Consider the following 136,102-nt stretch of genomic DNA (forward strand, 5'->3'; position numbering starts at 1 on the left):
AGCTGAATAAACTGAACCAAACTGAAACAAAACCAAAAAAACTCAAACTAAAACGAACCCAAAAAAACGAAAACAAACCGAAACCAAAAGCTGAATAAACTGAACCAAACTGAAACGAAACCAAAAAAAACTCAAACTGAAACGAAACCCAAAAAACGAAAACAAACCGAAACCAAAAGCTAAATAAACTGAACCAAACTGAAACGAAACCAAAAAAACGAAAACAAACCGAAACCAAAAGCTGAATGAACTGAACCAGAAATGAAACTAAAAACTACTCAAACTGAAACAAAACCAAAAACAAACCGAATGAACCCGAAATGAAACTAAACTGAATAATTTGACATTAAACGAAATCCCCGAGACTCGAATACTGCTGATTGTTCGGTCACCAAAAGCTGAATAAACTGAAAACGAAGCTGAATAAACTGAAACTGAAACCAAAGAATGAATAAACTGAACTCAAACTGCAACGAAACCAAAAAACCAAAACTGAACCGAAACCAAAATCTGAATAAAATGAACCAGAAATGAAACTAAAAACTAAAAAACCAAAAACGAACCGAAACCAAAGGCTGAATAAACTGAAACTGAAATTGAAACCAAAGACCGAATAAACTGAACTCAAACTTAAACAAAACAAACAAACTGAAACAAAATGCTGAATAAACTGAATCACAAATGAAATTAAAAACTGAATAATTTGACACTAAGCTGAAACGAAACTTAGAATCTTAATAAACCGAAATTGAAATAAAAAAGCGAACCGGAACTTACAATTCGAATCCAAAACACGAAAAACGGAAACTGAACAAAACCAACAGTCAACTAAATTGCACTGAAACGAAACCAAACACTATAACAGCCGACATAATAAACTGAGCAAACTGAAACGAAACGACATATCAGATCATTTTCTGCCACAACAAGGTTTTACAAACCCAAAAAATAAACTTTTAAAACCAAATGAAAATTCTGAAAAAAATATGAAGCTGCAACGAAGCAAAAAACCAAAATAGTAGAAACCCGAACCAAAATAATACCGAAACTGAAACCAAAGACCGAATAAACTAAACTCAAACGAAACCAGAAAACCGAAAACGAACCGAAACCAAAAGGATTTATAAACTGAAACCGAAAGTGAAACCAAAGAATGAATACACTGAACTCAAACTGAAACGAAACCAAAAAACCAAAACTGAAACGAAACCAAAAAACCAAAACTGAACCGAAACCAAAAGCTGAATAAATTGAACCAGAAATGAAACTAAAAACTACAAAACCGAAACGAACCGAAACCAAAAGCTGAATAAACTGAAACCTAAGACCGAATAAACTGAACTAAACGAAACCAAAAACCGAAAACAAAAGCTGAATAAACTAAACCAGAAATGAAACCAGAAGCAATGTAATTTTATTGGTGTTTTAGATGTTCAAATAATAGACTATGGTTTCATGATTCACTTCAACTATGGTGTCCACTTTCAACAGATTTCAAAGAAAGTGAATTTACAATACAGCCCTCGCTTGCATATTGCTGCTGTTGCAGGCCCAAGTACAGTTGCAATAACCCAGGTTACTCACAAATCACACTCATATCAGTTCATATTACAGTATACATTAACATGACGATTAAATTTGATGTGTTTTTTCAGCCGTTGCCTAGCATGATATCTCAAATATGGATTGTGGGCAATTGGCAAAAACTCAATGCGCGGAAAGTCAAATCTTAGACGACTCAGGTATGTTTAATATGATTAGGCTGCCAATATTTTGTTAAAAGTTTCATCTTATCTGTTTAATTGCGTTAGATTAACAACCAGGAACGGTCCTTGGTGGTTTTTGCATCAGGATTTTAATAAAGCTACGGGATTGCTGGTTAGATGATCTGACATAACACACTGCTGATACACATGCTGACTATGAGTTCTTTATTTGGATGTGTTTCTTCAACTCTAAGTTAATATGCTCGTTTGTGTTGGGTCTACATTGAAATGCCCACCTGTGTATATGCATAATAAAGTTTCAATGTCAATATGAGGGGATTTGGGTTAGGTGAAGTTACGTTGAAGAAAACGTGTGTGTTCCTAACTTTATAGGTTTTTTCTGGTTGCATCTTACTTGGGCAGGCACATGTTTCTGCTCGCGTATGAACCGACAAATTTCAGACATTTAACATCGTATTACAATGATCATATGTATGTTTACTTTTTTTATTTTTGTTTTTTTTAACTAAATTTTAACTTCACCTCGTTTTGAGGCTCAAACCCGGCTTGGGGATACACTTAGGTCACGAATAGAGTTGATCAACGAAACCGGTTCGTGGAACCGAACCGGTTCCTACCCGTTTTTTGTAGGAACCGGACCCTATCTGATTCAACCCGATGATCCGTGACCGGTTCTTGCATTTCTGAGTGGGCGCAGGTAGGAACCGGAACCGAACCATCCGGAACCGGTTAGGAACCGGTTCTAGCCGTTGGATCGATTATAGCCGTTGGAAATCGTTTTTTTGGCCGTTTTTTTGACCGTTGGGGTCAAAAATAGCCGTTTTTTTGGCTCCCCCAAGCACCCCACTACTAGTATAAATAGGTATTTGGTGTCATGGGTTCATCACAACACTCAAAACGCAAACCCGAACGCAAAAAAATACAAAAAAAACGCTATTACAACGTTTTGAGTTCTCTAATATCTTGTTTTCTCTTCTTCTATATTCATATTTGTTGTTATGGCTGCCTCACAATCATCGGTTGGTCAAGGTTCCAACGCCGAATTAAGTTTCGTTCGTATTGTACCTCATAATCGTAATCAAGAGATTTGGTGCAATTGGGATTTGGTTGAATTGAGTGACCATTCATTGAAGGCTCGGTGCAAGTTTTGTGGGGTTTATTTAAACCCACTTTCGAATTCAAATTTGAAGAAGCACATAGAAAAACCGTATTGCAAGGCGTTGAAAAAGAACGTCGATTCGCAACAAACGCAAATGGATAGTGAAGGCGGAATATTTACATACCAAATTGATCGAGTTCAAGATCGTATGGCGAAGTTTGTGATTCAAGAAGCTTTGCCGTTTAGCCACTTTGACAACCCTCGCTTAACCGCCATGATTCGAGATACGCTTCAACCACAATACACTCACGTAAGTCGTCATACTCTTAAACGTTTGTTTAAAATTGTGGAAGAAGGCCAAAGAGGTACTAATTGCATATTTTGAAAATATAAATACGGGAATAAACTTAACTAGTGATGTTTGGTCGGCTCCACATGGTCTACCCGAATCTTATCTTTGTGTCACCGCTCATTGGGTAGACCCGTCATCGTGGGAAATGATGAAACACACCATTGCTTTCGAACTCTTTGAGTATCCACATACGGGAGATAATTTGTTTGAAATTTTAGATTATGTTATAAAAACTTATAAACTAGAAAATAAAATATTTTCAATGGCATTTGATAACGCGACGAATAATACATCGGCGGTTGATAAATTAAAATTAAAATATACGTCGATTTGCAATGGTGTATTTTTTCACTCAAGGTGTGTTGCACATATCATTAATTTAATCGTGCAAGACGGACTTGCTTCGGATGATGTTACATCGGTTATAAACGATTTTAGACTAATGATACATGAAGTTTTTAAGAAAAGTAAAAAAAGACAAATGGAATATAGAAAATTTTGTAAAGATACGGGAAGAAAAGCTTTGGGAGCTAATTGGGATGTACCTCATCGATGGAATTCCACTTGCATAATGTTTCAAAGTGCTTTGGAACAAAGAGAAACTTTACAAATGTTTCATTCTAGTCTTGCCGAGAATGATTTGGCAATCCCCTTTTCAAATGAGAAATGGGAAATTATCAATGACTTATCGACTTTTCTTGAAGTTTTTAAAACATCAACTACGAAACTATCGGGAACGTATTATCCGACAAGTCCCTTGGTTCTTTCGGAGTTATTTTTAATGATTAACAATCTTAAAGAATTTGAAAATAAAAATCCAATGTTTTCAAACATCATATTACCAATGAAGTTTAAATTAAAAAAATACTTTCTTGAATTGCCACCGGTTTTTACTTGCGCCGCCGCTTTAAACCCAATGTTAAATGTTACGGGGGTTGAATGTGTGATAGACGAAATTTTTTCAGCCTTAGATATGCATGAAGTTGACCCAAACTTTTCAACAGAGGCAAAAAATTATTTTAACTTGAATTTTAAATTTATGTATGACTTTTATTTAAATAAATATGGGTCAAACATACACATGCCTATGCCGGGGGGGTCTTCATCAAGTTCAAGTGCTACTAGAGTACGAGATCCCATGATTAGCCTTATGAACACCGTTCGCAAAGTAACGGCTAAAAAACAAAGGGGTAACACCCCTTCAAGCGAACTAGGAAGGTATAATGCAAATGATTACTCTACCGGTTTATCCGAAGAGGAATATGGCACTTTTGATGTTTTGGCTTGGTGGAAGGTAAAGGAAACCGAGTTTCCGATTCTTGCCACCATGGCCCGTGATTTACTAACCGTCCAAGCTTCTACGGTAGCTTCGGAATCCGCTTTTTCTCTTAGTGGCAGGGTAATATCGGTTAGAAGAACAAGACTAAATTCGGAGTCGGTGGAGATGTGCATTTGCTTAAAGGATCACTTGGACTCAATCGATCGTATTCAACACGTAACCACTCTCGAAGATGAAACACCACTTGATGTTCAAGTGCACGACGAAAAAGAAGGCATTTCTACAAGTAATTCCGAGAAAGAAGTCGTCGCTCAATAATTACGACGAACAAGAAGGCTTTTCTAGAAATAATATGTCACAACTTTATATTTATAAGTTTAATGTTTTGTTAGTTTGTTTTTGAAGATTTTAAAACATGTAACCTTTTTTTTTGAACTTCTTAAAGTAAATAAAATGAATTTTATGTTAATTGTTTTTTTTATTTTTCATGTTATACAAATACGAATCGTAGTTTAGAATCCAAATCGCAAACGAAAAACGAAAAAAAAAATTTTTTTTTACACTGTAACCGGTTGGAACCGGTTACAGTACAGGAACCGGGTTAGGAACCGGTAAGAACCGGTTAGATAGGTTAGGGGTCCGAGGGTGGGAGAACCGGTTCGGTTCCCTAACCGGTTCGAGCCTGGAACCGGTTTAAAATGGGGTTTTGAATATAGGAACCGGTTCCGGTTCCTAGTCCCAAACCGTTTTGAACATCTCTAGTCACGAATACCATTAGGGCATTGCTCTTTTGGTAGATACATTTACTACCCATTTTTGATGCTATAAGGTTGTATATGAGCCTACTTTCGATGTTTCTTATGTTTTAATAAGCATCATATATATTAAAAAACAACTTAGTAAACTAATATAATGATTGATTGATTTATTTGTATTTTTCATCTGTTGATAAGCTTTTAATTTTAAATTAAATTAGCATTTTTGAATTGATATTAATATACACGCAGTTATAAAATATTAAGAAAGTATTTAAGTTATGAAATGTAGTAATTTTTATTTAAAACCAGCAAACACCTTGTGCATTCTTGAGCATTTGAGTGATCTTTATTATATTTTCAGTAATAATGTTCAATATTACATATTTTTTCCTTACGAGCAGATGGTTGATACGGCAGACATCTTGGTACCTAAAGATGGTGGAATGGATCCAACCAACTTAGAAGGGGGCGCACCATAATGGATTTTAGCTAGAAAAAACATTGTGGAAGCTGGAATTGCAGTTATGGGACATGTATGGTGAACCTGTTCTTGGTGAGTTTAGACCTTAAGGAAACCAGACTTTGAGGTGAAAGTAATGGTTTCTTTGGTTTAAAAATTGATATGCGTTGTCGACTTTTGTCATAAATATTAGTAAAAGCTTTTTGCATTTATAGCAAATGTTCTATAGATTAGTGTGTACTGTATAGTGTACTTGCCATTTCTTTTTGTGAAATTTCTAAGGTGATAAGGTGAGAGCCACAATTTAACTAAAAAGTCTAAATACACCATCTTCATAGAGGGTTTTTTTTTCTTTTTTTTTGCCATTTTGAGTTTAATTTACTGTCTGTAAATACAATTCTTATACGTTCATAACAAAACCATCATCGTGATAGTACTTATATCATACAACATTGGCCATTGATGGCTGGTAGGGACTAAAATTCGGGTGCAATATGGGCTAAGATTTGACTTTTCGCGCATGAGTTTTTGTAGATATTTTGATGTCTTTTCATATATACAAATAATGTCTTATTAAATTTACATCTTTCGTTATTTGTAGATATTTTGATGTCTTTTCATATATACAAATCGTGTACATATATAATGAGCTTATATTACACAACCAAAATGAATCTAACATGGTTGTGACGCTCGATCCAACTCACCCATTTTAAAACATTATAGAGTTATGTCTTATTCAAAGTTAAATCATCAGATCAAACTCTAATCAAAATACTTTCATTTATTATTCAGATATATTAATCATTTTTCATTTACACGGCCCATGTGTCCAATCAAGCCCCATCAAATGTCCATCGTATCCCCGCCGCAACGCGCAAGCACTTCTACTAGTTAAGAACACATGCATCAAAATAATTTAATTCATTTAACTCAAACAAAATGCGTATAATAGATTGTATGGAAACAATAAAATCTCTCAACACATCTCAAGATTGTATGAATTACAATATGGGTTATTTTGAGATATTGTATGCATACTCACCAAATGATAATGTGGTTTAAACTTCCAAGAGTCGTGCTGCTAACGTGTTATAATATGACTAGAGCCTATTAGCAATATAGAGAGAATGGGAAGAATAATTTTCATTCATCTTTCAATATGGAGTACAAAACCTCTATAAATAGGCTCATTACATTAATTATCAAGAGAAGTTAAGTACATGAAAAGTCCTAATATTATGGCATACGTGTATGTAGATGGTCACTATTGATGATAATTTATAGCATTAAAGACTTAATCGGTTAAAAATAATTGATACAAAAATGTTATACAGTTTTGATTAACCGAATTTAATTAAAGGTTCGATTACCGTTTCTAAATGAAATAATGTATACGTGTTAATCAATAAAACATGACAGGAGTTTAATTAAGGGTTGGTCGAGTTGAACTCAATGTAAGATGACTACCAGAGGGTCTGAATTATAAAGCATGTTGGTTTGTAATACCTTAATCCGAAATAGGTTGATATCACTTACATAGAATTCTAACTTAAATTTTATTAATGCTTAAGATGTTTCACAACATCCATCATCATTTCATATGGACCATGAATAGAAGCAGTGTCGTCAATCACCTACTTGAAGACTTGAAAGTTGAACTAGGATACTAGTATGTACAATCTTTTCTTCTCAATTATATTGCTCAATACAATCACATGTAATATAGCTACTTCCAGCGACTTGAATGGTTATCATGAGTATTTATTAATTCATTTTTGAAAAAATTCAAACATAAGTTACCACGAGATATATATATATATATATATATATATATATATATAGTTAGTTTCATTTGAGAACTCAAAAAAAGTTAAGAACTTTTAGGAACTCTTAAAAATCAAATATTTTTTTAACTTTTTTTATATATTAACATTATTTGATACTTGTTTTATCATATTTATAAAAAAAAATTTTGATTACATATATAAATCACAAGTTATACATGTGTAAAATTTATGTGATAAAAATTTACATATGTGTAAAAAAACATAGATATGCGTTAAAAAACTAATTTTCATAATTGTAATCGTAAATATAGATGTCAAAACTGATAAAACTACACTTAAATAACATTAACATACAAAATTTTTTATAAAAAACGTTAGTTATTAAGAGTTCCTTCAAGTTCTTAAATAATTTAAGAGTTCTCAAATAATATTAATCCTATATATATATATAGGAGAAGTATAGTTTGAAAACCCTATTGAGTTGAGAAAACCCGTGAAAATCCTATATAACATCGTTTTTTTTTTGTTAATGTAATATATGTTGTTACATTTAATACAAAACATCGAAAATATAAAAAAAAATGTTTTGCTATTTTTTTTACATTTTTTAGTAATTTTTATATATGTTTTCAGGAGATAGAAAATGTAAATAAACTTTTACATTTTTTATTAACTTTAATTGTGAAAACCAAGATTTATATATATATATATATATAGGGTAAGGATCCTAAGAGAACCATTTTGAACCACTAAAAAATATTTAAAAAATTATAAAAAAGTAAACGAAAATTTTAAAAAAAGTAAAAAAAAACCAAAATTCTTATATTTCATTCCGGTTTCCTAAAAATAATTCAAAAAAAAATAATTCGTATTATACCTATACACATGCGTATAATTTCATTTAATCTCCAGTTACGTAATGTACACATATGTATATTATCATTTACCTTAAATTACACATATATGTATAAAAAAACATATGTTTACATATATGTACATATTATACATATAAGTACAATTTAGCTAAACCAAGAATTTTTTTTTTTCGTTTTTTAATAAACCGGGATGATAAATAAGAATTTTGCTTTTTTTTTGTTTTATGATTTTTTTTTTATTTTTGGGTTTTTTATGGTCCAAAATGGTTCTCATAGTTCTCAATTCTCAAAAAGTTCTCACATGATCCTGAAGTTCAGGAGAGAAATGAAATTACTGTGAGAAATGAATATGGACCACTAGTTTTATTTTATGTTTTAAATGTTTAAAAATAAATGAAAAAAATGTAAATGCAACAATAAATGTATTCTCTCTCTTCAATTAATACAACTAATATAATCATAATAAATCTCTCTCTTTTTAATTAATACAACTAATATAACCAAAATAAATCCTCTCTAATTAATAAATGTCAAAACATAATATTCTTTTTTTTCAATTGATATAGTTAGAAAAATTATTGTTATAAATAATAATAAAAAAAATATCCTACAAATGTGTTTATTAAATATAAACAATAAATATACAACATACACAAAATTATATAACCTACACTTGTTTGGAGCAATAAAAACGTACAACATACAAAAAGTATACAACTTACATATGTAATTCGACATCAACAATTATATAAATTAGAAAAAGATACACACATCCTATACGTATGTAGGTTATATGTTTTTCGTGTGTAGATAATATGTTTTCTTATTCTTAGAACAAGTGTATGTTACATGTTTTTTTATAGGTTGTATATTTTTTATTGAAATTTAATGCTAACATATGTAAGATAGTTTTTGTATTATTCATCACAATGTACCTATGTGTTGATGGATATTGATATATTGAGTTGGAAGAAATTGGTTTTGGATAGAAAAAATATTTAATGTATGAATAAATTGTATTTAAATGTGTGCGATAAAATTTTTGAGTGTAGGTTATATGTTTTTCGTGGTAGGTTATACGTTTTCGTGTGCGTGTGTAGTTTATTAATGCTGAATTTTGTGTGTTGGCTATATGTTTTTCGTGTGTAGGTTATATGTTTTCTTATTCTTAGAACAAGTGTAAGTTATATGTTTTTGTGTAGGTTGTGTACTTTTTTGTTGATATTTAATTTAAACAAGTGTAAGATAGTTTTTTGTACTATTAATCACAATGTAAATAAGTGTTGATGGATATTAATATATTGAGTTGGAAAAAATTGGTTTTGGATAAAAAGAAATTTTAATGTTTGAATAAATTGTACTTGTGTAGGATAAAAATTCAAGAGAGAAAAAAATAAGTTAAAAAAATAAATGAATTTTTAATATTTGTTCAATTATAATAATTTGATTAGTTATATTAATTAAATAGATAACTATTATATTTATTAGTTATATTAATTGAAGAGAGAACATGCATTAATACTTTCCTCATTTATCTTTAAGCATTTAAAACCTAAATTAAAATTAGTGGCCTATATTCATTTCTCACAGTAATTTCATTTCTCTCCTGAACCATCCCCTATATATATATATATATATATATATGGTAAGGTTATTTTGAAAACCCTATCTAGTCATGAAAACCTTGGAAACTCATTGTTGACCCTTGATTGTTTCGTTCAGTGGCCAAGATTAAAGCTGGTCAAAAGGTAATTTAAATATTGGTTAGAAGTGGTATTATAGTGGGTAAAGGTACAATTAGGAGCAAAGTGGGATTTACCATATTTTGTTTGTATCTCCACAAGTACATGCAAACCTCCTTGGAGAAAGTGACCATCTAATTAAATCATAAAAGTGATTCTCTCTTAATATATATCTTAATATAATTTCTTTAATTAAATAAGGGCTTTTTAATAATTTAATATATAATACCAAAAAATCAAGACTATGCAAATATCTGATAATCACCATCGACAAAATGCATAGAATATTAAACATCGATTTTATAGCTATAATACATAAATAATATAAGTTATAATTTATGAATAAAAAGGTCTAAATAAAAATAGTAAATAAAAATTATAAATATGTAACAAATTTACAAGTTCACATATTTTAAGTAACATAATTTTTAAGTGTGTAACGTATTTTAAAAAAAATGTGTAAATATTTTTAAACAAGTTTACATTTTATAAAAATGTGTAAGGTATTTTTAAGTATGCAACAAATTTTTAAACAAGTTTACGTATTTTTAAAACATATTTACATATTTTTAGTTAAGTTTGCATATTCTTAAATATGTAACAAAATATATTAAATAACATGTTTTGTAAATATGTAACAAATTTACATATTTTAGGTAACATAATTTTTTAAGTGCGTAATGTATTATAAAAAGATGTGTAAATATTTTTAAACACGTTTAAATATTCTTAAATAAGTTAAATTCTATAAAAGTATGTAATGTATCGCGGCCTCAGCCTACAACAATATCATCCACCAATTCTTCTCTCTAGATGGGTAGTCCACAGGTTGTTTTCTCTATTTGATTGCCGGAAACTGAGATCGAGAAAGAGGGGCAGCGGTCTGAGGATCAAATTGCAGATAAAAACCCATGACTGGAAATCAAACAGAGACGGAGAGGATTGGTGTTTGCGGTGGTCGGTTTTACACCTGACCGGAAAATCAAACAGAGAATAAGGGGATAGAGAACAATGGTGGCGGCGACAGTCGAACCCAAATCATCTTTGGTGATTTTAGATCTGTAAATTTGAACCGGTGGTCAAGCTTCAGATTTGAAGTGAAAATGGATGCAAGTGTGGCACTGGTTCACATCTTGAAGGTGTTGGGCTTTGTTTCATATCTTGAAGAAAGATAGATGCAAGGTGATTTTAGATCTTGAAACTTATGCAAGTTTATTTAAAATAAAGGAGAAAGATAAAGAAAGAAATAATGTGTCAGTACTTCACAAACAAAGAGAGAGAGACAGATAAATTATCTAACTAAATTGCCCTTTAATTGTTGGAATAGAATTGATGATGTGGTGCAATTAGAATCACAAAATGAGTTTATAAAGGTTTTCTTAACTCATATGAGTTTTTAATTTATACATTGTCTATATATATATGGGGAGGGATCTTTTGAGAACCATGTTGAGTTAAGAACTTAAAAACTTCATTCTTGGCCACATATTTAATTAATTGGAATATGTGGTTGAGATTAAATCTGGTAAAATAGTCAAAATAGGAAAGATAATAAAGATGTAAGTAGTCACACTAACTTTTACGTTCGTTACACATGTGTAAAAAGTCGACTCGGTGCGTAAAAAATTCTGTAATTTTTTTTACGTGCATGTAACCTAAATATATTACACATGTGTAAAAAAATTTGAAAAAAAGAATCGTTACACTGAGTTCTTTCGAGTTCTTAAAACTTATAAGGATTCTCATTTGAAATCTCCCATATATACATACATATATATATATGTGTGAGCGTATCCAGGTTGACATGCTATATCATGGCTTTCTAACTTAATTTTGGAAAAGTATTCAAAGCTAAGTGGATGACAACGTGGTATAACTTACTAGGAAATTCAAACCATATACTAAATCAAGAGTTATTCTTCTTATAATTTGTTTAAAAGTACACTTGAGCTAGAAGGCAAAGTTCATTTCTCTTGTGCATGGTTATGCCAGGCATAACGTCCAAGTCTACATCCTCCTTCCTCATGCGATCCGGGAAATCCCAATCAAACAAGTAAAGTAGATTAGCAAGTAAAAGTTCCACCATAGCAATCCCCATCGGCATCCCTGGACAGATTCTTCGACCAGCCCCGAAAGGAATCAATCCGAGATCATTACCCTTAAAGTCAATGTCGCTAACTAAAAAGCGCTCTGGGAAGAAGTCCTCTGGGTTCTCCCAAAACTCAGGATCTCTTCCAACAGCAAATGCATTCACATACACTATGGTTTTCTGCTTGATTTTGTAGCCATGCAAAATAGCATCTTTCATCGTTTCTCGAGGAACTAGAAGAGGAGACGGTGGGTATAGCCTCATGGTCTCTTTCATCACTGCCTTCAAATAAGTAAGCTTGGGAAGATCATCTTCATCTATTTTACCCTTCTTTCCAATCACATTTCTCACTTCTTCTTGTGCTTTCTTCATTACATTAGGGTTCTTCATTAACAATGTCATCGACCAAACCACAGATGCTGCACTAGTATCTGTCCCGGCTACGAATACATTCTAAATATAAAGCATGCAATTAATACAACAAGGAAGCTATGAAAAAACTAAATAAGAATATGTTCAGATTCTATGATGTAGGCCACATGTTATATGTTCGTAAAATAGAAGGTGTTTGTTGTAGCTTTATTAGTGTCATAATTTGATTAGATGACGGCATGTTTAATGGTCTAACACCCCTAGCCACATCATCTCAACACCCCAACAATCTGTGAACTTGGGCGTTGCCCCCTTAGGCGTGATTGCCTCAACATTGGAGTGGGGTGTTGCCTATTAAAAGTAAGTTGATGGTCGGGTATTATGTTTATGTATTAGTGTGTTAATTGTGTAGTTTTATTGAGTTTATTATTAGACCTTAGGTACTTCATGCGTGCTTTTGTATTTCAGATCATTGATCGTTAAATATGCTAAATTGGAAACTTGTACGAGCATGGAATGATATCCCGGGAAGACTGGAGCTTGATTTGAAGTCTTGGGAAGTGTTAGAAGGATTCGGGGAGAGTTGGATGAGAAAACATAAGTCGATGCTAAAAAGAAACAAGATGGGTAGACAACAAAGCGTCAAGAAGTAAAACGAGCATATCATGGACTAAAATATGAGTTATGGGACCCATAATATATGAATTTTGGGTTTCTCGACTAGAGGAATTTAAAAATGGTGTTATCTTTTGTGGCGTATCGCGACCATATGGGCGTATTTTCGTCGCAAAACGCGATGGACATAAAAAATGTGAAAAAACGGGTTTTTGACCTATATCTTCTATTTTACGAACCCTAAGACTTCCAACCTCTGTTTGGCGATTATGGGTGAGCTCTAGGGCTATCAATCATCTCTTGATCAATCCTAATGTCTTTCCTCATCATAAATGAAGATCTAATGAAGAATATGAGCGGCTAATCTTCTCGAATCATACCTGGAATGTAGAGTATTGTATATTTGACAGTTTTTCTCTTGTGTTTATGAACAACTAATTGTAATAGTCTGTTATTGATCTATTAGCATTGATGTTTGGTATTATTGTGCATTCAGTCGGTTTAGGTTTATTTTGATCAAAATAATTAGTTTGCCAATTGATGTGATACTTGTTCATATGGTTGTTTTTATTAGTTTAAATATGATGAAGCATGCAATTGCCCATAGTTAAGTCACACCGGCAGGGACTATTTGATAACCAGTGTTGTGTGATAGCAATTGTTGATACCTAAGGTTTAACTAGTTAACCAACCTGATTTGGTTATTGACAATTAATCTGTTAAATGACATGAGATTACTGTTTGTTGCATGCTTGAACCCCGGGTGTGATTTGCTTGTATGAACTGTTTGAACTTTGATTAATTTGCTTGTTTGATTTTTTAAAACCAATTCTTGCTAGTGCGATCAACACTCATAACTGCATACTTCATAATGTTAGGAATTAGTTACACTTTACACTGACCACATACTTCTCGTGATTCGACACCTTGCTTGCCCTTACTACTTTAAGGTGATTAGGATACCTGATTATTATTGTTTTTACTAAATAACGCGCGACAACCTAGATCATAAGCCTCATTTAATTATTTCATCCCATGCGGGTTACCCATATCACTTTTTTTTTCTAATTAGTTATTTATTTAATTTATAAAAAAATAATTAAAATAAGAGAGTGAAACCATTATAGAACACAGTGGAAAAAACACCTTTGCGTACATGGCAGAGCTTTTTCATGCAATCATGGATCCATTACTATGTGCCATTGGTTGGTTTCGTTATGGGCATATTGAATCAGTTACAGGGGTTTACTTGGGAAAACTGGCATTTCCAAACGAACTTTCAATTTCTTGGATGCTTTCGTTATCGAGATCTCGAATCTGGTTCTTCGATTTCTTCAAACTCCAACTGTCTTGACCGTCGGCCACCACCACCAACCGTAGTTGTCTTCACTTCAACACATATCCGTTGTCACTAAGCTTAAGCTTAAGCTTATTATTATTTTTATGTTTAGTTGGGAGTATTGTAAGTTGATCATCTTGTGTATATTAAAGAATTATCGGCTTATATATATATATATATATATATATATATATATATATATATATATATATATACACACACATAGTCGATGTGCGGTATAAGAATTCATTGCTCCAACATAACCAGCACCAAATCGAGATATTAGTTTAATGAGTTTGAATCTCTTCGATCCGCGATATCTGCTAACGGTAGCGATAACGGAGTCCGTAATTTGAACAGTGAAATGGAAATTCGGTCATTGCTCCAACATAACGAGCACCAAATTGAGATATTAGTTTAGACTTACCTGAACCGGTTGACACGTTTGCTAACGCGGATTTAGGTTCGGTGTTGACGCTGATATTAACACGTTTGCTTACAGCTTTCATTATCATCGCATAATACACAATGAAAGCACAAACTCAAACAACAATCCATACAATAGCAATTATCTTCATTCTTTTTCTCTTCCTCACTCTGTGGATTTAGGTTCGGTGTTGACGCTGATATTAACACGTTTGCTTACAGCTTTCATTATCACCGGCATAATACACAATGAAAGCACAAACTCAAACAACAATCCATACAATAGCAATTCTCTTCATTCTTTTTCTCTTCCTCACTCTAGAGTGAGGAAGAGAAAAAGAATGAAGAGAATTGCTATTGTATGGATTGTTGTTTGAGTTTGTGCTTTCATTGTGTATTATGCGATGATAATGAAAGCTGTAAGCAAACGTGTTAATATCAGCGTCAACACCGAACCTAAATCCGCGTCAGCAAACGTGTCAACTGGTTCAAGTAAGTCCGAACTAAATATCTCAATCTGGTGCTCGTTATGTTGGAGCAATGACCAAATTTTCATTTCTCTGTTCAAATTATGGACTCCCGTTATCGCTGCCATTAGCGGATACCGCGGATCCGAGAGATTCAAACTCATTAAACTAATATCTCGATCTGGTGCTAGTTATGTTGGAGCAATGAATTCTTATACTGCACATCTACTATGTATGTATGTATGTATGTATATACATATAAGCCGATAATTCTTTAATATACACAAGATGATCAACTTACAATACCCCCATCTAAACATAAAAATAATAATAAGCTTAAGCTTAAGCTTAGTGACGACGGATATGTGTTGAAGTAAAGACAACTACGGTTGGTGGTGGTGGCCGACGGTCAGGACAGTTGGAGTTTGAAGAAATCGAAGAGCCAGACTTGATATGCCGATACCGAAAGCATCAAAGAAAGGGTTCGTTTGGCACTGTCAGTTTTTCCCAAGGTAATCACTGTAACTGATTCAAGTTGTGCATAACGACAACAGCCAATAAATTGAAAGGTCGTTTCGCAATGTCAATTTTCTCATATAAACCCTGCTACTGAATGCCCTTTGCCGAATTCCGAATAATAATATATTATTCATAAATAAAATCATATTAGTAATATTATTATAAATAACAATAAATAACAAAAACAAAGAAAAGAAAAAAAACAAAAAACATAATAAGACAAACTGGTGGGTTTTTCTAAAAAAAACCCACTAATACGTCGCGTATAGCTCTATATGCGGCGTATTAGTCGGTTTTTTAGCAATTTAAAGGGTGGCTGTCGAAAATCCGTTAATAAATAGTGCTACCTTTTTAGACCCTTTCATGTTAGGCATTCGTAGTGTAGCCAAGTGGTTTAAAAATCAAAATGATCAAATGTTTAGTCATATCAATATGGCCACTTGGGTTCTAGCCAAGTGGTAAGAGCAATTCTTTGATGGAGACCCGGGCTTAAATTTTTGGCTGGAAAGATGATAATAAAAGTGGGTGTGTTTAGATGTTAAAAAAATATAATTTCTAGGATGATATTTTGATCATTTTAACATGATGTTAGAATACACATACTGTATATCCAGCCAATAGAGAGGAGATATTACCATTAGCATGGCTTTTATGTGCTTGTGAGTGAGGTTGAAGAGTTTGTCTTTTGTAAGTCGTAGCAGAATGTCGATAACATCCTCCTCTTCCTCATGCAGCTTCAGGTTTTGACGGTTGATATGTTCATCAATGAGTTGTTGGTAAAGAAAATCAAAACCTTGGAAACACTTCTCTAGCCGATCCATCTTGCCCGTGAACCTATCAACCAAACTTACAAAAGGCAGGCCAGGCCAAATATCCGAGGCATAGTCATCCGCTATAGTTTCCTGAAGTTCACTAAGTAGCTCAAGAACCTTTTTTCTTTCATGTTCATCTTGCCACCTCTTGCCAAAAGAGACTCTCATCATGATAGTACTTGTAACACTCTTGGCGATTTCACTCAAATTTATATTCTTAGACGAAAGAGCTAGTCCGTGTATCTTTTTCATGGCATGTGAGACTTCGTCTTCACGAATATACCTAGCAGATTGTATCCTTTTTGGGCTTAATAGATGAGTTGTAAAAATCTTTCGCATCTCTCTCCACTTCTCATCATAGGGTGAAAAGGCTACATCTATCCCATCGTAAGAAAACTTTTGGGCACCGAACAATCTTGGCCTACTACAAAAGTGAATATCTTGGGTTTTCATGACTTCCTTCGCTACACTTGCTGACGAAACAACGATAGTTGGGACGAAACCAAAGCGAAGAGATATGATTGGGCCATAGGATTTTGAGAGCTCCCATAGAGAAGTATGGATGCTTGATGGATTGATGTGGTGCAAGTTTCCAATGAAGGGTAGTCCGGGAGGACCTGGTGGGTTGATCAATATTGATTTGTTTTTGATGACTTTGGAAAGATTAAGGTAGAGGAGAGATAGGAGGGGGAGAGACAAAAGAAGAAATAGAAAAGCTAGTTCCATAGTTGAGATTGTGAACTTGCACTGGTAGTTGTTACTATCATGAATAAATAAGCCTAGATAAGATCATAGGAATGTGTTAGATAAATGTTGGCCATACAATTACATTGAAGCCGTATGGTTTTTTGATTCCTATTGCTCGATTGATCATCTATCTAGAGTGAGAATGATGCTTCGATGCTGCTAATATTATATTTTTAAAAGTTTTGAAATATTAGATTATTAATATATTATGGCAACAAATAGGAAAAATTCCTAAAATAACCCTATTTTGGAAAGAGATTCCAATTTTGTCTCCTAAACTTAATAATTCCAAAAATTTCTTCTTCCAACTCATCTTTGATTATGCATTAGGAAATCTAACACGTCAATTTTGTCTCCTAAACTTAATAATTCCAAAAATTTCTTCTTCTAACTTATCTTCGATCATGCATTATGAAATCTAACACGTCGTGTCGTTGACGTGTTAGATTTCCTAGTGCATGGTCAAAGATGAGTTAGGCCTCCAAACACATGTTTAACGGCATATTATCATCAAGCATATAGTCAAAAACATGTTAGCCTTTTGTTTGTTTATTTTTTTAATATTATATTATTATAACTAATTTTACTTATATTTGGTTTTTCTTTTATAGTTTCTAATATAAAAATTTTTATATTATTTCAAATATACCGACGAGACATGCTTATTTTTATCTATGTACCGACATAACTTACCCCAACTCGAGCCGTGTCAAATCAATATCGAAATGTTCAATAAATTTTTTGTCAACATATAGTTAAAATACGCATGTCTCTCAGTATTTTGAAATAATATAAAAGTTTTTATATTAGAAGTTATAAAAGAAAAATCAAATATAAATAAAATTAGTTATAATTATGTAATATTAAAAAAAAACAAACAAACAAAAGGATAGCATGTCTTTGACTATATATTTAATTTTAGCACGCCGTTGACCATGTGTTTAGAGGCCTAATTCATCTTTGACCATACGTAGGAAATCTAACACGTCTTTGACGACATGTTATATTAACATGTCGTTAAAGACGTGTTAGATTTCCTAATGCATAGTCAAAGATGAGTTAAAAGATGACATTTTTAGAATTATCAAGTTTGGGAAAAAAAACTGGAATTTCTTTTCAAAATAGGGTCATTTTAAGAATTCCGCCAAACAAATATCATGCATGATGTTAATCAATAAAGCAAGAGAGCGACATGCAATACCTATTCTTCTTGAATTGTAACACCAATAAAGTCTTGTGTTTGTTAGTGTCCGTCAATTGGTTCTTTGTAAAGCAAATAAGATCTTTGATAGCTCAATCCTGTAGCCTTTTCATTTAAAATCTTGGCACATATATCTAGGTTTACCCTCTCATAAAGATCTAGAGCAGCGAAAAAGAAAAAAGAAAAATGTGAACTTTTAAAAACAATCAACACAATAAACAATAAAACAAACGCCAACCGCACCTAACGCTACCTTCATAACCCAGAGAGCAACGCAACAAATAAAAACAAAAGCAACAAAAAGATTTTGATTTTCTTTTTATATTTTTTTATTTTGATACTACAAAATTCATCCTTTCAGAACTAGAACTCTGGCCACCTCAAGAGGGACTCGAACCCCTCTTCATTACTCTCCGTAAATTAAAAATCTTAAGAAAATCAAATATTCTCTCACTTATCTACATATTGTTTCTGATTTTTATTTACATTCTTCTCTTGAATCAATTCTTTATTTATTTACTATGATGATTAGTGTTATTATTATTTTAGATCTTCCATGTTTATGTTTTTTATTAATCTGTATATCCCTTTTGAAATTTTATTTTTCCAGCGGAAGCTTTGATAATATGCAACATTTTATAAAACCACCACTTGAATCCAGTTGCAAAAATACTTAAAACAAAAAATAGCCGTATGATGTTAAAATAGCTACAATATTTGAAGGGAAATGATGGTAGATGGAAAAAGCATATCTAGCGCTACACTACTAGAAAGCGGGGTATACACGAAGATGCTTATATGAAAATCCCTTAAGGTCTTGAAAAAGGAAAAGAACATAAAGTTTGCAAACTCATAAAATCTCCCTATGGCTAAACAGGCCTCTAGAAAATGTTATCAAAAGTTTACTTCGACACTTCTTGAAGTTGATTTTACCCAATCAAAGGGAAATCATTCCTTTTTCTTCTTTCGTATTAAAGGTATATGTTGACAATGTAATCATCATGGGAAATAGTGCCACCAAGATCGATCAGACAAACGATTTTCTCAATACCAAATTTGGCATAAAGATCTTGGCATTCTTAAATATTTTTTGAACATTAACGTGGGCTCGAATTCAAGACGGATTAATTCTCAGCCATAGGAAGTACGTTCTTGACATCTTGGAAGACTGTGGGATGCTGGGTTGTCGGCCTAGTCCATTTGGAATAAAATTTAAAGGTCGACGGGTTTGATGAAGAAGAACATGTTGATTCTGGCCAATCCTATCATCTTGTCGGATGAATTCTTTATCTACAAGCAACCATACCAGATTTTGGCAACTCGGTAAATTTTTTGCATTAGTTTGTCACTGGTCCTCGACAATCTCATATGGATGAAAATCACAATAGTTGTTCGTTACTTGAAAGCAACTCCAAGGCAAGGTATCCTCCTTCCCAGATCTGGGGAACTGATCTTGTTGCATACTCTGACTCCGACTGGCTCGGGTTTCATGAGACCAGAAGATCCCGACTTCATGGAAATCCAAAAGGCAATCTGTCAAGTCACGATCTTCCATTGGAGCGGAATATGGAGCTATGGATATGGTGAGTGAAATCCTATGGATGCTTTGGCTCTTAATAGACCAGGGTTTACTCAAGACGGTACAACTACTCTATTTTGTGACACTCTTGCTGTCAATCACATCACTAATAACCCATTTTTCCACCAACGTACTAAACACGTAGAAACAAGTTGTTGCTTTGTTCGCAAACGGGTTGAATCTTCTAAATCAAGCCAACACCAACATGCAAATAGCCAAGTTGTTTACTAAAGCTTTGGGCTCCAAACCAAAGCAGCTTCTACTTGACAAGTTGGACATCCGCGACCTATATGCTTCAACTTGAATGGGAATAAGAAGATATCGAAGATCCTATTTGTTTTACATTTTTACAATTCCTTTTTATATTGGGATTGTATATTTTCTAAGTTTATCTTTTTCAAACATTATTTTTACTTGTAATCCCCTTTGGTTAATCATTCAGAAAATAAGAAATGAAACCAATATCAATTTCTTCACATAGCGCCATCTACATCATGATCGAATGTGAGCAATGTGTATTTTATTACCTACTTGAAGTACGATACCAGTATTAATAATCTTTACTTCTACATTATATTCCAAAGAAGTTCAAACCATGTACTAGATCAAGAGTTATTGTTTATTAGGAAATATCATAAATCCAAATAAGAATCTTTCAAAAGTAAACATTAGCTAGAAGGTAGAGTTCATTTCTCTTGTGCATGGTTACGCCAGGCACAACATCCAAGTCTATATCTTCTTTTCTCATGTCATTCGGCAACCCCCAATCAAACAAGTAAAGAAGATTAGCAAGTAAAAGCTTCACCATGGCAACCCCCATCGACAATGCTGGACAGATTCTACGACCAGCCCCGAAAGGAATCAACTCGAGATCATTACCCTTGAAGTCGATGTCACTACCTAAGAAGCGCTCTGGGAAGAAGTCCTCTGGATTCTCCCAAAATTCGGGATCTCTTCCTATAGCAAATGCATTCACGTAAACTATGGTTTTCTGCTTGATTTTGTAGCCATGTAAAATAGCATCTTTAATCGTTTCTCGAGGGACTAGAAGAGGAGCCGGAGGGTATAACCTCATGATCTCTTTACCACTGCCTTCAAATAAACAAGTTTGGAAAGATCCTCTTCATCTATTTTACCCTTCTTTCCGATCACATTTCTCACTTCTTCTTGTGCTTTCCTCATTACATTAGGGTTCTTCATTAACAATGTCATCGACCAAACCACAGATGCTGCGCTAGTATCTGTTCCGGCTACGAATACATCCTAAAGATAAAGCATGCAACAAAAACAGCTCATGGAAATTATGAAAAAATAAATAAAATAAGAATACTTTCAAATTTTATGAAGTAGTATAAATGTTATATGTTTCTAATGCAAAAGGTGTGTTTGTTGGGGCTTTATTAGTGTAATAGTTTAATTAGACAAGGACTACTGGTCTAACAATAAGGACAAGTAGTCACGTCGTCTTCAAAAACGCCCCAACAATGATAATAAATACCATGGTGAACTTGGGTGCTTCCCACTTAGGCCTGCCTCAACGTTGATTGCCTCAAAGTTGGAGTTGGGCGTGGCCCATTAAAAGAAACCCTCATTTAGTTATTTCAGCCAACTAAAGTTATCCATCTCTTCCTTTTTTAATTATTTAATTTAAAAAAATATTTTAATTAAAATGAGTGAGTAAAGCCCTTACAAACATAGTGGAAAAAACCCTTTACCTGCATGGAAGTGTGGCGGTGTGGCCTTTTCATGGTATTATGGATCCATAACAGATGCCTTACTGGTAAAACTTGCTTAATGATTTCGCACGATAGAGATTTAAACTGATTTTCTTACACATGGGTGATAAATCGTGCAACCTCTTTGGGCATGTTCATGTTAGGCATCTATACTAGAGCCACAACAAAGTGCATTAACGCTTATCACGTTGTTGTATGTAGGTAAAAATCTCGCACAAAAAGATTCATAATGATTTCATCATCCAATAAAGTTAAAATAATATTTAAATTACATAAATAAATTATGTAATTAAAAAAACCGGGTGATGTGTTGGTTTATTATTGTTTCATGCAATTAATACAAATAAGAGAAATGAGAGCAGCGCCTCAATATCTCGTGATTATGGCTATGGGAGATTAGATATTCGAATACGACTCTAAAAACTTAAAATTTGATTGAATGGAATTCAAATTTTGAAGTTTGAATCCGTTCGGTTCAACTTGATGAAGTAATCATATTTCGAATCGAATACGAATTTCTAATTTTAGATTCGATTAAATTTGAATTCAAATTCAAATAATACATTTAATTTTTTATGTAGATACACATATTTATAGAAACACTTACATAAGCTTTTTAAGTTATAAACACTAAAAATTAAGTTATCACTTTATTATATTTTGAATTTTACCACTTTAAATATTTAGAATTTTTTGGATGTAGCAATTTTTAAATGATCTATTTGTTTTAAAAACTTGTATATTTTGTTGTTAAAAAAAATTCAAGTTTGTAATGGTTTTGAAATTAGATTTCAAACAAATTACCTTTGCTCAATTCGAATTCGGATTTGTCAAACCTATTTGATTTCGAATTTAAATTCATATTCAAAATTTCAAAACTCAAATAATTTGAGGTTTTCTTGAATAATTATAATAGTTCATATTCAATTCGTTAAAACACCCCTGGCTGTGGCGATCTTTCCATGAGCAGTGCCAACCCTCACAAGACTTTTGTAACTTTGTTGAGGGCTTTTTGGAAGACGTGACATCAGGGTATAATACTAGTGAATAGCATTAACATGAAATTCAAAATGTACTCAAATCCAATAAAAGAAAATGAACAAATTGTCAAAACCTACCTTTTCTATACGTAGGAGGAACTTATAAATCATAAACTCAAGATAAAATTACAACTATTAATGCACACTTATATAGGAGGAGGTTCAGTGGGCCGGAACCATGAAATTTTATATGTAAAAAAACTTGTAATTAAAAAGCTCATTTTTGCATATTTTTTTCAAATATTATATTTGAATATAAACACATGTAGAAAATTTTTTAATAAAAAAATGCTTTTTTGAAAAATATCATATATATATATATATATATATATATATATATAGTATCATTTCAGAACTCTGAAAAAGTAAAGAACTTCTGGAAACTCATAACGACTAAACATGTTTTTTAATTTTCATATATTAACATTGTTTTAGACTAATTTTATCATATTGTATATAAAAAAATTCTATTACATATATTAATCACAAGTTTACATATGTGTAAAATTTATGTAATAACAAATTTACATATATGTAAATAAAATTTAGACATGTGTAAAAAGTAATTTTTATAATTGTAATTGTAGATGCAGAAGTAAAAAGTGATAAAACTACTCTCAAATAACATTAACATACAAAAATTTTTATAAAAAACGTTAGTTATTTAGAGTTTCTTCAAGTTCTTAAATAATTTAAGAGTTCTCTAATGATACTCATTCTATATATATATATGGTAAGGATCCTAAGAGAACCATTGACAAATTGAGACCTTTGAGAACCATTTTGGACCACAAAAAAAACCTTTAAAAAAATATTTAAAAAAAATATAAAACAAAAAAAAAACGAAAATTTTAAAAATGTAAAAAAAACCAAAATTCTTATATTTCATTGCGGTTTCATTAAAAAAAACCGAATTTTTTTTTTCTTTTTAATTCGTGTTATACCTATACACATATGTATACTTTCATTTAATCTCTAGTTACGTAACGTAAACATATGTACATTATCATTTACCTTAAATTATACATATGTGTATAAGAAAAAACATGTGTGTACATATTATACATATATGTATAATAAAAAAAACTGATTTTTTTTCTTTTTAATTCGTATTATACCTATACATATATGTATACTTTCATTTAATCTCTAGTTACGTAATGTACACATATGTACATTATCATTTACATTAAATTATACATATGTGTGTAGGAAAAAAACATGTGTGTACATATATGTACATATTATACATATATGTATAATTTAGCTAAACCGAGAATTTTTTTTTACGTTTATTTTTTTAGAAACCGGGATGATAAATAAGAACTTTGGTTTTTTTACTTTTTTTATTTTTGTGTTTTTTTTTGTTTTATGATTTTTTTATTTTTGGGTTTTTTTGTGATCCAAAATGGTTCTCAAAGTTCTCAATTCCCAAAAACTTCTCACATGATTCTGATCCTATATATATATATATAGGATCAGGATCATGTGAGAACTTTTTGAGAATTGAGAATTATGAGAACTATTTTGGACCACAAAAAACCCAATAATAAAAAAAAAATCATAAAATAAAAAAAACACAAAAATAAAGAAACTAAAAAAAATCAAAGTTCTTATTTATCTCCCAGTTTCTAAAAAAAAATCTTGCTTTAGCTAAATTATACATATATATATAATATGTACATATATGTACCAACATGTTTTTTTTCCTATACACATATGTATAATTTAAGGTAAATGATAATATACATATGTGTACATTACGTAACTAGAGATTAAATAAAAGTATACATGTGTGTATAGGTATAATACGAATTAAAAAAAAAATAAAATCGTTTTTTTTTATTATACATATATGTATAATATGTACACACATATTTTTTCCTATACACATATGTATAACTTAAGGTAAATGATAATGTACATATGTGTACATTACGTAACTAGAGATTAAATGAAAGTATACATATGTGTATAAGTATAATACGAATTAAAAAGAAAAAAAAAGATTTTGGTTTATTTAATGAAATCAGAATGAAATATAAGAATTTTGGTTTTTTTACTTTTTTAAAATTTTCGTTTTTTTTTTTTGTAATTTTTTAAATATTTTTTTAGAGGTTTTTTTTAATGGTCCAAAATGGTTCTCAAAGTTTTTAAGCCAATGGTTCTCTTAGGATCTTTACCCTATATATATATATATATATATATATATATATATATATATATATATATATATATATATATATATATATATATATTGCTTTTCTTAAACTATTTTTTATTTTTTATTATCAAAAATTTGTTTTTATATGCAAAAACTTCAAAAAAAAGATTATGTAAAAATGAGTTTTTCTCATGTAAAATACATGATTTCCGGGTCACTACTTTTTTATGGTTTCTAAATGAATTGAATCTTATATGTGTGTGTATAATCTTTTAATATTTACTTTTAATGTTTTATATGTTATTTAATATTTAACAAAAAGAAATTAAAAAAATATGCGGATCGTAGAAGTGTATATGTAGCTCGTAATCTACTTGTATTTTTTTTAAAGTTTAGTTTTTAAAAAATACTAGACATAAATGAAGTATTTTTTTTTTTAACTTTTAGTTTTATACATCATTATATTAAAAAGGTGTTTTTTCACTTTAGTATAAATGGTTTGGTTTAAGGCTGGGTCTCATATATAGTGGCTTCCCTTATGAGGGTGAAATGAAATGATCGGATAGGTCTGTGGTCCGTCAGTAGTCTAAATGGCCCTTAAAAGAAATTTTAAAAAGAAAGAAAGAAGGAATACAATTGGTCGGGTCCAAAATGACATTTTTAATTATTCTGATATGTTGATGTCATAATACACATATTCATATATATAATCAGCCAATAGAGAGGAGATATGGATTACCATTAGCAAGGCTTTTATGTGCTTGTGAGTAAGGTCGAAGAGTTTGTCTTGCATAAGTCGTAGCAAAATGTCAATAACATCCTCTTCTTCCTCATGTGACTTAAGGTTTCGACCGTTAAGGTGCTCATCAATGAGTTGTTGGTAAAACAAATCAAAACCTTGGAAGCATTTCTCTAGCCGATCCATCTTGCCCGTAAACCTATCAACCAAGCTTATAAAAGGCAGGCCAGCCCAAATATCCGAAGCATAGTTATCTGCTATAATCTGTTGAATTTCACCAACTAGCCAAAGAATCTTCTTTCTTTCATGTTCATCTTGGTACCTCTTGCCAAAACCGACTCTCATCATGATAGTACTTGTCACAGTCTTAGCGAATTCACTCAAGTTTATTATGTTGTTAGAGGAACGTGCTAGCCCATGTATCGTACTCATGGCACGTGAGACTTCATCTTCACGAATATACCTAGAAGATTGAACCCTTTTTGGGCTTAGCAGATGATTTGTAAAAATCCTTCTCATCTCTTTCCACGTCTCATCGTACGGGGAAAAGATTACATCTATCCCCCGTACGAAAACTTTTGGTCGCCGAGCAATCTTGGCCTACTACAAAAGATAATATCTTGGGTTTTCAAGACTTCTTTTGCTACACATGCTGATGAAACAGTGATAGTTGGGACGAAACCTAAGCGAAGAGATATGATTGGGCCGTAGGTTTTTGATAGCTGCCATAGGGAAGTATGGATGCTTGATGGATTGATTTGGTGCAAGTTTCCAATGAAGGGTAATCCAGGAGGACCTGGTGGATTGAATCTTGATTTGTTTCTAATGACTTTGGGGAGTAGGTAGAGAAGAGACAGGAGAGGGAGAGACAAAAGAAGAAGCATAAAAGGTAGTTCCATAGTTGAGATATTATGAATTTGAAGTCCAAGTTTTGTTATATGGAAGAAACAAACTAGCTAATTAAGATAAGAATGTGTTGGATGCAATGCTAGCCATACAGTTAAATAGAAGCAGTACTTTTTTTTCTGTTGTTCTTAATATCATGTGTTCCAGGAACATTTAGTCCAACGTGTATATAACACAAACCATGAAAAAAGATATTTCGTATTGCATGCATTATTGAACCATGCCAACGTTGTAAAACCACTCGATCATCTTGCTTCATATGTACGTATCGTTCTTGTATTCGTCGTTGAACCCTCTTTTAGGAATCAGCACATTTTGTTTCCTGGGTTTGCCACTAATTACTATTGAAGATTAAGCTGATATAATATTATGTTAATATAATTATTATAACTTAGTTATTGTTGCATAACCATCCCTTGCAACAGTTCATGCTTAGACTATATATGTCAACAGATATGTAAACATTCAATACTTGTGTTTTATGCGATGCAGATTGGCGTTTGCTATATCTTTGCTTTCTAACTTAATTAACGACAAGTATTCAAAGCTGAGCGAAGATTGGAGAACACAACAGAAAGATAACAACATGAATCGCGTGCAGTAAGTAAAACTGGCAATTGTTATTGTTGGCCAGGAGATCCAAAGGACACATAATTTCACCTGCTTCGTGATTTCATATTCAAATGATAGAAGAATAACACACTACACAATAAACAGATGTGGAACGTAAAAAAACAGACGCCTTTAATTCCAAATTACCATGTACTAATCAATCAATAGTTATTCCTATAAATTCATAATTTATTTAAAATTAGTGCACATGAGCTAGAAGGCAAAGTTCATTTCTCTTATGCATGGTTATGCCAGGCATAACGTCCAAGTCTACATCCTCCTTCCTCATGCGATCCGGGAAATCCCAATCAAACAAGTAAAGTAGATTAGCAAGTAAAAGTTCCACCATAGCAATCCCCATCGGCATCCCTGGACAGATTCTTCGACCAGCCCCGAAAGGAATCAATCCGAGATCATTACCCTTAAAGTCAACGTCGCTAACTAAAAAGCGCTCTGGGAAGAAGTCCTCTGGGTTCTCCCAAAACTCAGGATCTCTTCCAATAGCAAATGCATTCACATAAACTATGGTTTCCTGCTTGATTTTGCAGGCATGCAAAATAGCATCTTTCTTCGTTTCTCAAAGGAACTAGAAGAGGAGACGGAGGATATAGCCTCATAGTCTCTTTAATCACTGCCTTCAGATAAGTAAGCTTGGGAAAATCATCTTCATCTATTTTAGCCTTCTTTCCAATCACATTTCTCACTTCTTCTTGTGCTTTCTTCATTACATTAGGATTCTTCATTAACAATGTCATCGACCAAACCACTGATGCTGCACTAGTATCTGTCCCGGCTGTGAATACATTCTAAACATGAAGCATATTGCAATTAATACAATAATACCACAAGGAAGTTATGAAATAACTGAATTAACAATATGTTCGATTCTATGAATTAAGTAGGCTACAGTTAATGCAAAAGGTATTTATTGTAGGCTATAAGGTCATGTGTGACGGCCTTAGCCACATCATCTCCTAAACCGCCCCAACAACATTACACAACTTTATGAACTTGGGTGTCAGGGCCATCTTTAGAGGGAGTAAATAAAACTAGCGGTTTAGACCTGCACTAGGATAAGGCCTTCGGTTTGAACCAAAGTTAGACCAAAAAACATATTTAATAATGAAAATGTGATTTAAGTTATTTGAAAAGACAAACGTATTTGTGGTTACTTATTTTGCTTTATAATAACAAAAATTTTAGAAAGTCCTTGAATTCTCATTTCGTTTTAAACCTCCGAAAAAGGTTGAGCCGGCTCTATTAGGTGCTGCCCACTAAGGCGTGATTGCGTCAGTGGAGTGGGGCGCTGCCAATGAGGGCCACGTATAAGGCTATAACATTTTATTTTTTTAATGAGTTATTTATCCAATAAAAAATTATTCTCATTTAAAATGGGTAGGTGAAACCATTACACACCAAAGGTGGGAAACAGGCTCTCTACATTTGGAGAGTTCTGTAGCTTAAATACAAGAAATACATCGTTTTAAAAAAAATACACACTATAGTGGAAAAAAAAATTATCCTAGATCTATTAAAGATGCCCTATTTGTACGTGAAATTAACTTGCTTAATGATGCCGCACAACGAAGATGTAAAATGCTTTTATTCATAAGGGTGATAGATAGTGCCACCTTTATTGACCCTTTCATGTTAGGCATCTGTAATGGAGTCACGACAAAGTGAAAAAACGTTGTCACAATACTGTTATGTAGGTGAAAACACCTCAAAAAAAAAGACGTATAATGGGTTCACACATCCATTATATTCAAATAGTGTTTCTTCTTATAAAAAAAAATAAAAAAAAAATTAAATAAATAAACTAATTAATTAAAAACTGGGTGATGTGTTGGCTTATTATTAGTACACACAATTAACACGAAGAAGAGAAAAAGAAAACACCACTTCACCATCTCATGGCTATGGCCATGCGGTGCCCACGCCCACGCCTCCAATGGGCAATGCCCAACCTCACAAGACACCCGTAATGGTGTTGAGGGCGAAGATGTGACATGAGAAAAGTATTAAAAAAATGAAAAGGAACTACCTATCAAAATTTATCATTGAGAGAACTTTTGTTTTGGTTATAGTGGTTTGCTAATTTTAACCATTTTAATTCAATCAACAAATCTTTGATAGTTTAAGTCACTAAAATTTTATATTTTAACAATTTCAGTCAAATTAATTAACGAAGTTAAAGTTCTCCGTTAAAGTTCTCCCCTTCTTTGAAGAAATTATGATTGGACGAAAATACCCCCTCACATGGGGGTTTTAATGGAGGACTTTAATTTCGTTAATCAACTGGACTAAAATTCTTACAAGATGAAGTTTAATGACTTAAATTGTTAAAGGTTTGTTGATTGGACCAAAATGGTTAAAATCAACAAACCACGGAGACCAAAATAGGAGTTCCTCTTTACGTAGTTGGAATTTATAAGTCACAAAATCAAGATAAAATTACAAGTTTACAACTATTAATGCATAAGTTACAAAACAGTTATAAATTGAGATTCACGTATTTTAATAAAATAGTTAAATACTTTATTTTATATATAAATTTTTTATGATAAAAATATATATAGAAAGAGATTCAAATAAAACCACTAAAATACTTTGAAAAACTCATGAAAATCACTTTTAAACACTAATTTTTTTTCATTCTTTTTATATTTTTTAATCTTTAACAAAGAAAATACTTATTGAGATCGCAAAAGTACATATATGTTGTACTTTTGCGTTCTATCTATTTTGTTTTGGTTTTTATAAAGATTAATAACATATGAAAAAAATGAAAAAATCTAAATTATAAAAAAAAAATTGTTTAAAAGTGAATAGGTGATTTTCACAAGTTTTGCACGTTAAAAGTGATTCTCATTGAAACCTAGGGCTGTCAATTTATGACACTGACATTTTAACACGACATGGGTTTTAACAGGTTTGGGTGGGTTTGAGTTTAACATGTTTCGTGTCTTAAACAGGTCGACCTGCTTAAGACATGTTTAAATTTGTGTCATAACAGGTTAAAGACCTATTAACCTATTAGTAACCTGTGTATATTTTTATTTTCAAAAATAAATATATATACACTCATAAAGTCTTAAACCTAAATGTCATACTTACAAACAACATTTCATTAATACCCGTCAAAATCTAATATTATGTTTTTTACGGATGTTATGCTTTGTGTGACATTTGTCAAATTTGAGTTTCGATTTATATTTCGTTTGTAAACTTTCATATTGTAAAAACCGACACAACACCCTTTGTTCTTTATTTATTTATTAAATAATATTATAATATACCTCGACCGTAAATAAACCAATGTTTGTCGTAATGTAGTGTCGTTAAGAAAAACTTATGATGGTCCAAACTTATTTTCGTAAAGTGTTATAAGCATTAGAAGCCTTCAAACTCGTTTCAAACAACCATTAGAACTTGAGGGGCCTGTTGTGTAAATACGTATTATATAAACCTAACTAAAAACAAACCATAACATTAACTTAAACATTCCCAGCCATCTTCTTCTTCTAGCCGCTTTCCGGCCGCCGCCTTCCGGCGAGCCCAACCCCGGCCACCACCATCTTGCACCACCATCACCACTAAACCACCACCATCGCAGCCCACACCACCACTTCCATCACCTCCACCTCCTTCTCTATAAAACGCAGCCGCCGCCGCCACAGCCGACGCCACCCCTGCAGGCCAACACCACCAACGAACACCTTCACCCAGCCGCCACCCTACCCCCTGCCGTTTTTCGGCGAACCTCCATTTCCGGCGAGTCCCGTAACTCCGACGCACGCCCAGCCACCACTTTCCACCTCCCTTTGGTCCATAACTCCGCCAACACCCTCTCCTTCCCTCCTTCACGTTTCCGGCAGCCCTTTACCCCTTTCTCCTCGGTTTTCATTTTTCTGGCGACCGGAATTCCGGCCGCTGTGGCTGCTGTCACTCCCTCTCTATCTCTCACTCAGTCTCTCTCTAGCTCTCTTCTCTCCCTCTGTTTGGTTTCCATCTTCGGCAGTTTTTCGGCTCGGGAATATGTGATAGGTAAATAAATTTCGGTTTTGGTATTATTAGTTTCATATATTGATTTCCGGGTTTAAGTAGTTAATAATTGGTTTTTGTATCGGTTAAAGTTTTGAAGCGAGATTGATGGGTATGGAGTTGGTTTGTTTTGGGTAAAAGATAAACGAGCGGGAAATGAATACATTATGTTCTTATGGGTTTAATTATTTTGGTTCGGTTGGTTTGTACATAAGTTGTTGAACGAGAGGTCTCGGGTTCGTGTCTCAACCTAGACCGGTTTCGATATAATATTTTTAGACTTAACAAATTGTTACCATTAGTATTAATATAAATATATAAAATTTATTATTAGTATTATTACGTATAACTTACTAATATATTTATTTATCATTATTATTATCATTATTATTATCAAATAGATAATTATTAGTATTATCATTATTATTATTAACAAGATTATTAATATTTTTTTATTACTATTATCTTTAACAAAATGATTATTATTATCACTATTATTATAAATATTAAAGTTGTTATTAATATTATTAAAGATCATATTATTATCTATTAAAATCATATTTTTATCATTTATTTATTAACAATAATATTATTATATTTATTTTGTGAACTCGTTTAGAAATCGAACCGACATCGAGTATAGTATCATTATTTACTATCAATATCATTACTTATTATTATTACTATGTTTATCAACAACACCTTAAAATTAATACCAAGATTTTATTCTTTAACTATCATTATTAGTATTATTATAAACTTTATTATCAATTCCTTCTTTTTATAAAAAGCGAACCATTGATTTAAAACCCGTCTTGTTTATATTTAATATTGGTTTGGTTGTTTAAAAGCCCAAATAAAATAATATCATTTTCATATTAATTATCATTTAAGTATGAGTCCCTAATTATTAATAAATTAACCGACAATCCGATTTACTATCGAACCGTCCTATTTATATATTTTACTTTACGGTGTCAAGTTCGTTAATATATATTACATTATTTATTCTAGCTAAGGTGTTTATCATTCAAGTTGGATCTTTCGTTTACGTTCAGCTTCATTTACTTGTCTATTTAATTCTCGGTTCATCAGTCGAGGTGAGTACTTTCATACCCCTTTTTCCATCTTTCGTTTTGGGGTGACATTTCATACTTATCAAACTAAATGCTTTAATTACTTGCATCTTAAACCCACAAACGTGATTGTATACCTTATTTGAATAATTGCTCGATTTGGTGTTCTATGCTTATTTGACTATGTGTTTACAGCTTTTGGATAGTGAAACTATAAATCCTATACCATTTGGCAATGGCAAGGTGTCGTTAACGTATGCTATTAACGATAACTATAAATCCTAGACTACTCGGCATCCCCTTGTAGTTAGGTGGTGCTAATGTAAGCTTATTAGCAACTGTCATAAAATCCTAGACTAATTGCCAATAGCTAGGTGTCGCTAACTTGTTAGCGATAACTATTTATTCCAGTTTATAGCTCTTATTTATTGTTTTGTATACAAGTTTTGTGGATTTTCATACTATACACTTATATGTTCAAACTTATGAATTGCTCACCAACCTTTGTGTTGACAAACTTTATTTTATGAAATGTTACAGGTTTGACTTTTGTTGACTCGAGTGCTTGACGGAAAACGTTACCAAGACCTTTAGGATATTAGCAAAACGAACAATATAATTATTACTTGTATTCAGTTTGTTTGTGTAGACGAGAAGTGTTGTTTATCGATTTGTTGAGATAAAATGAGTTAAATGAATATTGTCACTTCAAATAGTGTCTTGTGTATTTGTCCAATCACGTTGCACCCCGGCATGTTCCGCCTTTGGTCGGGGTGTGACAGACTGGTATCAAAGCCACAAGACTATAAGATAGGTGGTAGACGTAACGACCTAGAATAGTCTTTTACTTTAGGGTCCCTATACGTGTTTACCCTGCTTGATTGTTCAAATGCACTTGTTATTTATATACTTATTCATTTTATCAATCATAAACATACACATACACACCATTTCATATTTCTCCAAGGTATCCTTACCTTAAAACGCAAAAAACATTAGATTTTTATTGTGTTTTATGGATCACGAGCTTAACTTGGATCCCGTTGTTTCAAATCTCCTTAAAGATCGTCTCATTTGAGAGGACCACTTTAAGTAGTCGAATGCGAGCGTTCCGTTCGCCATCCTAATATTTGGTGTTAAAACAATAGAACTGCGGTGATTTCGTATTCTAGTGTTTTTAGCATGACGTTGTATCTTGATTTATTGTGTTATCATTGTTATTTGGGTCGAAAACATGCGAAAGTCACGGTGATCCGGACATATGTTTAGACTCCAACATAGTAGTTTTGTAAAAAGATTTTCAGTGTCGAAATATCAAGTCACGGTGGTACGTACGCGATTTTTCCCACCTTTAAATCTTAAAACATTATTATTATGTTTCAACATTTTAAACCATTTTCTCCTTTATTTTATTATAAATCTTTATCACAAGTCTTCATTTATAAAGGTAATTTTTTTTATTTGTTAATAATTATTTTACATCTCGATTTTATATGGTAAAATTTTACACCAATTTTCTCATTTTGATTTCACAAGGATCTTTATTGCAATTTCGTTCATAAATAAAAATCTCTTTGTTATAAAAAGGAAAATAAATAAATAAATATATGTATATATAGAGTTTGACCTATTCATAATAAATTTTTAATATGCCATTGATTTTTATTTAAAACGATTTACAAGCAAAAATCTTATTATATAAATTTCATCATATTAAGAAGGTTTTACAATAAATTTCACCATAACTTTTAAAGTAAATTTTCCTATGGTATAAACTTCAACTTTTCTTTAAAGTCCTCGTACAAAAAGTTTTGTATTCATTTTCATTTTTATAACTATTACGTTTATCTTGGATAACCACTTCAAAATTTTATTTATTTAAACATCGCATGACATTTTTTTTATTATACTACATTATATAATACACGTGGTAAAAAAAAATTTCGCTACCCGAATTTATTTTCATAACAACTTTTATTATGCATTTTTGGTTCATTATAAATTTTTGCCAATAAAACTTGCATCTTATGATACAACTCGTTTTTAAATCTCGCGAAACCTTCATCGAAATTTTACTTTAAAGACTAAAAAAAAAACGTTTACTTGTGATTTCTCGATTTACAATTCCGGTCATTTTAACTTACCATGATATTCTTCATTACACATTATTAAGTAACGAACCTAGTAAAAGATTTTCATTTCGCAACTTTATATTTCCAAGATGACATTCATCATTTAATATTGAAACCTCATAATAAATTTTAACATTCAATTTAGGTATTTTAAATTTCCTCATAAGCAATAAATAAATAAATTTATTTTAACCTTTATGAGAATTTGAGTGATTCACACGCTCGGATCTCGGAAATTTTATGATATAATGTATATATTCATATATATTAACTTGCAATTTCAATTATCAAAATTTTAATGGACATTTCAAACATTATTTATAAATTATGATATTTTCAATTTAATAACTACTATTAGTCAAAATCCCCCTAAACGCAACCACAAATTCCCAAACACCCGTATCACATCTCAAATTACCACCTTAAATCAAACCACCCTTACACTTCAAAAGTTTTCCCGCGCACTCAAATCTTTCCTCGAAATGAACGAAACCTAACACGTCAACGTTATATCCTCACCAACTCAAACCCCATACAAAATCCAAGATGTACAACGTTACCCAACAAAAAGCCTTAAATACCAACACCTTTACGCCATGAATACCTATCAAACTCACTATTCAAATACTTTAAATACACTGGCAAACACTCCTTACAAAATACATGAATAACCAAATCTCAAACCCAAGCTAGCCAAGATCAAATTATCCAACCCATCAACTTAACCCGAGTTCAAATAAGCCAAACCTCACCTATTAGCCCAACCACTACTCACACAAGCATCCAAGCCTAAACCACTCAAACGACCTAAACTCAATAAACCTCATAGAACCAACTCAAGAAAACCCAACTACGCAAGCCAACCAAAACATACTCACCATTCACCAAATTTCCAAACCATTCACCATCTGAAGCCTAAAACTTCACCATACACACGCAAGCTTCGCTTTACCCTTAAAAAAAATTTATTACATATGTATACGTACATACAACTAGTGTATTTATAACAACCTCACGTGTTCAAAAAAAATCGCTTTTAAATTATAAACTTTTACAAAAAAAAAGAGATGATTACGTATTATTATACTCACATTTCATAAAAATCACCGTTGTAAAACGTAAGACGGAAATGACAAAAAAAATATTGATTAGGAGGATTGGTTTCAAAGAGATTTATTAAACGATTATATGTATAATTTCAAGGCTTAAAATATTGTCACCTACGGTGAGAAATCTTTTAATAACTTTATAAATACGAGGTTTATTTTGAATGGTTGAATGCGGAAATTTATTTAGTAATAAATCACAACTTTTCTCATATTGCATAAACTCAATGACCATGGCTTTGCAAATCTTGGGACGCATTTATAAATAATTTATATTGTTACACAAATTTTTGCTCAATAACGATTTACGCAAACTATTACTTCTTATTATCGCAAGCATCATCACTTTATATAATTTATTTTCATCACAAAAACGCTATGTATACAAACACTCTTAACAAATTGGACTTACAAGATTTACATTTGATAATGATCAAAACGTTTTCTCTAGCTACGCGATACCGCGATATATTGATATCATCATATTCATTCTCTTGGAAACAATAAAACGACTTTACTTGAGATTTTATTTGGATGTTATTCTTATATTTCCAATGAACATATAAAACGCGATTTACCTATTTAGACATTAATTCGAGTCTCACGATTATTGCGATTTTCCTTTCATTTAACTAGATGTTTCGATGACAATACTATGCACATGAGATTTTCATTTTGTGTCTTGTTTTTTTATGATCAAATACAAACTATTCAATAACAAATTCGTTTATCATTTAAACGATATTTGCATAACTATGTTATTTATATTGAGCATTTATGTAAACACGATTCTATATATTATTCTATATCATTTCATCTAATCTATTAACGGCCTATGTGTGGCTGTCTTCAAGTTTTGGCGCTATTAGAAACCGTTATTATAATAACGATTATATAAATGGTTTCACAATAGTGGCCGTATTCACGTTTTATTACATTTAATCGATGGTTTTGGTTGTTAACTAGATGCTATTTTATTTATATTGATGCACGTATGCGTCACCCCAAAGAAAACTCACCTCATTCTCGTGTCATTCTTTTCATGTAATCATATCCTCAACTACTTGTAATCTCAAGTTGATTCGCGTGTAAAACTCATTGTACGACATAATTGTTAATTGTAACGTTGTTTACCTCGACCTCATACTCACTTATCGACTTCTCATTTACATCTAACTGATTTTTCATTTATGCTTATCGGATTTTATACTAGTCTAATGACCCAACTTTAAACCATGGATTCTAACGATTTACTTATTCCATCACGCTGCAGACATTTGACTTCAATCTTTGTCTCGAAATTGTCTACCCTGGATTTTATTTATTCGATCGTCTTTTTTTTTACTTAAACCAAAATAGATATTTTCACCTTGGATATACTTTAAGACTTTAAATTGTTTCATTTATGTATTCCCATTTTCCTACTTATTAAAAAGTCAATCCCGAAATTTGCAACCGCTAATACTGTTTTATCAATATTGGTAAAATTCAACAAAATTTATTTACACATTAAATAGTTAAAGATTTTAAAATAAATATGTCTCTTAAACCACATAATGGAACGAACCATGTGGACCATACGACGATCTAAATAATTATGGGTGTGACATCTGCCCAAATCCGACCCGACCCAGGTACCCGTTTTCGAATCCGATTCTTTTTATGATTTAAAATTTGATTATTAATCTTTGTAAATTTAACATTAAATAAATTATATATATATATATATTACTTACTAATAATAATAATAATAATAATAGTATTAATTTCTTGTCGCCGTCCCGCCTCTTTCTCTTTCTTGTCGCCGTCCCGCCTCTTTCTCTTTCTTGTCGCCGTCCCGCCTCTTTCTCTCTCTTGTTGCCGTCCCGCCCCTTTGCTTAACCCTTGAGCCTTGAACCCCTTTTTCTCTTAACTCTTTGCTTGTCCTTTGGTTCTTCCCGCCTAAGGATGTCTGCGCAGCTCCACGCGCCAGACTCCTTACAAGGAAGCCTGCGCGAAGACCAGCTGTACGCGAGGCGAACTGTTCCCGCAGCGCGCTAAGAATGGTAGTTCTTCCCGCGGCGGCTAAGAATTATAGTTCTTACCGTGGCGCGCTAAGAATTTTAGTTCTTCCCGCGACGCGCTAAGGATTGTAGTTCTTCCCGCGACGCGCTAAGGATTTGTAGTTCTTCCCGCGACGCGCTAAGGATTGTTCTGTCTGCCTTCGCCCTCGCGCGCGCTCGAGTCTTCTCGCGCTAGACCTTAAGTCTTTTCTTCAGTTTAAGTCAGCCTGTATTCTTTTGAAATATCTTATCTTTTGTTTGAGCACTGTTGTCACACCCGGCCCTGAGCGGCGGAAACAGCCGGGCGTGCACGAGTGGGGATTGATAATTAAGCACGGGCCATTGCAAAACATTCAAAGATTTTCATTGCGCATGAAATGTTTAATACAAATACATTACATTGTTTAAAGATTACATAAAAACATCCAAGTATAAAAACTGTTGAAGATTTCCACGCCATATCCCCTTTGCGCGGCGGGTACAACCACGCGCATCGAAGGGATAGAACTAAAATCTTCCAAAAAGCTAGTTTTAGATGTTCAGCGTGAGGTGCTCTAAGTGTGACTCCATGCGCTACCTAGTTATCTCCTGAAAGACACGTAAAAATATTTGAATCAGTATAAACTGAGTGAGTTCACAAGTTTTAGTAACTTGATAAATCGTATTGCATCATAATCTTGATACAAATCATTCTGAAACATAATTCTGATAGCATTATTAAACACATGCTTGGTAAAACATAGATCTATCAACATATTCTGATAAAATCGTTGCGCGGGTTACGCGCGAACATTTCTGGGAACTGTGCTCGTCTGTGTAAGTGGCGCTGCCACTACGAGCTAAAATAATGTAATACCGTCCCGCGGGTTACGCGCGGACACTTCTGGAAAACTGTGCTCGTCTGGGTAAGTGGCGCTGCCACTACGAGCGAATAATACTGTAATACCGTCCCGCGGGTTACGCGCGGACGTTGTGCCGGAAAACAAGGCGCTCGTCTGCGTAAGAGGAGCGACCTCTACGAGCGGGCTCAAACCCATAGTACTGCCCCATGACCATACTAGGCACTCGTCTGTGTAAGAGGTGCGACCCCTACGAGTGGGCGGATCAAACCAGCAGTCCCTACCCTTAGAGTTCCAATGGTAAAGTGATCACTTACTCGAATCTGGTGCACTAACATCGAAATACCATAGATAACTGTTCGCATTGCTCATCATGAAACATAACTTAAACACGTAATCGTTTGCATAGCTTGTAAGTATACCATGATAAAACATTGTTTAAGTACGTGTCCCTCGCCCCGAAAGTAGTTTAAAAACAGTGAAAACAGTGAAAATAGGGGCTGTGAGACTCACCTGTGGTTCTTGTTAAGGGATTAATCGAGATTCGGGTTTTCTTGGTGTTGGCCTCGGAATCGAAGGTCTAGAATACGATTAAATAACAAGAAGTATATATATTAAGATCAAGAAATGGGAGAACATAAGGGTTGGAAAGTAGATCTCAAGGTTATATTCTCGGCTTACCTAGTAACAGGATCGGAAATGAAAACAACGGATGCTTGGGAGAGGATTAGTGCAAGTTTGTAGTTCTTTGAAGTGTGTTTTGGGTGATAATTTAGGTTACAAATTTATAGGCAAACTCAAGGGAATACAATCCCTTGCTTTAGGGGATTGAAATCTTTTCATATCTAAATGTAATGATGATAAAGTATGGAAGTTATTATTATTTACTTAAGAGTGGAGTGGTGGATAAAAGATTTTGATTTGATTTGGACAGAACATGCAGGTCTGGGGTTGGTGAGAATAGGGTGGCTGACAGTTGACTTTTCATGCTACAGTGTGCTTTTTCAGGTACTTTTGTCAGTGTACAGTAAAAAGTGGAAAATCTCTGAAACACGCTACTGTTTCCTTTCGGGCGGGAGTAATCTCCTTATAACTGGAGAATAGACTAAGTGTTCTGCGCGTATAACTTTGTGCGCATAGCTTTCTGCGTGAAGGACATTTCTTTGCTGCGGGTAGATACGTAACCTTCTCGCAGTTAGGGACATTTGAGTTTCATTTGTAGATTCTCCAGGTGGTCTTGGTATTTCAACATAGTGATCAGTCATGTTGAAGTCAATTCCATCTTGGAGCTTCAGACAAACTAGCTCTCAACGTTCCCGCCATGCGGGTAGGTTAGTTCCCCTCCCGCACGCGCATAATTGGTTTTGGGATGCACCCGCCTTAGCTTCATGCGTGACGGTCAACCCATTTAGACAACATAAAGTTTCATGAAAACATAAGGCCAAAACGTTCACGCATGGCGCATATAACATATGCTCACGCTGGTTCTTAACATGGTGCGCTCGCGCAGGGCGCACATAACAAATGCACGCGCTTAATATTTACAATCACCTAATTATTAGGTTGATTACTTGGCTTATGGGTTTGGGAATTTACCGGTTGTCACATTCTCCCCTCGTTAAACGAATTTCGTCCCGAAATTTAGGAGACGTTGCTGTCAGAAGCTATGCTCTGAAAGAGGTGTGGGTATTTCTTGCGCATTTGGTCTTCTCTTTCCCAAGTGAACTCAGGCCCACGCCTCGAGTTCCATTGAACCTTTACTAACTTGATTTTGCTCCTGCGTAACTTTTGTTCTTTCCAATCGGTTACTGCTATAGGTTCTTCTATGAAGTGCAGCTGTTTGTCGATGTGAATCTCTTCCATCGGCAAAATCAACGTTTCGTCAGATAAGCACTTTTTGAGGTTGGACACATGAAACGTATTATGAACTCCACTGAGTTCGGCGGGTAAACGGAGCTTATAAGCAACCGGACCGATCCTTTCCAGGATCTCAAATGGTCCAATGTAGCGCGGATTCAACTTTCCTCGCTTGCCGAAACGGGGGACTCCTTTCCATGGAGAGACTTTCAAAAGTACTTTATCCCCTACTTGAAACTCCAATGGTTTCCTTCGCACATCTGCGTAGCTCTTCTGTCTGTCGCGCGCTGTCTTAAGGCGATCCCTTATCTGAAAAATCTTGTCTGTTGTTTCCTGGATCAATTCTGGACCAGTCATTTGCTTGTCACCTACTTCAGCCCAGCACAGTGGGGATCTACACTTGCGCCCATACAAAGCTTCGAACGGCGCAGCCTTAATGCTTGTGTGATAGCTATTGTTGTAAGAAAATTCAACCAATGGAAGATGAGTATCCCAGCTACCTTCGAAATCGATTGCGCACGCGCGTAGCATATCTTCCAATGTCTGGATTGTTCGCTCGCTTTGCCCATCCGTTTGAGGATGATATGCCGTACTCATGTCAAGACGAGTACCTAAAGCTCCTTGTAACGATCTCCAAAACCTTGAGGTGAACCGACTATCTCTATCAGAAATGATGGACACTGGGACTCCATGTTTTGAAACTACTTCTCGAATATACAATCGGGCTAACTTTTCCATCTTATCGGTTTCCTTGATCGGCAGGAAGTGCGCTGTCTTAGTTAGCCGATCCACAATAACCCATATTGTGTCATAACCCCCAGGTGTCCTTGGCAGTTTGGTGATGAAGTCCATAGAGATTTGTTCCCACTTCCACATGGGAATTTCTGGCTGTTGAAGCAACCCTGATGGTTTCTGGTATTCAGCCTTTACCTTTGAACACGTCAGGCACTTACTGACATACGTCGCGATGGCGCCTTTAAGATTGGGCCACCAATACAGCGTTTTAACATCTTGGTACATCTTGTCTGCGCCAGGATGTACGGAATACCGCGTCTTGTGAGCTTCGTTCAATACCTGCTCGCGCAATCCTCCCTTGAGAGGGACCCATATGCGGTTAGCGAAATATAGATTGCCGTTCTCCTTCAGTTCCAAACTTTTAACCACACCCCCAAGGCATTCGTTTTTAACAAACTCTGGTTTCAAGGCTTCTTGCTGAGCGTCTCGGATGCGGGTAGAGAGATCTGCGTGAATGGTCAACCTTAGAGCCTTGACTCGTAGCGTTTTTATTCGCTCCTTCCTACTTAGCGCGTCTGCTACCACATTCGCCTTTCCAGGGTGGTACTTAATTTCACAATCATAATCATTCAACAACTCCACCCATCTTCGTTGCCTCATGTTTAAATCCTTTTGATCAAATATATGTTGAAGGCTCTTGTGATCCGTAAAGATTATACACTTTGTACCATAGAGGTAATGGCGCCAAATCTTTAGCGCGAAGACAACCGCTCCAAGTTCAAAATCATGCGTTGTGTAGTTCTTCTCATTGGTCTTGAGTTGGCGTGAGGCATACGCTATGACTTTGTCTCGCTGCATAAGGACACATCCGAGTCCCTGATGTGAAGCGTCGCAGTAAACGACGATGTCATCCGTCCCCTCGGGTAAAGACAAAATTGGCGCACTACATAATTTCTGTTTCAACAATTGAAATGCTGTTTCCTGACTTTCGCCCCAAACAAACTTCTTGTCTTTCTGAGTTAGCGCGGTCAGAGGTAGAGCTATTTTGGAGAAGTTCTCAATGAAGCGTCGATAGTAGCCAGCTAGTCCTAGGAATTGCCTCACCTCAGTTGGGGTTTTTGGCGCTTCCCAGTTTTCGATGGCCTTGACTTTGTAAGGATCAACGTGTATTCCTTTCTCGTTTACAACGTGACCGAGAAAGTTAACTTCTCTAAGCCAAAACTCGCACTTGGAAAACTTCGCATACAACTTTTCTTTCCTCAACAATTCCAAAATCGATCTCAGGTGTTGCTCATGCTCGGCCTTGGTCCGAGAGTAAATCAGAATATCATCTATAAACACAATCACAAACTTGTCCAAATATGGTTTGCACACGCGGTTCATCAGATCCATGAACACAGCCGGCGCATTAGTTAGCCCGAAAGGCATCACTAAGAACTCATAATGGCCATATCTAGTTCGGAAGGCTGTTTTCGGCACATCTTCCTCATGGACCCTAAGTTGGTGGTATCCTGACCGTAGATCTATCTTTGAATAATAACTGGATCCCTGCAACTGGTCAAATAAGTCGTCAATCCTCGGTAAAGGGTACCGATTCTTGACTGTCAGCTTGTTCAGCTCCCTGTAGTCAATACACATTCTGAACGAACCATCCTTCTTCTTAACAAACAGTACTGGAGCTCCCCAGGGTGAAAAGCTTGGGCGTATGAAACCCTTATCCAATAGTTCCTGTAACTGATTGGATAGCTCTTGCATCTCAGATGGAGCTAGTCGATAAGGCGCTCGAGCTACTGGCGCAGCTCCTGGGACCAAATCAATACGAAACTCGACTTGTCGCGGCGGCGGCAATCCGGGCAAATCTTCAGGAAAAACTTCTGGAAATTCGCGCACTACCGGTAAGTCTTCAATTCTTCGCTCATCTCCTTTCTTCTCTACTACATGCGCCAGGAAGGCGTAGCACCCTTTCCTTAGGCACTTACGCGCCTTTAGGCACGAAATCAGTTTCGTCGCAACTCCCCTACTTTCCCCTTGAATCACCAAGGTTTCTCCGTTCAACAGTGGGATCCGAACCTGCTTCTCATGGCAAATAACTTCCGCGTGGTTCTCGACTAACCAATCCATACCTACCACAATGTCAAAACTTCCCAAGTCTATTGGCAACAAGTTAATATTGAACCCGTGACCTCCCATGACTATTACACATTGTTCAGTTCTTTCGTTTGCGCATAACTGCCTACCATTGGCTAGTTCTATAGTATAAGGCGTGTCTAGTCTACTGGTTGCTAGGCCTAGGGAGTCTTTAAACTCAGCGGATATAAAACTCAGGTCAGCGCCAGTATCAAATAAGACAGATGTAAAATGGCCGTTAAGCAAAAACGTACCGGTTACCACATTTGGCTCTTCTTTAGCTTCACCCGCGCTGATCACAAAAGCTCTCCCGCGAGCTTGGTTTCCCCTTTGCGGGCAATCCCGACTGAAATGCCCTGGCTTTCCGCATGCGTAGCAGTTGTCATTGGCTCCAGCTTCTTTAGCACGGCAATTCACCGTCTTGTGTCCAGGCCTGTTACATTTGGCGCACGTGACGCTCGCGCATTCACCCTCGTGGTGAAACTTGCATTTGTTGCACCATGGGTAAGGGCCACTGTATCCTTTTCGTGGTGGCTCCGCGGCCTGAATCGCGTAAATCCTTGCGCTTTCCTGCTTCTTGAACGGTGGCTGCTTGGAGTCGGACCCTCGGTGGTGAGAGTTCCATTTCCTCTTGGGATCAGAGGTTCGCTGCTCGATTCCGCGCGTAGTTAACATACCCGCACGGACCGTATCCCTTGTAAGGGTGATGGCCCGCGCTACCGCCTCATCAAAGGTTGGAGGCGCTGCGGCGTTGAGCGGAACCCTAACAACAGGAGGTAACCCAAAAATATACCTCTCGGTCTTCTTTTCCTCCGTGTTTGCCATATCTGGCACCAACTGGCAAAGTTCGTTGAACCGGTTGTTGTAGGCGTCGATATCCGTTCCTACCATGGCGTGGTTCCAGAATTCCTGTTGTAGACTCTGGATTTCTGCGCGAGAGCAGAACTTTCTCATCATTATTTCCTTCAGTTCCTCCCAGGTCTTGTGGAGAGCAACTTCTCGCCCCAAAGTTTTCGTTTGAAGCTTCCACCAAGACGAAGCTGCCTCTTGGAACATGCAGGTCGCGTAAAGGACCTTCTGGTTCTCACTACATCCGCTAATGGAGAGGACTGTCTCCATCTTGTCAATCCAGTTGTAGAGCCCAATGGCCCCTTCGGTTCCCTTGAATGGCCAAGGCTTACAGGCCATGAATGTCTTATAGGAGCATCCTTTGTCCAAGGCTCCTGATTCGGGCTCTGGGGTCTCGTTCTGACGACCCTGACTTGATTCGGCCTTGCTGGCCTCATGTGTTGCGATCGCTTGCGCGATTATTTCCGCGAGTTCCTCGGGCGTCATGGTAATTCCCTTGGCTCTGGTTGGAGGCATTCTTGCTTAAACAGGGTGAAAATATATTAGACTTAGCGCATGTACTCTGAGCACATAATGTTATCGTTATTTACTAGACAGTGTGACCCGTGTTCCTAAGTGTGTGTATAGTTTCTTTTGAAAATATTTTCTTTGAAAAATATTTCATGCGATTCCCCAACGGTTATAGTCTAGGTTAAAACTTCTTTTCCTAGTTCGCTATAACCAGTGCTCTGATACCAATCTGTCACACCCGGCCCTGAGCGGCGGAAACAGCCGGGCGTGCACGAGTGGGGATTGATAATTAAGCACGGGCCATTGCAAAACATTCAAAGATTTTCATTGCGCATGAAATGTTTAATACAAATACATTACATTGTTTAAAGATTACTTAAAAACATCCAAGTATAAAAACTGTTGAAGATTTCCACGCCATATCCCCTTTGCGCGGCGGGTACAACCACGCGCATCGAAGGGATAGAACTAAAATCTTCCAAAAAGCTAGTTTTAGATGTTCAGCGTGAGGTGCTCTAAGTGTGACTCCATGCGCTACCTAGTTATCTCCTGAAAGACGCGTAAAAATATTTGAATCAGTATAAACTGAGTGAGTTCACAAGTTTTAGTAACTTGATAAATCGTATTGCATCATAATCTTGATACAAATCATTCTGAAACATAATTCTGATAGCATTATTAAACACATGCTTGGTAAAACATAGATCTATCAACATATTCTGATAAAATCGTTGCGCGGGTTACGCGCGAACATTTCTGGGAACTGTGCTCGTCTGTGTAAGTGGCGCTGCCACTACGAGCTAAAATAATGTAATACCGTCCCGCGGGTTACGCGCGGACACTTCTGGAAAACTGTGCTCGTCTGGGTAAGTGGCGCTGCCACTACGAGCGAATAATACTGTAATACCGTCCCGCGGGTTACGCGCGGACGTTGTGCCGGAAAACAAGGCGCTCGTCTGCGTAAGAGGAGCGACCTCTACGAGCGGGCTCAAACCCATAGTACTGCCCCATGACCATACTAGGCACTCGTCTGTGTAAGAGGTGCGACCCCTACGAGTGGGCGGATCAAACCAGCAGTCCCTACCCTTAGAGTTCCAATGGTAAAGTGATCACTTACTCGAATCTGGTGCACTAACATCGAAATACCATAGATAACTGTTCGCATTGCTCATCATGAAACATAACTTAAACACGTAATCGTTTGCATAGCTTGTAAGTATACCATGATAAAACATTGTTTAAGTACGTGTCCCTCGCCCCGAAAGTAGTTTAAAAACAGTGAAAACAGTGAAAATAGGGGCTGTGAGACTCACCTGTGGTTCTTGTTAAGGGATTAATCGAGATTCGGGTTTTCTTGGTGTTGGCCTCGGAATCGAAGGTCTAGAATACGATTAAATAACAAGAAGTATATATATTAAGATCAAGAAATGGGAGAACATAAGGGTTGGAAAGTAGATCTCAAGGTTATATTCTCGGCTTACCTAGTAACAGGATCGGAAATGAAAACAACGGATGCTTGGGAGAGGATTAGTGCAAGTTTGTAGTTCTTTGAAGTGTGTTTTGGGTGATAATTTAGGTTACAAATTTATAGGCAAACTCAAGGGAATACAATCCCTTGCTTTAGGGGATTGAAATCTTTTCATATCTAAATGTAATGATGATAAAGTATGGAAGTTATTATTATTTACTTAAGAGTGGAGTGGTGGATAAAAGATTTTGATTTGATTTGGACAGAACATGCAGGTCTGGGGTTGGTGAGAATAGGGTGGCTGACAGTTGACTTTTCATGCTACAGTGTGCTTTTTCAGGTACTTTTGTCAGTGTACAGTAAAAAGTGGAAAATCTCTGAAACACGCTACTGTTTCCTTTCGGGCGGGAGTAATCTCCTTATAACTGGAGAATAGACTAAGTGTTCTGCGCGTATAACTTTGTGCGCATAGCTTTCTGCGTGAAGGACATTTCTTTGCTGCGGGTAGATACGTAACCTTCTCGCAGTTAGGGACATTTGAGTTTCATTTGTAGATTCTCCAGGTGGTCTTGGTATTTCAACATAGTGATCAGTCATGTTGAAGTCAATTCCATCTTGGAGCTTCAGACAAACTAGCTCTCAACGTTCCCGCCATGCGGGTAGGTTAGTTCCCCTCCCGCACGCGCATAATTGGTTTTGGGATGCACCCGCCTTAGCTTCATGCGTGACGGTCAACCCATTTAGACAACATAAAGTTTCATGAAAACATAAGGCCAAAACGTTCACGCATGGCGCATATAACATATGCTCACGCTGGTTCTTAACATGGTGCGCTCGCGCAGGGCGCACATAACAAATGCACGCGCTTAATATTTACAATCACCTAATTATTAGGTTGATTACTTGGCTTATGGGTTTGGGAATTTACCGGTTGTCACAACTGTAGGTCAGTTCCGACATCTGTCCGAAAAGCCACTTTCGGCGCAGCATGCGCACCAATCCTATTGGTTGACGGAAAAAGTGACTGACATAATCTTTTGAAATCTTCTTTTGCATGTCTTGAACAGTGTTATCTGACATCTCCCATGCTTTGACCTGTAACCTGTCAGCTTTTCCCCATCCCCTGCAGCTGCCGGCATATCTTTTGATATCTTTTGCTTTTGGATTCTTGTGTCTTTTTAATATCTTTTGCTTGATTTGATAAGATCTTTTCCCCCTTTCAAGGGATTGTGTTCCCTTGGGTTTTCCTATAAATTAAACTAATTTCTTGTTTATTAACACTACACACACTACACTTAAACACTCCCCAACCTCTCTCCCTTTGCTCTCTGCCCTAGTTTCTCTGCAGCGCCTCCACTCTCTTGCCTCCGTCTTCTCTTCTGTTCTGCCCAGATCTCGGTAATTATAAATATATATTTAGTTTTAATTTGTTTAACTAACAAAAATCGATACTTACTACATATATTCAAGTCATAAAAACCAATCGTTAAACCAATAACCTCTTATTTATAGGTTAACTTGTGCTTGTTTAAAAGTTGGTTCTTGCATTATCTTTCAACGCACCTTTTTCAGGTGAGTAATCTCGTACTTAATCCCCTTTTATTTTTAACGTTTTGGGATGTTCATGTGTTTTTACAACTTGAGTCTTAAACTGTTTATGAAATTTATGTGCGCAAAACCCCCATGTGTTATGGACGTTTACTTGGCTGTTTATTTGTATGTGTGAATCATTAACCGCTTTGTTCGGCCTATTCCGAAGTTTTCATGGATCCATTAGATGAACACGGGAGACCTATCGTTTACGGTTTTCTTGTTTTATTTACACATGCACGTATGATTATTCGTTTTTGTGCTCGATTGGGAGCACGGATTGAACTATGAGCTATGAACTATTTAGGCTTGATCACAATCTGATTACACCCTATGTTAAACCCCAGTTAAGCACATGTTGCGCGCAGTGTTTGTTATTATCTATTTATATCTATTAAACTTGATTTCTCACCGACACGCAAGTGTTGACGTTTTATTTTAACACATGTTCAGGTTTGCTGTAGCTGCTTTTGGGAATCTCAAGGACACGTAGGATGTTTTCTTTTTCTTTGGACCTAGATTAAAATGTAACAAGACGAATGATGTTATTTGAATATTTTGAGTTATGATATGATTTATGTTACTTTACGATTTGTGTTCTGCGCGTGCGCAATGAAAATGTATTTATTAAATATTGACACCCAAATAGTGTCACGAGTAATGAAACAATACGTGGCGCCCCGATGTATAGTCCGCCATCGGTCGGGGTGTTACAGATTGGTATCAGAGCTCCGTGACTTTAGGATAGGTGGTTAGACGTAACAACCTAGAATACCTAAGAGTCCCTTTTCGCGCATGAGAAATATCTCATGTTTGCGCGCTAATTGTTATTTACTCGATATTTATAAAATATGTTGGCGCATACGCAGCACATGATTTCGTGTTTTATCCGCGGTCTTTCGATTTTTATTGTTAAATTTCAATTTATTTCTTTACTTACATATTCGTTTGTTGTCGGGATTTAGCATTGAAAATCCGAAAAGTCATGGTGATACATGAATAGTTGATTTTCAATCCCCATTAACTTTATGTTTTAAATTGAAGATTTGAAAAGTCATGGTGATACATGAATTGTCAATCTCCAATATTCGTTTACTCGATATTTTAATTGAGAATTCGGAAAGTCATGGTGATGCATGAATAGTCGATTTTCAATTCGAATTCATTACCTGTATTAAGTTTGCATTTAAATTCCTACTTTACTTCAAAATTTGATAGCATTTAACTCCGCGAAACAAGCTTTGCGACGATATACTTTGCGCTAAAACGATATTAACAAAAACTAAAACTTTTATAGAATGCCTCCGCTATCAGCTCGCCGTCATCAGAGAAGAGAAGCCGCGCGCAGACGTATGCAGTGTCGTTCCCAGGAAATGGCCGCCGCAATAGCCCAAGCCTTAAACCAAAACAATACCAACCCCTCCGGATACAATATTAAATCCTTTAATGCGGGTAACCCTCCGAAATTCACAGGGCTCGAAGGAGCCACCGTAATGCTCCAATGGCTCGAGAAAATTGAGAACACCTTCCTCTATACCCAATGCCCTCCAGACCGACGAACCTTATACGCCTCAAGTGTCCTAGAATCAAGGGCGCTTACTTGGTGGAACGGAGTAGCTCACGCGCGTGGCGCAGAGGCTGCTTCTAGCATGCTCTGGGAGGAATTCAAGGAACTTTTAACTAGAGAATTCTGCCCTCCCAACGAAATAAAGCGCCTTGAGGAGGAATTTTGGAACTTGAAACAGTACAGTGGCGAAGCGCGCGAGTACGCTACGCGCTTCCACGAACTAAGTTTGCTTGTCCCGCACCTAGTTACCCCTTCCCGCCGAGCCATCGAGAAGTTTCTTGGGGGTCTCCCCATGGAAATTCAAGATTCTGTATGGGCCAGGAACCCAGCAACCCTCTCTGACGCCATCGAGTTGGCCGCTGTGCTCAGCGACAACCATGTCAGGGCAGGAACCCTGTTCCTGCGGGGAGCCGAAAAGACCAAACTCACCAAGACTGTCCCAGAACCAACAGAAACCAAGCCAGAACCCTCAAACCGTAACAACCTCAAGCGTAGGCGCAGACCCAATCATCAAACCTACGCGCTTACCAACCCGCTCGTTGTCCAGCAACCCGCCTACCAACCTCCAGTATACGCTCCTAACCTAATGTCAACCTACCCAACACCCCCTGTAGTCCATAACTATGCCTTAACCAATCCCGCACTCCCTGCCCTGTCAACTAAGAAACCTTACACAGGAAACCAACCCTTTTGCCCAACCTGTAGACTTCACCATCCAACTCAAGTCCCGTGTCGACAATGTAACCAATGTGGCCGTACTGGTCACACTGCTGAGAACTGTAGAGTCCTTCCCGCCAACCCAATCGCGCAAACACCACCAACTTACCCGCTAAACCCACAACCAACATACCCTAATCCACGACCCAGGTCGTGCTATAACTGCGGTGACCCCAGTCATTTCCGGAACGCGTGCCCGAGACTGCAAGTACAAATTACGCAAGCTAACCCGGTTAACCAAATTTCAAACCAAGTGACGCGCGAACGAGCTTTTAATATAACCGCGCACCAAGCGCAAGCGAATAATGACGTGGTTAATGGTACATTTTTACTTAACAGACAATATGCATCTATACTTTTTGATTCTGGCGCCGATAGAAGTTTTATTTCTCGCGCATTTGAACAAAAACTTGCGCGACCGCGAGTAAACTTAAACGAAAACTTTACAGTTGAAATGGCTAACGGTGAAACAATTATAATAAACTCCGTGATCAAAGATTGCACGCTTAACCTTAATGAACACGATTTTCTAATCGACCTCATTCCCATGCCTCTTGGAAGTTTTGATGTTATTATTGGTATGGACTGGCTCTCGCAAAATCGCGCCGAAGTAATCTGCGCCAAGAAGTTGATTCGCATTCCTCGGGAAAATGGTCAAGATCTTCATATCTACGGCGAGAAACCATCTAACGGTCTTAAACTTATGTCATGCTCTGAAGCCCGAAGACTTTTGCGAAAGAATTGTGTCGCGTTCTTAGCTCATGTGGTCAAACCCGATGAAGGAAAGAAGAAACTTTCTGAAATTCCCATCGTGCGTGACTTTCCTGAAGTCTTTCCCGAAGATCTTTCTTGTTTACCTCCCGCTCGGGAAGTCGAGTTTCGTGTTGATCTTGTCCCTGGTGCATCCCCCGTGGCCAAATCTCCTTATCGACTTGCACCCGCTGAAATGCAAGAATTAGCAAGTCAACTTCAAGAGTTGACCGATAAAGGATTCATTCGCCCTAGCTCTTCGCCGTGGGGCGCTCCGGTGTTGTTCGTTAAAAAGAAAGGCGGTTCGTTTCGCATGTGTATCGATTACCGCGAGCTGAACAAGCTCACCATTAAGAACCGGTATCCCTTACCACGTATTGACGACCTCTTTGACCAACTCCAAGGTGCCTCTTGTTTCTCCAAAATCGATCTCCGTTCTGGCTATCACCAGTTGCGTATCCGCGAAGAGGATATTCCCAAAACTGCCTTTCGAACCCGCTACGGTCATTTTGAATTCTTGGTCATGCCCTTCGGTTTAACCAACGCACCCGCTGTCTTCATGGATCTAATGAACCGGGTGTGTAGGCCTTTCTTGGACCAATTCGTGATCGTGTTTATCGATGACGTTCTGGTATATTCCAAAACCAAGGCCGAGCATGAACAACATCTTCTGTTGGTGTTGCAAAAGCTTCGAACCGAGCAACTTTATGCCAAACTCTCCAAGTGTGAATTTTGGTCTGATGAAGTACAGTTTCTTGGTCATGTTGTAAACAAGATGGGTATTCATGTCGACCCATCCAAAATTGAAGCAATCAAGAACTGGATTCCACCGACCACTCCTACCGAAATCCGTTCCTTTTTGGGCTTAGCTGGTTACTACCGGCGATTCATTTCGAACTTCTCAAAAATCGCCTTGCCTTTAACAGCATTAACGCACAAAGGCAAACCGTATAATTGGGGCTCGAAGCAAGAAGAAGCCTTTCAAACGCTCAAGCGAAAGTTGTGCGAAGCTCCTGTTCTAGCGTTACCTGAGGGTACTGACGACTTGGTCGTTTATTGTGATGCCTCCAACCAAGGTCTCGGTTGTGTACTTATGCAACGAGGCAAGGTTATCGCTTACGCGTCAAGGCAACTCAAAATTCATGAAAAGAATTATACGACTCACGACCTCGAACTTGGTGCAGTTGTATTTGCCTTAAAAATCTGGAGACACTACCTCTATGGGACTAAGTGTATCATTTACACAGACCATAAAAGCCTTCAGCACATTTTTGATCAAAAGGAACTTAACATGAGACAACGCCGATGGAACGAACTCATCAGCGATTACGATTGTGAGATCCGATATCACCCTGGAAAGGCTAATGTGGTAGCTGATGCGCTCAGCCGCAAACCCAGCCAACTCAACTGTATCTTGTCGTGCACGCAGCTTCATTTCGCGCCGATCCAAAGCGATCTTGAATCGCGCATTCGCGACGCGCAGCGCGCATCGATCAGCAAAGGCAACCTACGCGCCGAGTTAGCGTGTGGTGCAGAAGCGCATCTAGTCCCTAACCTGAATGGAATTCTCTGTTATGTCAATCGCATCTGGATCCCCAATGATGAGAATCTTCGCTCTGTCATACTGAGTGAAGCACACAAAACTAGGTATTCCGTTCATCCTGGTGCTGACAAAATGTACAAAGATTTGCGCCTTTCTTATTGGTGGCCTGGTATGAAAAAGGATATTGCTGTGTTCGTAGCTAAATGCCTAACTTGTTCTAAGGTAAAAGCTGAACATCAACGCCCATCTGGTTTGCTCGAACAACCTGAAATTCCTACGTGGAAATGGGATAGTATAGCAATGGACTTTATCACCAAGTTACCCTTGACCGCAAGCAAACATGATAGCATTTGGGTAATAGTGGATCGATTGACCAAGTCTGCCCACTTTCTGCCCATTCGTGAAACCTATCGTGTTGAACAACTTGCGCATCTTTATGTCAAAGAAATTGTCTGCCGTCATGGTACTCCCTTGAGCATCATATCCGATCGCGATGGCCGTTTTATATCTCGCTTTTGGAAATCCCTCCAATCTGCGTTAGGAACTCGTTTGGACATAAGTACTGCATATCATCCTCAGACTGACGGACAGTCTGAGCGAACCATCCAAACCCTTGAGGATATGCTTCGATCTTGTGTTCTTGATTTTGGAGGTAATTGGGATTCACACCTACCTCTGATCGAGTTCTCTTATAATAACAGCTATAATTCCAGCATCGGTATGGCCCCATTTGAAGCACTTTACGGTCGAAAGTGCCGCTCGCCGATTTGTTGGAACGAAGTGGGTGAAGTTCAAATCACAGGACCCGAACTAGTTCAAGAGACAACCGATAAAATCGCCAAGATCCGTGATCATCTGCTGACTGCCTGAAGCAGACAGAAGAGTTACACAGATCGCAGGCGGAAGCCTCTCGAATTTCTAGTTGGTGATCTTGTTCTCCTCAAAGTGTCGCCCTGGAAGGGTGTTGTCCGCTTTGGGAAGAAAGGTAAGCTTGCACCTCGTTATGTTGGTCCGTTCAAGATTCTTGCGAGGGTGGGAAAAGTTGCCTACAAACTGGACCTGCCGCCCGCGCTCAGCAATGTGCATCCAACTTTCCATGTATCCAATCTCAAGAAATGTTTAGCTGACGAGAACCTCCACATACCACTTGATGAAGTTCAAGTTGATGAGTCTATGCATTTCGTTGAGAAGCCTGTTGAGATTATGGATCGCGAGGTAAAGCAAACCAAGCGCAGTCGCATCCCTATTGTCAAAGTTCGTTGGCAGTCCAAGCGCGGAGCCGAGTTCACTTGGGAAAGGGAAGATCAAATGAAGATCATGTACCCGCACATTTTCTCTGCGCAACCTACTTCGAGATAAATTTCGGGACGAAATTTCTTAAAGTAGTGGAGACTGTGACATCTGCCCAAATCCGACCCGACCCAGGTACCCGTTTTCGAATCCGATTCTTTTTATGATTTAAAATTTGATTATTAATCTTTGTAAATTTAACATTAAATAAATTATATATATATATATATTACTTACTAATAATAATAATAATAATAGTATTAATTTCTTGTCGCCGTCCCGCCTCTTTCTCTTTCTTGTCGCCGTCCCGCCTCTTTCTCTTTCTTGTCGCCGTCCCGCCTCTTTCTCTCTCTTGTTGCCGTCCCGCCCCTTTGCTTAACCCTTGAGCCTTGAACCCCTTTTTCTCTTAACTCTTTGCTTGTCCTTTGGTTCTTCCCGCCTAAGGATGTCTGCGCAGCTCCACGCGCCAGACTCCTTACAAGGAAGCCTGCGCGAAGACCAGCTGTACGCGAGGCGAACTGTTCCCGCAGCGCGCTAAGAATGGTAGTTCTTCCCGCGGCGGCTAAGAATTATAGTTCTTCCCGTGGCGCGCTAAGAATTTTAGTTCTTCCCGCGACGCGCTAAGGATTGTAGTTCTTCCCGCGACGCGCTAAGGATTTGTAGTTCTTCCCGCGACGCGCTAAGGATTGTTCTGTCTGCCTTCGCCCTCGCGCGCGCTCGAGTCTTCTCGCGCTAGACCTTAAGTCTTTTCTTCAGTTTAAGTCAGCCTGTATTCTTTTGAAATATCTTATCTTTTGTTTGAGCACTGTAGGTCAGTTCCGACATCTGTCCGAAAAGCCACTTTCGGCGCAGCATGCGCACCAATCCTATTGGTTGACGGAAAAAGTGACTGACATAATCTTTTGAAATCTTCTTTTGCATGTCTTGAACAGTGTTATCTGACATCTCCCATGCTTTGACCTGTAACCTGTCAGCTTTTCCCCATCCCCTGCAGCTGCCGGCATATCTTTTGATATCTTTTGCTTTTGGATTCTTGTGCCTGTTTAATATCTTTTGCTTGATTTGATAAGATCTTTTCCCCCTTTCAAGGGATTGTGTTCCCTTGGGTTTTCCTATAAATTAAACTAATTTCTTGTTTATTAACACTACACACACTACACTTAAACACTCCCCAACCTCTCTCCCTTTGCTCTCTGCCCTAGTTTCTCTGCAGCGCCTCCACTCTCTTGCCTCCGTCTTCTCTTCTGTTCTGCCCAGATCTCGGTAATTATAAATATATATTTAGTTTTAATTTGTTTAACTAACAAAAATCGATACTTACTACATATATTCAAGTCATAAAAACCAATCGTTAAACCAATAACCTCTTATTTATAGGTTAACTTGTGCTTGTTTAAAAGTTGGTTCTTGCATTATCTTTCAACGCACCTTTTTCAGGTGAGTAATCTCGTACTTAATCCCCTTTTATTTTTAACGTTTTGGGATGTTCATGTGTTTTTACAACTTGAGTCTTAAACTGTTTATGAAATTTATGTGCGCAAAACCCCCATGTGTTATGGACGTTTACTTGGCTGTTTATTTGTATGTGTGAATCATTAACCGCTTTGTTCGGCCTATTCCGAAGTTTTCATGGATCCATTAGATGAACACGGGAGACCTATCGTTTACGGTTTTCTTGTTTTATTTACACATGCACGTATGATTATTCGTTTTTGTGCTCGATTGGGAGCACGGATTGAACTATGAGCTATGAACTATTTAGGCTTGATCACAATCTGATTACACCCTATGTTAAACCCCAGTTAAGCACATGTTGCGCGCAGTGTTTGTTATTATCTATTTATATCTATTAAACTTGATTTCTCACCGACACGCAAGTGTTGACGTTTTATTTTAACACATGTTCAGGTTTGCTGTAGCTGCTTTTGGGAATCTCAAGGACACGTAGGATGTTTTCTTTTTCTTTGGACCTAGATTAAAATGTAACAAGACGAATGATGTTATTTGAATATTTCGAGTTATGATATGATTTATGTTACTTTACGATTTGTGTTCTACGCGTGCGCAATGAAAATGTATTTATTAAATATTGACACCCAAATAGTGTCACGAGTAATGAAACAATACGTGGCGCCCCGATGTATAATCCGCCATTGGTCGGGGTGTTACAATGGGTGCACACTTAATTATCAAAATCTCCATATGGAAGCCATGGTAAGTACGCTTGTGTGCGATAACTCAGACCCGAGGATGATGGCAGAAAAACGATAGAAATGAGAAATGAGATAAGGGCATGGTGGATACGCCGCTGGTACTTCCTATATATAAGTGCCTTTATCATGTTCCTCATTTGTAGCGTTTTTCGAGTCATATAAGGATTTAACGTTGTTCTTTTGCATAAAATTTGTTAATGCAAGTATCGTATTAAAGACAATATTCGTTAGTAATTACTTTCTTTAAGTTATTTTAATTTCGGGACGAAATTTTTAAAAAGTTGTGGATACTGTGACATTCGTCAAATTTGAGTTTCGATTTATATTTCGTTTGTAAACTTTCATATTGTAAAAACCGACACAACACCCTTTGTTCTTTATTTATTTATTATATAATATTATAATATACCTCGACCGTAAATAAACCAATGTTTGTCGTAATGTAGTGTCGTTAAGAAAAACTTATGATGGTCCAAACTTATTTTCGTAAAGTGTTATAAGCATTAGAAGCCTTCAAACTCGTTTCAAACAACCATTAGAACTTGAGGGGCCTGTTGTGTAAATACGTATTATATAAACCTAACTAAAAACAAACCATAACATTAACTTAAACATTCCCAGCCATCTTCTTCTTCTAGCCGCTTTCCGGCCGCCGCCTTCCGGCGAGCCCAACCCCGGCCACCACCATCTTGCACCACCATCACCACTAAACCACCACCATCGCAGCCCACACCACCACTTCCATCACCTCCACCTCCTTCTCTATAAAACGCAGCCGCCGCCGCCACAGCCGACGCCACCCCTGCCGGCCAACACCACCAACGAACACCTTCACCCAGCCGCCACCCACCCCCCTGCCATTTTCCGGCGAACCTCCATTTCCGGCGAGTCCCGTAACTCCGACGCACGCCCAGCCACCACTTTCCACCTCCCTTTGGTCCATAACTCCGCCAACACCCTCTCCTTCCCTCCTTCACGTTTCCGGCAGCACTTTACCCCTTTCTCCTCGGTTTTCATTTTTCTGGCGACCGGAATTCCGGCCGCCGTGGCTGCTGTCACTCCCTCTCTATCTCTCACTCAGTCTCTCTCTAGCTCTCTTCTCTCCCTGTGTTTGGTTTCCATCTTCGGCAGTTTTTCGACTCGGGAATATGTGATAGGTAAATAAATTTCGGTTTTGGTATTATTAGTTTCATATATTGATTTCCGGGTTTAAGTAGTTAATAATTGGTTTTTGTATCGGCTATAGTTTTGAAGCGAGATTGATGGGTATGGAGTTGGTTTGTTTTGGGTAAAAGATAAACGAGCGGGAAATGAATACATTAGGTTCTTATGGGTTTAATTATTTTGGTTCGTTTGGTTTGTACATAAGTTGTTGAACGAGAGGTCTTGGGTTCGTGTCTCAACCTAGACCGGTTTCAATATAATATTTTTAGACTTAACAAATTGTTACCATTAGTATTAATATCAATATATAAAATTTATTATTAGTATTATTACGTATAACTTACTAATATATTTATTTATCATTATTATTATCAAATAGATAATTATTAGTATTATCATTATTATTATTAACAAGATTATTAATATTTTTTTATTACTATTATCTTTTAACAAAATGATTATTATTATCACTATTATTATAAATATTAAAGTTATTATTAATATTATTAAAGATCATATTATTATCTATTGAAATCATATTTTTATCATTTATTTATTAACAATAATATTATTATATTTATTTTGTGAACTCGTTTAGAAATCGAACCGACATCGAGTATAGTATCATTATTTACTATCAATATCATTACTTATTATTATTACTATGTTTATCAACAACACCTTAAAATTAATACCAATATTTTATTCTTTAACTATCATTATTAGTATTATTATAAACTTTATTATCAATTCCTTCTTTTTATAAAAAGCGAACCCTTGATTTAAAACTCGTCTTGTTTATATTTAATATTGGTTTGGTTGTTTAAAAGCCCAAATAAAATAATATCATTTTCATATTAATTATCATTTAAGTATGAGTCCCTAATTATTAACAAATTAACCGACAATCCGATTTACTATCGAACCGTCCTATTTATATATTTTACTTTACGGTGTCAAGTTCGTTAATATATATTACATTATTTATTCTAGCTAAGGTGTTTATCATTCAAGTTGGATCTTTCGTTTACGTTCAGCTTCATTTACTTGTCTATTTAATTCTCGGTTCATCAGTCGAGGTGAGTACTTTCATACCCCTTTTTCCATCTTTCGTTTTGGGGTGACATTTCATACTTATCAAACTAAATGCTTTAATTACTTGCATCTTAAACCCACAAACGTGATTGTATACCTTATTTGAATAATTGCTCGATTTGGTGTTCTATGCTTATTTGACTATGTGTTTACAGCTTTTAGATAGTGAAACTATAAATCCTATACCATTTGGCAATGGCAAGGTGTCGTTAACGTATGCTATTAACGATAACTATAAATCCTAGATTACTCGGCATCCCCTTGTAGTTAGTTGGTGCTAATGTAAGCTTATTAGCAACTGTCATAAAATCCTAGACTAATTGCCAATAGCTAGGTGTCGCTAACTTGTTAGCGATAACTATTTATTCCAGTTTATAGCTCTTATTTATTGTTTTGTATACAAGTTTTGTGGATTTTCATACTATACACTTATATGTTCAAACTTATGAATTGCTCACCAACCTTTGTGTTGACAAACTTTATTTTATGAAATGTTACAGGTTTGAGTTTTGTTGACTCGAGTGCTTGACGGAAAACGTTACCAAGACCTTTAGGATATTAGCAAAACGAACAATATAATTATTACTTGTATTCAGTTTGTTTGTGTAGACGAGAAGTGTTGTTTATCGATTTGTTGAGATAAAATGAGTTAAATGAATATTGTCACTTCAAATAGTGTCTTGTGTATTTGTCCAATCACGTTGCACCCCGGCATGTTCCGCCTTTGGTCGGGGTGTGACACTTTGCTTATATGCTTTTTTGATTCAAATATGTTACAGATTTGTCATCTTTTGTTTCAAGTATGTTATGGATTATCTATTAATTAAGAATTTTATGTTCGTTTTGAATATTATGGTTTCGTTACATATGTATTATTTATTGTGTTTTTAAGCAGGTCCCTTAACAAGTCTTAACAGGTTAACCTGTTACTAACTAGGTTCGTGTTTGGATAAAATGACACGATTAGTTATCGTGTCGTGTTCGTGTTTAGCACAGCAGGTCATCGTGTCTTATCATGTCATGTCTTATTGTGTCGTGTTCGACATGTTATGATAGCCCTATTGAAACTGTCCCTGAATGTGTGTGTGTGTGTGTGTGTGTGTTATTGATTTCTTTTAAGAACCACTTTGAGTTTTAAGAACTCGAAAGAACTTAACGTAACATTTTTTTTTAAATTACATATGTGCAATATATGTAGGTTACATGTACGTAGAAAAATCACATAATTTTTTACGCACCAAGTCGACTTTTTACATAGGTGTAACAAACGTTTAAATTTGTGTAATCACTGTACATCTTTATTTTCTCTCATACTTAATTTTTTAATCAGATTTAATCTTAATCACATAATTTAGCATATTTAATTAAATAAATGTGTGGCTAAAAATAAGGCTCTTAAAGTTTTTAAAACTCAACAAAATTATATATGTGTGTGTGTGTGTTATAAATTAATTAATGCAAAGCATGAGTAGGGATGGCAACGGGTCGTGTTCGGGCCGGGTATTGCTAATCCCATACTCGTACTTGGTTATAAAATTCAATCCCATACCCGGCCCATTACTCGTCGGATATGTGTCGGGTAATTACCCGTCAGGTATCGGGTATACCCATTAGATTGTTAAAAAAATTTCATTAGGATTTTTATGTAGATTTTTTACCGTTATAATTATCGTATATATTTTTATTTATATATTAACTGTAACAAACTAAAAAATGATACATTACATCTATATAAACATTATCATAAATAATAACGTACACTATAACTTTTGTATAACTTTATATATAAACTTTATAACATATAAAACATAAATAATATTTTTTAAAGCATATCTTAAATACAAAACATTAAGAAAAAAATGGAATTAATAATAAAAAATTTCGGGTTTTCATTTTGGGTATATAGTTAGGGTAAACGAGTATGCCTTTTCGGGTAATCGGGCCGGGTATCACCAAAGCCCATACCCAACCCGTACCCGAGAAAAATTTTCAAAACTAATCCCATACCCGGCCCAATACCCGTCGGGCTTCGGGTATACCCGTCCCGAATGCTTCGGGTTTCGGGTATACCGTCGGGTTCGGGTTATTTTGCCATCCCTAAGCATGAGTTTAAAATTTTATTAATGAGAGAAGCTCAAGCGCTTAACACATATGTTGTAGCTGTAAATTACTAAATTACTAGCCTTGAAGAGGCCGAGATTAGGTTGTCCGCTATGGGGCGCCTTGGAGGGGGAAAAGGGCGTTGATGAGGGGAGAACACCGCAGGGGGGCGCGGGGGGGGGGGGGCATCTGACGACCGGTACCTTCTCTCTCTCTCTCTCTCTCATCCACACACATACATATATATATTTATATATATAATGGGGCGCCCAAGGGGGCTTTAACCATAGCGGGGTCTTATGGAGAAGGGCTTCGAAGCCCCCGGAGTCCACGTGACGCTGACGTGACACCGTGGAGGAGCTTCGATGCCCCTTACTTTAGCATACAGCCTTAAGGGTAGGGGTCACAACTCACTAAGTTTTTAATTTTTTGGTAACCATCATTTATCTTTCAATATAAATAACTTTTTTGTAGTTATTTTTTTCTAAAAAATATTATAAGTAAAATGAAGTATTTTTATTTACTTTTAGTTAGTAAAGTATCATTAGATTTTTCTAAAAAAATGCTTTTTTAATCTAGTATAGCTGGTCATGTTCAAAATGTTTTTAAAATTATTCCGGTGTATGATGTTTTAATCATTTTAACATAATGTCAAAATACACATATACATAATCAACTAATAGAGAGGAGATATGGATTACCATTAGCATGGCTTTTATGTGCTTGTGAGTGAGGCTAAAAAGTTTATCTTTCACAAGTCGTAACAAAATGTCGATAACATCCTCCTCTTTCTCATGTAACTTAGGGTTTCGACGGTTGAGATGTTCATCAATGAGTTGTTGGTAAAACAAATCAAAACCTTGGAAGCATTTCTCTAGCCGATCCATCTTGCCCATGAACCTATCAATCAAACTTACAAAAGACGGGCCAGGCCAAATATCCGAAACATAATTATTCACTATAGTCTCTTGGAGCTCACTAAGTAGCCAAAGAGCCTTCTTTCTTTCATATTCATCTTGGTACTTCTTCCCAAAAGAGACTCTCATCATGATAGTACTTGTCACATTCTTGACAATTTTGCTCAAGTTTATATTATTAGATGAAAGTGCTAGCCCATGTATCGTACTCATGGCATGAAAGACTTCATCTTCACGAATATACCTAGAAGATTGTATCCTTTTTGGGCTTAATAGATGAGTTGTAAAAATCTTTCTCAACTCTTTCCACTTCTCATCATAATGCGAAAAGGCTACGTCTATCCCACCATAAGAAAACTTTTGGGCGCCAAGCAATCTTGGCCTACTACAAAAGACAGTATCTTGGGTTTTTAATACTCTTTCGCTACACTTGCTGAGGAAACAACGATAGTTGGGACAAAACCAAAGCAAAGAGATATGATTGGGCCATAGTTTTGAGAGCTCCCATAGAGAAGTATGGATGCTTGATGGATTGATTTGGTGCAAGTGTCCAATGAAGGGTAGTCCAGGAGGACCAGGTGGATTGAATCTGGATTTGCTATTGATGATTTTGGTAAGAAGGTTGAGAAAATATAGGAGGGCGAGAGACAAAAGAAGAAAAACAAAAAATGGTTCCATAGTTTAGAATTAAGATGCTAGGAACTTGGAACTCCAAGTTTTGTTATATGGAATAAATAAACTAGCTTAATATAAGAATGTATTGGATGAATGTTGGCCATACAATAAAATGGAAGCCGCACGTTTTTTATTTTTTTTCCTCTTGTTCTTAATTTCTGTGGTGAGAATGATGTTTTCTAGAAATATTTCATCAAAGGTTGACGTTGTAGTTTACACACAAACCATGAAAACCGATAACTAATATTTGCATTATTGCACCTCGGCAACGTAAAACCACTCATCTCGCTATAAGTGGGGACCTACATAGTACATACTGCGTATAGGCCCTCTATAATAATTTATTTTGACGAATAATAAAAATAAATAAAGTCTATTGTTGCATTATTGCATTAGCTTTTTAGCTCGTTTATTACACGAAATTTGTTAAATAATCAAAATAAATAAGACCTATTCTTTCAAAAAAAAAGGAAAATATAAGTTATGATGAATGAGATGAGAGATTACAGAATTATAAGGGAAATTGTAGCCTATTTTTCAAAATCGTTGACCCGTGACTCATGGATAAGTAGGATAAATAAGATGAGAAATTAAATAACTAGAAAGGAATAAAACCCATTTGCCAAAATTATTTTTACCCATGACTCATAGATAGATAGAATGAATGGGATGAGAGATTAAAGAATTAGAAAGGAAATTATAACCCATTTATCAAAATGATTTTACCCCATAACCTATGGATAGTTAGGATGAATTAGAAGAGAGATTAGACAAAAAATGAATATAAGATTGACACATCATCCTCATTATTTTTCTTTTATTAGTATAGTTAGATAGTTAGATTAGATTAGATCGATTAGATTAGATGCCTAAAAATTCCAATCACACCAAAAATTTTGATGAAGTCCTTATGAAAAAGAATCACGAATCCTTCACTAATTACTATTGAAGATTAAGCTGATTTAATATTTTGTTAATATAACTATTAATGATAACTTAGTTATTGTTGCATAGCCATCCCTTGTAATTGGTGTGTATGGTGCGGTTTAGGATAAAATTGTCAGTTTTTCGGTTTTCGTTGTGTTTGCAGTTTGATTTTGGTTTTAACATTTGAGTTTGAAAATTTCAGGTCAAAAAAAATTTGACCCGAAGTAATGAATTTAGGTCTCAATTATTTATGTTAATTTCTAAGATTTTATTTTGTCTCACAAAAGTCCATTGACATTTTTTTAAAGGAAAATTGGTTTTAAAAAATCTTAACTATTAGCTATTGGCAAATAACAGTCCAAACTTAACACTTGGCTGGTGACGGTCCAACCTAAAGGTGTATTTGTTTTTAACGGTCCGCGACTAACGAAGCCTTAACTCCGTTAGTATGATACTGAGGTGGCATGCCATGTTGTCAAAAAAAAAAACCTCATGTGGCATAGAAGTGGGCCCCAATCCCCACCCTTCCTCTTCGTCTTCCTTCTTCTTCCCCTTACCCCCACCATCCACTTCCCACCACCGTCACTAACCTACAACCACCACCACTGTAACATCTCGAATTTTTCATATTTGTATTCGTTTAAATTTAAATCGATTCAGGAACGTAATTTGGATCTTCCGAACTATTTAAAACTTGTATTTATTGGTATTTAACTTGTTTTAACTTATTTTATAATTTCATAAATTTCAATTATGCCAAATAGCCCTTGGAAACCTTTACAATCGCTTAAACGGCTAAAAATCGCATTTTCGGAAACTACAGGGACTAGTTTTGCCAATTCTTTCCTATTTTTGATTAAATTAACGAAACTTAATCTCTAATAAATGTTATAGCTGGTTCAATTTCGTTTTCTTGGTGTCCAAGCCAAATTTTGTTGGTTATTGTACTAGATTTTCTCATTAAATAGCTTATTTTGTTTCCTAATTTGTTTTTAGTATTCAAATCGCTTATTTTAGGTAAAAAAATCAAGTGAATTAAGGTCCAAGAAAAGGATTTTAACTCAAATACAAGTCTATATTCTTAAATTACTTATAAATCACGAAATCTTTGATTTATTACATCGATATTCTCATTAGAATCGTATTTTGTTACTTAAACGAGTAATCTTCCAAATATGGTTCGTTATTGCTATTCCTATATAAACAACCCCTAATCTCCTGCCATAACACTTTACACAAACCCTAGAGGATCCTTCTCAGCCGTCCTACCTCTGATCATCATCAAATTCTTCGGTTTTGCTTATTCGTTGAAGATACAATGTTTGTTCGTTTGACTTTGCATGCGTATGGACCTTTGACTCATCATATCTCTTGATTCTTTCACTTTCCGGTTAAGTTGTAAACATAGGAATCATTCATATGTATTCCCTAGTCAATAACCTTCAATCAATTTTGGTGGTTGAAGGGTGTTGACTGGTCAAATCGTTTAAAACTCGTTAAAGGGCAAAATAGTCAACAAGTTTGACTATCCGTTTTCTCATACTTCTGGTTGGATTCAACGTTCGGTCCATAAGACTTTTATTCTCGTAACGTAATTTTAAGGCTACTGAGCAAAACCCGACTCCCGACTCGCTGTTCGGATTCTGGTCAGTACCAGCTCGCTTAAATCTTAAAACAAACATAACTTAAATTCTAAATGTCCGTTTGGGTTGATTCCAACGGAAACAAGTTCGTTTTTACTTATATTATCAGATCCTAAAATCTTAAATTTTTAATTGTTTATATCATTTGACATGTAGTGGACGACTCGTTTATTCGTTAGCTCGCTTATTCGTATTTATATTCGTTTGTCGTTAATCTAAGGTGAGTTTGATCATTCCCCTTTTTATATACTGTTTTCAAACGTTTTGAGGACATATGCGTACTTATTCATATTTTCTATCACATATATATATATATATATATATATATATATATATATATATATATACATCTCAAACAATCGATGAATCACGGCGTGGCGCGGAGTTTACATGGGAACGAGAAGACTCGATGAAGGATAAATATCCATACTTATTTACATCATCTTAATTTTGGGACGAAATTTCATAAAGTAGGGGATACTGTGACATTTGTCAATTTCGGGTTATTTTATACTTGTATTCTTAATGTAAACCCGACCCGTTTTGTATCCCGAACCTTTCGATATTATCAAAATGATGAATTGTATGTTAAATATTTGTTTTATAGTTGTTGGATAAAAAAAACACCATTTTCGGTTCTTAAAATTCCCCCGAAAACGCTCAAAACGAACTCTAGGGACTAAAACTACCAAAATGGAGACTTGAATGACCCATTTGTAGTTTGTGCTTCTTGGGTCTATAACCAACCCATTTTCATGAAACACCCTTTATGAAAGACCCATTCAACTTACTCTATATACACACACCCATCTTCTTCATTTGTGCTTGCTCATTTCTTCATTTCTCTCTCAAATTCTTGAATTCTAAGGTTGTTCTTCATAAGCTAATCTTTCATTTTAACTAACTTCTCAACACTTAAAGCTTGATGTTACAACATACATATAATATACACTCCTTGTTTACCTTCGGTCTTTCATTTCTCCGGTCTCGGCCGGTTGAAATGTCGGGCTAGTAAGGCAAGGTTACATGGAGGACTTTGTAGTCCTTGTTTATATATTTAACAAATCTAACCATATAACTTGTTACACTTGCTTAACTTCTACATATTTTAGTTTATTATTCATATTTGTCAAGTTCCATGGTATTGGGTATGTGGTGACTAGCCTCGGTTTCATCCCGAGTTGAGAACCGAACCAAAAACAGAACTTTTGTTTAAAAGCATTATTGTTAACTTTTTGAATGTAAAACTTGAGTATTATTATTTATAAGTTATTTTACAAGTTCCATGGTAATTGGGTATGTGGTAACCATCCTCGGTCTTATTCCGAGTCAAGGACCGAACCAAAAACCGAACTTTTGTTTAAAAGCTTTATTGTTAACTTTTTGAATGTAAAACTTGAGTATTATTATTTATAAGTTATTTTAAAAGTTCCATGGTAATTGGGTATGTGGTAACCATCCTCGGTCTTATTTCGAGTCAAGGACCGAACCAAAAACCGAACTAAACTGAGTTCACTCGCTTAAGACACACAAGTGTGTTTTTAGCCATCAAAACTCATATTTTTCTTCAAGATTATATTTTAAATCAATTTTAGTTAGTTTCTAAACATACTTGGCATGTCGGTAACCAATTTGATCTTATAACAAGTTCGAACCGATAAGGTCGTATACTCGCTTAACGAACGTTAAGGTTCTTCACAATAGAACTATATACTTGGTTAAGTCTATTTTGATTTTATTGAGTTATCTCATAACATTTATTATTTTGGGAAGTTAACTGTGAGCTTGGTCAATTATCAAGTCTCGAACCGACAAACCCGAACACTCGTTTAAACCTCGTTTTGGGTATTCTTATAACCAAGGGTTTTGCAATATCGCATTTTAACCCACATTATTACTTAACATAGGTTGAGTAAAAAAGAAAAAAACTAATGAATAGAATACCGAGACCCGGTTTCGAGTAAACTTATTTTACAAAACTCGTTTCTTTAATTTCTCAAATATTTACATTTTTAAATCCTAAACTTTATTTATTTACTTTATTTGTCATGTATTTTATTTTAAACCCTTCCAAGACTACCTACTAACACAAGACCCGTTTAATATAGGTCTTGCTCGTTAAACCGATCTCTCCGATTATTCACGACACTATCTTTCAAGTTACTTGTTAATGTGAGTACTTTTTCATCCCCCGTTTTCCATCTTTCGTTTTGGGGGTGACATTGCATACTTATTCAAATTCAAATGATTTATACTTGAGTTTTAAACCACAACACGTATTGTATATGTTTACTTAAATAAACGCTCGATTTGGTGTTATATGCTTTACATGATTATGTGCAAATTCTTGAATGCTAAGGCGGGTAGCTTCTTGAATGCTAAGGCGGGTAGCCTCATCAAAGTATGATCATACGTTAATTCCGAGTATATATGGTATCCCCATATAGAAAGGTGTCGTCAATGTATTCTTATTGACGATTTCATTATTGTCGTCAATGTATTCTTATTGACGGTTTTATTATCTAAATTGTTGCTATTATTTATTGTTTTCATATACTAGTTGTGGATTTCATACTATATACTTATTGTCAAAACTATGAAAATTGCTCACCAACCTTCGTGTTGACAAACTCTATTTTATGCAATGTTATAGGTTTGATGTTAGCTTGATTGGATTACTTGAAGAAACTTATTATCTTGGCTTTAGGATATTAGAAAATAAAAGAACAAGTTATTTGTTTATCTATCTATTTGGCATTTTGTATGAACAATTGTTGTGTTATTTATGATTATATGGATTTAAATGAGTTGTTTAAATATTGTAACTTTATAGTGTCATTGTGCAATGAGCAATCATGTCGCGCCTCGATGTTTCCGCCTTCATTGGTCGGGGTGTGACATTTTGTGAGACAAAACAGAAAGTTTCTAGTTTTTTATGTACAAAAAAATGTGTTTTTTATACAAAACAATAATTGGTGCTGATTTTTATGGTATTTGCGTTAAACATCTTTAAGATCAGGCTGGGCTTGATTGCAAGTAGAGATGCACAACCAAACCGGCTAACCAGCCAGGACTCTGTTCGTACCCAAAATCCTAACTAGTTATTAACTAATTCCTAAGAAACCGGTCGCTACCCAATTCAACCGGTCAGTTACAAACGTGTTTGTAGTATTAAGCTCTAAAACCGGTTTATAGGCTTTTTTTTTCTTTTTTTAATAATACAAAACCGTTTTTTTATTACTTACCGGTTATACCAAGTAGGGATTTCCTTACTGAAAACTGATTTGTAACCGATTTGCTTATTGGCCTAACCGGTTTTTTGACCGTATTGACCATAACCGGCTAACCAGTTTGTGTACCACTAGAGGTGCACAAATCGGGTTTTTCTAATACCCGATTATGGGCATGGAACCGGGTTCGGGTATGACCGGATATTGTAAAATCATGTGTTGGCAATATCCGGGTAGGGTTCGGGTCCAGGTGTAGTCTCTCAAAAACTTACCCTATGCACCCAGATTTGGTTTGGGTATTTTAAAACCGGGTATTTGAATACCTTATTTTCGGGTATTGAAAAACCTTATATTCGGGTTTTTTCGAGTATTTCTTTTCGGAAGTATATTGAGTTTTTCAAATGGCTGCACTTTTTTGGGGTATTTTCAGTTATTTTCCGGGTAATTACGGGCATAGATCTACCGGGTATGGGCTTTACCCTACGGGTAGGACGGGTAGTAAAAATCCAGATATAAAAAAACGGATCTGGGTTCGGTTTTTTTTTCACCTATATGCACCAGTAAATCATTCATTGCAACTAGTTCTTTCATGCATGGGCTAACTTGATTCCCAGTAAAGTTAAATAAGCCCATAATACCCATAGAAACAAACCCTAATAATAAGTCTCATTACTCTACTCTTGAAACCCTAACAATTCCATCAATGGCTCCGAAGAAAGGTGTGAAGGCAGTCGCAACGAAGAAGAAAAATGTAAGCTTTAACATAATTAATTAATTCATGGGTCTGTGATTCATTTTGCACATTTTGATCTTTAGGAGAAGGTTGTGAACCCACTGTTCGAGAAGAGGCAGAAGCAGTTTGGGATAGGTGGAGCATTGCCGCCATTTAAAAAAGATGTGCATAGGTTTGTGAGATGGCCGCGGGTTGTTCGGATTCAGAGGAAGAGGAGGATCTTGAAGCAGCGGTTGAAGGTTCCACCGGCTTTGAATCAGTTCACTAAGAATCTTGGTAATCATTTGCTAATATTATGTTTTGTTGAATAGTTGGAATAAAGAGTGATTTGGAGTTTTGGACTAGGGATGTTTATAAACTGTAAGACCGACGGTCGGTTTAGTTGGTTTGAAATGCAGGCGGTTTAGATCATGGCTTGGTTTTTATTAACGGTTAGGAAGTTGGAACTGGCTTTAAACCGATTTTTTATTTCAAAGGGATCATTTCGTTGCTACGGATTTTAGATGCCATCTTGATATGCATACTTGCAACCAAATTCGGAACAAAAAAATTTGGAACTTGTGATCGTGTCTACCCTTGTGTTTACGGAGTGTAGGGAGTTTTGCTAGGTGGGTAGGATGGTACGTTGGTGTACAGAAAATAATAGAGATGTTGGTGGTTCTGATTGGCGGTGAGTAGAGGGGGTGTGTGGGGGGTTTTGTACGGAGCAGAATAATGGATGGGGAGAGAGAGAAATAGAAAGGACTTCCTTTTTGCGTTGGTGGGGAGTCGGTGGTTGGTGATGATGTGTTTCCAGCGAGCGGTACCGCTTGTGTAATCCTGTTTGTATTAAGTGTCACATAAGCAGTATCGCATGCCTGAAACACACATCACTATCCACCCTCTACTTGCGCAAATTGTAAGGTTTTTTATTTCTTGTTTTCCTTCCACTTTTCTACTCTTTTTCGCTAGCCGGAACCACCTACTTTTTGCCAAAAACCTTTCAATCAAAGCTCTATACTCACAAAAAAGCTATGCTAGACCCGGTCACCATTTCTTTATTTTTGTTGTTTGATTTTGGTTACATGTTAGCAGATTCAAACGTCGTTTTTTGTCTGTATTATATGCATAATCCATCCTTTTGAAATTTAATACAAAAGTACAGTTTTGAATATATATTTTTTTATAAAAACAAAACTGTATACGGCAATTTGGATTTTGGCTCATTACAAAACCAACTAGTAGATACCTGTATAGTTGCAGAAACATGAAAACTTATTTATGGATACTTTAGCTTCCCCAAATGGCCAAATCTTGTTTGCTTCCAACCTTCTTTTGTCTGAAACCAAAACGGTAGTTGCATTCGTAAATGAGTTTATATTGATTTTTTTCAACTTGGTAAAGGTATGGAGTTTTTATTTGTTATTCCAATGTATGAAAACTTGCATTGGTTGTTGTGGAGGATCTGTTCGTCTTTCATCCAACTTTGCGACTAAAAATTATTGAGCTTTTTTTATTTGATTTTTATTTGGTTGACTGTTATTTTGTATTGATGTACAGCAACTACTTTGTTCAAGATGCTGCTTAAGTACCAACCCGAAGATAAAGCAGCTAAAAAGGAACGAAAAGGGCACAGGCCGAGACTGAAGGAAAGACAGTTGAAGCCAAGAAGCCTATTGTTGTCAAATATGGTCTGAACCATGTCACCTATCTTATTGAGCAGGTTTATCATTTTTACCGACACATTCTAACACCTTTTGACTTTTTTAACCTAAAACTTATCTTTATTTTAATGTCCTGTTCTAGAACAAAGCACAATTGGTCATCATTGCTCATGATGTGGACCCCATTGAGTTGGTTGTCTGGCTCCCCGCGTTGTGCAGAAAGATGGAAATCCCTTATTGCATTGTGAAGGGAAAATCTCGATTAGGAGCCGTAAGCGTTATAAACTATTTTTTTTTTTTTGGTATTATTTCATGATTTCACGGGGCTGAAGAAACGTTCTGTTACATTTCAGATTGTTCATCAGAAAACCGCAGCAGCTCTGTGTTTGACTACGGTCAAGAATGAAGATAAGTTGGAATTTAGCAGAATTTTGGAAGCAATTAAGGTTTTTTCATATAAATAAACTTTTCTTTAACATAAATTATATGGTGGTTTGGTGATATTGAATATTATTGAGTATTGTTATTGCAGGCCAACTTCAATGATAAGCATGATGAATATAGAAAGAAGTGGGGTGGTGGGATTATGGGATCCAAATCTCAGGCCAAAACAAAAGCAAAGGAGAGAGTGCTTGCAAAGGAGGCTGCTCTGAGGTTGACATAAGATTCATATGATATCGTTAGTTTGGAATCTGGAGACGGTGCTTAAAACCTTTTTTGATTACTTGAAAGTTGTAGAAGACGAGATGCATTTGTTTGTTTACATGTTGCTTGATTCTGTCGCAGACTCGGTTTACTCAATTTTGGTTGGTTATATTAGTAAGAACACCAATTTTTCTTTTGTGATTTTCTATTTCTTATGCTTTTTTTGGTTTAAAGATTATGGTTGCAAACGGTTATACTTACAATGAGCTCGTTTTAGTTGAGCTCCAGCAAATTAAATTGAGCTTAAAAAATATATGTAAAGAATGTAAAAGTAATCCAGTTATATGTAGAGGTGCAAACTAGAGGTGCACAAAATATCTGGTTCCGGGTCAGGTCGACCTGAACCGCGGAACCGAGTCCTATCAGTACTCAACCCGACCTGTGGGTACTGGGGTTCTCCATTGACTCGTATCGGGAACCGGACCAGTTTTGACCCGTCGGAATTGGTTTCATCTTTACCTAAGCAAAACTCGACCTGACTCTACCCGAAACCTAAAAAAAACACTATTAAATACTCGACTATACCCGGAACCGGTTTCTACCCGATCTGATTTTTACTTTTGTTGATCATACCCGGAACCGGTTCCTACAAAATACCCGGTTTATGTACCTCTAGGGCAAGCTAGTTAGTCACTAGTACGTAACTAGATACAAGCTCGTTTGTTGGTTTGTAACTGATATCAACTGTAACTTAAGGACCGACTAACAATTTCCAAATTTTCTTATAGGAATTGGTTAGCAAACGGTAATGGCTTAATTAGGTTGGTATTAATAAGATTATTTTTCAATAGGTTAATAAAGTTAGCGGAATGTTAACCTGACCTAACCTAACTAGTTACACAAGTTAGAGATTTTCCACTAAAAAAGTGGTTATGAACCTAACCAGTTATTGTTAGTAACCGATGTTTTCATAGCCGGTTAACCGGTATTTGCATCTCTAGTCATGTTTGTGTATTCTTATGAATCAACAAGGTAACTGACCAAATATTGTTATCAATTTAATAATTAAGTTTTTTTTATCAAGTTATAATATAACTTAGCTAATGAGTTGATCTCGACCTTATAACTTTTCTTCTGTATTAAAATTTAACATGTTGTCGAGTCAACTATTTAATTAAACGAGTTAAACACGTCAATCGAATACGACCCTGTTTGATAAACAAATTATATTAATTCAAAATCTGATTACTTTGAAGTCGTGTTTTGGGTGAAACAAAATGTATCACCCCAATTAATATATAATTATTTTAATAAAGTTATTTAACAGATATTTTATGTATTTTATTCCACGCTAAACAAATTTTAATTGAGAAAATTCCCAAAATAAATATTTATGAAAACAACTTTCTAGTTTTAGGTGTTATTTGTAAAAAATTCCATAAATAGTTATTATAAACTAGTCGTGACGAGTAGTTTGTAGAACCAATTAAAACTTGCCACGTGTCCTTAAACTAACCATAACGAGCATGCTCACTAATCATTTACTCGTCACGACTTAGTAAGTTTCATGCCTTGTAATCAACGCTCACGAGTAATTCATAAGTCCTTTAGTCGTGACGACTAGTTTATCCTATTTGCATTCCCTACACGAGTAGTTTATTAGTAGTTAACTTGTTGCGATTAAAGGACTTATAAATTACTCGTGGGCGTTGATTGCGATACATAAAACTTATTTAGTCGTGACGAGTAAACGATTAGTGAACGTGCTCGTTACGATTAATTTAGGACATGTGGCAGGTTCTAATTGGTTTCTACAAACTACTCGTCACGACTAGTTTATAATACATATTTCTGAAATTTTTGACAAATGTTACTGAAAACTATAAATTTGTTTTCATAAATACCTATTTTGGGAATTTTTCTATTTTAATTTGTTTAACGTGTTTTAAACTAAAAATATAAATTGAAGTTATTAATGGCCATAAGGCATCTTATATGATTTATTATTGGAAATGAGGCAGTTTATGTAAATTTAAAGACGTATGTTCAGATTCCGCCCACTTTGTCACCCCATAGATGCTAATAGTTTAACTGTCACGTTTTAAATGAATTTTGTTTATTATTGTCAAGAGGAGAATTTTATAAACACAGCCCCACGCTAGTAAAGAACTAGGAGGAAAAGGCCAACTAGAAGATAACATGTAACATTTACATAAGTATAAGTTTACAAGTAATTTAATTATTTAAATGATTTATTTAGATTACCAATTTCTTGAATTGCATAAGTATAAGCCAACTAATTGTGTTGTTTTTGAGTTTAACATCACAAGTTTTTCTTACTTTTTTAGATAGATGCAATGCAGACGCTTTTAAGAGGGCAAGTTCGTCTTTGCGGAGGAAGCTTTACGAGAACCGTAACTACTAATGTGAAAAGCTTGATTGTTAATTGTATTAATGCATGCTTCTTTCGGGTAATATGTTACGTATAAAATTATTTGAGTCTACTAAGTTACAAATAAATCAATAAAGTCGACTCAAACTAAATAAAAAATTAAAATTTAAAATAGACCCATTTTCCTAACACTTCATATTTTAGAATGAGTCCAGATAAGCAAACAACACTCGCAGCTATTGTTTGACGTTGTAGTAGGAACACCATAATAGTTTTAATAATTATATATAACTAGTATTCACGCTAACCGCGTTGCGGTTGGGGGGGGGGGGTCTAAACCCGCTTACACATTCACTTCATTTGAAAACATGAAGTTGTCACCACCACCGCCTTCGGTCACCATGACCAAGCCCGCGGTCAGGTACTTTCGGAAACTATTAAGAAAATCGAATGAAAAGTAGACGTAAAAATCGAAAGTTATGGTTTTTTATTCGGTTTTAGCTCAAAATAGGCATAAGTAGAACTGTGCACAATACTAAACATAATGTTAAAAATAAATCAAATATTAAATATAATATGTAATATAAAAATTAGGTAAGAAGATTATACTATAATTAAGTTTAATAAAAAGATTAGTTAAAACAAACCTGAAAACATAAATCAAATACAAACTTCAATAAGTAACAAATAAAGTATAAAAAATCAAAATAGATAGAAAAACTCACACCAACAGAGAGCGCATGGATAACGATCGAACCTGGGTGTCAGGCCCCATTTTGTAGTAAGTTAGTAGCAAACCAAACATAAATCAGAAACATTAAAGCATATAGCATATGCACTATTGGTTTAAAATTTCATTCAAACTTAAAAGTGGGTATAAACCATCAAAGCAAGTAGTACACAACCTTATTGCACAATAAACTATTTAAGCAAGAAGTACAAGTGTTGATGCACAATTTCTCTCATAATTGTGTGTGTGTTGATTTCTACGTTTGGTTCCAATACGAGAAACTCAACGAAATAAATATTTCGCTAATCAAAAGTTAGTACCAAAATACACATGACTTTTGTGAACTTTGACTAAATAATAAATAGACTATCGGAAAGTGGCACTGAAGGAACAATGAGCTAGCAACCCATAAAAAAATGGACTAATAAAAATACCCAATGTAGGCACAATACATCGCTAGCTTGAAAAAAAAGTGGGCACATTACGTTATGTCGACTCATCCTCTTTAAAACCCCTCATTGAGAGCACGCTTTGCTCGCTAACTTGCCCCATCAAACCAACAACTCATCGTGTCACCAATGTCTTTTGAGAGTGAATAACTCACCTACCTATCCGCTCATTGAGTCGCTCCTACATTCTCAACTGATACAATACACCAAGCTTAATAATTTGAATCATAATAAAAAGATCATTACTTTGATTTCTCACAAACATTATTATTTTCACTTTAGTTGGTTTTTTTGTTATCAATCGGCAAATGTATTTATTTTTCAAACAAAATGTGGTCGAACTTGTTCGTCAAAAATTTTGTGGTGGCTCGTCAAAATTATGTGGTGTGCTTTTATCGAGGATAGAGCCACATGCAAGTATGGGCCTGTTTAAATAAAGCAGACTATACGATCACCAATGCTTGCCCATCATTATCTTTTTCGATACGAAGGGAATTGGAATATTTCCAATCCACAAATTATTATTATTTTTTTTAACGGCCAAAAAATCTTCTAAATGAGCTATGGTTAAATTTACCACATCGGGATACACTCGCTTTCTGAATCAAAGAAAACCCTCACCTAATGCCAACGTCTAAAGGCTTAACAGTGTGGTTAGATAAAGCTCATTCAGTTCTAGGAACCAACTAGTGAAAGTCATTTCCCATTATCACCATGGTGCATCTGAAACTAAATATTGGGGACATAAATCGAAATTAGATCACATGAAACACCAAATCTCTCCCTTACCACTCCACCACTAGCTCATTGACAAATTTCGAATCCACGGATTAATAAATAACAAAACCATAATTATGTTATTTTAATAATATAAATTGTCATTGTTACATTCTCAATAAAGATACCCCACTACATCACGAGGGTATGTAAAAAACTAAGACATCTAGAAATACAATTGTTATACTTGTAGATTGATTGAACTTGTGAAAATACTTCATATATATCCATATATACATCATACATAAATATAACAAATTATTTTTAATTAGATCTTTTTATTCGTATAAAAATACATTAGACGGGCAAAGATTATTTTAAAAACTAAAATAGACAGTGTTAATGGACGTAATAATTCATTCTTCTAGATAACTTGTTTTTTTCGGGTATGTTTGGGAAGCCGTGGATATGTTAGTTATCATAAATAAGAGAACATCTACACCTAATCTACCCTCGGTTCCCTAGAATCTTACCTCTACGAATAGTTTAGATGTCCGCATACAACAATAGACATCTTCTCATAACAATTAACAAATGTAATTCTTCTTAACAATCAAATATTTGTTGGGTGTTTTTAAACTTTAATTTTCTTTTCCAAAGAAAAAAAAACAACGCACATTCTATATCTAAATGAGTTTCCTAAAGATAACACCGTCATCTAAAGATTAGCGAATCTAAAGGCAATTATTTTGTAGGTCCAAACTCCAACGTTTGGTTTTCAACATCATGTACAACCCATAGAACATACTGAACGTTAGGATATAAAGATGGCATAAAATCAAATGAACTAACGTGATCTCTAGTAGAACATAGTGAACGATTAACCAATTTATAAAAGATGTGTTATTCTACAAGGTGAGCTTATCTGTATTCTTGTTTGGATTTGTTAATTATTTATATAGTATAAAAGATAGCTTTGGTGCCGCAAGGGCCTCTATTAAACCATTTGACGGCACCTTAGTGGTTGCTGGCATTTTTTTCTTTTGGTTTTTTTATTTAGTTATCATACAGTAATTAACATAATGTAGATTGAATGAATGCCAATTTTGTTTTTTTAGTTTCAGTAATATAACAAACATTATGGAAGCCTACTAAATTCGTGTAGACTCACTATATTTTGTTTTAGTTTAGTTTTGGTACCATGGAAAACGTGATGAAGACCAGTCGGATTTGTGTTGACACACCGCCTGAATGCCTGGGATCAACAACGCTCGAGTTTTATCAACGGCCAAGTTTTACTAACCAACAACCCCATTGGTCCAACTCAATTATTATATATTTTTTTTTTGTTTTATTTTTTGTTTTAGGTTCATACCATAACGCAGGGCCAGCCCTTTGGGGTGGCAGGGTGGTCGACGGCCACAAACCTAACACCCCGCTAGGCCCGAATTTTTTTTTTCAAAAAAAATATATGTATTTTATTAAAAACAACATGTATATTTAATGTTTAAACACAATTACATAATCACTAACTTGATCTAGTGGCAAATGAGTATTACTCCCAACCATGAGGTTGTGGGTTTTAGTTTCACTGGAGACATGTTTAATTCTTTTTTTATACAAAATTTTTTACACAACCCAAATTATAACAAAGTAAGTACATATAAAAATTAATATGTTTAAACCTAACAAAAATACTCATTTTATTTAAGGCCCAAAAAAATTTTCACCTTCGGCCCAAAAGTTTTTTTTGCTTTCTCGGAGCCGGACCTGTCGTAACGCACGTAACCGAAACTGACTGAATTCGCATCGACTTACCGCCTCGACTATTGGGTTTTATCACCGCCCATATTTTACTTACTAGTTATAACTATTTAGAATCCAAATTTTACATCGAAATAGAAGGTGAGCAGACCACAAGTTGCATAGATATGACGAATCCCTTTTGAATTTTAAAATTAAGTCTTTTGAAAAATGCATTCATTGATCTTAGGGTCACAATATTACTATGCATGACTTGCTGGATCCGAGGAACTAACTCCACAGCCTCTTAGACAAGAAAACCAAAAGTATCAAAGACAATTGATATAAACATATGTTAGTTGTCAAAGTACGTTTTCTCGTGTTTGATCACTTTACATGAAGCAGCTTAACCCATCGTGAAACCACTACTACCAATCTCACAAGAGGCGAAACCGTTGTTAGATCCACACATGTATATTTCCATACTATCCATTTCAAAAAACCAAAATATCAGCTGGTCTAAATGTTAATATTCCTTCCAAAGGGTCGATCACTAAATTCACGGGTGCTGCTTTTTAATAGAAAACCCAACCAACCTGGATATGTCAAAAAAATGTTCTTAACCAAATCATGTATGTACTTGAACCTCTGAAGCTTTATTGTATGCTCTTAAAAAGGAGCCAAAACACACATTGCAACAAACATGGCATATCTCATCAATCGGAAAATAGAGTATCGTATCATGAGTCGATACTTAAGGATACTTGAAACATATTTTGGCCTAAACCATCTATATTCGTCTTTTATCTTATATGTTTTTTTTATTTTTAATCTTTGCATCTTGTTTTTATACACCATCTAGAACATATAATTTTACTTCCAACCTTCCCTAAAGAAATATAACATACATCATTTACAAAATTATTGTAACCGTTAAAATAATTTTTGAAAACAAATATAAAATTAACTACTTTAGACTTTGTCAAACTAACCGCTCACTAATCACTCAAACTCACCATCATTTACCAAACCAAACACGTTTGAAACATGAATAAACAATTCAAGATATATTTTTATATTCTTCGTTTACTTTTTGGTTTTTATAATAAAAATTGTAGATGAAAATCGAGTTAACGACTTAAAAGTTTAAACAAGTGTTTTGAAACCTGATCTTTATGCCGGGTCGGGTCAGGGTATCTGGGTCGTTTTCTGTAAATTCGGTTGCGTTTTACGGGTGGCGGTTGGTCCGGACCCGGTGACTCGGTGGGTGAACCACTAAAACTCAGCGAGTGGCGGTCGGCCCGGACCCGACGGATGAACCGGTAAAACCCATTTTTTCAGTAAATCCAAAATTAAATGTGCATACCATGATTCAAATTTGGGTCATTTCCAAGATAGAAAGAAGTTTTAACAATTACCACATGAGCCGCCAGCCAAGCTTCATTGATGTATTTAAAGCATTCTCTTCCCTTCCTCTATCTTCAAATATAAAATTACACTAAAACATTACATTTTCTCTCTTATTGTTAATTAAATAATACTTTTTTATACCCTTATCACTATATTTCTCTCACATTCACTTTCAAAATATATCAAAATATTTATATGAGGCTACAATAACTTTTTAAATATACAAAAAAACCACTGTATTTTCTCTCTCATTCATTCATAACACCTTAAACAACTCCCTATTTTATAAAAACCTCTATTCTCTAAATTTGATGGAGGTATTGTGAATGCTCTATGAATCATATATGTTTAAAAAATAATTTATAAAACATAAATAAACATTAAAATTTATTATTATTTTTATATGTATATGAATTTTTTATATACATAAATATATATTTAAATTATTTATGACGTTATCAATATCCGGTTCAACACCAGTCCGTCCTCTTAAGTAGTTTGACTTTTGACCCGGTAAGACGTCTGACTCAATGTTTGGGTCTACGTGTCACATTCCTATTGGACTATTATGTTTCCCAAATTTTCACATAACGACACATTTCACACGTGGCACTTGGTCTCCGTCCACTAACTTTTACAGTGCCACGTCACACGGATAAAACCAGTAAAGCCCCACTTCATTTTAAAACCCGCGTGGGTCCCATTCAGTTTTCCTTCACCGACTCACCCAGAGACGATAAGAACCGGCGTTGCTTTTATTATTATTATTATTATTACTCAACACCTGCCTTCTCTTACCCGCCACGTTTAGTATTATCATCTACTTTCTTTCTCTAAAATCAATCATCAATCGACTGCAACAATCCGTATTTTTAGGGTTTCATTATCGATTTGGATCTGCTGGTTGGTTGGTTGGTTTGGTTGTTTGTTATACTACTACTATCATTACTCATAGCCACCAATTAAATCTAATTTAATTTAAACACACACACACATCATACATGATGCAACGGCTCGTTGACAACTTCCTTGCTGTCACCAAAGAGTTAGTTTCTCATTTTCTCTCTCTCATTCGACTGAATTCAATCCTATTTGTGAATCGATTATCATGATCTGTAATTCTGTGTAAACGTTTGATGTACGATCGGTTTAATCTGACGAATTCGCGGAGTTTAGGGTTTGGTTAGTTACGAGAACGGAATTAGATGTTCGTGACGTGTAATTGGATGATATACATGTGAATCGATCATTTTTATCCTTTGAATTGAAGGTTAATTTAGTAATTTGTGTTAGGGTTTAGTGTTAATTATGTTTGGATGGATAATTGGGAATCACGATAATGCACAAGTTGTTCTTTAATAGATGATTTAATATATTACATATATGAAGGATTTTGCATATATAACTTTGATTATATGCTCTAAAATTTGATCCTTAAATTGTGAAAAGGAACAATTTGTCATGTTGCTGTGTGCAGTTATGTGTGGTCTTTGTCTTAGAGATCTCGTGTGATATGCAGGTCTGTGAAAACGATTAGTTACGAGTGGTTGAATATCATTTTGAGGCTAATAAATGGATTATCAGCAATGTTGTTGGCTATCTTGCCTGGCAAGACTAACATGCTTGAAGGTATTCACGGTTGGGAGCTCAGACCGTCTTTTTGTGGACCCCGGCTTCCTCGTTGGATGGAAAAGTAAGCATTTTTTGTATTCTGCCTTAACATGTGCTTTCTATATCAGGATAGAATCTAAAAATTTGGTGAAAATGAGGCAGCATTTTGTTTCCGTTTGGTGTTTGTGTCGATTCGTTTCCTAATTTAGTAAATTGGAAAATTTACTTGTCACTAGTGAGTAGTGTACCATATATTTTCACATATAGTGTCATTTTCACTTGTTTTGTATACTTCCTTCAATGAATATTTAATGTTGTATTTATTTTAGTATTTATCTTCTGGATGCGTAATCGCGTTTTATGATATTTGAAACAAGTTGTGCTTCAATGTATTACCTTGTCTAAGAACATTCCGTTGTATATAGTCGAGACTTGAGATCTAAGAACATTCCGTTGTATATAGTAGAGACTTAAGATAGTTGTTGTTTTGCGTAACAGTGTTAGTCTGTTAGATACTATCACGGTGTAACCAGTATATAGTCTGAGAAATGAGATACTTGTGTTGCCTAACAATGTGACATACTATCAGGGTATAACCAATTTTTATACGCACATTTACAAAAGTTATTGCTTTCTTAAACTGTCATACTTACTTTTTTCATTGCGAATAAGCTATCCTTAAAAGAATGCAGAAGAAAGTAACACACATTTTGCAGGTATTATAAATACCTGCTTCTAAGTTGTCAAGTAAAACAAGAAAATTAAGGGTATGATTACAGTTCTAAGTTGATCCAATGTTGATTTATTCTTGCAAGCTATCATTTTTAGTTTAACATGTAATCATTTATAACTTTTTTAAAATAAACTTCTATAGTTGCAGAACAACTTGCCTCTTTTAGTTTTATGAAATGCACACATTTCAATTAGTCTTCTTTATTGACATGCCTTCCATTTCTTCTACTATTTGGCAGTGGGGTGTCTTCCTTTAACCAGTTTGTTCATGAACTCTCAATGGACTCTGACTCAGCATCAAGTGTAGATTATTCATCTGCAGAAGATGTAGATGATGATTATGATGATGGTGACATTGCTCCTGCATCTCCATCATCACAAAGTTCTAGATTCTCCAGGGCTAGCAGCTTTACAAAGCGTCGCAAGAATTGGACCCACATGATTTATTCCATATGTGTGTGGCTTCTGCTTCCTGCAAGACTAATACTTGGGATACCATTTTATTTGTATAGTGTATTCTTTAGTGGAGGCTTAAAGGGGTCCACTAGTTCCCCAGGAAGATTCCAGACCTCACATGTCCATGCTGGCAGGAGAGCATTAGATCATGTTGTTCAACGGGCTACCGACAAAAGACGTGGAGTTATAGAGGTACACTGTATATTTTTGATACATTCATAAGTAAATGTGTTGAAATTACTAACACTAGATTATTTTAAATTATGTAATTTTAGGATCTGCATCTTGGAATGGAAATTTGTATTGAAACCATATTTGATGGTATTCACAAGATAACAGCTTGTTTTCTCTCTCCATTGGAATCTATCAGGGCGTTATTGAGGTGGTCTTCGTCTGATGATTCCAGGGCCTATGTGGCAACTGCCACTCTGGCAAACGACGACCCTACCCCAACAGAAAGGATAACTAGATTGAACAATACTTTGAATACAGATGCTCGAACATGCCAAGACGTCATTACAGAGCTCGGGTAAGTTTTAATTTTTTGTTTTTAGTCTTTTGATGGAAAATACAAAAGGTTTTGAGGTGTGATACATGAGGATCTTATGTTGTGTGACAAATCATTATTTGTAACTAAAAACGTCACCTTTTTACTTATTAGGTACCCGTATGAAGCTATCAAAGTGGTGACGGAGGATGGATACGTTCTTCTTTTGGAACGGATCCCGAGGTGAATTATTCTTGTATTGACATTAAATTTACTTATTTTTGCATTGAGGTTTGTACATTGCACTGAAGTGTATGTCGGCTAATGACTTTCTTTCCTTGTAGACGTGATGCTAGGAAGGCAGTTTATCTTCAACACGGGGTCTTTGATTCATCTATGGGGTAAGCAGTATCTTTTTATTACTTGTGTGACATCAGCCCTTCTTATCAGAGGTCATCTATAATTTAAATACTCCAAATATGTGGTTGATGCTGACATATTTTCTCTCCAGATGGGTGTCCAATGGAGTTGTTGGCTCTCCCGCGTTTGCGGCTTTTGACCAAGGTTTGCAGCTTATTCTTTGACCAGCATGCGCATTTATTTTTTTACAAGTCAATATTGTAATCTCTTTTCCTCTTGCAGGATATGATGTGTTCCTGGGCAATTTCCGTGGTCTAGTTTCAAGAGAACATGTTAACAAAAACATATCTTCACGAGAGTAAGTTCATTTTTGCTCGTTGAAAAATTTTACCTGTTTATACAAGTATTTCATCTATCTGATACCTGTGGGTTCCATGATAACAGATACTGGCGTTATTCGATCAATGAAAATGGGATCGAGGATATACCAGCCATGATAGAAAAGATTCACCAAGTGAAAACTTCAGAATTAAAAGAGATTTCAGAGCGTGATACTACCGAGGAAACAAACAACATGGAGCAACCTTATAAACTCTGTGCCATCTGTCACAGCTTAGGTGGAGCTGCAATCCTAATGTACATCATAACCCGCCGAATTGAGCAAAAGCCACACCGTCTATCAAGAATAATCCTTTTATCACCAGCTGGCTTCCATCACGACTCACCGTTTATATTCACAGCAGTCGAATATTTCCTCCTTTGGTTCGCTCCCATTTTACAACCTCTGGTCCCCGGATTCTACATACCCACGCGATTCTTCCGCATGTTGGTCAACAAATTAGCCCGGGATTTCCATAACTACCCTGCAGTTGGTGGGGTGGTTCAAACGCTAATGGGTTACTTATTAGGCGGTGACAGCTCCAACTGGGTTGGAGTATTGGGCTTACCACATTACAACATGAATGACATGCCCGGTGTTTCATTTGGTATCGCGCTCCATTTAGCTCAAATGAAACGCGCACGAAGGTTCAGGATGTTTGACTATGGAAGTCCTGCTGCTAACATGCGAGTGTACGGGTTACCCGAGCCGTTGGATCTGGGTGAATATTATGGGCTGATTGATGTTCCGGTCGATGTTGTTGCAGGGAGGAAAGACCGGGTGATTCGTCCCTCAATGGTGAGGAAACATTATAGATTAATGAAAGATGCGGGTGTCGAGGCGTCTTATAACGAGTTTGAATATGCTCATTTGGATTTTACATTCTCGCATCGTGAAGAACTTATGGGTTATGTGATGTCGCGGTTGCGACTTGTGGCGCCTAATACAAAGACGAAGTTGAGATTGAAGAAGAAAGATGGAGAGGTGGTTGGTAAACAAGAGACCAGTTCTTGATCATGTTTGTTTCATTAGTGTTGTGTTGTATGAGACATTAGATCGGTAATGTATATATGTCGGGTCAGGTTTTCGGTTACCCTTAGTAGTGAGGCTGGGTTGTTAGATGTGAATTTTATAGTTCTATATGAAGTAATGTCCTATAGTTGGAGGACAAGCTCATGATATTGTAACTGGCAAAATATCCAACCAGTTTGATACCATGGAAATGTAAGTTGGATGTGTTTTGTCACTTTGTCATTACTGTTGGACCATTTTTGTTATTGTTTCAACATAAAGACAGAAATGGCCAAATTAAGAACAAAGTTTGGTTTCTTTGGTTCATGTTTGTAAAATTATTGCCACTGCGAATCTCACTTTCAACCTATTAACTGTCGCAATTAACTAGGGGTATTAGGCCATTGTAGCATCTACTTGTTGCATTTAATAAAGAGTGTTAGGCGGTTGTAACAAAAGACTTGAGTTTTTTATTAAATGAGTGTAGTTAAAAAAATATTTACTAATTTGGTGTAGTTTGAAAACTATTTACTAAAATGGGTACATTTTTAAAACTTGTTTGTTTCTCTCTTTTTATAATTGGACAAACCTAATTCAAAGAATTAAACTAAAATAATGCTAAAATAAAATTATTAATTGAGAATACTGCTATTTATTTATTTATTTTTATTTATTATTATTATTATTATTAATTTTACCGTTATTTAATCATATATTTAGATATTATCAAATGGAAATTCTTTATTAAAAATTATATATTTATTTTAACTAACCCAGGAAAACCCCATAAATATTTGTTCTTAAAAATCATCTTAATCATCCTAAGAATTTATTTTCTTTTAAAATAGTATGTTCTTTTTTTTTTTTTAATATAAAAGTCTGTGTTATCCTGATAATATTAATATTATAACAGGTAAAAGCTTAGGTGAATATTAGTGGTCCATTAAAATTTTTTTTTTTTTTTTTCATTTTTCAAGTTAATTTTCTTATTCTTATTTCTAATATAGTGGACGTGGTCAATTTTTTTTAAATCTTTTTCTTTTTTCTATTTAGTTCTAAATTTCAAAAGACAGAAGTCATTAGTTTCATATTAATATATAATATTTTTATGAAAAAAAAATATTGTTTTAACAATATGTTAGTTTAATTATAGTGAAATTGTTTATCCAATTATAATAGGAGAGAGACAAACAAGTTACAAGAATATACCCATTTTGATAAATACTTTTCAAACTACACCAAATTGGCAAATATTTTTTACAACTACACCTATTTAGTAAAAAACTCTAAAAGACTTTAATAATGGGGTGTTAGGCAGGTTGTATGAAAAGATTTTAATTAGGGGTGTTAGGTGTAGAGGTGCACAAACCGGTTTTTTTTAAAAAATCGGTTCGTTATTAACCGGACCGGTTTTTTTTTGCCCGGAAAAAAACCGGTTCGGTTAATAACCGGACCGGTTAATAACCGGTTTTTTGCTGTCAAAACTCTAACCGGTCTAACCGGTTAGGACCGGTTTAGAAACCGGTTAGAACCGGTTAATAAACCGGTTTTTTTATTAACCGGTTTTTTTTTTTTTTTAAATTTCGCGGTTTCAAATACGAATATTTGTTTTTTATATTTTGTACTTAATGAAGACCATTATTTTTTCACAGTATAAACAAACCGATAACTACAAGGCAAAACGGTAACTACAAGGCAAAACGGACTGACCGAAGCCATTCTTTGCTTTCGTTGTTAGGGTTCTTTGCTTGGAAGATGAGTATGAGTGTGTGTTGGTGAATGTGTTTTCAACAAACCAAAGATTAAAAACACATAACTTTCATTTATAGTTTTTACATTAAAAATACAAACATTAAATCGTTATCGCATATTCGTAACTCAAAAATACAAACATTAAATCATTAACACTGAAGAAATCTCTGCCAAGAACTGTTGTTCATGATTTAACTCAAAAATACAAACATTAAATCGTGAACTAGCAGATGCTCCTGTTGTTCCCAATCGCAGTTTGTTCATGATTTGCCTCCATGTTTGCTGTTTCTTTAACTAAATTAGAAAAATCCAAATCAACAAGTAAATAAGAGCACATATTAGGAAAAAGAATGCTTAGACACGATTACATGAACAACTTGCTGTTTCTTACTCATGATTTGCCTCCATGTTTGCTGTTTCTTTAACTAATTTTCTTCGCTACCCGATCCCGAGCTATTTCTTAGGTAATCGTCGTACGCGACTTCTTCATCGGTCATTGGTTGAGTGTGTCCTTCATTGACCTCGTCTTCATACAAGCCCGCTTCATACTCCATTTCCCCCTCGAGTGAGCGTTGATGTTGTGCCCTATCTAAAGAGTCCAAGTAATCCTTGTAGCAAATCGACATCTCTATAGCTGGTGCAGTGAGTCGAGTCCTCCTAATCGATATAACCCTGCCAGAAACAGAAAAAGCAGACTCCGAAGCTACCGTGGAAGCTTGGACCGTTAGTAAATCTTTGGCCATGGCGGCGAGGATCGGAAACTCATCCTCCTTACCTCTCCACCAAGCCAGCAAATCAAGACTTCTAAATTCATCCGGAGTCATGTGTTTCACAAAGTTGGTACCACCATACCTTCCAAGTTCACTGCTTGGGGTGTTTACCTTTTGACGTTTACCGGCGTCTTCCCAAATCATGTAGTACATCCCCATTTCAAGGTCGGTTTGGGATTGGGATTGGGCAACAGCTCTTAACGAGTCATGAATTTGGGAAGACGACCCGTATTTTGTAAGGTAGACATCATACATGTTTGACAAGGTGGTGTTGAAAGCATTCTTTAAAGTTTGGCTATAATAGGGGTTTTGATCGTCGTTTAACCCTAGCTCATCACAAATTTTTTCTATTAAAGCTTCAACACCACCAACATTGATGCAAGGGTTTAACGCAGCAGCACATGTCAAAACAGCGGGTAGTTCTTGAAAATATTTTCTAAATTTTTCTTTCATTTTTACACCCATATCAAAATAAGGTGCACCCCTACAATGAAGTTCACTCAACTTTGTGCACATGACAGCAATTTTTGGTAAAGCAATGGGGCTTGTTGGATAATAAACCCCGGATAAACTAGTTGTGCAAGATTTAAAAATTTGAAGGACCTCCGTAACGATCTCAATCAATAACCAGTTTCTAGGATCGTACGGTGCACATTTACCCCTACTTGACAAAATTTGATGAAACGCAATTAATGATTCTTTTTGTTGGATGGCTTTCTCAAACATATTACAAGTCGAGTTCCATCTTGTTGGACAATCCCAATTTGGCCCCAACCATTGACAATTAGCTTCTACACAAAATTTTTTGTATCTTGAAAATGTTTTATTGTTGCTAAAAACATCTCGTAACATTCATTTAAAATTGTTTTTTTGCGTTTCGATCACGTTTAACCCATCTTGCACGGCCAAGTTGATAATATGTGCAATGCATCGGCTATGAAAAAACGCTCCATCACAAATAGGTTTATACTTTAATTTTAAATGGCCAACCGCGGCCGTATTGTTGGACGCGTTATCAAACGAAATTGAAAAGATTTTATGTTCAATCTTGTATTGTCGAATGACTTTATCCAAGGTTTGAAAAATATTTCTACCCGTGTGCGGGTAATCAAACAATTGAAACGCAACGGTTCGTTTCATCATTTGCCACGACTCGGGGTCAACCCAATGAGCCGTCACACAAATGTATGAGTCGGGCGAACCATGAGGTACCGACCACACATCCGTTGTTAAGTTTACACCAGTTTGTAAGTTTGAAAAGTATGAAATTAGTTCGGATTTAGCGTTTTTCCATGCTTTAAGACAATCTCTTCTAAGGGTCGAACGACTTACGTGTTGGTAGCGTGGTTGAACATAGTTTTGCATCATCTCCGTGAATTGAGGGTTGTCGAAGTGGTTGAAAGGAAGTGTTTGTTGAATCACAAAGTTTGAAAACTGTTGACGTACCGCTTCAACGTCGTACGTAAACACCGCTCCTTGATTCGTCATCTCCGGCTGCGAACTACTTCCCGATTCGTCCTTCAAGGCCTTGCAAAAGGGCCTTTGTACATGCGCTTTTAAAGTGGAGTTTGCATCTTTGCCATAAAACTTCAAACAATGTTTGCATCGAGCTTTTTGGCTACTGTTAGACATTTCGCATAGGTCGAAATGTTGCCAAACATCATGGTTTCGTTTCGTGGGGATGACCCGAACGACCGTTTCTCCCGTGTTCGAGGCACCCATGTTGACGGATGAAGCAGCACTTTGGGAGGCCATGATAATCGACTACGAAATAAGAGTGGTATACTCGAGTATGAAATAAACGACTACGAAATAAGAGCGTATGGAGTGGTAATGTGGTATAATTGAGAGTGAGATAACAAAATAATCGCGTATGAAATAAACGTTTAGAGCGTTTGGAGTTGTATAATCGAGTGTGATCTAACCAATACCCAACCTAAACTATATATAGATGTTTGTGGGGGTAAAATGGTAAAAAAAAAAAACGGTCCAAAAACAAAAAAAACGGGCATATAGCCGTTATAAACCGGTTAACCGGTTTTTCCATAACCGGTTAATAAAAAAAACCGGTTTTTCCATTAACCGGTTCGTTAACCGGTTTTGGATCTAGAACTTGTAACCGAAAGACGAACCGGCGGTTTCTAAACCGGTCAAACCGGTTTTTAAAAAACCGGTTTTCGTAAAAACCGGTAAACCGGTTCCCCAACCGGTTTTTTTGGCCATCTCTAGTTAGGTGGGTACTGGGTTGCAAGAAACTAAGGGGGGTGGGGGTGGTTTAAAAACCATCACTTGCTCCCACCAATAACGGTGTGCCACCTCACCCCACCACTTTCCATCACTAGTGATTGAATTTTGGTGGGGGTGGTGGTGTGATGGAAATTTTTTTTTTTTTACAATAAATACTAAAACAAGGTTAAATTAAAAAAATAAAACAAGATTAAATAAATATTACAAAGATAAATAAATTAAAAAAATCGACAAAAAAAAACCTATGGCGCTTCCCAACCCCACTTCTCGCATAGCTCGCGTTTGCGTTGAAGTAGGATCGATCTAAAGGGTTCGTTAAGATGTTCGTGCGGTTGTACGATGAATGTTAAATCGGATTTTTTTTGGTTTTCATTCAAATGGTTGATATACGCCTCGTCAAGTTTTAATTTTGAAGCAAGAGCTAGTTGCTTTCGCTCCTTCGTCTCGACCATTTCCGCCAACTTAGCCGACTTGTATTCGTTGAAGTCCTCGGCCACCGTTTCCTTTCCTAATCTTGACAATTCCTCACTTTTCTTGCGATGCGGCCGTGTGGGTGTGGGTGTGCTTTCGTCGGGATCGTCTCCGAGTTGATCGTTCAAGTTCATGTTCGGCGTGTTGCTTGACAAGCCGTCGGTAGACGTTGTGTAATTCCCGGAATCGAAAGTTTTTGATCTTTTTGAAGAAGATCCTTTTTTCCTTAGAGCCGTCGGTCCGTCCATGTCGACCACGGGAACCGGTTCCCACTTCGGGTGGTGTCTCGCAATCTCCCATGCATCCAAGTGGGGAAAAGATTTATATCGGAAAATATTGATATAATTGCTCAAGGCGTTCTTTATGATAGTCGCCTCGCTCGCTCCGCTTTGTGGATCTCGGCTCTACAAAACATTTCGAAAAATATATACATATCAAAATTGTAAAAATAAAGTAATAAATTATAAAAAAAATTTAACTAATAAATTTAAAAAAATAATTACCAATTGGATGTAGCAAGCATTAAATTTTGACATTTTTCTATTCAAATCTCCCCACTTGGAAGTCATTTTATCCATGTTTCGATCGGTTGCACCGGGAAGTTTTTTCGAAATGTGCAATAACACGTCTCCATAACATATCTCGTTTTTGTTGGTTTCCATGTTTTTTTGTTTCTGAGGCATGTAAATAAGCCTTGGTCAAGGCGATCTCCTCCGCGGACGACCAAGGTCTATGGACGATGGCATCCTCCTCCGCAGGTTCATCTTCATCGTCGTCTTCATCCACATCGTCGTCTTCATCACGAAAAGCACGTGCAAATTGATGTATAACATTGTTATCCTCTAAAGGATCGACGGACGTTTGTGACGATTGAGATTGAAACGTTTCAAAAGGATTATTTTGAAATATTTGGCTAGAAAAAGGTGGAATAAACGGTTGGTTTTGATACGGTATCGATGAAAACGGTGAATTAAATGTTTGAGATTGAAATGGTTGGTTTTGGAACGGTTGTGGTTGAAAAGGTTGTTGTTGGAATGGTTGGGTTGTGTCGGGTTCATCTTGTAACCGGAATCTCTCCGGCTCACCAAGATTTTGTCGAACCTTTGGTCGGGATTGGGTTTTCTTTGAACCCGAGCCACGTTTCTTTGAACCCTCCGTTTGTGTGATGTTAGAATGTTGTTTGTAGTAGAGGATTTGAGTTAAATTTGAGTTGGATTTGAGTTGGATTTGAAGATGGATTTTGATATATTTATATAGGTTAATTAAGTTTTTTTTTATATTGCCTTCAACGGTAACAAGCTTCTTCAACGGTCGAATTGAGTTGCGTGATGGCCATCACGGCCGGCCCCCCATCACGCGTGATGGGAGGATCGGCGGCGGTGTTCGTGATGCCATCACGCGTGCTCGGGCCCTATAACGGACCACCCCCATTCCCTTAAGAATATGCTTTAAGGCACATTTAAAATCATATATGTTTCATGCTAGCTTGCTTAGGTTTGGTGTTTATTGACTTGGTTATGATTTGAATAACCGGCGACTCTAGTTTAAAAACTCTGTTTTTGTTCTCCTATTATTATTGGTTAATAAACTAGGGCTTATATATTGAGCTTGAAATTATAATTGGATGGAAAACATTGAAGAACGGTTATAATTGGATGGAAAAGATTGAAGAATGGTTGGGATAGTGAATAAAATTAAGTAGCACGGGAACGGGTACAGGACCAGGATATGGGGACGCTACGGATACGAGGAAAGGCAAAAATCAAATATCCAAGATACGGGTACGGAAAAATAATATATAAAAAACTACAAATATATTAAACATATTCCAAAATAGATATATACTGTTTAAGAATTGAATATGTTACTTTAAACCTTAGGGTTACAAATAAAATACACAAACCTAGAGATAATATATTTGAGAAAAAACACTTTTATGTAAAAGTTTAAACGTATTAGATACTAGATGCAAACAAGTAAAAGATAAAAAGGTTAAATGTTAAAATCTAAAAGCGGCTATTCTATTTCATAAGTTATAGCTGCAATCTTCTTCTTCTTCCTTGTTCTTCCTGTGAAATCTAGCAGAAACAATTGCTTCGTCGCCGGAATTCGCTATAGGGTCGCTGGAAACATCCCAAAGGCCTGGAAACATTTTGGATCCGTCACTATTAATCAGATTCATTTAGGAAACTTTTCCGACGCATTTCGACGGTGTTTCCGTCCGCATCCTTGGGATGGGGACTCAATCCTAATTGGCTTTTCCATACATCATAGGAATAAAACTGATTAGAACGGTAAATTGATGAAGGAAAATTAATTTTACTATTCATTCAAGCAAAGTTTTAAATACTAAACCTAATGGATTAATCTTAATATATAAACTCGTTTATCGAAAGAGTTATTGATTATAAATGTGTCATGATTAGGTTGACGGTGGTGTAATGACTAGCGACTGATCGAATTAGAATTTATATGTGATTTTTCAAATTTAAGTTTTGATCAATTTTGACCCGATAACGATTAATAACAGTTGGTCCGTAGAGATGTACGGACTAACAATTAAATTAATCTGGAATTAATCTGCGCCTGCCTAATTGAGATTAAGTTAACCACGTCTAATACAAAAAGTCAACCTGATTCAACCCCCCAACTTAAAAACTCCACTTGATTCGTGTAAGCGCGCCAATAACATAAAAGTTCCAAGATCGACATCGAAGAACAAGAAAATGGACGATTCAGGTGCGATTCTGTGCCAATTATCAGCACTGAAGGATATGCTCGATCAGGTTCGTGTGTTTTATTATCTGTTGTGGAATTGATTTTATTAGGTTTTCTGCTGAAGTAATTGCTGATTTGATCTATTCAGGTGAATGAAGAAATAGAGGCGAATTATCAAATTACTCGAGATATCGAATCGGAAGTCGTCAAGTGTTCCGAATTTGAGAGGACTTTGGCGGTTAGAGAGTCCGAGCTGACGAAGACGATGTACATGCTTCAGTTTGAACTTAAAGGACTCATGGCTGTCAACGGTAATCCGAGATTCGGTTAAATTTCGTTGTAATTAGTTCGAATTTATATTGTTTACTTTGTTAGTTTAGATTTGTAATAATTGATATATTTATAATTTGGATAAACACTAGCAACGAACAAAATGTAACACCTAGATACGGCTGTAAACGAACCGAACAAGGCCTTGTTCATGTTTGTTGAGTTTTTATCGGACATCCGGACGGTTCACGAACACCTAACTGAACGAAATTTCTTGTTCGTGTCCGTTCATTAACGAAATGAATTTGTTCGTGAATGGTTCACGAACACAAATGAACACAAATAGTGTTTTATTTGATTTGGCTAATTGTGATGGTCAGTGCCAATGGTTTGGTTCGGCTACCAAGTTTGTGTTGGTGTTTATTTTAATGTTCATATTCTTGTGCTAATTTACATATAAATTGATCACATAATACTCATATCTATTTTTGTCTTGTAGTTGATAGTTTTGCTTAAATCAATATTGTAAGATCAGTAAAGTCATTAAAAAATATAAAAAATCTTTAATGAACAAACATTAACGAACATAAACAGACGTAAATGAAAACATTATCGAACGTTCACGAGAACATGGCCTCTGTTTGTGTTCATTCATTTATTTAATCGAACAAAATTCCTTGTTCACGTTCATTCATTTATCAAACGAATGAACATTTGGTTCGTTTACAGCCCTAAACCAAAATCTAGCAGCTTTAAGATGTGTGTTGCTGTTGCATACCTTAATACTTGCATATTTTGATGATGATATTAGAGATAATATATTAGTTAGGGGTTATTGTTATTATGTTATATCATTTTCATGGTTAAGAAAATATGATTTGACTAGCTTTCCTGTGCAATTATCCTTATTGTTCTGTTATATAAATAGTTGATCAATAATATACAATATCTGATATTAGATGAATCAAGAACGAGAAGGGAATGCTTACAGAAGGAGTTGTCTAGCATGAAAACGAAGCAAGACGAAATACTTGAAAGAATGAACAAAAAGAGGTGTTTACTGAGTTAATATAGGAAATTCAATTGGTAACAAACATTACAATGTTTTTAAATTTTGTTTTATTTCTTTCACACAGGGAAGCTTTCAGTAAATCGTGTCTGGAATTTCAGAAGGAAATTGGTGAGGAAGCACAAGGTAACCTAGGGAAGTTGTTAGCAGAGAAAGCGTACCTTGAGAATGAAGTTCATCATCTAAAGAGGAAAATTCGTTCATTGGAAAATTCAATGTCAGAATTTGCTCAAGAGATTCTTGAAGGTCTTGATACCTATAATTCAGGTAATGCCATCTTTTGTGACCTCGAGGTTTTATAATATCTAAAAGAAGTATTAAACATGTTCTGCTCGTTGTACTTTGGTTAACTTTGATGTTTCGTTTTTGTAAATTTCAGAATTGTTTATTGAGATAGAGTGCTGCAATTCTGAGAACGGAAGATTGGTTAAAGATATTAATGAACTGAAGGCCACACTGCTAGCAACAATGTCAACATGACAATCGTACAAGTTAGGTAACATTAGCATCATTTCCTAGTCCTATAGATGTTTTTCTGTGTGCGCCTTGACCGCTAAAAAACATATAGAAAGGAGATATGATAATTGACACTTACAGAATACATTCACTCTCAAACTTTCAGAAACTGGCTCTACAAACATTGTCTTGCATACGGTTGATATTTTATTGCTAGTGAGTTACTTATGCAAAAAATACCTTTTTATACTTAAAGTTTTGTAGGAAAAAAAATATTTCTACTTGCAATGCTTTCTTCAATGAACGCTTAAACGTCGAACTTAGAACAAAGATGCAGTGTCAAAGGTGACTTTCTGATTAATGCCAAATCTAAAACAACAAAAGAAAACCATTTTCCGGATTTTAGTATTTTACTACTAAAAGGCAATAATATTAACTCATTTACTAAATCAGGAGACCACCCACAGTGTATTAAAAAGCTTTCATCCTCTTAAATTGGTCTATTCAAAAGCATTAGATTATGATTTTAATAATATATTTTTGTAATGATATATAGTACATTATTTATCTACGAAATTCAAAAAAAAATAGACAAAAAGTTTTGTTGGGTCAATCCGACCCGTTTGAACTCAATCTACCCTTTTTGTTACCAATCCTCGCTACAAAATACCTTTTGGTTGTACCTTTATTATCGTTTCGTGAGTGATCAAACATTTAAGTGTTAGTATATTAGGCATTAGTGTAATACCTCACCTGATTCGAACGGTTGGAAATGTTATATGGAGTCTACCATGTGCCAACATACCATAGACTAATGTAGTTCGTAATCTTAACATTACAATCTATAAATTCTTAACAGTTGCATGTTATACATATGTTGTCATATATGTTAAATCTTTAAATTGGCATGTCACATGGATAAATGTCAATATTGAAAGGAAATGCTGTCAAACCTTATAACTGTCTGAACCCACTTGTCCATTTAAAGCCATAGAAGAATATTTTATTGGCAATATTAAAAGGAAAAGTTGTCAAATTTTTAGCTCCCATTGCTGTTACTTCTTAATACAAAGGTAATCAGATAATAGCTTTTTGTAAGAAGTTTTTTACCTTATATAATATTGTTGTTAGTGTAATCAAAGAATGTGCGGAAGTGTATTAACAATCAGCTACCAGTTGCCGCTGTCACCTCACTGGCACCACCATCGTCATTACAATCATTCCCACCGATGTTGCCACCACCAACGTTCACTGCCGTGGTGCCACCTACCGGAGTACAGGATGTCGTCAACCTCACCACAACCACCATAGATGTTGCCATCACCACTGGCTGCCATAAAATTAAATATAGTGAATAAACCTACTACGACCTAATTGCTCTAAGTAAAACATATTCGACATGTTTTAAAACCGCTCATTGTTAACCTAAAGCGAATTCAACTCAAAACTTATTTAGTCTCCTACACTATTTTGCTAATGATAGGTTCTCAGTGTGATTATATCTGTTAAGCCATTGTGTTGATGGTTGAGTTCTTCGTGTGTAAAACCTTAATTGAATATTTTTATGCTTGTTTTGATAAGTCGTATTTTGCAAGAGAAAGTGTCAATTTTTTATGAACATGCCATCTGAAATTCTGAATATATGATAATAAACTATACTACTTTTGTTTTTGTTTTTTTTCCCCCTCTTATATGTGGTAATTCATATCAAATTTTGCATGACACATGCATAGTAATATGTGTAGTGAGTTAATCCATTTGCAATCTGCATTCATATTATATTTGAGAGAACTCTTTTTGAAGTTTTGTAACTCACCATTACAAGCAAAATGAGATTGGCTGTGATCAAACTATATGCTTGCAACGTCTAATTACCAATTGTTAGGATGAACAAAATGGTTTAGACAATTTTGTTATGTCATTACTCATCTACAGCTATTAAAGGTGTTTAATTGGATGAATTGGCATAATCCAATTCAAGTTTTTTTTTTTTTTTTGAAAAATATAATCCAATTCAAGTAGTAAACACAATTGAAATTTAGTTTCTAAATACAGGATGATTTTGTACCATCTAATAGCATGTTTGGGATTGTGTTTGAAAAATGTTTTTTGGGTTATTGGTGTTTTCGTAGCCAATAAGTTAAAATGTGTTAGGCAATCACAAAAATCTTTTTTATTTTAGCTTTTTGAAAGGGTTAAAAAACAATTTTTCAAAAGCCATAAATCCTGACTTTTCAAAATAGTTTTTTGAAAAAACCAACAAGCATTTTTTAAACTCAATCCCAAACATAACGCGTAACTTAGAAAATGTTAGTTAACTGAACATGAACTAGTCAACCTGGACTCGTTCCAACCGAAACTAAAATAACACTTTCTTTATCTGACATGTTTAGACCCTAACTCGTTCTGACCTTATCCCATTCTAACCCGTAATCTGTTAGCCGACCCATTTGCCAGCTCTAGAACTAACCAATTTAACCTTGTGTTAAACATATCACAAATTCAGACATGAAGCACTCAAAGGAGTTGAAATCACAATCAGATTCATCGCTGTAATCGGCTCAATCAGGTCATTCTGATGTCGATTTTAATTCTCATTATTATTCGTCACAAATGCATTGTTTAACTTGTTGTATGTTTGAAACTCTAACTCGTCGTCGTCTCTATGTTAGAAATTCGAGACGACATGTTTCTTAACTCGCCGCCTCCCCGTCATATTAGCTCATAGTCTGTCGCCTCCCGGCCATGTTAGCTCAAAACCCATTGTCTCCCATCCATGTTAGCTCAAAACTCGTTGCATCCCCGATTTATTAGCTAAAAAAAATTCACTCTTATCTTTACAAAAAGATCCAAAACTAAATTAAAAAATATTTGAATATTTAAATATATTTTTTCAAGTTACTGTATATTGAATTTTGGATAATAGTATGACTTAGAAAACTCATGCGTACCATCAAAATCATTCTTATATGTACTTTGTTTAGATATAATTTTTTAAATAACAAGATTTATTAGATTTAATTGTTAAGTTAACACAGCGAGGAGGCGATGAGTTTTGAGCTAACATAGCCGCGCGGGGGGGGGGGGGGGGCGATGGGTTTTGAGCTAGTATGGCGGGGAGGCGACGAGTTAAGAAACATGTTGTCTCGAACTTCCAATGTAGAGGTGACGACGAGTTAGTAAAGGGATAAATAGGAAATTTGAATTTTGGAAAAAACATATTTGAAATCTCTCTCTAAAATTAAAAATATTGGGAATTTTCCCCATATTATTGTAATTATAATCATATGCACCTACTAAAAAATCTATCGACAAAAGGTACATTTAGTTATTAAATTATATTACTATTATTGCCATAACTTTGTATTTCTCCGGTTTATTACAATTTGTGTCAGTGTAATACACAGGTCACCAACCTGGTAATCATATATAGTTCATAAATGGTACATTAAAAACTCCAAATTCTTAACAGTTACATGTTTACGTATGCTGCAACATTTGTTAAATCTTTAAATTGGCATGTCACGTGTATAAATGGTCCAAATGGAAAGGTTGTAAATATTGTGTATATATTTCCCTGTTTATATTGGCTTTAAATATTGAAAGAAAAAGTTGTCTGTATTATAATTGTCTAAACCCATTTGTCCATTTATAGCCATAGAAGAACATCCTATTAGCTTTCATTGTTGTTACTCTTATTATAGTGGTAATAAGAATATAGCTTATTGTAAGAAATTTTTCCTTAAATAATATTGTTGTTACTTGTTACTAAGAGTGGTAAATGTGACCCATGAGTTGAATGAGTTGTAATAAAATGTATATAATGAATCATAATGGGTCAAACTAAAAAAAGAAAATAATAACGGGTCAAAACGGGTTGACATTTTTTAAAGTGTCTTTTTTTTTATGAAACGAGAAAAACGGAGGAAATTTTTTAGTTTTTTTACTTTTTTAGTTTTTTATTTATTTTTCGAGTTATGATTTTTTAATTATTATTTTTTGAATATATTAATGAGGGGTTTCTGAAATTTTAACCCATTTTGACCCATTACAAAAACCCTCGTTAAAAAATTCAAAAATATATATAAAAAATTATAACTCGAAATATAAATCAAAAACTAAAAAAAGTAAAAAAACTAAAAAGTTTCCTCCAATTTCTCGTTCCGTAAAAAAAACACTTAAAAAATGTCAACCCGTTTTGACCCGTTTCAATCATTTTTTTTAGTTTGACCAATTCTGACCCATTATATACATTTTATTATAACCGATTCAACTCATGTGTCACATTTGCCACCCCTATTTGTTACAATTAAAGAATGTGTAGAACTGTACCCCTATTAACAATCACGTACAGGTTGTCGTTGTCACGTCACCGACATCACCGTCGTCATTACAACCATTGACGATGCCACCACCGCCACCTATGACACTACCCCCCATGTGGTGTCGTCAACGTCACCAAAACCACTACAGATGTTGCCGCCGCCACCACCACCGCCTCCATCATTGGCTGTTATAAATTTAATTATCGTGGGTGAACCTACTATGACCCTACTGTTCTAACCAGAACATATTCGACATGTTTTTTAAACGGGCAGTTTTAACTTTTAACCTAAATCAAGTTCAGCTCAAGCATATATTTTTCTCTTATATGGCTATAATTGCCTCCCTATTTTGTCAATGATAGGTTCAATGTAGTTATAGCTGTTACTCATTGTGATGATGGTTATGATCATCATGGAGTTCTTCGTATTTAACCTTAAATGGATATTTTTAGCCTGTTTTAATAGTCATATATTGCCAAGAGAAACTACTATATAATTTTATAAGCATGACATCTGAATAACTGAATTTAAGACAATAAACTATACTACTTACGTTGTGTACAATTTTTTTGTTGACCGTTCAAAAACAAGAAAAAAAAGAAAAAGAATATGAGTGCCAGAATCGGGTAAAACATTCAAATGCTATGGAATTTCGGTGGGCGACACACACAATCACGTAGTTGTGTTCATGACTTCAAGGCCAACGCCCAAGTGAAAAAAACACTGTAATGATGTATGGTGCTTGTTTACGCTGAGATGGGTGTGACCCATTATATGCCCTTAGAGCATTTCCAACATGTCCTCCATATTATTGTGAGAAGGGTTTCAATATTATATAGAGTAGTTGTAAGTGGTTGTGGGTGAAGGGGATATATAAACTTTTGTTGATGTTTGATATTTTTTTAACGTTTCTTGAAATGGTTGTGAGTGGATAGAGAGAAAAGGTAATGATAAAAATGTAAAAAAATATTATTTAATTAAAAAAAAGAGAGAAATGTAATGATTTTTAGTATAATTATAAGGATAAAGACAGAGACGATTACACCTATCAGAGTGTGTTATCAGACGCTAGAAGGGGTGGCGCTGCCACACCCTTGATGAACACCACAACATTGCTGGGGGGTGGTAATAGTAAAAAGCCTTAAAGAACAAGGACCTAGTTGGAAAATTCCCGCCAATAGAAAGTCTGCTCGCCTGTTTGTATTTATATTATTCTACCCCCAAATTCAGAGTGAGTCTGAGTCACGAGTTGAGTTGAAATCAGTCACAGTGAGAGTTAACGTCCGTCAGTCTCAATCAACTCAGCTCAGGTCAGTTCATCCGTCATTCTAATTTACGATTTTAATTTTAATTCTCATTATTATTCGTCTCAGCTTCTGTCAATTTTGCATTATTAAACCTAAACCTTTATATATGTATATGCGTAGTAATTTGAAACCTTATAGTTTAGGTTTAGCTCTAATTCAGTACCAAGACAGTTTGATTCGTAATCGTAATCATGGAACTGTTAGGGTTTAACCTCATTGCTGCAACATTATTAGGGTTTAGGGCATGATTGATTCATTGCTGATAGGGGTGTGGTGTGCAAGGTTTGGTTATTATCGGTTTTCGATTAATCACGTATAGTTTATTCGGTTTTCGGTTAGTAACCAAAAACAAATTTGGGCTAAAAGTTTTACTTAAAAAATACATGAAATGGATGCATAAATACATGAAATTGAATGTATAAATACATGAAATGTATATATAGGTACATAAAATGTAGATATGTATACAAGAAATGGTGGGATAAAACATGAAATGGAGGTCTAAAAACTAGAAATATATGAAATTATGAATGGTTCAGTTTGGTTAATCTCGATTAATCGAGGGTATAAAGTATAACGGACAACCGCTTTTCGTTTATCGGTTAATTTTGGTTCGGTTTTGTTGGCTTTCGGTTCGGTTCGTTTAACGGGTTGGTTATTGCTCACCTCTAATATATGATGATGATTGTGTTTTTAATGAAGGGATGGTTGTGTTGGAGGGTGGTCAAACTGACCACAAATCTGTCTCGGTTACTAAGCAAGTTAACCGGTTAGGAAATGAGGAGTCGGAGAATAACGTTCGTGATCAAACTGCTTTAACTAATGGAGTGGCTGCCAAAGTAAGCAATTTTTCTAGCTTGGAATTCTCTATTTAGGATATGCTTGTTCGTTGTACTACGTCGCGAATCAGTTTTTGAGTTTTTGTTGCTTAAATTTATAAAGGAATTTACTTTTGATATTAGTTTAGGGGTCCACGTGGAGAGACTTATATACTCTTGATATACCGAAAGGAAAGTGTTTAGTTTTAACTCTTGATACTAATCTTGTTTAAACTTCCATTTTGGTGGCTCTTCTTTTTTTTTTTTTTTTGTAATATAAAAATGTTTACTTATTTGATAACAAGGGACGACGTTTCTCGCTCTTTTGTTGTCATCTATTTTTTTTTCTTTTTCTATTTTTGGTAGAGACATGTACATTATACACCAGTGATTGTGAGTGATGTGAATATGCTAGTTAAAGATACAAAAAGTTTTCTGTATTTATGAAAGGTTTCGACTTTGTAAGCATAATGCTAGTCCTGCACTCCTGCTTTAACTTCCTTTTTGGTAGTATTTATCTAATTTAACAGAAAGATTTAAATGTAATAACTGCATTGAACTATGTAAAAGTATGAATTAACAAATACATTGAGTTTGATAAGTTCTATACTTGCTTATTAATGGTCAAACCTGATAATTATCTGAGAAGAGTAACATTTTTGAATGCTGTAATAAGCAGAACTTCTGATTTTGGAAGTATTTAGCTATGACTAGTGTCTTATATGTTAGTTCTTACTTTTTTGGGATAATTTGCAATATATAATTTATGATACGGTTTAATTACAGAAGCGTTCAGGGAATCACAAAGACATGACTCTTAAGGAAATGTATGGCAAAGATGGTGATTTTGATGACGAAGATGACAGTGATTGGGATCCTTTAGAAAAATGTTCAGGGAATCACGAAGACATGACTCTTGAGGATATGTATGGCAAAGATGGTGATTTTGATGACGAAGATGACAGTGATTGGGATCCTTTACAAAAACATATAACAGTTGCTACATGGTTTTGTGTTAATTGTACAATGTTGAACCTTGATGATGCTATCTATTGCCGTGTAAGCTCATGTTAAATTCTTTTGTGATTCGAATTCTTTATTTAAGCATTTAATATTATGTATTTATGATTTATTTCATCCAAGATGTATTTCTGCTATCCATGATTTTGGTACATATGACGGTGGATACTTGTTGATAATTTCCAAAACTTTTTTTGTGCAGCTATGCGGAGAGCATAAAGAATCTGGAATACTTAGGCATGGATTTCTTGCATCGTCTTTACATGAGGCGGATTCGCCTGTGAATAAATCATTGGAACGGAATGGGAAATCGGAAGGTGTAATTCGTAACTTTGCTTATTTTCAATAGCAATGTTGCACTAGGTTTATTTATGATTAGTTCAAAGGTCTTACTTTGTTTTTGTTTATTTAGTCATGGAAAAAATCTTTGCTCAATTAAAACCTGTTCTTTTGATGCTAAGTTTTCTCATTGCCTTTGATCTATAATAGAAGTGTTTTACTGATGACTGACGTGAATGCTTTTCAATGAATCAGTTACATGTATGGGCTGTAATGCTGTATGCGTATACAATATCAGTAACTATTATATTCTTTTTATAACTCTTAAATCCTTAAACCTAGCTAAACACAGTTATTAATTCTGGCAACTTCTGTACACACAAATGGCCGGCTACTTTTATGTTACCAATTTAATATAGTAGTTTCTAAAACTTTTTTACATCAAATGACCGGCTGCTTTATGCTTCTACCGATATCTTGCAAACATAGTAACAAAAAACCATATAAGGCTTTTAATAATAGGTAAGGAAAGAAGACATCATTGAAGAAAGAAATATTAAATGATATCGTTTAGGTAATAAATGCATTATAGCATTTGAATGAGTTTATTGAATGTTGATGTTTCCTTTCCCCTTTTTCATTTTCATATGTTTTCATTTTCATGCTAATTTTATTCTATCAATGTAGCTTCTTGTTCACGATCTATGTCGCCACATAAACTAACAGTTGTGGGTTTTGATGAAAGAATGCTGCTTCACTCTGAGGTAAGACCTGTTCTTGATATCTCAATTTTTATAAATGCTTCCTTACAACCAACCACTACCCTTCGTTTTTTTATTATTCTTTTTATCTTTGTGTAGTTCAAAAAATAATTACTTGGTTTTTATGTTGTAGGTTGAAATGAAGTCCCATCCGCATCCTGAAAGACCAGACCGTCTTCGAGCAATTGCTGCCAGCCTGGCAACGGCAGGTGAGACTTTTACCTTTGACGAACTAAACCCTTCTCTTTTTTGGCTGTTTTTCTATATCTGACATGTTTATAATATACCATCTAATGATATTGTTGGGTTTGTTGAATCCTTGTAGGTATATTTCCTGGAAGATGCCATCCGATTTCAGCAAGAGAAATTACACGAGAAGAACTGCTGACGGTAAGCATTTGTCTCATTATATTATAGTCAGCTTGTAAGTTATTCATTATTGGACAGATGTATAAGCAGTTTATGTGGTTTAACTTTGGCAATTGACCTCAATTCTCATGATCTTTGTTTTAAGGTTCACTCGAATGAAAATATCGAATCCGTTCAACTTTCAAGTCAATGTGTTGCTAGGTATGCTAAATAATGATAATCACTATTGTCTATATTTGGTAGCAATAATTAAATTGCTTGTAATTGTTTGCCTGGCAGTTATTTCACTCCTGATACTTATGCAAACAAAGATTCAGCACTTGCTGCAAGGCTGGCAGCAGGATTATGTGCTGATCTTGCTTCTGCAATATATTCTGGGCGTGCTAAAAATGGATTTGCTCTGGTAAAATGAATTTGAAATATTGACAACTGTGGTCACTACAACTCACCTCTGGATACTTTAATCAATATATGTGCGATGTGGCAGGTGCGTCCGCCAGGTCATCATGCTGGTGTGAAACATGCAATGGGATTCTGCCTGCACAATAATGCTGCAGTTGCTGCATCAGCAGCTCAGGCTGCAGGAGCTAAAAAAGTGTTGATTCTTGATTGGGTAATTCTGACTGATAGTTTTTCCATATTATGTTTTTTTTTTTTGAAAATAATATCATAGTATTATATTAATTATGTACGTCATCTATTTGCAGGACGTGCACCATGGAAATGGTACTCAAGAAATATATGAGCAGAACAAAACGGTAAAACGGTGATCCTTGCTACCATTGATGCTACTTTCTTCAGTTTGATGATATTTTATATTTAAATCTGTATTGATTTGTTACAGGTTTTGTATGTATCCTTACATAGGCATGAAGGTGGGAAATTTTATCCTGGTACTGGTGCAGCTCATCAGGTAGGTACTTGATCCCTTATTGCTCAAGATATTGGGCTGTAATCATGTGGATGCATCCACTTGTATTCTGCATGAGCTGTGTTTTTGTTTGCATTTTCCAATATTATAAATTTACTGGAATTCTGCCAGGTTGGTTCTATGGGTGGAGAAGGATTCTGTGTGAATGTTCCATGGAGTCGGGGAGGAGTTGGTGATAATGATTATATTTTTGCATTTGAGCATATTGTGCTTCCAATAGGTTACTTCTTTTTATCTTTTTTTATATCCTAATCTGTGTATTATAACAAATTTGTTTATTTATTGTAATTCAATTCACTTGATTGCAGCTCGTGAGTTTGCCCCTGATTTTACAATCATTTCAGCTGGATTTGATGCTGCAAGAGGCGATCCACTTGGATGCTGTGATGTAAGCTTCTTGTTGTATATATTCTTATATTTAATGTAATTAATAAAATCCTAAATCTTGTAGGTGACTCCTGCTGGTTATGCACAAATGACAAAAATGTTGGCTTCTTTGTCCAGAGGAAAGTTGCTTGTTATCCTTGAGGGCGGGTTCGTTTTTCACCTTAAATTTTTTTTATAACCCTTTGGTCAAATGTCTTAATCAATATTTATATTTCTTGCAGCTACAATCTTCGTTCGATATCATCATCAGCTACTGCAGTAATCAAGGTTTTGCTTGATGAAAAACCTGAAAACATGTTGGAGAATGTTACACCTTCAAAATCTGGGTTGCGGACTGTTCTAGAGGTTTTGAAGATCCAGAACAACTTTTGGCCCAATCTAGGGCCCATCTTTTCAGATCTGCAATCAATATGGGGATCATATGCTGCTATTCAGGAAATAAGTGAGTTCATTGTTATCTTCTGTCCCATACCTTATTTTTTAATATTATTCGAGCTATCAAATAAAGATCTTTTTTTTTTCCAAAACCAACTTTTGCAAAACAAAAGGTCAAATTGTTATTGACCTGTATCACGTACGCGTGATATTCACTTTGCATGATATTCTTGAAAATGATTTGAGGAATCTTTGGTGTTGTGTGGAGCGGACCACTTAAACGTCCTTTTTAAAGTTTTTAAATTACGTCGTAAAATGAAAATAAGAGATTCTGGAAATTTCTATGAAATTTGGGCTTACATTTATTAAATCTAGATGTAACGTTTTCGTTTTCTGCATCTCATTATTGGTGTCAAATGTGACGGTGGGTTGTGGAAGTGGCAAAGTGGGCGGATCAAACTGATATCTTCTGCCGGTTGGGTTGTCCGAAACACTTTGTCCAAAATTTAAAAAGTAATTGTAAATCACCTGTGTGATAAATATTATTAGAAAAATTTAGAATTAGAATTAGAATAATAATAATAATAATAATAATAATAATATAATTTTTTGATTAATGTGATCTAGTAGGTTTTATGCATTAAAAATACCCCTCGCCTACTTTCAATCGTTTGACCCATATAATTAAATCAGTGCAGTTTGTGTTTTTGCGGTATCTAGTCCAAAACAAGCTTTCCAAAATTTGTATTTTTAATCTAAATCTATATTCAAGAATGTCGTCTTCACTGAAATCTTGACGGGTCTTTTTTATTATTTTTGTGATTTGTATCTTGCAGAAAAGAAGAAAAAACACCGATTTGTGGTACCAATATGGTGGAAGTTGGGACGAAAAAGTTTCCTACATCACACCCTTTCTGAGCAGCTTCGTCTAAACTCAAGAAAACGCATAAAGTCATCATTTTGGCTCTAAAAGTTCCCCAAGTAGTGTTTTCATTTTTTTAAAAGGGGGTTAGGATTAATATTTAATTTTGAAGATATTATGATGGGGTATTTTTGTTTTTGATATCTTTTTGACATCCACAGACAATGATGTTTGACAGCTTAACTTTGGCAATCACCACCTCATTCTGTGTCACATTTTGGACCTCACAAAGTTGGAGGAGAAACCACCATAGGTTTCCTTTTTATATCTTTCCTGTCCCCTCATCAATCAAGGTACAACTTTCATTGCAAGTGGTACAAGTCATTCTACCATTATTATTCTTTCTGGTACACATAATTGCAAAGAAGAAAGTGAGTAGATTGTACAACAGTTGGTGAAAATTCTTTAACCAACAGAAATTGATCATTTTGTCCTGATGAACCTTTCACAATCTAATTATTATTTGTGAAAGAAAAGCTCACCATTTGGACTGCATTGTCAAATGCTACCACTATGACTAGTAGATACTTTAATTATTGCATAAGGGGTACCAAAAAATTTTTTAACTTTTTAAGATTTAGTGTTTTATTGATGCATTGTTGGCGGTGGAGCCATCGGGTACGCAACTGGCATCACATACGGCGGATGGTGGCTGTGCGGCATCATCACCGGAGTTCCAACCGCCGACGGCATATGCCCAGGAGCTGCGGCAACCGGGTGGCCCATCGGTGCTCCGTACATACCCATACCCGGCGGCATGCTCGGTTGGTGGGGCCGGTGTTTCATTGGTGCACCAACCGTTGATGGGTTCGTACTATCCGATTGGCCGGTGATTGGGACATGGTGGGACGCCACGTCACCGTTATTAACGCTTGTAATATCGTGAATGCTCGTTCGCCTTCGGTCTCGGTTCATGGAGTTTAATCTTATGAAGTATTTTTGAGCATGACTAGCAACTTGTGTTGGTGTTCTTGATATCACATAGTTTCTTGAAATGCTTCTCCAGTCTCCTTTACCAAACTTGTCCAGTCCAAGTAGAAACAGCCTGCATTTGTACCACGTGCATAAGTAGTTGTACCAAACTCAAAATATAACACTATAGTTGCCTGGTTGGTTTTATAATAGGCTATGCTGTACACTATGCAAGAGGAGTTGTACTATATTCATATAACAATAATTGGCTCCTGACAAATACATTTCCCAATGGTCATATAAGCCACAACTTGTACTGTATGTTAAATTCTACAATCATATCTTACTCATGAACATGGTACTTGTACCATTAAAGTAACAATAAATGAATTCTTTCCCAAAAATGTAAATGGAAGCGTTCTTGATATTATGATATGTTTAGATTTATCTATAGTTTTGGCTTATATAGAATACTATAGATTATAATTACTAGTTATATCAAAGTGCTTAGTTTTAGTAGTTAGTGATTGCATACCTATGCTCTTCTTCAGTCCATGGAATTCCTTTTCGTCGCTCTTGTTCCGCCCTCGAATTCCCCTTTCCGCTGCTTTGGCCTGGCGAATCATGACCGAACCCCGAAAACCCGTTACTATAATTACAAGACGAGCGTCGATTCGAATTCAATCCGCCTCCGTTGGGGTTGGTAGACGACGAGGACGATTCCTCTCCAAGGTACTTTGGAATCGGAATGAGACCGCCTTCAATGTCATCAACATCTTCAACAAGTAATTGGTAGTGTTGTTTCAACTCTGGAATGGTTTTGGTAGGTACAAGTGAAGCAATTGTATCCCATTGTTCTTTGGAATCCTGATTCCAATGGGTGGCAATGGCATTCTCAAAGGCCTTATCTTCTTCTTTGGTCCAAATTTTAGATGATGACATGGCTGTACCTCTGGCTTTAGTGGTTGTACCAAGGAGTTGGATGGATTGATGGATGTTGGGTTGAAGAGAGGAGGGTGTGTGTGTAGGTTTGTAGAATAAAAGTGAGGGGGGTGGTGAAGGATAAGAATTGGGCATCAAATGTATTAATGGAATAGGACCACCTTGAAGTTGAAGGGATGGGCTTTCTTGTCATTTTTCATCAAATAATACTTCCAACAATTGCTAGACCTTTTTCCACAAATTCATACTTGTCCACAATTTCAATATTCAAATGCAATTAAAAAGTAAAAAATAAAATAAAAATTAAACTATATTTAACTAATTGATAAATTTTTATAAAATATAATTCTATATTTTTAAATATATAGATTAAGGGGAAAAGAGTATTCTAATTATTCTATGGGAAAATTCCCCAAAAGGACATTCTTTATAGAGAAAAATTGGCCCTTAAATCTTCATTATTTTGGAAGTGTCACAGGGAAATTTGGACGGGGATGTCACTTTGGGAAGCGTTTCGACGAGATTCCTCCTCAAACTAAAAACTGACATGTGTAAAGTTTCTGACAAAACCGAATAAAAACATCTGAAAATTGAGGGAACCGACCAAATTCTTCCCTTAAATGTTCAGCAAAAAAGCAGTTTTCCCCGGCTTCTTTTTTTCTACAGGCTCCATACAAATTCCCAACTTTCGATATTGGTGTCTTTTGAAAACCATTTGCCAAGACGCATGTAAGAAGAATTTGGTCTAAGGAGACCGCTTCCATCTCTTTTTTTTATATAATCCCTCATCCAAAAATCAAAATAATGAAGTTTAAGAGGGCAGATCGTGTGTAGGTTATTGATATGGGTCTTGGGTTCATTGGTCCTACGGCAGATCGTGTGTAGGTTATTGATATAGGTCCTGGGTTCATTGGTCCTACTTACGTTCACCCATGGTAAAATCGTCGTTCAACAACCCGGAAGGAGGTAAAAATCTTGGTAAAACACATAGATAATTTGAAGGAAATGGAAGTGAAGATGAAGGGAAGTCGTCTCTTCAAACCAAATTCTTCTTAAGTGTGTCTTGGCAGACGGTTTTCAAAATTCTCCAATATTGAAAAGTTGAGAATTTGTACGGAGTAGGTAGAAAAAAAAACTGTCAGGAAAGACTGCTTTTGAGCTGAACATCTAAGGGAAGAATTTGGCGGGTCCCTCAACTTTCAGAAGCTTTTGTTCATCTTTGTTAGAAACTTTACAAATGTCAGTTTTTAATTTGAGGAGGAATCTCATTGGAACGTTTCTCAAAATAATACTCTAGTCCAAATTTCCTGTGAAACTTCTAAAATGATGGGGATTTTAGTACCAATTTTTATTTTCTCTCTAAAAAAACATCCCTTTTAGAAATTTTCCCTTATTCTAAATGTAGAGGTTGTGAGAAGAAATATTATTCTAATGACCCTCTACGTTCAATTATTCAAAGAAATTTTAACTATACATAGAACTATTATTATTAAACCTAGTTTAAGTTATATTACAAAGTAGGACAAAAATAAAGAAGATAAAGAAGGAATTATTATTATTATTATTATTATTATTATTATTTATAATAATAATAATAAAACAAAAAAAGTAAAAGCATAAAAATGTTTCCACCGTCTTCCTTGTTCTCAGGAAAAAAAACACAATTTGAAAAAAAAAAAGATTACTGTGTCTTTTATTTATCGTTGTGTTTTTTGTTTATTTTCGTCATTACCTGTATCCATTTTTCTTGAAACTGTGTTATATTTTGTTTGACAATGTGCTATGATAGTTGCGATGCATTGTCATTTTTTATTTATAATCATATATTTTGTTATTTTTCGTCATTGTATCTTTTCATTTTTTTTTTTGGAACATGAATGATGAGGGAAACATTTTAATTAATTTTTTTTTTTTTATTTATATTTTGAGTTATGTTTTTTTTTTATTATTTTTAGAGGCTTCTTATTTGCGATTACAAATACTTTTTACGCTTCTTATTTTTAATCCATTTTATATTTAACTTTTCCCATTAAACCTAACACCCAAAATTGTACTTTAATTATTTTTTTAGTATTATTGATAATTGTTAATATATATATAGGGTAAGGTCAAAATGAAAACCCATTTGAGTTGTGAAAACCCGCGAAAACCCTATGTAACATTTTTTTTTTGTTACATGTAATATATGTTGTAACATTTAATACAAAACATCAAAACATTAAAAAAATGTTTTGCTATTTTTTAACATTTTTTTACTAATTTTTATATATGTTTTAAAGAGAGAGAAAATTTTATATTTATATTTACATTTTTTATTCACTTTAATTGTGGACCACAATGTTTAAACATTAATTAAAAACATGTGATTGAGAATGAGTTTCTAGAGTTTTCACAACTCAAATGGGTTTTCATTTTATACTTAGTTTATATATATATATATATATATATACACTTTTCTTATATCAAGGTTTCAATAGGGATAGCTATGAGTCATGGTTTGGTAATGTAAATTTTATATCTCAATGTAGGTACATATTTCAAAACTTGTTACATATCTATCAGGATATATAGATATATCCTAAACCATTTTTTTTAAACAACAATCTATTCTACTCGCACACCTAAACTCTATCCCATAACTAATTACACTTATTTAACATAACCTGGGATCCCTGAGTCACCAACCCTAGTGACATACACAAAAAGTGATTATATCGTTAAATTAAGTCAAATATCAAATATTGCATTATTTATTTATTTTTGACATTGATAACTGTCGTTAACAAGTATTATTACTATTACTATATACAATTGAAAAGTTTGGCGCCGAAAGAATCCTATTGGGCCACTTGATGACACCCAATTGATGCAAGGGTTCTATTACTATATAATGAAAACCAACCGAATGACAATTTATTTTTTGGTTTTTTAGTTCAGGTATCGTAATGAGCGGACGGAAACCGACCGGATTCGTTAAACTCACCGCGTTTTCTTTTAGTTATAGTACGTAACGAATGTAACGAACCGACCGAATGCCAATGTTTTTTTTTGTTTTAGTTCCAGTATCGTAACGAACGTAAAGGAAACTGACCGAATTAGCGTATACTCACACCTCAACACTCCGGATCGACAACATTTGGGTTTTGCCATTGCTCGAGTTTGACCGACCGACGCTACCCATTGATGATTGATCCACGTCAATTTTATATTTATTTATGGTTTAGTTCCGGTACAATAACGTACATAACTGAAACTGGCCAAATTCAGATCAAGTTACCGTCTCAACGCTTGGGTTTTACCACAGCCTGTCTGGGTTTTACGATTTATCCCGGCACAACGTGCTGACTAAATCACTAGTTATACGAAGAACCAAATAATGATAATAATAAATGTAAGTGAAAACAAACAATTAAGGAAGCAAAGTTTCACCTTTTATGAAGTAAAAAACTGTAAGTTTTTATAGAAAGGATGCCAAGTGTGTATTTGAAAATGTCCGATCACTGTAGCTATATCAGCTGGACATAATACATTACATCGTATCCATTATTATGCATAATATAACTTTAGAATATTAATAAATTAGCTCTCAGACGAATCCTTGAACTGAATGAGTATTATCTCACCATCTTGTCGTGTCTTCGGGCGAGTATTTGATAAACTTAGCCCGTAGTCAATTTAAAGAATTCGTTGGTAGTTAAAAAAAGTAAAGTTCAATGTTAAATTTATTTATATAAACACAGTTACAAATTCGTGTGCTTTAATTGTCATACCTCGTGTGCCCTTTTCTGTATATTATGGTTTCTTTCCATCTTTCTTACAATTTTTTTTTGGCATTTTTCTTTTTGATTTATTTTTCATTCTATTTTTTATTTGTTAGTTAACTTGTGTATCAACCCAACCAATTAACCAAACACATTATATTTTTGTTAGTATTGTATTCCTTTTTAATTAACTCACATATTAATCTAATTAACCGGACACACTATACTTTTTTTTTTCTTCTCATCTTTTGTTTGGTATTCGTTACAGCGTGCAGTTACATAATAAAAAAAACAAAGAAACTTGCACGTTTCTATACCCTATTGGTTACATTACTGACTATATTTTTATGTAAACATTGCCCCTCACGTATCTTGATTGGTTTATGTATAAAGAAAGTGTGACAAAAAAGTTAGTTAATAGAAACACAGTTAACTTAAAAACAAAAAATCTCCTTTAAACATTATTATTTTGACCACTGATAAGACTATATATATATAGGGACTACTAATAATTTAGAAATCGACTTTTTTAACGTTTTGTCTCCGAAACTCTAATTCTTATTGGTCATTCCTTATTTTTTTCAAGGTGCTAGGAAAAAAACAATTTTTACAATTGTATTTTACTGAACCGTATTTTATTATATTTATATCCACAAAAGTTCCTTTCACGTGTCATGTTTCTTATCTATAATTTCCTAAGTTAAGAACATAGACAAAATAATGATTTTGTGATTCATTTTAAGTTAAAAATATTAATACAAGTTTTTTTTTTTAAGAATTAAAGGCAATCATAGAATGGTATGATGAGGCTGACTATGACATTATGAGTTTAAAACGGTAGCAACACGAGGCGTGATTGAAAGAGAAAAACTAAAGATTTATTTACAATGTGTTTACGTTGTGAAACGAGAGAAGGAAGAAAGAAAAGTCGGCAAAAGGGTGGCATGGTAGATAAATCTATAACTACACAAAACATCAAATTCATGTGAAATGGCTTCATATTTTCTTCAGTACTGTCTGGATGGGTGACACCATCGTCATTAGAAGATTCATCAACGACAGAGAGTTCATATTCTTCAGTACTTTGTAGACGGACCGACTTCAAATTCATATGGTTTGGTATTGCCTTAATATAAATAGATTGCTTGTCTGGGAGCCTCTAATACATGAAAACTACGTAGGAGATTCATGCAACTAGATTGTTGGACAAACATTCTTTGATTAATAGTTGGGTCTAAATAAAAATCATTAATACTATCCAGACACCACTAACATTTTATACAGGCTGTATGGTCCATAAAAGTTGCTGCCATAAGATAATGGTTAGATATTGGCTGCATGATAGATGAAAAATGGTCATAAGGGTCATTGAAATGCAAATCATATGATTCATATCGTGTGTTTGATTACAAATAAATGAACGATGTGATCACTAAGAACACCATATGACCCATGTGTTTGACTACAAATAAATAAACGATGTGATCACTAAGAACACCATATGATCCATATGACAACTTGCCTCTATCATAGGCCTAATATACTAGGCTCTGATGTGCAAACTTAATTTGATATCATACGACCCTTATGATATGATATGTATACTGATTTGTAATTATGAGATGGTGTTAATATAACATCCCCGATTAACTTTGTTAAAATGTTTGTTTAAGGGTTGGTCATACTAAGTAAATGAGAGAATTCACTGTGAATGTTTTCTTTATTATTTAATTTGTAAATCGTTTTCTCATTAACAGCATTCTCGTTTTTCAAAGCTTTAGTATTTTTCAATTTAATTGTCTTATAATTTAATATTTTTAGCCTAAATTTCTTTGAGCATTATAGAATGATAACGACCTTAGTATTATGATTTTTTTACATCATCTCCAAGTCTGATAACCCCGTATCACTCATCATACCTTTGCTACTACTTTTTATGTTTCATTCGGTGGTGGATCTAGTCTTGAAACTTAGGGGTAGCGTTCAAAATTTTTTTTCCCCATAGTTCATACAATGCTAACGAAACAAATATAAAAAAACGACAACAAATAAATTTAAATACACGGGCTGTTAATTTCTCCTTTTCGGTCTTTAAACGCTTGAAATCGAGCCATTACATCTTCTTCATTTACTTTATCGAACGTTTCTCTTTCGACCGAACAAATTAAAGCATTGTTCAAATACTCAGCATCCATTCGATTGCGCAAATCCGTCTTGATAAGCTTCATTTTAGAAAAACATTTTTCAACGGTTGCGGTTGCAACAGGTAAAACCAACACTAGCTTCAATATTTGATAAACCAAAGGAAAAATTGTGTGTTTTCCGGTTTCCACCATTACACGAGCAAGATCACCCATTCCACCAAGATTTGGAAATTTCTCATCTTCCTTTAAAGTGTAATAAAAGGTCGAAAGATAACCCGAAATACACCCTCTTTCTTCGTTAGTAAAATCGTTCGGATACATCTCTGAAAAAGCCACTATCTTAGATATGTCAAACTTAGAAAACGAATCACAAGGATTTAAACCCGGCATATTTTCTAGCAAACTAGTTGAAACCTCACTAAATCTATTTCCAAGTTCTTGAATTTGCATATCCAAAACCGTATTAAAAACTTCAACCTCAAAATGATGTCGATTAGTAATGACATTCTTTCGGTTTCTTTGATTACCATAACTTTCCGCCATATCTAACATCTCAATCTTGAAGCTGAAGGAATATTTGAACTTGGACCGATATCTTCATTTTCTTGCAATTCATTAACCATATTTGAACTTGAAGTTGGAATATTTAAACTTGGTGGGGAACCGATGTCATCGTTTTCTTTTCTTTGACGTTTAAAAAGGTTGCTAATGAGAGATTGTTTACTTATCTTCAAAGTTCCCTAAACAAAATTTGAACCAAAACCTAATATCAATTCCAATTTAGACATAAAACTAAAAGCTAAATACCTAATCGATTCCAATTTAAACATAAATCCTAAATCCCAAACTAATTCCAATTGAAACATAACCCTAAATGGCTAAATCCCTAAATACAAATATACAATAAATCTTAATTAGTTCTTACCGGGAAGAATCGGAGATGGAGACAGTGGACTAATGGGCGGACCGTGGTGGCGGTGGACTGGCGGGCGGCGGCAGAGGCGGACTGGTGGCGGTGGTGGCTACAGTGGCCAGTGGGTGAACCGTGAACAGACGACTACAGTGAGACGTTGTCTGTTTCTTTTTTCTTTTTTAGTTTTTATTATTATTGTATTATTTGGGGTTTTTGTTTTGGGCTTGGGCTTTTGTCAATTTGTTGGGTTTAATTATTCAATTGATTGGGCTTATTTTTTGTTCAGGGGTAACGAAACCACAAAAACCGACCGAAAATTTTTTTTTTACACTACCGGTAAGACGTTGAGTGATAGCGGAGGCTACCCCTGCTAACATCTATGTCCGCCCCTGGTTCCACTTAACTATTCTATATTGACACACTGTCTATGTATATTTTAGACTTTAGTACTTGTAATTTTAGTAATCTACTTTTAAAATTTTAAAACTTGCGTATAACGATAATTCATATTCATACGTATTCTAGTTACTATTATAAACTATAATAGATGCAACAAAATAAAATAAAATAAAATACAATCTTTCAGTAAATACAAACATAATAAAATGAGTCCTAAGCTAATAGTATATTTTCTTTTAACATTTATTGCAAGAGGTATTGAAATCCGACGAGTTCGGAATTTCTTATTAAACATAAATAATTACAACAATACAAACAAATTGGGAATTAGTCTTGAAAGTAGAAATTATCGAGCCTAATGAGCTAAGAATAATATTTAGGTGTATAATTAATTATCGAATAAAATATGACCAAAAAAAATATCAAGAAAATTAAATGATACTGCAAGTGACTTTATGAATAATGAATAGTGTTGCTTTCCAATAGGGGCATACTCTACAAATACTATAAGCATTTGTCAGTTAATGTTGATTGTTGGTATTCATAACATGGGTTGTGGTTCATGTTTAAGCTTAAATATGCCCATTTAGTCTCCAAGAAAGCGACATTACATTAAAATATCTTAACTAGTTAGGAAACCTTGGAAACAGTTACAATTTTCTCATAAAACAGAAGATAATGATATATATAACACTAGGATAGTGGCTCATGTTACACACGGGTTGAAAATATTTCAAACGCTATATATATATATATATATATGCAGATAACATAAGAATTCTTTACCTTGTTCTATTCAAAACCACAAGATATGTAAAAAATATATATAAATGGTGTGAATGAGAAATTATATAAATATACAAATCATTGAATTGCTAAATTAATAATCATACTAAAAAAAGGGGCACAAAATCAGTTATAAATAATTAATTGTAGTCAAAATCGGTTTTTAAATCATTTGAAAGGAAATAATTGGTTATGATTCTAGAAAATATTAATTAGTGAGGATATAATTCTATAAAACATTAATTAGTTAAATATGTGACAATTCTATAGATGAAAACCGAATGACTTGGAAGCTTATGTAGACATGCTGGTTGAAGGCCAAGTAGATATCTTGTTTTGCTTTAATAGTATAGTAAGATTCATCACACAAACGAAGTTAAGCAAAGAACCACATAAACACTTGTATTGCTCGTGTATTTACACGATTCTCATAGTTCTCTACTTAAACTGGTAACAAGGAGAACATATATGAAAAAACGAAATCAAACTGCTAAATTAAAACTAAAAATGTTATCAACAACTTGAAAAGCAGTTTAAAAGAAAATCATTCTCAGAATATGGCTACTTCTAAAACACAATTTCCTTAGATCTGCATATACACTAATACCCGGAAACCTGGTTCTGGGCAGCACATTTGCATAATACACATTCCACAATCCCGAAAACACCCAAATCAAGAAAACCCAAAACCCAAGTGATGCCAACATCTTTTTTTTTTTCATTTGACTTCTTAGAAACACATTTGACCAAGGGTTTTATAGTCATCATCTGTGAACATAAAAAGTAAATCAATAGATGAAGAGATTAAATACCATACGGTTACTGGGAAATAAACACTGACCTATCATCAAGACCATGGCTTGAACACAAGTTGAAGATGCAAACCTTTAACAGATTTTGAAGCAACTATAAGATGGTACAGGTTTTCTAGTGGGTGTTTACATCAATCAATCAATCAATCAATCATGCCCAGTAAAATCCCACCGACAGCAAAGCTATAAGTAGGGTCTGGGGAGGGTGGGATGTAGGCACACCGTACCTCTATCCAAAGGAATAAAGAGGTGGCTTCCAGAGAGACCATCGGCTCTAAGTACATGTGTATGAAGCAAAATAAAGGAAATCAAAGTTTAACAGTTATATAAAAACTACTACTAATTATAATAATATTAATAATAAGATCACAGTTTAACAGCTATATAAAAGCTAATAATAATTATTATAATAATAATAATATATGTAAGGGGAATACCATTATGGTATGTGACCTAAATAAGTTAAGTCTAAGCCCTAAGGTATTCAATTCTCTCTAAAAATCCTTAACTTTAATTCTACTTCTCCACGAATTCCTATCCTCAACCATGTCCTCGGAGAGGTTTAGGTCTATCAAATCATGCCTAATCCTCTCATCCCAAGTCAATTTCGGTCGTCCTCTACCCCTCCTCCCCTCTATAGTAATGTTTTCTACGGATCTAACAGGATTCGTCGTCTGTCTTCTCTTTACATGTCCAAACCATCTCAATCTCCACTCTCTTATCTTGTCTGCTATGTTCGCCACCCCTAATCTCTCGCGAAACACAACGTTTCTTATTCGGTCTAGCCTTGTGTGCCCACACATCCAACGTAGCATTCTCATTTCTGCTACCTCCATCTTCCGCACTTGTGCCTTCTTGATGGCCCAACAATCTGTTCCATATAGCATTGCAGGTCTAACTGCCACCCTATAGAATTTTCCCTTTAGTTTAATCGGGAAACTCTTGTCGCACAATATACCTGTGGCTGCTTTCCATCTACACCATCCTACCTGAACTCGGTGGGTCACATCACTGTCTAATTCCCCATCGCTCTGTACAAATGATCCTAAATACTTGAACTTCGTTACCTGCGGGACCACCTGCCCTTCAATTGTGATCTGTGCGTCTTCATTGTCGTTTATCCCACCAAAATCACAGTGGAGGTACTCCATCTTAGATCGGCTAATCTTTAAACCTTTTGTCTCTAAGGCTGTTCGCCACTCCTCAAGCCTCATGTTTAGATCTTGTTTTTTCTCAGCAAGTAACACAATATCGTCTGCGAACATCATGCACCACGGGAGATTCCCCTGAATCGACTTTGAGAACTCATCCAAGACTACTGCAAAAAGAAACGGGCTCAACGCTGACCCCTGGTGAAGACCAACCTCTACAGGAAAGAAATCAGTATCCCCCACTGGCGCACGGACACTTGTTTCATTCCTGGTATACATATCCATAATTATCTCTATGTATTTCCTGGGCACTCTTCTACCCTTCAAGCACTCCCAGAGCACCTGTCGTGGCACACTGTCGTAGGCCTTTTCTAGGTTAATAAACACCATATGTAGATCACGCTTCTTCTCCCTATACTTTTCCATTAATCTTCTTATAAGGTGTATTGCCTCTGTGGTGGAACGCTCCGGCATGAAGCCAAATTGATTGACCGTAACCTGAGTTTCTCGTCTAAGTCTAACCTCAATCACTCTTTCCCATAGCTTCATAGTATGACTTAGTAGTTTGATTCCTCGGTAGTTACCACAACATTGGGCGTCTCCTTTGTTCTTATAGATAGGAACTACAACGCTGCTCCTCCACTGGTCTGGCATCTTACCTGATTTGAGAATACTATTGAACAGAGTAGTTAACCACATGACTCCTTCCTCCCCCAGACACTTCCACACCTCGATGGGTATGTTGTCTGGGCCAACCGCCTTAGACCTTCCCATCCTCCTAAGTGCATCCTTCACCTCTTCTCGTGTGATCCGTCGGCAGTAGCAGTTATTCGATTGTTGTCGTTGAAAGTTTGTGTTGTCATGTTCTTCTTGGTAAGCTCTCCCATTGTTAAAAAGATTGTGGAAGTAGGTTTGCCATCTTAGCTTGATGTCCTACTCCTTGACCAGTACATGCCCATCTGTATCCTTTATAAACTTCACCGGTCCTAGATCTTGCCTTCTACGCTCCCTGGCTTTGGCAATCTTAAACATAGCATGTTCCCCCTCTTTTGTTTCTAGACTTTCATACATCCGTTTAAAGGCCGCCTTCTTTGCTTCCGCCACTGCCTTCTTCGCCTCTATCTTGGCCGTTTTGTAGTTGTCCCTCAATTCCACTCGCTCCTCCTCATTCGTGCACCTCATTAGCTCCCTAAAACATCCTTGTTTGTCCCTTATCTTGTCTTGCACTGCGTCATTCCACCACCAAGACTCCTTATGCCCATTTGTCTTTCCTGTTGTGACCCCGAGAGTCTCCTTTGCTACTTGGATGATCTTTGTCTCCATAGCTTCCCATATATGAGTTGAGTCCCCATTTAGTCGAGCCCGCGTATGCAGTATGAGTTTATCCTTAAACAGTAGGAGATTTTCGTCCTTCAAATTTCCCCATCGAATTCTCGGTGTACCTTTCTTCTCTCGAACAGTCAGCTTATTTCTGAAGGCTATATCTGTCACTAGTAGTCGATGTTGAGTCACAACTGCCTCCCCAGGTATGACTTTGCAGTCCTTCCACCAACGTCGGTCTCCTTGCCTCATCAAAAGGTAGTCAATTTGCGTGTCGCGTCCGCCACTGCTAAAAGTGATTAAATGAGAATCTTTTTTCTTAAAATAAGAATTTATAATACCTAGGTCATGTGCCACCGCAAACTCTAGAAGATCTGTTCCGGTCTCATTCCTATCACCAAAACCGAAACCCCCATGTACGGCTTGAAAACCATCGTTAGCCTTACCAATGTGTCCATTAAAATCACCTCCTATGCAAATCCTCTCCCCCTAGGTATGCCCCCTACCACTGCGTCTAGGCAATCCCAAAATTCTCTCTTTTCCTGATCCCCTAGGCCTACATGAGGCGCGTAGGCGGAGACTACTTCCACAACTTCGTTTCCTAGTACTAATTTCAACACCATAATCCTGTCATTATGTCTTATCACCTCCACCACACTAGTGTGTATTTCCTTAGCCACTAGAAACCCCACTCCATTCCTAGCTCCATCAGACCCCGAGTACCACAACTTATACCCATTACAGTCAGCCCCTCTATGTCCTTTCCACTTAGTCTCTTGGAGGCATGCTATCTGAACCCTACGTCTTTTAAGCACATCTACCAATTCTAGCAACTTACCATTTAATGTTCCTACATTCCAAGAAGCCAAACGCAATATACGCTCCCTATCTTTACTCTTTCCTACACCCCTCGTTTCAGGACATGGTCTCAAGTAATAGTCATGATTCCTACGCTCTATGGTTGCAACTAATCACACAAACACAAACAATAGAACACCAAATCAATAATAATAATAATAGTACAAAAACTAATAATAATAATATTTGTTTAGATTTAAACAAATATGTATCATAAAAGTAGCCCCTTCACGATACAAGTTTTTTTTTAAATATGATTTAGTTTAAGCTATAATTATGATAAAATAATAAAATATTTAATAGTTTTCAACCAAGTAGATAGATATGCACAACCTGATTTTTTTTTTTTACCCGAGCATGTGATATAGTCCAGAAAAGGTTTCCCGGATCCTTGGTCTCGTCGCTGTCGTCGTTATTTTGTTCAACCGGAAGGAATTCAGCCCACTGTTAATACCTGTAAGTAGTATTGTTGGGTAAGAAGGAACACCGTCGGAGGTAGTCGTTTTGTTTTTCTTGACACAAGTGATATACGCCGTGTGCGAGTAGATGTAGGACGAACTCCCCTGTAGGTCTTTGTTTCGAAATCGGTGACGTGGTGGCGATTTGAGAGGCACCTGTGATGAGGAAAAGGGAGGAGTAGAGAAGAGGAGAGACTTACCTGATGCTGGAGGAGTAGAGAAATTTGGGCGCTTTATTCAAATATATACATCTTTCTAAAACCCTACCCCATTGGGACATCCTCAGCTGCTCACTTCTTCCCTTCCCAAATCCATGTTCAATTCATAGCAGATACACCACCATGCCACCGACCGGCGACCACCATCGGTTTACCTCCATGGCTCCGACATCACTCTGAATCTCAAATTAGACCTAGAAAACTCTTTCTTCCTCGTCTGCGGTTTCATGGTTCTGTTCATCTCAGCTCGACGACTTTGATTTCAAGGTTAGATCTACATCTGAAATGGATAAGGATAAGATTCTCTTTTTTTTTTTTTTTTTTTTTTTTGTCTTACCACTAGACCTAAGTGGCTTTGGGTTTCTTGGTTTTGTGTTGTTATGGTGAAAGACTTAAGTTAACCACATTTGTTGTTCAATTTCTTAAATGTTTTGGGCTATTTTTTTTGGGAAATTTTAGTGTGGCTGTTACCAGGTTCGATTTATGAATCGTAGGCGGCGATCGTGCGGTGGTGGCAGTGCTTCGGTGTTGGAAGCCAAGGCTATCAAATCAAGGGTGCCACCTCCCTAGCCACCGGCTGGTTTCGATCTGCCAACCTAGGCGACGATCGTGTGGTGGTGGTGGTAGTGCTCCAGTGTGAGGAAGTAAATCTTTTTGTGCATTCTATGACCGGTTGAATAAGGCGAGTTTTCAGTTTACGCTTCCATTGTTCTGTTCATGTTTCCATTGTTCTGTTCGTGTTTCCATTGTTCTGTTCATGTTTATTCAATCGGTTTGATTATTGATGAAGCTAATTGAACTGACGCACAAACAAATCTTTGGTTTGATTACTTGATTTTCATTACATTTACATTTTGGTAGTAATGAGTATAAACGATACCTCTTAGATTGTCTGGTTATATTTGTTAATTAGTTTACAAAATATGGAAATTAATAAGGAGATTTTGTTTAATTAATAGAAACGTGTATAAGAATATAAGCTATAATCCTATGTAATGAGAAATTGTGTACAGACTTAAAGGTGTAGTTTTAAACTAAGAACTTATGATAATTTGTCAAACATGATTCAGGTCAAAGTTTTATATGAATGAACTTATTACATGTTACAAAAAGGATTTTCTGGTTAACTCTATTTCTCTCTATTTGCTTACTTACATGATAACTAAATGAACAAAAGTTTCAATTAGTGTTGCAGATCCTTACATTCACATGAGAAAACCCATATTGGTAAGCCCAACAACTCTCTCGGTTATATTTCCCAGTTGTATGTCCAATTTACGACAACTAATAAACTTCTATGGTTACCATAGGGCCTGCCAAAAGAAAAGCCAGCGCCATTAGTTTTGAAAGGTATTCTTTCTTACGTCAAGCAAGTGTCACTGCCGCAACGCGCCGGGTAAGTTCCTAGTTGACATGATTTGAAAACAATTTGTTAAAACTGTCAAATTTATTAGTCATGTTTGTTGTATATTTTCTTGTAATTGCTATTTGTTATGTTGAAGGAATGGCCGATGTTGCATGATCATATGGGGGAGATAGTGGGAAGGAGCCTTCTAATAGGAACAAGATTAGGATTCAAATGGGCTGCAAGTCTTGTAAGTTAGTTAAATGAGTTAAACATAATAGGATTCAACACGTGTATCTAACACGATACATGTAACAATTTAGTTAAAAAATTAACATACATTTATTATATGGTTTAATGTAGGAAAAAATTCAACAAGAGGCCCAGCAAATGAAAAACAGTCTGGTGATTCATCCTTCAATGATATTGAGTGTATGGAATGTGCTTTAGGAGAAAGGCGTAGGCACATACGGGGCGTGGGTCATGTTGTGAGAAAGCCAACCCCTGATATGTCCTCGAGTGTATACACTCCCACCCCACAACAACATTGAAAACAATGTGTTACGGATGAAGTGAGAGACGACCTTGTAAAACAACTCGAACCACATGTTCAATCGCAAATGAATGCACAGTGGGAAATATTGGAACAACAAATGCGATAATGGATGCAACAGGATTTTGAAAAAAACAAATGGAACTCATGCCAAGGATCTTGAGAAAAAATATCAACATTGACGTGGCGGTCCTAGTCGTGATTGCAGCAGTGAGGATGAAGATGATTAGCTAGATTGTTTAATTTCTAGTGGTTTGTATTTTACACTTTTTGAAACTTTGGTTTGAATTCATTTAACTTGGATATTTGGATGGTTTAATTTAGGATGAGCTGGTTTGTAGTTTTGTTTATAATGTTCACCAGGTTCAGTTTTGTTTTATTGCTGGGCTTTGTGGCTCAAAAACTAGGATCATTAAAAATAAATTAAATTAAATTAAAAAATCAAACCCTATAGCGAGGATAAGTCGTCGTTATAGGTTTATCACACGTCGTCGCTATATAACTTCCTCATTTATTAATCGTTATTATTTATATTTTTTTTCTTATACTTACTCCACTTATAGCGACACATGTCCTTGCTATATGTAAAACATAAATATTTTTTTTGGATTAATTTGAATATATTATAAAAATGATTTTATTTACTTTATAATTATTTTTTTTGTCAAAACGTTTCATGAGGATGTGTCTTCATTATATGTCCATCTATAACGAGGACACTTGTAGTGAGGACTCCATGGTCCTATTGCAATGAGCATATAGTGACAACTTTGGTAGTGACAAAATGTCCTTGCTATAGGTGAGAAACGACCTATAGTGAGAACATGTCCTCGATACAAACCTGAATTTTGTCCTCACAATAAGCCTTTATTCTTGTAGTGGAAGTAGGAAAAAACGTTTTGCCTTTATTCTTGTAGTGGAAGTAGGAAAAAACATAAACGTTGTTATACTTTTACTTCACAATAATCAAAATAGTAACCAATATTCTTTCAAGATTTATTTAAATATACTTTGAATGACATATTAACAAATATATTTTTTATTTTAGCATTCATCATGTCAAACATAACAAAACTTGAATTTTTAGCTTTGGACATTACCGAAAAGAATTATTTATCATGCGTGTTGGATGCGGAAACACACCTAAATGCCAACAATCTTGGTGACACAATTAAAGAAGATAATACAACATCTACCCAAGATAAGGCAAAGGTGATGATTTTCCTTCGCCATCATATTCATGACGACTTAAAAACCGAGTACCTAATGGTTAAGGATTGACGTAGGCTGTTGCGATCTACTCAAACAATTAATTTTAAGACTTAAATACCTATAATAAGTACGGGTAAGTAAGGTCGTCTATACAGGAACTCAAGGAAAGTGCTAATTTACTATTACTAAATTAATTATTAAACTAATGCGGACAGACGATGTCAAGCGGTTTTTAGAAAAAGATTAATTAAAACTAAATAATTACTTAAAAAGATTTGTAAACAATATTAATTAAAAAGTATTCATTCTAGGTTCGGGTTATGTGTTCCATACGTTAATCACAGATTCTCTTGTCTTTTGTTTTGCAATAATTGCTAGTCCTATGGTTTGTTTTATGATGACAAACGATAACTCAACCGAATTGTTGACACAAATGAACCCGGACTCCACAATTTCCAATTCTATGTCTAGGATAACTAACTCAATGATAAGGTTTGATGATTCTAGTTCAATGACACAAGAGCTTAAACCCTAAATGTTGATGAACAACCAAACAAACATTACACAAATCAATAATCGCAAACACAAACCTTAATCAACCAAATAACTAATTAAGCAAGACAAATTCATATAAAATCAATCAAGCTCTATTCATTAAGCATAAGAATATGTTTTTAACAGTATTTCACACAAAACCTTAGCCTAGAACGAACACACACGATTAGCCGGACATCGACACAATGGTTAAAGTGCTTATCTTGATGAACATAAGATCTTAGGACAAACCAGAAGCTTCGGGATGACCGAAAACTGCTATCGGCTCTCTATTCTGCCTCTGGAAGTTGTTATATACCGAATGGTGGGGTTAATGGGTTTATATAAGGCAAAACCTAGATTTATTCGGTTTATACGCGAAGTTTCCCCTCCTGCATCTTCTCGCCGCGCGAAGGTGCAAACTGACTTCATATTCAGATTCGTCTCGTTGACAAACCCAAAATTCATATATTATGAATTCCGTGACTCATTTTCTAGGCCGAGATATGCCCGTTTTACTAAAAGACACTTTCCTGGTAACCCATCTTGTTCAGTTTTCGCTTCGGCTTCAGGTTTCTCATCCAATCCTTTCCCGAATCCTTCTTAGCCATCCATATATGTTTCCCCATGCTTCCATCTTCTCGAGGCTTGCTTAATCTTCATCTAGATGGCTCTGAATTAGCTCGTTTAAGCTCCGAACGTCCAATGTCATGAAAACACATAACAATGCTTGAAGTACCATAGTTTGTTCGATTATTTACCTAAAATTTAACTAATTAATATATAAAACTAACTAACTTTTACCCAACCATCACATCCCCACACTTATCCCTTTTCGTCCCAAAAAAGATTTTGCAATGGAATCAGAATCAGAGATTATCTTTACAAAATACTTCTTAGATTATTTTATTTAAGCACAAGGAACACAAAAACCGCGATTGTCAATATTGTTGTCCACTTAAACCCATGCCTTAATACTTATCGGAAAAAATAAGGCGTGACAGTTTTATTAGTTCATATGATTAAAATGGAATCCACACCTCAAAGCCCTGAAGCTGCCTTTCCATGCTTCATTATAGTTTTACTGAACCAGACCACCCCAACTTGACTTAAACCTTAAAATTAGACGATCAAAATTTTGCACATTTGTACAATTTTTCAAGCCCATATGTAATAGCTAAGACAATCTTGGATATTTTTATCGAACAAAAACCTAAAATTAAGCATTAAAGTATATCAAAATGGACATTAGATACAATTAAGGTGCAATTAGGTAACTAACTAGTAAATAGCCCCCACTACATGACATACCTCCGTTATCAAGCAATACCCAGAAGTCCATCACCATACGTGAGTAGGCACGAATTCATCTGTAGGGCTTACATATGACGTGTCCGCGTGGTCCGTTTCTTAATGGTAATGAGACGCGAGCACGGGGACCCCATATGACTAACATCGTGGATGATTAAGTCAGTAGTGAATTTGTACTTTTAAAGAACTTTTTGTGATCATGTTTAATGACTTATGAATTGGCAGATAAACTGCGAGTTTGCTCTTTTTAAGCTTTATTTAATATACATAAATCCACTTAGGATTTACGCATACCCAGATGATAAACCGCATACCGACCAGTGGTCTCCGAACTCCGGAGCATCCCATCAATACAGGATTTAAGGCCATAAAACCATACGCATATGAAGTGTTAACCACTTAACTAGCAGTATTTTCATTTATATTTATATTACAAGCCATCTAGCATACTCTAACCTTAAGCTTATCCAAGCATTGTACAATAACTATTCATATTAAAATATATTTTTGGTGATCAAATCTAATAAAAAGGCTTGAGTATGGTCTAATCTTTCATTCCAGTCCTTACACAGGCTTAGCTAAACAAACAAAACCCTGAAGGCGTTTCTCACTAAAAATCAAGCATTTAAAGTTCAATTAAGTATACAACCAAATTATCCTTTCATTCTCAAGGCTGAGCCTACTGACACATCCCAAATTAAGTGTGTTCACATTTTTATTTATCTCATATTATATAATAATTTTGAAAAATAATCCTCGATTCTTCTATCATTTTCCATTATTGTGCAAAAAATCTTAATTCAAGGAACATAAAACTTTTAAATTTTCAATTTCTTCCCCATCCCCACACTTGAGGCAAACATTGTCCTCAATGTTTAAAAAATATGACACTAAAATAGGGACAGGGTTAAAATTCACTTTTGACAATTTTAAAAACCCGGCCTAATGTGATGGTGGCTATACATTTATACAATTACACTTTTACACAAAAAATAATAAAACAAATAAAGTTATGAAAATGAAATCTCCTGATAGAAAATATAACTCTCATGTGCAACTCTCGTGCCCTCGGTGATTCTCTCAGTGAACTAGCCTCTTCAACTCTCAAAATAAAATCTGCAAACTCTCAAACATGTAGAAGCACGCTTCTAACCAATGTTAAAAATATAGGTCTTTTAAACCGTTTGCAAAACAATTACTTTTAAATTACCAGCCATGATTAATTAATTTCATAACCAAATTTGTTAAACGAGTAAAAATGTTAAAAGACCTAACTCACTTTCGTAGGAATCACGGTTGCATTTAGCGTATGCAACAAGCCCTTTAAATCCCCCGGTAGCCCGGGTGGACGAGTATGGTCTCGTGAGGGTTTCTAATGAACTACACCCATAAAGTTTAACTACAACAAAAAATATACACGTACCTGAATACAAGGCCGGGTTGCCTCCCGGTTAGCGCTAAGTTTTTTGTTAAGGTCTTCAGCCGGACCGTTACTTGATTTCTTCGTTATGGTGGTTTAATGGAGTGCTTACCTTCCTCCGCCTCGTTCTTCTTACTCCTCCAACATAGTGGTACACTGCCCATGACACTCCATCTTGGCCCGAAGCATGCCAATCTTCTTTGTTCATTTTCAAACCCCGGTGGCTTCCTCACCTTCTCCTTCTTTGGCGATTTCTCCTTACTTGTCTTACATATCTCATCATGAACCACCTTTTTTCTTGCATGCTTGAAATCATCACCTGACTTTGCCACCTCTGCAACACATATCTCTACCACATTCAGCTCCTCTTTTTCTCTCTCCCACTTCGACCGGTCAAACACAAAACTTTCTTCTTTGGTGTCATCCTCACTTACATGAGGAAGACACATGTTAGTAGCACCTGACCTAAAAGATTTATTTTTACAAGAATAATCAAATGAATTTGAAAAGATATGCAAAACTAACTTAAGATTACCAAAGGCCATGCACACTGTTCCGTCTCGGCAATTGATTTGAGCATTTGATGTTGCCAAAAACGGTCTCCCTAATATCACTCGCGGCTCTTCTTCATTCTCTACCAGTGTATAATCAAGAACAAGAAAATCTTCAGGATAGTAAAATTCACCAACCCTTACTGCAACTCCAACCAACTTCCCTTAGGGCCGTCTTCGAGTGAAATCAGCTAACATCAATGTGGTGTCAACTTCTTGTAAAGGTCCAAACTCAAACCGGTCATAAACACTCCCCGGTAGAACACTGACACTCGCACCATAATCAACTAGTGCCTTGGTGGTCTTGAACTCTCCAATCTAAATGGGAATAGTGGTGCCCTGTTTCAAATTCTTCAATTGTGTCGTTCACCCCATGATCTTCAATGGTGATTGCACTCACGTGTACATTTTTACCATTTGATGAACTGCTACTCTGATGGTTTGGATTCTTCATGGTATCACTTGGTAATTTGGATGGATTTCTCTTCAAACTAGCCACTTTTTCTGGAAGCTGGCTCACTTGTTATCCCTCGCAGCATTGGCTTTCTCTTGGAGCTCTAATCTCTGATTCACGCTTTTATTCTGTGCCTCCTGATCTGTCTTCATCTGCTTCAAAAAGTCCATCACATCCTTAATCGACTCTTCCTTGTTACCCGAAGAACTTCCTTGACCTTGAGCCGCCCCTTGACTTTGCTGACCTTGCTGATAACTTTTTGTAAGACCCCGAATCCCGGGAATCCTACAGTTGGTAATCACCTCCCCAAATTCACAAAAATTTAAAACCAATCGATTCGTTTTATTTAAAACAAGTTCAGAGTAAATAACAGCGGAAAAGTTTAAGTATTAAAAATCCCAAACACGGGTGCAAGTGTGCAAAAATCAAATGTAAATAAAATATTCGTTTTATTTGAAATCTTCATCTCATTAAAATCGTTTCAGAGTAGTAAACAGCGGAATAAATAACATCAAAATTCCAAAAACCAGGAAAGTGACCAAAATTAAAATTTAAATACTTATGGTAATAATTTAAAAGAAACAGTTTGCGTTATTAATTCTTCGACTAGATGTGCCTTCAACCGTCCGAGTAGTCTCTAGCACGTCCAAGCGGAAATCTCTAATCCTCAACCTGAAAGTCAATCTAACATACACACAAAGTCAGCTTGAGCTGAGTGAGTTCAAGTTTTCATAAACAATAATTCATACTTTATTTCAAAGCTATAGTTAAAAACAATAGAGAAGGTATAAATAAAATAAATTATATATAATTCACCAAGTAATACAATCATCGTCGAACCACGTACACGGGCCTCTCCACCACGAGTCAAGACTCGAGTAATATATTTGACCCGGACGTGGTAAGACCTAAGCATGTGACACGAGCCTCTCCACCACGAGTCAAACCCGAGTAATATATTTGACTCGGTCACAACTTATACATCCGAGCACGAGATACGGGCCTCTCCACCACGGGTACAACCCGAGTAATATATTTGACCCAATCCCGGCTCACACATCCAAGCACGTGATACGGGCCTCTTCACCACGGGTACAACCCGAGTAATATATTTGACCCGATCACGGCTCAACATCCAACGGGCCTCTTCACCACGGGATTTTAAAACCCGAGTAATATATTTGACCCACCAAAATGATGATCACATCACACGGGCCTCTTCACCACGGGTACAACCCGAGTAATATATTTGACCCGGCCGTGAATCACCATGCACACACACAATAATAAGCCTACATACATCATTCTTAGTCACGAGAAACTAAATATCATTACACAATCGTAGGCTATAAGGTACACATCCTCATACGTACATACATACCTCCATATATACATACATATATATATTCCTACATAAATATATATATCATCCCATACGGGAACTAAGTAGATAGGTCTACTCATATTCAATTACTACCAAGTCTGCTAACGTCCTCGAGTCTAGACCATCAATAGTGTATGTAACCTTAAGGACACAAGACCATGAACGAGTCTAGAATATCCTAAGGCATATAAAATAATTCAAATATAGCTTTCAAAATGCACCATCACGAGTGAGACCATGTAAAACTATTCAAATCATTGTAACGAGTAAAATCGTTTAAAATTGTATTTCGGTGTGTATGCTAGCCCAAAACGTAAAAGAGTAAAAAGGGCATCATGAACTCACCTGAATCAACCGAACACCTGCAATGAGCTAGGAAATCCCTAAGTGCACAATTACAAGCAAGGGCCTGTAAATTATACACAACGCGTTACTAAACTTAGACTGTAAGAACACTCTAGCCTAATGGGCCGTTCAAGCCCAACAACTTGGCCCAAGGCCCAACACTTTGGCCCAAGGCCCAACAACTTGGCCCAAGGCCCAACACTTTGGCCCAAGGCCCAACACTTGGCCCAAGGCCCAACAACTTGGCCTAAGGCCCAACGATAATCAAATCGGGTCGAATGCGCGCGAAATAAACCTTAAAACCATTTGTTAAACGAATCAGCCCCGAATGGACCAAATTCCATTTTAAATCTTTTCATTCATCAAGATTTTGTCACCCGAGTTGATAGGGTTGACGGTTCCTTTTTACAACTCTTACTTTAACGTTTAAACGAAAAGTCACGCACCGCCGACTCGATTGACGAAGCACTAACCCCAACAGCCCCGTGCTTCAAAAATATAATTTTCCCATAGCCCTTAAACTCCCCTAGGGCTGTACAAACTGATTCGGTCGGTCATCCGATCGTTTAACGCATCAAACTCAACAATTGCCAATCCTACACCCGATAAACCCTAGTTTTCGAACTAAAATCGATTGACCGACCTAAACACCTCCATTGGCCATGAAATTTTAGTATATTGTAAGTGACATACCTAAGAATATGACGGAGTACGAACTTCAATTATAACAGCCCCGAAAGATGCGAGAAAGGGCAGCCACCGGTTAAGCTTAAAACGAACTTATTGATCAATACGAATATAACATGCAGATTTTAGCATGCAAAGATGTATTTTATTAAATAGGAAAACCATGGAATTAAATTATTAAATTTTTACCAGTGTTACATAAATATCTTAAGTTTATAAAAATATTTTTATTATATTTTTCTAGTGGACAAAAAAATAATAAAAATTCTTCTAACACAGAAAGGTATGTGCAGCTATTTCAGCTGCGCAACAAAATGGTTTTATTTTTATAAAATTCATTACCCAGCCAAATTAAACGATTTCAGTTGGTGTTGGTTCCTAACTCAAAATATTAACTTCCAGAAGTGGAACCAACCAATTTAGACTTGTCGAAAAAAGGTTATGATGTCGGGAAGACAGACCAGAATCCGTCATCCCGCATCAGCTTTGACACTCGATTTTATAAATTCATAAAAAACTATTCAAATCTCGTCCAAAAATTACGTATTATACCTTTCTGGAAACTAGACTAAAAGTAGAACATCATGGAATCAAGAATCGATCAAAAACAGTGGATTAACATTGCGTTACAGACCCTACAATAAACGTATACGAATCTGTCAGCAAGCTGTTATCATCAAAACTCAATCTTAACGACCAATAAGCGCGTTCATATGATCAATTAAGGTGTAAAAGACATGGGGAATCATAAAACCGACCTTGAATTGAAGTTTTCACGGCTGAAACTTGGCTGGGCAGAAGAAAAACGAGCAGGGGAGGGGGGTCCAGGTCCGACGGCTGCAAATAGGTTTAGGGTTTGAGTTTTCTTTTGTTTTATGATATAAAATAGTTACATCCAAGTCCCTCCAAATTGAAGTATGTAGCAACTTGGGTGGAAAGTTAAGTGAGAACGTTTACGAGGTTTGCAAGGAGCTCACGAGAGAATGCCGGGTCAAGCCCGAAAGGTGTACATAACACTAAAAGATTAAATCTTTTGTCGGAATTCACGGACGTTACACTTTTGTTGTAGCCCCCCGACTCTCTTTGATTATACCCGCTTTGACCGCTACCCCTTTTGTTCCCATATTGACGTTGATTTGACTGATAACCTGCTTTTTGGGAATTACCTTGAAAATTCGGGTTTTGTTGCTTGGTCGGGTTTCCATAACTGAAGTTGGGATGGTTCTGGAGGCCCGGGTGATAGGTGTTCGAATTTATATTCCCATTATTATACCTCTTCTCACCCTAAACGAAATTCACCTCCTTTTTTTCCTCTTCTTTGTCTTCCATCACTACTCCACAAGTTGCCACCACATGGCCTATTCCTCCACAACCCTCACAAACTGGATAAGCCTTTCCTGACTTGCCTTTCTCCTTCGTACCCATACCCATCAACTGATCCAACTTTCTCTTCAACCTAGCCATACGATCCTCCGACTCACCACTATCCACGGGTTTCACAACCGCCCTTTTTACAATGCGGTTTGACTGAGCTTGTCTCTTCGAGTTCATTGCATACCGCTCCAAGTGTTGCCAATCTTCATTCTCATCATTCGTCAAAAATGACCCATTTGTAGTCGACTAAAGATCACGCACATCGTCACTCGATAATCCGTCATGAAACGCTTTAATCAACTCCCATAATGCAATCCCATGATGAGGACTAGTCCTTAGCAATCTTTTGAATCTCATGAAAGCTTCATGGAATGTTTCGCCCGACCCTTGTTGAAAATTTCTGATAGAAGTGCGGGCCTCGGACGTTTTTTGTGGTGTGTAGTACTCGTCCAAAAACCGCTGAGCCAGATCTTGCCACATGTAAATACTTGCTGACGGTAGAGATAAAAACCACTGTTACGCTAGATCTTTGAGACTGAACTGAAAAACCACTAGCTTGACTTCATCGGCAGTGAACCCTTGACTTGAGATGGTGGCACAAATCGCATTAAACTCGATCAAGTGTAGGTATGGCTCTTCTGATGCTTTCCCATGAAAAGTAGGCATCCCGGTTAAGTTGTTTTGTCTCATTGAAAATGTTCTTCCCTCTCTAACCGGTATCACAATGGGGAGCGGGTTCGTGGCCACTTGTGGAATGAAGTGGCTTTGAACTCCCCGAACAGGCGGTGGAACAAATGCCCTCGGGACCCCATCATCAAACTCGTACTCGGGAAATTACGGCTTGGGAATCTCTCGTTGTTTTTGGGCTTGACGGTTTCTCGATGGTTGAACGGGTTCAGGTGTTCGATTTTGAGGGGGTTGTTGTTGTCTTCTATAATACAGACCTCCTTGAGCATCCTCCATCACTTCTTCATCCTCAAACTCGTCGAATTCATCGAACAACCTCCACCGATTTAGCTACTCTTTCGAACTCAAAATCGACCCGATTATTTGACAGTTCAGACCTTATGGAACGATCATCTCTAATTTGGTATCTTCTTTGAGCTCTTGGGTTTCGGTTTTGGTGAATTTGTTGGTGGAGTGGTGGTAGGTCATTGAGTGGTGGGTTTTGTGGAATATGTTGTGGAACGATTTGTGGAATGGGTTGTTCTCGATGAGGTGGCGGGTTAAGATTGTCAGGTTGAAACACCGGTGGCATTGGGTATGGGTTGTTCTCTTGATGATTCATATCTTCTACTTTCGGCCTTGAGGTTTCACCTTTTCTTTGATTTTCTCGGTTTCTTCTCGCGACTTTCTCAATCTTAGGATCAAACTGCAATACCTCCTTATCTCGAGAAAATCTTGTATGCATCAACCTAAAAGATTAACTGCACACACCAAACAAGCACACCCCTCGTAAAATCAACGAAGAAAAGAAAATAAACTAAACTTAAACTTAATTATGCTACTTTAAACTCAACTCAACTAGACTAAACTAGCACTAAGCGCGTTGAGTCCCCGGCAACGGCACCATTTTGACGTAGGCTGTCGCGGTCTACTCAAACAATTAATTTTAAAACTTAAATACCTATAATAAGTACGTGTAAGTAAGGTCGTCTCCACAGGAACTCAAGGAAAGTGCTAATTTACTATTACTAAATTAATTATTAAACTAATGCTGACAAACGATGTCAAGCGGTTTTTAGAAAAAGATTAATTAAAACTAAATAATTACTTAAAAAGATTTGTAAACAATATTAATTAAAAAGTATTCATTCTAGTTTGGGTTATGTGTTCCATACATTAATCACAGATTCTCTTGTCTTTGGTTTTGCAATAATTGCTAGTCCTATTGTTTGATTTATGATGACAAACGATAACTCAACCGAATTGTTGACACAAATGAACCCGGACTCCACAATTGCCAATTCTATGTCTAGGACAACTAACTCAATAATAAGGTTTGATGATTCTAGTTCAATGACACAAGAGCTTAAACCCTAAATGTTGATGAACAACCAAACAAACATTACACAAATCAATAATCGCAAACACAAACCTTAATCAACCAAATAACTAATTAAGCAAGACAAATTCATATAAAATCAATCAAGCTCTATTCATTAAGCATAAGAATCTGTTTTTAATAGTATTTCACACAAAACCTTAGCCTATAACGAACACACACGATTAGCCGGACATCAACACAATCGTTAAAGTACTTATCTTGATGAACATAAGATCTTAGGACAAACCAGAAGCTTTGGGATGATTGGAAACTGCTATCGTCTCTCTATTCTGCCTCTGGAAGTTGTTATGTACCGAATGTTGGGGTTAATGGGCTTATATAAGGCAAAACCTAGATTTTTTCGGCTTTAGGCAACTTCGCGTATCGCGAAGTTGCTCCTCCTGCATCTTCGTACCATGCGAAGGTGCAAACTGACTTCATATTCAGATTCTTTTCGTCGAGAAACCCTAAATTCATATATTATGGATTCCGTAACTCATTTTCTAGGCTGAGATATGCCCATTTTACTAAAATACTCTTTCTTGGTAACCCATCTTGTTTAGTTTTTATTTCGGCTTCAGGTTTCTCATCCAATCCTTTGCTGAATCCTTCTTAACCGTCCATATATGTTTCCCCATGCTACCATTTTCTCGAGGCTTGCTTAAACTTCATCTGGATGGCTCTGAATTAGCTCGTTTAAGCTCCGAACGTTCAATGTCCTGAAAACACATAACAATACTTGAAGTACCATCGTTCGTTCGATTATTTACCTAAAATTTAACTAATTACTATATAAAACTAACTAAATTTTACCAAACCATCAAGGATCCACTTGACTTCTGGACCAAATTAAAAAAAAGATATGACCTCTAAAAAACAGTAATATTACCAAGAGCTCGTTATGATTGGGTCAACTTAAGATTGCAAGACTTTAAATCCATAAGCGAGTATAACTAGGAAATGTTTAGAATAACCTCACAATTGATTTTGTGTGGAAAAAATATTACTGATGAGGATATGATGGATGATGTGCTAAAAGTGGTTATAAATTTATTAACTAAAGATACGCTAATCTAGACACTAAGTAATGAATTCTAGACTCTTAAACTTAACTAAACTACTAGCCAGCAAGTGAATCGATCGACTCTAGTACATCTAAGTAAGTCCGGATATCGAACCCACAGGAATCTTTAAGTTACGTTTACTAGCTAATTAGACTCAACTACAGACACGACTTATTTAATTGTTGTTTGTTTAAGGGGAGTTTACTAAGAACTAAGATTAAATTAATAAAACTCAAGACTTAAAGGCGATTTAAACCTAGACTTAATTCAGATGATGACAAACAACCACCTAGCTAGAATCCCCTAAGTTTCAGTTGTCAATTAACTGAGAGAATATTTAGTTATGGAACTGGGATTGTAAAATAGACGCTTAAGAGAAAACCCGAACAGGACCCCTGATCCTTCTCAAGAGACACCTATGGGTTTTTAATAAGTTTTAACGCACACTTGTATTAAAAATCAAGTTTCCTTATGGTCACCTAATTAATTACAAACTAGTTCCTTTATACGAAATCCTACCTTACAGCGCGGAAATCAAAGGCAGTCTAATATATTCAATTGACTCAATAGACAAAGTTAACCAATCAAACCTAGACGGACTCCTTACGAAGAACTAAATCTAGCAATCCTGATCAACAAAGACCTATCAATAACCTAGCACTTTACAGATATTTAGGTTAGCAGCACACTTAGGTTTATTTAATTAAATGATATTATTCCTATGATCTTATTCGAAATCAATCATAAAATATTTAAGAACACAAAGTAGATGATCTAATAGTAACTTATCATAATGACAAACAATAATCAAGGCAACTATGGAATAATAAAACTCAACAAAAACCCTAAGCACACATATGCATTAATTTAATATAATTAAACCTTTTACTAGTTCATAAAACCATAATGATAAATAAATCCCAAGTCAAAATCAAACATCAACAAAGGTTCATCATAAGCCTAGGCAGTCTATATCGTTTAGCCTAGCATGGTAAATTTAACAAAACAATAATAAAGGAATTCATGGTGGAAAACAAAAGAAACGAAAGATTAAAGGCGATAAAACCCGTGGTTTTCGTTCTTGATTGATATGCATGCCACCGTATGATTCCAAGTCTTCAAAACCTCCAAAAGATCACTTCTAAGGCTCCCAAATTCGTCCTGGCCGGCTAGGGTATTCAGGTTATATTTAAGATTGAGTTTAGGGGTATTTAAATAGGAAAATACAAGGCCCAAACCCACAAAACGTAGAAGATTCTGAAGGTGCTCCCAAGGAGCCGCACGGCGGGCCTTGGCCTCCCCACCGCGTGACGCTCCGGTGTGAAGGGGGGGGGGGTGGCCGACCTAGCCGGTCCGGTTCACTCCTGGTTCGGTCCGGTTCGTTTCCTGATGCTCCCGTTCGCCGGTTTAGCTCATTTTTGATCGTTTTTCGCCCTCTTTAACCACGAACAAGTCCCGGGACCTACATCATTCAATTATGTTAGTAGTAAAAATCCTATTAAAAACCGAACATAAACTATTAAAATATTATATAAAAGGTACACGGGATTTATGTATATTAAGCATTATATCAATGGAAAAAACATTCTCCACATTTCACGCATCAAATGTGCTATTACAGTAGTAATATCGTGAAAGGGGTTTTACAAGATATTGTGACCTTATTTCATATGTACTTATGGCCGAACAAAATAATGAGCTCTTGATGAAAATCATGATACCTGACCGGTTGGCACAGCCCCATTCCTTGAAGCGAATGTGGTAGCATATAACGATCAAAATGGAAGTCGTGGTCGTGGTTACTATCGGGGTCGTGGTCGTGTCGTGGTAGTGGACGTGGATATAACTGGGGAAGTTATCATGGTGTTTAATTTAAGAATACAAGATCCCATCATAAAGGGCAAGAAAATGGAAAGAAGCCTAAGTATAAAAGTGATAAAAAGACAAATGTAACCATATCAAATGCATGCCGTCGATGTGGAAATAATAACCATTGGGCACGTACTTGTCGTACGGCTAAACACTTGGTGGCACTCTGCCAACAATCAATCAAAAATAAAGGAAAAGGAATATAAACGAATTTTGCCTATGAAGATGGCAACATTGATATCCCCGATGGTCACAATGAACATACTAATACAACTGGTTTTGATGTGGATGATTTCATTATTGATCCAACCAATATGAATTCTAATGATACCATGGATGATACACCCAAGATAGATGCTTGCAATTTCCCTTACATATGAGTGATTGGACTTAAATTTATGTTAGTTTTCGTTATGTCATGTTATGTCTGGACATTTAGTTTGAAATAATGTTTTTTTTTCTAAGCGCATGAGATATTTGGGCATGTTATGCATTCTATTTATCTCATTTATTTTTGTTGTTTTGAAGTATACGGAGCATTTAAAACGTCCTATTAACGATGAAGACATATGTCTACTCGACAGTGCAACAACGCATACAATTTTTCCAGAAAAGAAATTTTTTCTGTAATTTAATTATAAAAGAGGCAAATGCCGGTACTATATCCGGTAGTTCAAAGTTAATTGAAGTTTTTGGAGAAGCACATGTTGTGTTACCGAGTGGAACACATTTTAAATTTAGCAATGCATTATTTGCCTCGTTGTCTCAAACAAATTTAATAAGTTTTAAAGATATTCGTCTAAAGGAATATCATCTTGAAACAACATGCGATGGACATGATGAGTACCTTCAAATCACAAGTTCGACATTAGGTGAAAACAT

General features: G+C 35.6%; 5 protein-coding genes and 3 pseudogenes across 10 annotated transcripts; 4 read left to right on the forward strand and 4 right to left on the reverse strand.

Moving 5' to 3' along the window:
- Positions 1-11,984: 11,984 nt before the first annotated feature.
- LOC143634083 (6,7,8-trihydroxycoumarin synthase-like) lies at positions 11,985-17,463 on the reverse strand. The gene is made up of 2 exons (XM_077102256.1): positions 16,545-17,463; positions 11,985-12,624 (listed from the first exon to the last, which is right to left on the reverse strand). The coding sequence occupies exons 1-2, from the start codon at positions 17,445-17,447 to the stop codon at positions 12,016-12,018; spliced, it is 1,512 nt and encodes a 503-aa protein (XP_076958371.1). The 5' UTR covers positions 17,448-17,463; the 3' UTR covers positions 11,985-12,015.
- Positions 17,464-20,858: 3,395 nt separating this feature from the next.
- On the reverse strand, positions 20,859-26,899 carry LOC143634109 (6,7,8-trihydroxycoumarin synthase-like; annotated as a pseudogene). Its single transcript, XR_013153797.1, has 2 exons — positions 25,928-26,899; positions 20,859-21,511 (listed from the first exon to the last, which is right to left on the reverse strand). The product of XR_013153797.1 is annotated as a 6,7,8-trihydroxycoumarin synthase-like (transcript).
- Positions 26,900-27,644: 745 nt separating this feature from the next.
- On the reverse strand, positions 27,645-62,009 carry LOC143634110 (6,7,8-trihydroxycoumarin synthase-like; annotated as a pseudogene). Its single transcript, XR_013153798.1, has 2 exons — positions 60,961-62,009; positions 27,645-28,251 (listed from the first exon to the last, which is right to left on the reverse strand). The product of XR_013153798.1 is annotated as a 6,7,8-trihydroxycoumarin synthase-like (transcript).
- Positions 62,010-68,340: 6,331 nt separating this feature from the next.
- On the forward strand, positions 68,341-70,870 carry LOC143634084 (large ribosomal subunit protein eL8y-like; annotated as a pseudogene). Its single transcript, XR_013153793.1, has 6 exons — positions 68,341-68,402; positions 68,468-68,660; positions 69,924-70,086; positions 70,170-70,298; positions 70,381-70,473; positions 70,560-70,870. The product of XR_013153793.1 is annotated as a large ribosomal subunit protein eL8y-like (transcript).
- An 8,159-nt stretch (positions 70,871-79,029) lies between these two features.
- LOC143634111 (uncharacterized) lies at positions 79,030-83,271 on the forward strand. The gene is made up of 9 exons (XM_077102275.1): positions 79,030-79,158; positions 79,633-79,806; positions 80,696-81,104; positions 81,188-81,441; positions 81,574-81,642; positions 81,744-81,800; positions 81,911-81,963; positions 82,042-82,117; positions 82,204-83,271. Exons 1-9 carry the CDS (start codon positions 79,115-79,117, stop codon positions 83,150-83,152), a joined length of 2,085 nt encoding a protein of 694 aa, XP_076958390.1. The 5' UTR covers positions 79,030-79,114; the 3' UTR covers positions 83,153-83,271.
- Positions 83,272-91,115: 7,844 nt separating this feature from the next.
- LOC143634085 (uncharacterized) lies at positions 91,116-93,092 on the forward strand. Its single transcript, XM_077102258.1, has 5 exons — positions 91,116-91,175; positions 91,256-91,418; positions 92,337-92,430; positions 92,514-92,713; positions 92,826-93,092. The coding sequence occupies exons 1-5, from the start codon at positions 91,116-91,118 to the stop codon at positions 92,924-92,926; spliced, it is 618 nt and encodes a 205-aa protein (XP_076958373.1). The 3' UTR covers positions 92,927-93,092.
- Positions 93,093-99,222: 6,130 nt separating this feature from the next.
- On the forward strand, positions 99,223-104,709 carry LOC143634112 (histone deacetylase 15-like). 3 transcript variants are annotated; one of them, XR_013153799.1, is made up of 17 exons: positions 99,223-99,373; positions 100,139-100,411; positions 100,575-100,689; positions 101,339-101,415; positions 101,546-101,621; positions 101,738-101,802; positions 101,927-101,982; positions 102,061-102,184; positions 102,269-102,394; positions 102,489-102,539; positions 102,626-102,694; positions 102,824-102,932; positions 103,021-103,100; positions 103,164-103,246; positions 103,321-103,541; positions 104,311-104,521; positions 104,558-104,709. XR_013153799.1 is itself a non-coding variant. In XM_077102277.1 (17 exons), the coding sequence occupies exons 1-16, from the start codon at positions 99,239-99,241 to the stop codon at positions 104,442-104,444; spliced, it is 1,794 nt and encodes a 597-aa protein (XP_076958392.1). In that variant the 5' UTR covers positions 99,223-99,238; the 3' UTR covers positions 104,445-104,455; positions 104,558-104,709. The 3 variants fall into 3 exon arrangements, 2 of the variants coding, with proteins under 2 accessions (XP_076958392.1, XP_076958391.1); XM_077102277.1 differs by having other exon boundaries at positions 104,311-104,455; XM_077102276.1 differs by having other exon boundaries at positions 104,311-104,709.
- Positions 104,710-104,761: 52 nt separating this feature from the next.
- On the reverse strand, positions 104,762-106,325 carry LOC143634114 (transcription factor MYBS1-like). Its single transcript, XM_077102278.1, has 2 exons — positions 105,844-106,325; positions 104,762-105,441 (listed from the first exon to the last, which is right to left on the reverse strand). Exons 1-2 carry the CDS (start codon positions 106,248-106,250, stop codon positions 104,982-104,984), a joined length of 867 nt encoding a protein of 288 aa, XP_076958393.1. The 5' UTR covers positions 106,251-106,325; the 3' UTR covers positions 104,762-104,981.
- Between the last annotated feature and the right edge of the window lie 29,777 nt (positions 106,326-136,102).

The sequence above is a fragment of the Bidens hawaiensis genome, unplaced genomic scaffold (genome assembly GCF_021521415.1).
Source record: "Bidens hawaiensis isolate Kalapana, Puna unplaced genomic scaffold, B.hawaiensis_p1.1 tig00006990_1, whole genome shotgun sequence".
Lineage (NCBI taxonomy): Eukaryota > Viridiplantae > Streptophyta > Magnoliopsida > Asterales > Asteraceae > Bidens > Bidens hawaiensis.

Bases quoted from the DNA above. Each gene is read 5' to 3' on its own strand.
- LOC143634085 (XM_077102258.1), top strand. From the start codon at position 91,116: ATGGACGATTCAGGTGCGATTCTGTGCCAATTATCAGCACTGAAGGAT. The intron at 92,431-92,513 runs GTGTTTACTGAG...TCTTTCACACAG, and splicing joins GAAAGAATGAACAAAAAGAG to GGAAGCTTTCAGTAAATCGT. The intron at 92,714-92,825 runs GTAATGCCATCT...TGTAAATTTCAG, and splicing joins TCTTGATACCTATAATTCAG to AATTGTTTATTGAGATAGAG.
- LOC143634112 (XM_077102276.1), top strand. From the start codon at position 99,239: ATGGTTGTGTTGGAGGGTGGTCAAACTGACCACAAATCTGTCTCGGTT. The intron at 101,803-101,926 runs GTAAGCATTTGT...CTTTGTTTTAAG, and splicing joins CACGAGAAGAACTGCTGACG to GTTCACTCGAATGAAAATAT. The intron at 103,101-103,163 runs GTAAGCTTCTTG...TAAATCTTGTAG, and splicing joins ATCCACTTGGATGCTGTGAT to GTGACTCCTGCTGGTTATGC.
- LOC143634083 (XM_077102256.1), bottom strand. From the start codon at position 17,447: ATGGAACTAGCTTTTCTATTTCTTCTTTTGTCTCTCCCCCTCCTATCT. The intron at 12,625-16,544 runs GTAATATCTCCT...CTTTATATTTAG, and splicing joins ACATAAAAGCCATGCTAATG to AATGTATTCGTAGCCGGGAC.
- LOC143634111 (XM_077102275.1), top strand. From the start codon at position 79,115: ATGATGCAACGGCTCGTTGACAACTTCCTTGCTGTCACCAAAGA. The intron at 81,442-81,573 runs GTAAGTTTTAAT...TTTACTTATTAG, and splicing joins GACGTCATTACAGAGCTCGG to GTACCCGTATGAAGCTATCA. The intron at 81,643-81,743 runs GTGAATTATTCT...CTTTCCTTGTAG, and splicing joins CTTTTGGAACGGATCCCGAG to ACGTGATGCTAGGAAGGCAG.
- LOC143634114 (XM_077102278.1), bottom strand. From the start codon at position 106,250: ATGTCATCATCTAAAATTTGGACCAAAGAAGAAGATAAGGCCTTTGAG. The intron at 105,442-105,843 runs GTATGCAATCAC...GTACAAATGCAG, and splicing joins TGGACTGAAGAAGAGCATAG to GCTGTTTCTACTTGGACTGG.